The 138,656-nt window shown below is 32.0% G+C and overlaps 3 protein-coding genes across 5 annotated transcripts; 2 read left to right on the top strand and 1 right to left on the bottom strand.

Annotated features, from left to right (window-relative positions):
• The first annotated feature begins 48,115 nt into the window (after positions 1-48,115).
• Positions 48,116-82,501, top strand: LOC127711539 (P2X purinoceptor 4-like). 3 transcript variants are annotated; one of them, XM_052217619.1, is made up of 12 exons: positions 48,116-48,274; positions 57,522-57,678; positions 58,254-58,325; positions 59,041-59,116; positions 59,693-59,777; positions 62,864-62,950; positions 66,934-67,081; positions 68,304-68,434; positions 70,015-70,171; positions 71,478-71,579; positions 76,838-76,867; positions 80,227-82,501. In XM_052217619.1, exons 1-12 carry the CDS (start codon positions 48,120-48,122, stop codon positions 80,263-80,265), a joined length of 1,239 nt encoding a protein of 412 aa, XP_052073579.1. In that variant the 5' UTR covers positions 48,116-48,119; the 3' UTR covers positions 80,266-82,501. The 3 variants fall into 3 exon arrangements, with proteins under 3 accessions (XP_052073579.1, XP_052073580.1, XP_052073581.1); XM_052217620.1 differs by lacking the exon at positions 66,934-67,081 and adding an exon at positions 65,246-65,384; XM_052217621.1 differs by lacking the exon at positions 76,838-76,867.
• Positions 82,502-86,253: 3,752 nt separating this feature from the next.
• On the bottom strand, positions 86,254-118,548 carry LOC127711536 (general transcriptional corepressor trfA-like). The gene is made up of 15 exons (XM_052217615.1): positions 118,389-118,548; positions 115,265-115,633; positions 114,386-114,514; positions 111,716-111,870; positions 106,479-106,697; positions 105,536-105,611; positions 104,549-104,692; positions 103,599-103,804; positions 102,064-102,342; positions 101,039-101,543; positions 100,311-100,501; positions 99,399-99,870; positions 97,471-97,786; positions 96,683-96,968; positions 86,254-90,165 (listed from the first exon to the last, which is right to left on the bottom strand). The coding sequence occupies exons 1-15, from the start codon at positions 118,405-118,407 to the stop codon at positions 89,992-89,994; spliced, it is 3,540 nt and encodes a 1,179-aa protein (XP_052073575.1). The 5' UTR covers positions 118,408-118,548; the 3' UTR covers positions 86,254-89,991.
• Positions 118,549-118,770: 222 nt separating this feature from the next.
• Positions 118,771-128,775, top strand: LOC127711540 (serine/threonine-protein phosphatase alpha-2 isoform). Its single transcript, XM_052217622.1, has 7 exons — positions 118,771-118,975; positions 120,339-120,470; positions 123,319-123,549; positions 124,242-124,346; positions 125,421-125,644; positions 126,534-126,668; positions 127,246-128,775. Exons 1-7 carry the CDS (start codon positions 118,921-118,923, stop codon positions 127,348-127,350), a joined length of 987 nt encoding a protein of 328 aa, XP_052073582.1. The 5' UTR covers positions 118,771-118,920; the 3' UTR covers positions 127,351-128,775.
• Positions 128,776-138,656: the final 9,881 nt, after the last annotated feature.

Here is a 138,656-nt window from a genome sequence, read left to right as displayed (position 1 = left end):
ATATTAAAATTGAAATTTTATTATAAAGCTATAAAGATTTGTTTATATTTATCTGAAAAGATTATTGACAGTTAACAAATAAATCACTTCATATTACTTTTAAATTTTTAAGGTAAACGAGGAAGGCTTAGCTGCATGGTTGATTATATGCAAGTTGTTTGCCATTTCATGATTCGTATGCAGAAACCTTATAACCTTATAGAAACTGTTCAGTGTGATATGCGGTGAATCAAGAAAAGTGAAATAAAAAAAAAATATTATTTATGGGATTCAGAGAAAGTATTCGATGCTTTAGTTAGATTAAAAATAATTTCATAAAACACAATTTTAGAACTGTTTGATATAAAATGTATGGACAAACATGATAAAGACTAATGATTTTCTAATTCCAGTAGCAATTGAAAACTTTTAAACTTTGACTCTAGATCTGAGAGTAAAACAAATATGGGGAAATTCGCACTATCTCTTTTCAAAATAAATGTATTTTTGTTGTGTAGATATGATGAAAAGTTATACTTAAAGAGGGGGAAATACCAGAGATGACATAAACAAACGCAGAACTTTATAGGACACAATAATTAACAAACCTAAATTCATTAAAAAAAAAGCATCGATGGCTGCTGACTTGTTTAAAATGGCATATACAACTAAGGCAATGAAACGTATAGATTTCCAATAAACCATATTTAAAAATTGTTCTTATAACCTTTTTTTTTTACATGGAATGTATTATAGGGCAACAATAATGTTAATCACATTAATTTTTACCTAATAAGTCAGGCAATGGGGTCTTAGCTCTTTCTTGAATAAATGTCTTGTAATAATTTTATCTAACCATTGATACTCATTATATACCATACAGTCACAATTTTCAATCCTGAATTTTAGCACCATTATATAAACGGTATTGAACATCATACACCACACCTACACGTATCGGTCATAATTTGTATGAAATGGATTAGTGGCCCAAGTTACCAAATATTAATGTTTGTTGTTTGCTCTTTAAATAATTATTGTTGACCATTCGGAAGTCTTAATATCATAATTCAATAAAAGGCTTAAATATCCCAAACTATTAGCTTAGCAATATGGGAGCTTTCGTTGCCGTTCTTTTAATACTTTTGTGGTTTAAAGGGCGTAATAATCTAATGACAAATTAATAAAACGTAAAATTGTGATGTCAATTTTGAAAACCAGTTCCCAATATCTGGAGAAAGTTATCAAATATGGGCTGCTCAGATATTATTTGCAGTCCATAGTATAGTATTTAATTCGTTCTCAAGTAACATAAGCGCACAACTCAACTTACTTTATGTTAAAATCGCAATCTTTGTAAAATACCATAAAAGAAAAATTGTACACCTAAATTATGTACATCGTTGATACTTAATTTTGCAAGACATTAAATATTGCACTGATACTTCTACATTTGTTAACAAACATTGTTTGTCAGCAAACATTTACTTTTTTAACCAAGACTCTAAACTTTGGTAGTAAGTCTAGTTATATTACTAAACACTTGATAAATAGAAACAATACAAAATAGTTATGCAGCATTTGCATCTTTACAGAAAGCCAGAGTGAACAGTTGAATATCATTTTAGATATGAAGTAATGCCGTGCATTCCGTGTTCCATATGCTTTTCCGAATGGTTCACTGAATGAGAATGCATCAAACTATGTCAGGGTTTTATTCATTGAATGAAACTATCGCAATATATGTTGGATTTATTTTAACAAAACCAAGAGAATGAACGACAGTTTGCTTAGATTTCTGTATATTACTAATGACTGTACCTTAAGTTCAATTGATGTTTCAAGGGATGCAATTCAAATAAGACAATAGCTTAACCAAGAGAAACGTTTTTACAAGATGTCAACCGTTTGTTTTAACAACTCGATTTTCTTATGCCTTTTTAAGCTCTTATTTCAACTCTTTACGGGGCCTTTTATACCTATTTTATATGCGAAACCGGTACTAAGTGTCAGTTGATTACTTATTGCTACTATAGTGTTTCCTTGTTGTCCTATATCTTTATTTTAGCTACACATACATCCAAATTATATGTATTCCACATATTTGTTTTAATTATATATATAGATCCCATACCTTCTCACTTTTAATGTCATTCTTACTTTCTATTAAGTTTAAAGCATTTTATTTCTACCAATTGTCCATCTTTTTGGAACTTATTTCTTTCAATTTTTAAATACTAGTATGAAAGTGAGACATGAATTTCTTTTATAGTTGTTAGTATTCTTGATTTTTATTATCAATATTTGCCATAATTGAATATATTACGACATTTTATCTATGTATGTCTACAAGGAGTATTCTTTACCCTCTTAACTTCTTAAATCTTATTTAACGGTATATAATGACCCTTACTCTTTCAAGTTGTTTAATCATATTATCTAAGTAAATAACTGGAGTATTTTTGTCATATTTATTAAGGTGGTGGTAATTTACTGTTCAGCGTTTCACTTTCTCGTATACTCCTTTTGGTAACATAAATAAACGTATACTAATTCCTTCTGATCACAATGTAATTGATATCATCATTTTTTAAACTCCGCATTCATCAGAGGAGTTTGCTCATTCGTGTAACGTGCAAGCGGAGAACGTAACAGTTAGGCAAAAAAAGACAGAAAGTACCAAAGAGACAAACAAAATCATTAGTCGTAGATAAAACCGACAATACCATGACAAAACAAAACAAGTTGAAGAAAACATCAGTACAAAATAATACACAGAAGTATAAAGACTGCGTAGCATGTACGCCATCAAAAATAGGGAATGATCTCAGGTGCCCAGGAAGGGTAGGCAGATCCTTCTTCAGAAATGACACCCCATGGGTTTGTTCATGTCAAGAACTAATTCGGTGAACTCGTGGCTATTATAAGCTTCCATAGTGATGTCACAATCGACGAAAAGAGGACAGGAACAATTGGAACATATCCGTGGTAAACTATGATGCAGATATTCCATTGCGGTCAACTTAATCATAAAGACTTTAACTTTACCACTTTATCCCTTGGTTCGAAGAAGTCAGATCATCGGCCAATCGTTATAATAATCATTTCAAAAACAACTGGCCCATGAGAAATGTAAATCCAATCCTCCAATGTATTAAAGTAAATTCGACAGCCGTTTGAATTGTATATGATGCTAATCTTTTACTATGTGATTTATGGGTTAACATTAATCTGTAAACATGCAATCTTCAATATTACTAGCAAATAATCATAAAGGATTAACACAAACGCGAATATCCTATTTGACTAAATTTCAAAATTGTGAGGTATTCATAAATATTATGACTTAAAAATTCCATTGTGCTATTTCTTACGTAAATGTGAATAATTAAGTCAGTTTAATTTAATATAAAAACATTGATCTTTTTCTCAGAATATCCCAATCTACTGTATTTCAAAATTGCGACAGAGAAGTACAAAAACCTACCTTTTCCATGCAGACAGACTGAATCCAAAAAGAATAGAAAAGGCTAATAAATAAATTGAGAGTAAAAAGAAAACAATTACCAAATAAAAGAAAAAAAAATTTGTTAAAATTCTGCCAATAAGAAAACTTTTTAAAACTGTGTTTTTTTGCTAGCTTTGAACTTTTTGAGAATAATGAAAAAATGATTGATTTAAGAGCATGCAAAACATTTAACAATATGCACGGAAACAACTTATTTATTGAGCTATTCATGCTTGGATTAATATCAAACGTTATATATGTAATTAGCTGTTGGCGACATATGCAAAATGCATTGTTTGAACATTGTAATAGGGCGAACGTGACTCAAAGCCAGAAAAATTCTGCAATACGATTTATTATACATTATATAATCATATATTAAGATTTTATTATTATAAATATGCACATTGTGGAATGTGCATTTTTCATGTGTTTGATCCCAAATATTTATCATTTTGCACCCGTTAACTCTCTTGTTTTTTTTATTTTTTTATAAACGTGTTGCTTTTATGTTGTTACTACATATTGTTATATTGTTCCCGCTACCTAACTGGAACCCAAATTGCAAGTTCTAGTTCCTCTAACGGGCACACACGAAAGTAGAAATTGAGTCTAGTGAGATTTTCATGGTAATCAGTCCTGATTCTAATCGACCAACTTCAGACATTTCTAATTGATTGAATATAGTAGTTTCTATGACAATGTTGTCTTTCCGTATTTTCTTGAGCACTATCTATGCTTTCTGGGTATTGACCAAAAAGCTTTTCTTTATCAATATCCTTTAAAAATATCGGTCTTAAAATGTTGTACCCCCAAATGCATGTTTAGTCTACATAAAGGGGGGGGGGGGGGGTTCAACAAAACTTTATAATTGGGAAGTTATTTACAGGTACTTTTCACGCTGTTCTTTCTAACTCTTGCACATCCTGTTGTTCTTATGACATCAGTTCCAACGGAAAGAAATACTTTTGGAAAGCCATCAAGTTATGGTCACATCAACTTGAAACAGACTACATGTGTTTATTATGATATGAACTAAAAGATTTCCAAACTTTGGAAACTGAACATTGAAATATGATAGTGTGAGCGACGAGGCAAAACATATTATATTTTTTTGCTCTCTTCTCCCAAACCTTAAAACGGAGAAGAGAAATGTAGATCAGCTGTCAACAGTGGGTTCAAAGGAGATAGAGAGAATGATGAACTCTCACTTATTTCTCAGTCAGAAAGAAATATCTCAGTTTAACCACAACTAAAACATTTTCTATTTCAACTGACAGAAGCTGAATCTAGGTTCTGAGAGATATTCAGTTTGTGGCATTAATTAAATCAAGTGTATTTTTAGAGCGTTTTCCGTCTTTATTATGTAAATACTCAATCGATGAATTAATAGAGTTAATGTGAAAATAATAAGATGTGGTATGATTGCTAATGATACAACTATCCACCAATACCAAATAACATATGTCACTGTAAAGCCTTCAACAATGAGCAAAACCCACACCACAGAGTAAGATATAAAAGGCTTCTAAATGACAAATGTAAAACAATATAAACGAGAAAACTAACGGTCTGAGTTATGTACAAAACAGTAAAGGAAAAACAAATATGATATACAGCTACAAACGACAACCGCTGAATTACAGTCTCCTGACTTGAGACAGGCACATACAGAATAGATCAGAATATGGCGGGATTAATAAACATGTATACTGGCACAAAAACCTCCTCCTAACCTGGGACAGTGGTGTAACAGTAAAACATAAGAAAAATCAACAAAAATCAGTTGAAAAGAGCTAAACTCATCAGATCGATACCAAGCACATAAAACCCCTAACAAAAACACAAAACACACAAAGTACAGCAATAACAACTAATACAAAAATCATGCATCAAAGACTAAAAGTATTTTTTTGTAAACTACTTTTTACATAGACACAACTTTCAACCAAAATGTGCCTTTTTCACTCATTGTACTGTAAGACTACTTTTGGAATAGCATAATGAATACCATTTTACCTTTGAGTAGCTTTATATAAAAACATATCGGTAACATATGTAGCATTGCAATTTTTAAGTGTTTTGTACATGATCGAGATCAGAGAGTATAAACTGATTAACAAAATATTTTTTTCAAAATGTGAATTTAATAGATTAAAAAATAAATTCCATGTTTGTTTGTTATTTTTCTATACAAAATGTAGAATATGGTCTTAAATGTTAGTGCTCTTTAAACGACAATTAAACAAGCCCATGTAGCATTCATTCTGGTTTTTTTTTCGAAGACCAAATTAAAAGAAGAAGAACTCGTGGAAGTTCAATTGGTACAAAGATACACTTCAGGGTATTTTTTTTTAAAGCTTCCAGTTTTGTTTACAGGTAATGTACGTAAAATATAAAAGATAACAGAAAGTAAGTGCTATTTCAATGCAGATATTACATGCAAAAAAAAAGAACACATTTGTAAGCGTAGAGTGGCTCCCCCTTCCCGAGTTGCCAATGCATCTCTCAAAATAGTTGTTTCTGTTCCTGTTCAAAATTATAAAGTCTATTCAAAACCAGTTTTGCTCTGAGTAGAAATGTATAAAAAAATTTACGTAATGACACTGCATGATAATAATACGAATGTACTAGTATTAGGAAAGAGAAACTACATAAACTGATTGTTTAATGAGTTTTATTGAACACTTATTTTGGTCTAAATCTTAATCTAAAATCTGAACATAACAACGACAACTCTTGTTCAGATTTTAAGCTATTCTTGTTATAGCCTTCGTTCGTCTGTTGATGAGTTCACCCATAACACTTTGTGGACACTACTGTACCCAAAAGCTCTTAAGTTTGTTGGCCCTATACATCACGTGTACTTAAGAAATAATTCATGGAGGCTTGAAATTATACTGATTTTACCACGGGTTGGCCCTTTGTGCTAAATATTTTACCACGAGCGATAGCGAGGGGTAAAATATCGGCATTAAGGGCAAACCCGTGGTAAAATCAGTATAAATTCAAGCCCACATGAATTATTTCTATTCTAATAGGACAAATACGGCAATTCTTTTGGATCGAAGCGCTCTATGTGAAGGCAAATATTTGCCGTTCCCGTAAATAAACACACTTTTATATTGACGTAAAAGAACGGAGCAAACTGAACTAGTGACATGCTTAAACTATTTAAAATAGCGTATGTAGATAGGTTTGGATGAATTTAAATGATAATTTTACTTCTAATTTCTATATAAAAAACAATGGCTTATAACACATTTTATTATCGTTTGTTTATGTTTCCTCGTTTTGATGACTTTCGGTTTCACAATCGTGCACATGATTTTCCTATAAAATGCTTATATTCTTACGTCATCGTTCAATGACGTCGGGTAGCTCATTCATAAACATGAAAAAGCATATGACGTGGGAGTATGATCGGAACATCCCAAACAATATATTCACATTTTACCACGGGTGTGTACTCAAAGCGTTTGAAGAACGTCATATTAGAATTGATCATATACTATACCGCCATTATCATTAGACAATGTTTTAAGTGAGTTCCTAGGCTTTGATAACTTTTTTCTCTTTATAGCATAATACCACACTACGGGCAGTCCATGTATCACGATAATGACCAGTTCTTCAATAACTGTTATGTTTATTTCATTGAGAACCATGTTTTTAAAAATCCTCATAAATTCAAATTGTTCAAAGCAAACTGGAGTTATTGTACGATTTCTATAGGAAAGAGTGAAGACCAGTCATAGTAATAACTATAAGTCACTGCCATTCATTTAAGTGCAATTTTTCAGTATATGAATACAAAATAAAGTTTTCTATAATTTTATAATTCTTGTTGCTGAGTAGTTTGTCTCTATCAGCATCGGAAAGTACGGCAAAACGATAATTTGAATTGGCTGTTCCAGTTCAGCCACGTTCCAAACGTCTGAATCGCGATTGCGTTTTATTAAAGAGACATCACTCTAAACAGAGAAACCACGCCCCACTGGTCATTAACATGTAACAGTCCGTTAACGACCAGTTTTTTGGTCCGTTTTTTTTCTGTTAATTAAAGACCGATGGAATTTTTTACTAAAGAATAAAGAATGTCATCTGGCCCCTTGTTATCCAATAAGAGAAGCAAATTTTTAACCGATATGAAATAAAGTATAATTACATTCTGAGACCGTATGTCCAACAGCTTTTATACTTCTTATATGGGATTGTCAGTTATCATGGTAAATTGACCAGTCATCTGGAATTTAGGATTTTCCATATTCATGGGAACATTTTGTTAAACTTGTACAGGCTACTGGTATTATTGCATATAAGTATTTTGTGGCTGCTTGTTTTATGAGTAAGGTGATTCATATTCTCGTCGTACCTTAGGACGATATGATTTGTTTTTACCCCTGAAAATTCTTTTTGTCCGAGGGCATCGTCCGAGGTAAATATATTTTTCGAGAGTGAACAAATATTCACATATATTTCCTTAAGACCAGAGAAATGAATGTTTTATGTACACATTTCTGTTTAGGGGCCAACTGAAACCCGCCTACTGGTGCGGGATTTTCTCGCTGTGTTGAAGACCCATTGGTGACTTTGGGCTGTTTTCTGCTCTTTGTTCGGGTTGTTGTCTCTTTGACTCATTTCCCGTTTCCATTCTCAATTTTATTTATGTAATATTTTATTTCATATATCCCCTAGATTTTTATAATTACACGACATAAATAGTATATAAATAACTATTTATAATATTCTTTTTTTTTCTGTTTTGATCATACGCATGGAATAATCTTAAACGTGGTATTAACCATGATTTCTCTGTGTAAAAGGCGTTTAAATGGTATATAAACTGCATGAGTTAAACACACGATGTTCAGAGGAGAATATGATGTTTAGTTGCAATGTCACGGAGGATTGTGTCAATCAATCAATATGTATTTGTCTATCAGTATTGATATACAGTGGAATCAAATGGCTCATCTATAGTCATCAGTGTTTTGTTATTATATTTTAAAAATTCATTGCGCTTTTATCCAGATATTTTCAATTTCTTTTCAGACAATTAATTTTGTATTGATTAACATAGTTGAAAAATAGCAACTTACAACTCTTTGGAATTGTGACAATGACATTAACTGATTGTGAAGTATAGTGTTTAAAAAGTACTTAATTCAAAACATACCAGACTAACTTATATTATATCAATTCGAAAATCGTAATGTTAAAGCAGCAACTTGGATTATAATGGTGACGTCAACTATATTCGCAAAGTCGTCATTTTCATCCAATATTTTATCAAATTTCAACTGAAATAACTTAAAAAGTTCGAAACATTTATCATGCGGAATGAAATCAATATCGTGCATTTATAGTAATTTTAGAACTGTCATCTTCTCTACACCGTATTAAAAAAAAGATAAAAATACTAAAACTAAAAATCAAAGACAACCATGCATGAACGACGTTCCTGATTTAGAACAGATAAATTAACTTCTTACGGGGTTTTGTTTTGAGTACTCAATGCCCATCTCTTTATCTGTGTATAAGTCAGGGACTATATTCAAGAGATTTAGGAAATGTTTATGATAGGAATTTTGTTCAAAAGTATTTTGTCTTGTTTACAAAATAGCTATAGCGTAAGAATTGTGATTTCCAACTATTTTATCGAAAAGCCCTCATCTTTAGAATATAGAAGATTTAACGGGAAAAGACAAAAAATAATATCTTAACTGAAAAAACATGGATATTGAAACAGTCTTGCATTAAAAATTTGATGTTGATGTATAACTGAATTTTTTTTTTTTATTTTTTTTATTTCTCATAAAGCCAATGCATAACATCAGTACAGAGATAACAACAATAACTATTTACAATATATACAAAACAAGGAGAGAGGTTACAGAAGTCACTAGCCAGGAGGACAAACAAAAGTATTAACATTTTTTATAAATAGACAAAGTTTCTTCAGGACTGGTTTCCGTGTACTCGACATAAGTTCCGAGAATTTAGATGTATTATGTCGTTGTACAAAATAGGAGGATAAATACTCTGTACGTTTTTGATCGAAAAAAGTACATTCAAATATATAGTGATATTCGTCACCAATTTGTCGATTGTTACATTGATGGCAAACACGGTTTTCTCTCAATACGTTTTGCCACCTTCCTGTTTCAATCGGCAATTTGTTATTAGTCGTTCTAAATCGACAAAGAACAACGGCATCTTTAAAGTCCAAAATATTAAAATATTCCTCAAATTCCAAGTTTTTCTTAAAAATTTTGTAGTTTATAGCTTTTGACGAATTTTGAATAAGGGAATTCCAATTCTGAAGAAACTGGTCTAATAATCTTTGCTTTATAACAGTTTTTAACCAATCTTTATCTATAAAATTTTGTGTTTCCCATATATATGAAAAACCACAATCTTGAAATATTTTTTTGACAAATAGAATCCAATTTTAAATTGTTCATAAGAATTTTGTCTTGCTTACAAAATAACTAGCGTAGAAATTGTGATTTCCAACTATTTTATCAGAAAGCCCTCATCTTAAGAATTTAAAAGATTTAAAGACAAAAGACAAAAATTAAAATCTTAACTGAAAAAAAAACATGGATATTGAAAACAGTCTTGCATTAAAAATTTGATGTTGATTTATTATTGAATTTAACGATCAGTTTTTGAATTAGTATCAATAAAGAGAGAAGTGGAGTGTACGTCAATGAAACAGCACCCAAGCGATACAAATAAACAAGAAACGGATGTATGTACAATAGGTCAAGCTCTAAATCACTACCATTCTAAATTAAACTTAAAAAGTATGTCTCACTGTGATTGAAGTAAATATTTTCTCGTACTTATAATACATGTGTCAATTTGTGTGATAAATGACACATTTAGGAGCAACCGATTCTACTTTCGTTTATTTGGCAAATATTATTTCAACTTCTATTTTACAGAAACTCGACAAATGGGTCACCTTTTTGTGAGATTTGGGAATTTGTAGTTATTCAGTTTCGTTAGTATTTACAAGTTATACTTATCAACTATTAAAAGAGGTAGTGAGTGATCAACTAGATAATTTATTTTGGTATCTAAATATATGAAAATAAATTCTTTGTGCTAGGATGATAATATTTGAAGTAAGGAGATGTGTGTAGAATTCGTCAATCTTACTACGCAAATGTCAAGTTTTAAAAGTAGACTATAGTATCTATACAATAGTCCAAGCTGTTAATCCCCCCAAAAGTAGACAATAGTATCTATACAATATTCCAAGCTGTTAAGCCCATCAAAAGTAGACTATAGTATCTATACAATATTCCAAGCTGTTAATCCCCCTAAAAGTAGACTAATATCTATACAATATTCCAAGCTGTTAATCCCCCAAAAGTAGACTAGTATCTATACAATATTCCAAGCTGTTAATCCCACCAAAAGTAGAATAATATCTATACAATATTCCAAGCTGTTAATCCCCCCAAAAGTAGACTAGTATCTATACAATATTCCAAGCTGTTAATCCCCCCAAAAGTAGACTAGTATCTATACAATATTCCAAGCTGTTAATCCCACCAAAAGTAGAATAGTATCTATACAATATTCCAAGCTGTTAATCCCCCCAAAAGTAGACTAGTATCTATACAATATTCCAAGCTGTTAATCCCCCCAAAAGTAGACACTATAGTATCTATACAATATTCCAAGCTGTTAATCCCCCCAAATTTTGACGAGTTTTAAATATATGCTTGATAGTCATAAAACATTTAGAAAAACCAGACATCACATTTAAATATTATTTGCTCTCAAAAGCTATCATTGAAACTATTTCTATATGTTCGAAATCGCAAATAAATTATTAGCATTGCATATATTCAAACAGTAACTACTTGAGACCACGACAAGAAAATAAGGAACTAATTGCAATAATGTATATCGTTAGCTATTGGTGAAAATACAAATTAAATGTAAGCATTAAACAATTACCTGTTAAACTGCATTTCATTCAATTCTTTATATTTGTGTCCATGTATGAATTATGATTTGTATGATTGGCACTGCTAATGTTCTTAAACATAATTTTTAAATAGAGAGAGAAACTTAATCAGTGTACCTCTTACTCCATTTATTTAATCAAAATCAATTAACTGTGTAAAGGATAATAAGCCATGTTTGCTGACACAGATGTTATAAAAGTATTAACAACATGTTATATGTTTATATTTATACTTTACAATAATTTGTTTGTATATGGAGTGAAATGTAGAATTTTGTTTGTTTATTTATTGCTATTTAGATGTCTTTCTCAACATCTAATAGCACTGTGGAAGCATATAAAGGGGGAAAGTAACTAGTTAAGTCACCGTAAAACAATAGAGAAAGCTATTATAGGAACATCAAAAATATAGGATCCTATACATATACTTGATTCCCACTAGCTCTTGGTTAGTCTGAATTTAAGGGCATGAATTTCGATTGTTTATTTATTGCTATTTAAATGTCTTTCTCGACATCTAATAGCACTGTGGAAGCATTTAAAGGGGGAAAGTAACTAATTAAGTTATCGTAAAACAATAGAGAAAGCTATTATAGGAAAAGTAAAAATATAGGATGTATAAAGGACTATCCTCTGTATATACTTGATTCCCACTAGCTCTTGGTTAGTCTGAATTTAAGGGCATGATCAATTGTATTTGAATTAATTTCATTTTAATATATCAGAAGGGGAAAACGCCTCGTAAGAACGTTTTGCATCCGTTTCAGTCAAAGCAGATACAGATGTTTATTTGTCATTATGAGAATTTGGTGTTTATAGCAAATATTTGATAGTATCTCTTAAATTAATTCACAACATTAATTTTGTTCAATGGAAGTCTCTGTGATTTGTAGCTTGAAATATGTATAAACACTTGTTTATTGTTGACGATCGTATGTTGCCCTAAAGATGTCTCTTGGTGTTATTTTGTGTCGTTATGTTGCTGTCTTACTGAATTAGACCCTACATTTTTTATATTCACATCTTGTGTCGTTAATAAACTCGGGTAAAATATTTTATTATATATACTGAATTTAGACTAACCTAGACAACCAGTATCAGAATAATAAACTTCTAGAGTTAAAAAAAACTCAAAGCTAACTCATCTACGTGTTAATGTGCTTGGCACAAGGAATTAAGTCCGTGAGTGTTATCTGTATAAAATACGTTTTTTTGTTGTTTTTTTGTTGTAATTTTATTTAGGTTGCAGATCTTCGAAAATCTCTGTTTTGCCCACTTTTTCTTGATGCCTGGTGAATTAGTACAAATTGGTATATATTTGTATATTTCAGAAGACCTTGTGTATACCTTTATAAAAAATAAGGAGATGTGGTACGATTGCCAATGAGAACTATCCACCAACGTTTAAATGAAGTGGATGTAAGCAATTGGCATGCTTTAATTGTGTTGATGGTTTGCTGTCTATATTTCCTGTCATTCATATTGTTATGGTCTATGTATGGTTCAGTTGTATGGAAATCTATGGTGATCAGGTGGTGAGTTATAGTTCTTGTTTATATACCCTATATATTAAGGATACTATTTCGTGTATATACAAATATACCAATTCACTTTGATATTTATGCGAACTCTGATTTCATTAATTAATAAGAATCTCAAGTACAATCAGTATTTATATTATACGAAAACATTACAGTTATGATGAAGAGCCTCGTCTCTTTAGTAAATAAATACGTCTTGTATGTATGTAACATATGTTATTTTTTTAAGTAATGCGAACGTAAGTAAGAACACGAGCAATTATAGTTTTTATTTTCTCCTTGGTAATATTTTTCAGCTTAAAACATTATAAAACTGATATTGACAAATGCTAATATAAGATTTTTATCATAAGAAAGACATAAAATTTGCATAATCAAAAGTAACAGTCTACAAAGTGATGGACTACTGAATAGTTCAATGGAGCATACGAACCTGACTTAATGGTATAAATCGTTTAACACATCATATCCCATAAAAATAGGTGATAGTTCTACGACAGATTTTACTCAATACTTTTTAAAAATTCAATTCAAATCAGAAAAACAAATTGCATGTCAAATTTCAGTTTATTTACGTTGATTTGACAACAAGCATAATTGTATAGATTTTCAATTGTGTCTCTGGTAAAAGCTCAATTACTACAGAGTATATTGTTTCATTGATGTAAAGAAGCAACACAAGATTAGAATTTTAAAAACCTACCTTTTTATGACGTGTGGATTCCAGCAACCAATCACATAATGGTTGTCATTTTAATCCCATTGATGAATGATTTCATTTTCTCCAAAGAACAGCCTGAAACTACGTTTGTTTTTTTAGTTAGACAACTTATGTTTAGCTATCTCACAACGTCAACGTATGAATTTTCATAGTTACAAGTCATTTTTATCAACATTTATTGTCCCAAAGTATGATGTGACACTTGCTGAGTTTTAAAATATCTATTACTGCACAGCAGTATTTCCTATCAGTGACGCATGTAAAATACGTTTCTAAATCATTTAAAATGTACAATGTTAAGTTCAATTTGATAATGAAAGAATTTCAATTCTAAAAAGCCATAAAAGAGATACGCCTTTTTAAGCGATCAAATTTGGATGACCCATTTGTTTGAACAGAATGACCCCTCCTTGTGTCTTATTTAACCATCTATCAATCCGTGGTAAGTTTAAAATAACTCCTTCTCCAGTATATTTTTGAGGACTGTTGACAATCAGATTTCACAGTACTATTATGTAAACACTCAACACTTTATGGGGCTCTGGAATGGCCATTTACTTTTAATTCATTGTTTTAGTTATAGAATTTAGATTGTAAGTTATCACTTTAATTTGAAATAATATTGGTGATTATAGTATCATCAATTTAAACAACAATGTATTTCTAAGTTTATTCAATAAAAAAAAAATTATAAACAAACAACATTAGGATTTAACTTTGTGATGTACATTTGACTCTTCCATTTTCAAGTGTTCGATCGAATTCAAAGTCGTTTTTAAAAGGATATACATTTTTTTTATTATAAAAGATATTGTGGTTCACGAACTGTTTTTGGATATTCTAGAATCACGTGTCTAAGAGGGTTTGGCTTTTCTGTTTAGACCCATTTTGTTCCTCAGAAGTTTTTTATGTTTATCTTTCCTTACTTTTGGTCTGGAGTGTACCTCGTGAATTGTGTTTCAAATCACGTGCTGTGCGCGTGGATATCATATCATACGTGTTTTATAAAAATTGACATTAAACAGATTAACCAAAAATCTTGGAGGTTACCATTTTTTTAATCGTTTGTCGTTTTTAAATGTATCTGCTAACTGTAAATAAATCACAAAGGTTATTTAAGGACATGTTCGCGAGCCACAATGTATTTTAATCGAAGTACAGGTTCGTGAGCCATAATACATTTTAATCAATAGGTCAAACATTTAGTTTGTCTTCCTGACGAAAATGTTAGAAAACATGTGTTTCATAATGAATTTGTATAATAAATCAAACTTGGAATGATTTATATAAAATCCGTGTGTATTTATATGCATGTTAATGCTATTGATTTTGCATTTGAATAATTTATACGAAGATACACCAATGATACAATTTGTTATTTTGCCATTTGTTTATTTTTAGTGTTTCTTAAATACTGGTGTAAATATTATGAATACGTTAAGAATATCTTAAAAAGCCTACCAGAGTAAACATGCAAATATTGTTCAGCCTGTAATATTTGTTTATTGAATCGGACATGGCCCGTCTTTAGATATTCGTTCGATGAATGACTAGTGAAAATATCACCATATATTGTATTTTGTATTTATAAAACAGAGGCGAAGGATACCAAAGGGACATTTAAACTCATAAGTCGAAAATTAACTGACAACGCCATTGCTAAAAAAGGAAAAGACAAACAGATAATCAACAATACACAAAACACAGCATAGAAAACCAAAAATAAAACTGGGGGTGATCTCAGGTGTTCCGGAAGGGTAAGCAGATCCTGCTCCACATGTGGCACCCGCCGTGTTGTTCATTTTAGTAAGTTTTCCTATCTTATTTGGTTTCATCATTGGTGAAAAAATATTGTATAGCAAGGGAATTAAGTTAGGGGTGCATAAATGAGACAGCAACCCAACTACTCACAAAGAATAACAACATAAAAAGGTCAATTCCCTTACTATGAAACACGAAAGTCACTGATAGATTAAAAGAGATATGGTTATTAGATATACCTCAATCAGACAGACACCCAGTGTTAAAAATACTGTGACAAAACACCAAACACATTTTAATGCCTAGAACACAGTCATCGTCCTTTGATTTTCGTTAATATAGTTCCTAGTGCGGACAGTGTATCACTTGCTAATTTTTTCATACCCCGTCCAATTTATTTCTTCACGATTTATCATGCCTCAAATAACAAGAAGGGGTGGAATTACACATTTTGAGATATAGCTGATAAAGTTTACTATAATTTTGATATACTTCGTTGAAAAAGCGCAGGTGCGATTTTTTGAATTTGCATTTGTTGTCTAAAAGAAATGCACTACGAAATAACTGTGTTCTCGGGCCACAAGTCAACGTAGGTCTTTTATGAAAAAAAAAACCAACAGGTGTCTATTAATTATGTTAAGCTTTTTATCGCTCGATTCTAAAAAAAATGTAGGGAATATATTTACGAGGACTGTAAAAGAACTGAAATTAGCACCAAATTATGCATATGACAAAACCTAATTAGAATATGACAAGAGACAGCCACCTAATAGGTTAGATATTGTACGTATCAATTAAGTTTGTAAAGCATTTAATAAGCTTTCTTTGTGAATTAATTGACTGATTTTAAAAGAACCAATGTTTTAAGTACGTCAGCTGCTGTCAGGAAACTGAAAATCGAAACACAATTGTACTATACAAGTGTAAAAAAACTTGACGAGGAAGGTATTACTCGACTAACGAAAGCTATATATTATATAGCCTGGCTGACCGAGTGATCTATGTTGCTGAACACAGTACATGAGTTGTTACTTGCACCGGCTATAATAGAAGCATTGGTTCAAATCCCGCTTAAGAAAGAACAATAGTTTGCTTTTATAGATCATGCATTGTGTAGGACTGATTTTAAAACAAAATAATGTTTGCACCTGTTGTCGTCTGTTTATGTAGTTCATACGTGTTTCTCGTTTCTCGTTTTTATATAGATTAGACCGTTGGTTTTTCCGTTTGAATGGTTTTACACTAGTAATATTTTGGGGCCCTTTATAGCTTGCTGTTCGATGTGAGCCAATGCTCCGTGTTGAAGGTCGTACCTTGACCTATAATGGTTTACTTTTATAAATTGTAACTTGGATGGAGAGTTGTCTCATATGCACTCATACCACATCTTCCTATATCTATAAACATATATGACTGTCTCCTGTAAATCGAGTCCTTTTCTGTTTTATTACTCTCAAAGGAATTTTGCAGCAGAATGTATTTTATTTCATTTCCTTCTAAATACAAATGTAAGGAGGTATGGTATGATTACCAGTGAGATAACTATCCACCAGAGACCAACATGACGTGGATATACGTACATTTTTAAAATTATATAGGTAAACGTATGGCCTTCCGCAATGAGAAAAAGTCGTACAGTCAGTTATAAAAGGCCCCAACATGACAAATGTGAAACAATTCAAACGAGAAAACTAGCAGCCTAATTTATAACAATACAATATACAAAAAAATATGACAGACATGAACTAACGACAACCACTGTATTACAGGCTCCTGACATTGGACAGGCACATACAGATTGTAGCGGGGATAATATGTTTGTATACGCCCAAAACTCCCCTAACCTGGGACAGTAGTGTAACAGCGCAACATAAAAACAAACTGTAGAAATCAGTTGCAAGTTGAGTTTTGTTTTAGTTATATGTCACACGTTATTAAACCTATTATGTACGCCATCACGAGTTGGTTGACCGTTATAGAATATCTGTTTCAAAGATGACGACGGATATGTTCCAATATTGTCGTAACCGCAATCCCGTCCTCATTTCCCCGAATGTGACCTACCGAATAAGACTTATCACCGGGTTTGTGCTTACACGAGCAACATGACGGGTTCCACATGTGGAGCAGGATCTGCTTACCCTTCCGAAGCACCTGAGATCACCCCCGGTTTATGGTGGGGTTCGTGTTGCTTAGTCTTTAGTTTTCTATGTTGTGTTTTGTGTACTGTTGTTTGTCTTTTGTTCTTTTTCTTATTTTTTTAGCCATGGCGTTGTCAGTTTATTTTCGACTTATGAGTTTGAGTGTCCTTTTGATATCTTTCGCCTCTCTATTACAGAGTTAAGTGTTTTTCCTGGTTTAATTTTTACTCTTTGTCATATTTTTACTTTTATTGTCATTTGGAGATTTGATGCTGATGACGTATCTTTGATAGGCCTTTAATTAAATAAGTTTATTATATACTTAGTAGTAAATACAGATAAATTGTATATGTAATACAATCATTGACAAGCGTGCTGTATCAGCCACCCGTGATGATATCGATATCAGCACGGTTGCATTATAGATTATTACATGGCATTTTCCATATTGGCCCTGGTATCAGCCCTAGACTCCCATATCAAGCCAGAGGGCTTTAGCCCGAGGGCTTGATATGGGTCGTGGGCTGATACCACGGACCATATGGAATATGACATGTTATAATCTATTTATCACATATTTTCAAGCAAGAGAAAAAAGATAGTATATACCAAATTATGTTTGATATTTTCAACAAAAATTCAAAAAAACATTTAACGAAAAAAATTTAAAAAATGTATCACAGTGAGTTAACAAAGTTCGTATCCCAGTGAGTAAACAAAGTTTTGTGAAAAGTTTAACAAATAATTAACAATAAATATATTAATTCCCAGAATTGTAAATATTAAAAGACTTTAAAAAGTGTTACATTTCCAATTAATGCTGACGAAGAATACACCATATCGCTACTATGATTTGGAAATATGTTCCGCTTGAACTTTCGATGTCATACAACAATCTCTTTTTCATTGTGACGTCATATATTTTCTAAATTCTTTATGACGTCCAAATTTTACGGGAACTTTTGTGATTTCCACTGTTGATTTTTTACATTTTTTCTACTACAGCAGATTCGTAAATTTCTAAATTTCTTTTCATTGTGTCCTCATTTTTCATTTCTTGTATTACATACATCGTCATTTGATCCGTGAGAAACCTCTCCTGATCGTCTAACTGCTTCGGATGACAACTTGTTTACAAATAGTTTTTGATTGACAGGTGACCGGAAGTTAAACTCGGGGGCTCGATATGGATTTCAAGGGCTGATATCGATATTGGCCCCGAGGGCTGATAACCAACCTTGACTTCCGGCTATTATTGGCCATGCAAAAACGTACATATCAGTACAAAATATGTGATAAAAGGCTTTATCACACCTTTAAGCTGTATGACGTCATGTCAAACCTGTAATCTGTATGACGTCATTTCAAACCTCCTTATCTGTATGACGCCATGTCACATAAAAAACATCTACGTGAGGTATATGTATATATAATTAAGTGTATATGATATGGCTTTTTCAATATCACACACCGTATCAACCCTCAACCAATATAATCCCTCGAGCAGAGCTCTTTGGATTATATTGGTGTCTCGGGTTCATACGGATGTGATATTGAAAAAGCCATATGATATTCTCTATATATTAACGTGTAGAAATAGAATTTTAAAAACTTTTATCAAGCAACTGTATTAATAGAAAGTCAGAATTGGAACATACTACTAGTATATCATTACACGAAAGTGGCAAAGCCGGAGCAACAAGACATGTATGGAAGATGCAACAGATAACATATGAAACTGAAAGTTTTCGCAATATAGATTGCTACCAAAACATGGAGTGATCCGGAAGGATAATCACTTATTTTTTGTCCCATGCAACACGCTTCGTATTTACCATTGGCCAAAGAAAACAGATCCTTCAAAATCAGTACGTGAAACAACTATAAAAAATGAGTCGGTGTTTGAAAGCTATTGACAGTTCGTTATGGTGATCGGTTAAAAACAATCAAGACTCACCAATTTAGTGAATTAAATGAAATTTCAAAGGAAAAGTTACTACTAAGTATTTGGCAACTGGAATAAACACTTCAATATTGTTACTTGTTTAATTGAATTTAATTGTCTTTTTTTGCATTTTGTATCCTGAATTTTTAACTTATTGGGATAAAGACTAGATGCAAGTTAGTATTGTACAACAGTACTTCATCTATAAAGCTTAAGTTGAACTTAAAGGACGGGGTAGGTGCACTCGACTCTAACTCTAATTGACTAGGATTACCAGTTTCTCTACCGAAGGTCGGTGGTTCCTTCCGGGAACTCCGGCTTTCTCCACCAATAAAACCGACAGCCACGAAATAGCACAATTGTGTTGAAAGTGGCGTTAAACACCAATCAATCAATCAAAACAGAAGCTACCAAGGGACATTTAAAATTCATATGTCAAAGATTAGCTGACAACGCCATTGCAAAACCGAAAGTCGACGAAAAGACAAACAGGTCCACAAAACACTATATTTAGAAACCTAAGACTGCGCAACACAAAACCCTCCAAAAACGGGAAAACCTGCATAACGATTTCCACCGAGGTGCTCATGGTGAGGTTTTCTTCATGCTTGGATCCTGTATTTTATTGCTCCAAACATAGAACTGATATTGAAACGTCTCTTTCGATGTAGGCTGAACCTTTCTTTCAAATGTGGTTAACGGTGTTCTGTGAATTCTTTATTGACAATCCTTATTTCTTTTGCGATTTAACCTTTTTCCATGTACAATGTTAGAATTATACATGGTTTTTATATAAAAGTCACTGCGAGTAATTGACCTCAAAGTGTTTTACTATGAAAAAATTGTTGTTGTTTTTTTGTTGTGCATCACTGTCATTAATGCATTAATTGAAAATACGAACATAAAAACACCTACCTCATCTTAAAATGTCTAATTATTGGTCAGTATACTAGCATCGCTATCTCTATATAATTATTCAATATTGGACTATAATACACCTTACAAAATAACTCACATCTGTAGCTTATATAGGCAACAGATTTACAGAGTTCAATACAGTGAAATGGGGAATAAAGATTATACTAAAGCCGAAAACAATCTGCAAAATAAGGTAATTTGTAGTAATTTACAAAATAATTATTCTTTGATGGTAAGCAATTGACTATATTAATATTAGGTAAATCAGCAACATACAGTACAAAATAAAGCGTCAAACTAAAGACCAATTTACATAGTTGTGTTGTGTATAATGAACTGCGCAGAACTTTGACTGTACGTTATCTATGCTTCAATGTGAGTGAGAGGTTTTTCAACACAAAGGAAGTAGTATGTGGTTACCATTGACATGATTGATATAATTCACCAGGTTTGCTCAAGGCGTAAACTGTGGGAACCACCCAATTGATTAAATCACTTTGCTTCGGTAGATTTGTCTGTCGCTATTCTAGGATGAAAAAACACTACGTTCTGATGATCTTTTATGCAAAATTTTAAGTAAAAACGTAGCGAAACTTATGAAGTAAAGATTTGATTGGATACTAAAAGGTCACTGAATACGACCACTTATGAAATAGCTTTAGATGTTTCATGAGGAAACAAATCTAACGGAGCATAGTGAAACATCTGATTTTAATCTAACTGGATGCTTCCCACAATTGATGCCTTGATCGTACCCGGTGAATTTTATACCAGAAACAAAGTCGTGTACATTGAGCGGTATATCACATCTTTATTATACTTGTAGAACAAAATAACTTCTTAAATCAAAATTGCAAGGCATAGATGAATTGTAAACAATATGAAAGCAAGCTATAATGTATCATTAATAAAATCAAGGTTTAATTACAATTGTAGCTAAGGTTCTGTTTTAATGTACCAAAATAAAATGTTAACTCATCCCATCAGAAATGATGGTCATTGCAAACAGCTTTAAAGAGCAATTAGTTCGTCTGTTAATATGTATAAGTGGAACGCTTGGTAAAAATCAATTGGAAAGCAACTAAGATACTGGTAAATTTTAACAAAAACCGACACGCCCACTGCTTCGCACTCTTAACTTACCGGAATGATTTTTTTTACAGTATGTTCTTATGTTGTTCTGTTACACCACTGCCCTATATTTGAGGAGGATTAGTTCACAAACTCCACATTTGAACATCGGTAAACCGCTGTTACTTTAATTGAATTTGTTACTCATTTTGTCATATCGAAGCCTTTTATAGCGGACTATATACGGTATGAGTTTTGCTTATTGATGAACGCCTAATGTTGCTTACAGCAACGTCATTTGGACCCTAGTTGATAGTAGTCCTTATGGCAAGAATTCAATCACCCGATCTATCAAGTTGTAAATAATGTTTAGTGAAAACAAAATATTTTGCGCTAGGACATAATTTTCAATTTCACGATAAAGAATATGAAAAGATAGCGACAACTACTGACATAATCCCTAACGTTATACAAGTACATACACATGTAGTAGGGATAACATGTCTATGTATTTTATATATTATGGTTATGTTGTTTCTGTAGATAAGAAAGGATATAGTGCATTTTGTCAAATGCACTATATATGGTATGTTAATGTTGTAGACGACCATAAAGAGAAACACTTAGGATTTTCAACTCCAGGAATAGATTGCCTTGGCTGTATATGTCAAAACCGTTCGGAATTTTGATTTCTTAATGCCCTTCTACACCGTTCTTTATTTTACCTTTTAAAATTTTGTTTTGGTTAGAGCGTCACTGATGAGTCTTTTGAAGACAAAACGTGCGTCTGGCGTACACAATATTAATCCTGGTATCTATGATAAGTTTATTTCTTCTCGTGTAATAATACTAGTTTATGCTCTTATTTCAAGGACATTAAGAATATGCCTATTGATATAGTTGATAATCTAAGGAAATATGGAAACATCGTTAACGTCGAAGAAACAACAAAATGATTTTAGACATGCCGTCTTAAAGCTATTTACGTTTTGTTACTAAATATATAGTGGTTTCCTGCATGGGCATTAAAGTAAAGGGATGTGGTATGATTATGGAACGCCACAGCTGTCTTGTGTGGTACTCTGATATTACGTTATGTTGTATTATTATTACTTGATGATATTTTGTCTTTACACATCAAATACTGAAACGAACACATCATGTAGTGTAAAATCGTCAAATTTTGAAACATTATTATGTAAATTTAAAGCCATATAAGGAATTGGCAAATCATCATTACGAAATAACAAAACCACATCATGTAATGAAACAAATACATAACGTTAAGCCACATACACATCACCTAATGTTTAAATCACGTTGCATAATGACACAACCACATTAAATAATGATGAAATCGCATTGCATAATGACACAACCACATTAAATAATGATGAAATCACATCGAGTTATGACAAAACCATATTAAGTAATGAAAAAACCATATCAAGTCAATACGAAACCATATCACGTAAAATAGAAATATCAGTAATGACTATTCCATATTGAGTAATATCAGAACATCATTACGTAATGTCAAAACCATATTATGTAAAGACAAAATATCATCAAGTAATAATAATACAACATAACGTAATATCAGAGTACCACATAAGACAGCTGTGGCGTTCCATATATGATTACCAATGAGACAAAATGACGTAAAAGTTAGCAACTACAGGTCATCGTACAACCTTCAACAATGAGCAAAACCCATACCACATAGCAAGCTTTAAAGGTCGCGACATGCTTATGTAAAACTATTCAAACTTTATGTGCAAACCAATATACGAAAAACAAATTGACATACAGCAACAAACAACAAGCAAATATTATATACTAATTACAGCAAAGAATAGCAACCACTGATTTACAGGACTCATGACTTGGGACAGGCACATACTTAATGTGGCGTAGGTGTTCAACATGTTTGCGGGCATCCAACCGTCCACCATTATCCTGTCAGTGGTGTAACAACACAACATAAGAACGCTTAACGCCTCAGATCTATATAAACCATATGTACACATTTTTCAATTCTACATGTACCCAAATTTGATGCTGTATAAGATAAAGTAGGATTTTACATAATATACAAATTTCCTCATAGTTTGTTACTATTGTATCTCTTTAAATGTGAAATTTGTTTTTATTTTCCAAACACTTTTTCCCTTAGTCTTGTTGATGCATGTTTGAAATTATGTATGGTCATGTATGCTATTTTTTAACATTCATAAAATTTTGGGCCAAATATGGGCCTTATTGCTCTATAACCTTTAAATGCCTACGCTTATTTACATAAAAATGTGTGATTTTCTGCAGAACATGGTGTGGCTAAAGCTGAAGATTTTAAAGATAAACAAGGAAAACAAGATTCCGATGCGTAGCGAAACTTTCATGAATGCAATCGTGGCAAATTCTATGAAACCGTTAAGACATCGATCTATATTAAGGAGGTCTTCAATTTATACAATACATGTCATAAAATTTCAAAAAAGGAAATATATAGCCATGTATCAATCAAGCATATTATAGAATTGTGTACATTTTAACACAAGGGCTCTTTAGTCTTATCTAATTTGCTTTAACTAAGGAAATCCTCACAGCTGCACTGTGAAGTAAGTGGTATCTGGATAAAGACAACATTGTTATTTAATTGTTTGTGTATTATGTAAGCCACTGTTCGACATATCAAAAAGGTTTAAGACAATACGTTATACTGTAAATAAACGAATTGACTTGCTACTATACTAAAATTAACAAAATGATAAATGTGCAAATATTCATTGATCTTTTATACAGTGTAAAGATCTTTAGATAAAGTTTTGAAAAACAAATATTATATAATGCATCACAGTTATAAAATGAAAAATAAAATAAAGATATCAGTTTAAAGTAAAAAATTCAGGATTAAAATTCAGAAAAATATGCCAGAGTTGGGTTTAAAGCTACGATGACGGGGGTACCAATACGCTTGATTCCAATCGTTATATTTCCGTCAAAGTGTTTGGTTTTAGGTGACGTTATTTGATGTCATTTGTGCGTTTGTTGGGCATAAAATCTACGTCAGTACGTTGAGCAAGGGATGAATATTCTAATGGGGATAACTTCCTTATAACTGCTTCGATAACTGTTTTTAAACGATAAAATTAATATATTTCTTAAGTCAGAGTTGGATTATGTACATAAGAATAAAGACGGGTGTTTGAATAATGTCAACCAGTCACACTTACTTTATCAGTTCAAAGATACAGGGCTCCAGTTAGCCCATAAAACGTTTAAATGACGTGAGAAATCAGCGTATAGTAAAAGAGTATTTCTGGTAATGGAAATGATATGGATCAAACGTATTAGTAAGACAACAATTTCAGTACTTAGGATGAATTACCAAACAAATTACCTGAAACAGGGCAAAACAAAACATTGAGAAGTAATTCAGCTGATAACTGTTACGATGAGAAATGGATATATTATCAAAAAGTAAGTATCAATATGCTTTAAAAGGCCAAAAAATGGCCAATACTATGCTACATTACAGGCAACAGTAGTTTACCGACATTCAAATTTCATAAATCCACCAAAAAGATACAAATCAAGGTAAACAATTAAATTTGACGGAACTGCTTGAAATCCAAAAGGAACGATGCCGTTTGTGTTGACAAGGTAAGCGTCTTAATATGTAATACATGCACCATCCACGATCTGTATCTATTTACTCAGGCAAAAGGTCACAATCAAGAATAGGGCTCAATCGGTAAATTAATAGATAGGACAAATATTCTGGTATCTGAATATCTATAAGACTGCGAAACATGTCGCTAATGAGTTGAGACACAGACATATCGTAAATGCGACCGTAAACTTATGTAGTGTAGATTTTAGTCGATCTTCCATATAACTCTGTTTGGCGAACACCCTTGTTGATAAAGTCTGTATATTCGGAAGATGCGAGAGTGTAAAATATAATGTTAGATTTGATATCAAAATATCGATATAAATTCATCATAGATACCACGATTAAAATTGTGTACGCCAGACGCGCGTTTTGTCTACAAAAGACTCATCAGTGATGCAGAAAAGTCCAAATCAAGTAAGAAGTTGAAGAGCATCGAGGACCCAAAATTCCGAAAGGTTTTGTCAAATACAGCTAAGGTAATCTATTCCTGGGTTAGAAAATCCTTAGTACTTTGAAAAATTCAAAGTTTTATAATCAGTTAATTTATGATTATGACCATATCAATGATAGTTCATGTCAACCCAGAAGTGCTCACTACTGGGTTGGTGGTACTCTCGGGGAGGAAACCTCTTCCAACAGTGGCATCGACCCAGTGGTATATATCATAACTAAAATGAGATATCCCTATCGCAACTGTATTATGTACATGAATTTACAATTATACAAATGTATGTCAACTTTGAGCAGTCTTTCTGATTTATTTACCACTAACCCATTAATCGTTTATTCAAAAAAGATACTGTCTGGTTTAAGCTTGTACTATTATAATTCTAGTTAAATAATGCTCACACTCACCGAAAATTAGCTTTATATATATACTGTAATGTCAATATTTTATGTTTTATAAGACATACTACAAACAAAGCCATGTCTGAACAATCACTTATCGTATCTTAATATATGATTTTCGAAAAGGTATATTGATGAAATAGCGTTTTAATCTCAAAGGCCAAATAATCGTTTTATCGTAAAATTTCTTTCATCCAATATCAAAATTTAACGGTTTGATATATTATTTGGAAGGAAGATGAAAGAACGTAAATTTTTCGATAAAGCAGTTATTGACTCAAACTAGATCTAGAAGACACCCACGAAATATCGGTCATATTACATATTAATTATACCATTACGCATTTTCAAAATTTAGCATTATCAACTCATAAATAATGTGCAACAATTACAAAAATAGAAAAAAAGAAAGTGATCTTACTTGTCAAATTCATTTCTTTTTTTTTACTATGTTTGTGAACTTAGTTTTAGACACATTAATTGTCGAAATGCGTATCTGGCGCAGTAAAATTGGTACCATTGATATTATTACTACCACTGCGTCGATGTCTCTCATTATCGACTGTTAGTCCCCGAGGGTATAATTTGCTCAGTAGCCAGTACCTTTGTACTGGCATAACATACAGATATTGTTTTATTCTAATTTGCTGTTTTAAAATTTCGAAATAATTTTACATTAAGGAATGTATCTGCTTCATGCATAACTCTGATTGCTTCTTCGTGTTCGATTTTATCAGCTCTCCAACGTTTGAAATTAGGTTCTGGAATTTCAAACATTTTGCCTCGAGCGTCATTTAAGACTATGTTGAACGAATCCATCCCATCGAACTAGAGATAAAGGATACTACAGATACAGTTAAGTCTGCCTCATATCTTGACTTACATCTAGAAATTGACAATGAGGGTCGGTTGAAAACAAAACTTTACGACAAAAGAGATGATTTCAGCTTCCCAATTGTGAACTTTCCATTTCTATGTAGCAACATTCTATCAGCGCCTGCATACGGAGTATATATCTCCCAATTGATTTGATATTCCCGGGCTTGTATTTCCTATCATGATTTCCTTGATAGAGGATTGCTGCTCACAAGGAAGCTATTAAACAAAGAGTTCCAAATGGTGAAGTTGAAATCATCCCTGCGTAAATTTTACGGACGCCATCACGAATTGGTTGACCGTTATGGAATAACCGTTTCACAGATGATATCGGATATGTTCCTTATGTCATAACTACAATACCCTTCCCTTTTCACGAATTTGACCTCCCAAATTAGACTATTTACCGGATTTGTAATAACATAAGCAACACGACGGGTGCCACATGTGGAGCAGGATCTGTTTACCCTTCCGGAGCACCTGAGATCACCCCCAGTATTTGGTGGGGTTCGTAATGCTTAGTCTTTAGTTTTCTATGTTGTGTCATCTGTACTATTATTTGTCTATTTGTCTTTTTATTTTTGGCCATGGCGTTGTCAGTTTGTTTTCGATCTATGAGTTTGATTGTCCCTCTGGTATCTTTCGTCCCTCTTTTAAGACACTTTAATTGTTGAAATACGCATATGATGCAGTAAAATTGGTTACGTTGATGTTATTGAATATTGTGGTTGGGTTTACGTCCAATCTTCATTCATTCATGTACAATATGGGGCGTTGTTCGTTGACACTTTCGGTTTGTTTAAGACAATATTGTTTTCTTCTGTACATTGTTTCTATATGATGTTGGTTTTTGTTCATCTATTTTGATCATGTGCTTATATTAGACACGAAAGAGTTAACTAACCTAAATTAGATCGGATGATGAGAAGGGCATTCGGAATAATTTTATATTCCTCGTTTATTTCTAAAAATAACTCAAAACGAAGTATTTATAAGAGAGGATATCAAACTACACTCTGTATACTAGTTTGAGTAATACTGATTATCTAATATATAAGTTGGAGAACCAACAAAAACTTGTAGTCTTATTTAGTATTTTAGATTTGTTTTGAGTATTTGTGGAAGCTTCTCAACATAATGAAAACTTCAATCAATGACCGAAAATTTTGCAATATATATTGCATGGTCTACTACTATTGGAATATGATGTGCCCGTGCTGATTTCTATAGAATTAAGAGAGAACAATTGTCTCTTTCTCTGTATTAATTTCATAAGCACAGGCATTTAAAAACATCTAAATTTACGAAAATTTTGAGTACAATAGTTTTATAATATAGAAGCACGTGTCTTTGATTGCTTATGTTTTACTTGTATTAACGGAAAATGTTGATATGGAATGGTTTGATTTTTTAATATATTGTGTGAATGAATAATAAAGTATTAAATTTTGCTACTCTCCCTAGGAGAGCTCATTTCTAATACTTGGGTTGAGTTTTATTGACTAAATAATCTTAGTTAATAAGCTCGGCGAATAAGAACATCAAATGCACAGTGCCAATAGCCTGACCTAAAGTCGAATTCAGAGAAACCATTTATCCTGACAGATAGTCTCATGTATCCTTGGTAAACGTCTAGCAATTTTGATGGTCCTTTCGATTTGTTTCTCAAATTTGTACACAATCCTAATGACTCCGGTAAAGCCCCTGCACTTAGCATGTCTTCCATAAACTCCCTTACGTAATAAATAATTGGAAGGGATATTCTCCTAAATGGTTCCGTGGATGACATTTAATGTGCGAGGATGATAACATCAGAGTCCAGTCAAAACACAGAATTAAAATTACAGAACAAGTTTTCCAACTTTTGTTTTATTTTTAAAATTAAATGTTTAAATTCCTTACTAATGGTTTCTACGATCTATTTTTTTTTGTACTCATATGTTTCATCAACTGAATACAAAAACAAAGCATGACGTACAATTTTTACCTCCTTTGATCGACAAATAATATTTATAGGTGTCGGGTTTATTGCTTTGGCTATCAATTTGAATATTCAAATTGGCATCCATCAATTACTTGAAGACTTGACCAAAATACCGTAGGACAAACCCATATACTCTTTGTCTATTATAAACACATTTGGTAATGCTGTATGTGAACTATCTTTGCCTTGCATTACTCTGAAACTGTCTTAACATGCAGACAGTGCACTTACCTTTATAGAGATCGCCAATTTGTTGATTTTAAAAACAAAAAAAAAACCAACAAACACTAATAAGTTCTATGCATTTGAAGCTTGTATTGTATTAGCATTAATCAGGAACGCTCAAAGTCAAACATTTAAAAGCCAAGGATGCATAAGTACCGATGATACAAATCTCACAATGCTTGAGTCATGAAAATTGAATATGAATATATGTTTCCGAGATTCGAAGGCCAATGTGGATTTTACAGATCCTAACGCCTACGTATGTATATGTAAGAACTTTGTGGTTTTTTTATATTTGCGTGAAACGACACAATTTCAGCTAATTCACCCTCATGGTCGATAGTTTCATTTCTAACCAATACATTTAGTAAAATCTTTTCACGTATTGGCTGTTTCAGAGCAACAACATCTTCGCTTCGATACCTCAGAAAATTAATCGTACATGAAGAATATAAACACATAAACAAATAGTACAAGAACAAGACAATCACATATGTTGAAAAAAGTATTGATGAAGTTATCACTACTTACCTATTAAATGTCAAAGCAAAAGGAAAAACAAATAGATACGAGATCATTCAGGATCTGCGACTTTTTTTATATCCTAAAAAATATGTTAGAGGATTAATAATACAGGATATTCACAAGATTCCTCACAACATAGACAATATCAAATATAATCAACAAAACTTACTATCATTAACAAAAACAATGAATATCAAAATAATTATTAACCTTCTATTCTAATAATTCTAATAATATGACAGCAAACCGTCGTCTCTAAATGCTAATTGTCATTTCTCGTCTTGCGTTTCCTTCGAAAAGCATAAATGCTCTATTAAATATAACTATCATCTGAAAGTTGCGTTGTCACATCCCATTTTATTCATATTGGTTATCACATGACTTCCATGTGCTGATTTGTCATTTCATAATTCATTCTCGTCATGAGGGGAAAAAAATAACTCAATCCAAATTCACAATTTATCTAGAAGAATTGATTCGCAAATTGATCCTAAAATCTGAACAAACGTTAGAAAATAATTGATTAAATATTTAGTTATTACATTGGTCGCGCACTTCAGGGCCATTCTGATCGCGACAAATTAAGAAGTCATTGAAAGATCATACTAATGGCTCATGAATTTTTGTGTGATCTTATTGAAATAGACACTTAGTCACAACCTCTCGTACAACGTAAATGTATTCATGTATGTTGTAAATGTACCTACAAATAAATAACTGTAGTTGTATTGTCGAAGTTTTTTTATGATAAGATGAATGCCTAGGTTTTTTCGAATAGAATTAAATGTCCCAAATTTAACAAAACATGATTGTTTTTCAAATTTATTTGTCAATATTTATCAATTTGTAGATGATCTGATGTCAATTAAGATCAAACAAATTATTACTGACATCATTACAATAATGATGCTCACAATTATAATGATATGATTCAAATTCCACGTGAATTTGAAGCGCTATGATTATGTCTGCTGCACTATCGCCAAGTAAATAAATTGATATATTAAAATAGCTTTGGTCTAACTGTGAAAATAAAAATGCTTTATGAACACGTAGATCAGAGTGGATACTTCATGCAAACACTGAATCTGTGTCTGTCCTTTTTGTCCTCGACATGTAACATGTGTAAAGATAACTAGCTAGACAACTGTATATCCCACTTTTTCATACCTACAATAGCAACTGTCAGCCTTTTTCAGTCTATATGTCATTTCATGTTTAACTTACATATAAATTTCCCCACCAGCGTCTGCAACATTTAAATGTGAGATGAATGCCATCAATCATGGACCAATTGCACAAATATAATACAAGTGAGTAGATGAAAACCCAGTTACAGATTCCTGTTTTCTTTTTTGCAGTTTGAGTACTTTTAAGTAACACTCGTTTAACAAGATTTTTGCACAGATCAACTGACTGATTAACTATAAGATTGGTCGTGTGCGTATAAGTATGCTAATTGGTTAGTAAATGGATAGACACATATTCTCGAGAAACATCCTATTATACTAAATTTCGCCGAAAAATTTCTTTCCACTAACTAATCTTTACTTATTTTTGTTTTCGTTAGTAGTACACATGAACTAATAAATGAGTTCATTTCATTTATCAAAATTAATCACAATATACGGATATAGTGATAAGCACATCTATTAACAGATTTTCACGAAACATTGACAAGGACTTCAAACTAATTGAAAACTTTTCATAAGACTTTTTCTGTGAATGATTGCGCTAAACTAATTATAGTTTAGATTTTCACATACCTTGTCATATGGAGTATTTATGAAATAAACAGTCCATCGGACGGGGGAATCATGCCTACATATAATAATTATTCAAAATGTTTTCATAGTTTTTGAAACTGCTGACGAAATATGGAGATACATTACCATTGATGTGCTATAAATGGAAATGCGAATGGTACCGGTACAGACACTGACAACACACGTATTTCCCATTAGGTTGCTGCCTAATTAACGTTTACTACACATATACACAATTTAATCCTGGTATCTATGATGAGTTTATTTGTCACATTTACAGACTAAAAAGCTGGAGTTAAGTACATTGTAAATCTCTGTTGCATCTAGTTTGGAAGGAACCTAGCTCCAAACTGTCAAATGGTACTTGATCAGTTTGGGCTTTGCTGAATATGTCGTAACCTGTGACTAAAATCTTTACACATCAACTTCCAATCACATGTGCGTTCTAATGAATGGTGAATACCCATTTGTTACGGTTGCGAAGTATCAGTAAAAACGCATGGATACAATTAAAAGAGAGTTTAAATTGTACAGGTTAATTTTGCATTTTTTTTCTTCAATTTATATGTATAACCTTTCTGTGCATGTTTAAATGCAAAATTCTCCTAACAGTATAATATTCTGAGACTCTGTGACGTAATACAAATGTTCATTTTATTTGTTACTTGCATGCAATAACGTACCCGTTTTATTTGTTGTCTTCAAATTTCACCTTCAGGATGCTTTTGTATTCCGCATAATCAATAATTACTAACAAACTCCGTCATTTTCGATACGGTTCTATCGTTTCAAAAAATTGTCCCTTTTTGCCCAATCAATGTTCAACTTAAAGGAAAATTCAAATATGCGAGATAACGAGCGATTTGAAAAGTATATTTCTCCATAACAGGGCTATCTTTAAACTTTTATTTGTTAATTTTGTTTTTTTAACCAGATGTCTTATATATATATTATAAGCTTATTTTTAAAGAGTTCAGTTTTCTTCTTGCGTTTCATATGCATAAGTTACTTAAAATTAAGTTCTCTAAATCAAAAAATTAAGCATGATCTGTTTGAATTTTATCCGTTAACAGATTATGACTATTTTGATTTAAAATGTATTTAATTTTTAGAAATTATTGAAGTTCAATTCTTTTCTATCTCTCCAGGGTAACGTTCTTTTCGTGTGATGAAATATGATGTTGCCAGTTGCAAAATATGGGGTCAAGTCCGAAGTCATTGAAATGGTCTTTGTGTTAAAACATGTAAACAAAATAGTCTTTTAAGTTACTGTGGTTGTGTTTTGAGAAATTTTTTGGGAAGGGGGTCATAAATGTAAGCAGTATGTAGACCTTCACGGTGTGTGTAACACGTTCTAAACAACCGTAAAATTGTTTTAACAGACCGTCACAAAATGCATTCGAAGTATATGTGACAATCATATTTTATTAGATTTATCAATTATTTGTCTTTTATTAGCAATTACTAGGACTGTGCGATGTCTCAATTTAGGAGTAAAAAAAACACCAAAGAATGTAAAATTTGAAGATCAAAACAATAATATTTGAGTTGAAAACGCTGCCACAATCCTCGTGTATTAAATTTTTTTTTTTAATTAAATTCGAGACTTTTGCACAAGCACGAACAATAAAAGTAAACTACATGTGCATGCAAACTGGAAACATTAAGAAACAAATCAAAATAGAGTGGTTACCAACATATGTTTTAGTATGGTTGTGTTGAATGACGTATAAAAACACATTAAATATACCAGGGGCCAGTATCATGAAAACCTATCTTATGTTTCATTTAAGAGAAGACTTACGAACGCTTTACGAGAACATTACGATGGTGCTAAGAGCGTATCTTCAATCCCCTCGTGGGTTACTCTTAACAATGTTACGCCTATCTTAGTATACACTTACGTCTGTGAGTAAGATAGCAGCACTCTTATCGACTTTTCCGAAGTGAGCGTCTTTGATTTTTGAAGAGAATATAAGAATTCGCAGCAAAATCGGTAGTAAAATTCATGTGTGCGTTTAATAGAACGCTCGAAAAACATACTTAAATTAAATACTTGAATTATATAGTTTATGTTGTACTGTTACGCCACTGTCCAGGGTAAGGGGAGGGTTGGCGCCTTCAAACATGTTTAACCCCGCCACATTCTATGTGTGCCTGTCCCAACCCTGTAATTGAGTGCATGGGTTGCCGTTTTTTTTATCTTATGGTTGTCGTTGGTTCATGTCTGTCATATGTGTTTTCATAAAATGTTTTGTTATAAGTTTACTCAATTGAATTGTTTTATATTTTTCATGTCGGGGCCTTTTATAGCCGACAATACGGTATGGGGTTTTTTTCATTGTTAAAGGCCGTATGATTGCCTATAATTACTTATATCCACTTCATTTGAACTTTGGCAGATAGTTGTCTCATTGGTAATCATACCATATCTCCTTATTTTTATATTAACGAAATATTTTCAAACGTTGAATAAAAAAAAAATGGCAGGAGGAGGTGCTCCAAACGGTCCGAAGAAAACAAGTGACAATTTGTCTTTCCTTATTGTTATTTTTTTCTTTTTTGAACGGTGATGTTCCTTTGCCACCGTCGTGTGGTGTTTATATATCCCAACTCGTTCGGTATGCCCGTGTCTGTAGTAACGTTTTGGATTTTAATCTATACATTAGAGAGATTTCAAACGGAATAACACAGCGAAACTTTTACGGTGATGATGTTTACCGAGCCCGGAAATATAGATACGATCTGGGTAAACTTTAAATAAACTTATTCAACACTGAGTGTAATTAGATCTTTGAATATTGTTTTTTTTGTGTATTGGTATAAATATTGATTTTGTTATCAGTAAATTAAAACCATACTAAATGTTATTGTTTTACACATATGCACGTTCACGATATTACTATCTGTCGATACCTATATTTTGGCATTGCATAAGGTCATGTTTTTCTCTGACTGTTAATGACGTCTTTACACTAAATCCATTGGATGTTGTGTGTGTAGTGATTGACATTTTAGTCTTAGATACATGATTATTTATTAGTTGTTATTGGCTTGGGACTAGCTGTCAGTAACTGTGAGTACTCTCAGACCTGTACTTTGTGTCTTTTTTGTTATTATGGATGTATAACTACCTTGCCACGTTCGGTTTGTGTTTTTGTTTGAAGTTTTTCTGCTTTGTATCGATCTGATGAGCTAAGCCTTTTTCAACTAATTTTTATAGTTTGTACTTATATTGTGCTGTAACTCCGCTGTCAACTAGGGGAGGACTGAACGCTTACAAACATGTTTAACCCCGCCACATTCGTTATGTGCCTGTCCCAAGTCATGAGCCTGTAGTTTAGTGGACTGGTTGTCGTTGGTTCATGTCTGTCATATTTGTTTTTTCGTAGTTGTTTTGTTATAAATTAGGCCGTTGGTTTTCTCAATTGAATTGTTTGACATCTTTCTTGTCTCATTGTTGAAAGTTGTCTATAATTGCTTACATTCACTTCATTTAAACTTTGGAAGATAGTTGTCTCATTGTCAATCATACCACATCTCTTTATTTTTTATGAGGAAAACCAACTTGAACAAAGATGATTTGGAAACAATGCTAACAGCTATTCAGCAGAACAAAATGCTGTTACTAGGGACATTTGCCGATTCTGTAATCTTACGGTCGTCTAGGAAAACCAATGGATTTGTTCGATCTATGAAGACCCTTTGGATATCCTATTTTCTTCTCTTGAACGCACATGCAAGAACATTGCAAGCGCTAGTTTATCAACTAAGAGAGAGATAGGGGTTCCCCTGACCACTCTTACAATTTTCTGTTAAGTTTTCAGTTAAAAAAGAATGCTGATACACTTAAAATTTGCTAAGAGTAATCAAAGACGATCTTAAGTTGATTATCGAAGTTCGAGATACCCAGTCGATAAGATTAAAACTAAGAGAGCGTTCCGAGAAGGATAAAGAGTACTCTTAGGGTTGCGAGTGGGACATGCATTTTAAGGGCTGTCAATCATTTTAAGATTACTTCAAGATACACTCTTAGCAGATAAGATGATCTTAAGATGATCTTAAGAACAAAGCTTGCTTCATGATACCAGTCCCAGGTATATAATTTTGTACGTCAAACTCAAGTTTTGTCTACAAAAGTCTCATCAGTGATTCTCGAATAAAAAAGTTAAAAGCCAAATAAAGTACGAAAATGAAGAGCACTAAGGATAAATGGTTTCCAAAATGCAGCGTGGGTAACAAAATATATAAGAAGATGTGATATGATTGCCTATGAGACAACTCTCCACCGAGACCAAATGACATAGACATTTACAACTATAGGTCACCGTATTGCCTTCAGCAATGAGGAAAACTCATACCGCATACTAATCTATAAAAAGTCTCCGTAATGATAATTATAAAACAATTCATCGGAGAAAACATTTAAATATTAATGCACAAATGCACAAAACAATAAACGAAAAACAAATATGATATACAGCAACAAACAACAACCACTGAATTACAGGCTCCTGACTTGGGACAGGTATATAAAAAATGTGTCGGTGTTAAACAATTTTGTTGGCGCCAAACTCTCCCCCTAACCTGGGACAGTGTTGTAACAGTAGATGACGATCTAAGTTGCACTAACTTGTGTCTAATCCTTTTTGAGTTTTTTTTTGCAAATAAAATGTGTTTAAACTAACTGAAGAACATAAGAACAAACTATGAAAATCAGTTTAAAAGGGTTTAACTTTTCAGATCGATACAAAGCAAATAAAACCCCTAACACAACAAAACACAAGTACAGATCTGAGAGTACTCGCAGTTACTGAAAACTAGTTCAAAGCCGATAACAACTAATAAAAAATCATGTGTCTAAGACTAAATTATCAATCAGTCCACAACCAACATCCAATGGATTTAGTTTAAAGTCGTCGAAGGGGATCTATTCCTAGGGGGGAAAAATCCCTACCTATTGAAACAATTCAAAGGTATGTAAACAGTTAATTTATTAATATTACCACATCAATGATAATGTATGTCAACACAGAAGTTCTGACTACTTGGCTGGTGATACTCTCGGGAATGAAACGTCAACCAGCAGTGCCATTGACCCAGTGGTTGTAAAAACCCCACATCAAAGATACCAAGCTAATAATTTTGTACACCAGAAGCACGTTTCATCTACAAAAGACTCATCAGTGACGATCCATTCAAAAAAGTAAAAAGTCTATATGAAGAACGCAGTTGAAAAAATGAAGGAACATAGTGATGTGACACCTATCTGGTTTGATCTCAATTATGAGTTTCATATTAAAAACTTACGAATCTTTAGAGGACAATTTAGCAAGGAGCTTATCTCTCTAGAACAACTCTTCTTGTGTAAATATTTATTTGAAATTGCATATGCTCGATATTTTACACTCACTTTTTTGCGTCAAAAGATTGCAATTATGTCATTTTTGGTGAAAAAAGAAATATCTTCGTCTTTCGTTCGTCAAATCTCGATTTGTGTTCATAATATTTGAATGACAGATTACAGTTATCACTTTTTTTAAATTAAAGTTAAAAATTATGAAGTTTGTGTAGAAAATTTTTAGGTTATTTTTGTTTTGTTCTCTCTGTAACAGTTCTGTCATTCTATAATATATGCATAGTTAAATTGTAATAATAACCCAATGTTTTGATTTAGAAAGTTCGAAAGTCGAACGTTATTTTTCTAAGTTTGACAGATGACGCCCCAAATGAAAAAAAAAAGAAAACAATAAGATAAAATAAACAAGGCATTATACATATTGGACAAAGATGAATAACATTAACGGTAACAATTTTACTGCACCAGATGCGCATTTCGATAATAAAAGTCTCTTCAGTGATGCTCGACGCAAAAATATTTGTTTATAATTAAAACTATAAAAAAGAAGCTAAGAGACAGCAACAGCTACAAGAACTATCGGTATAGCGAGTAAAGAGAATAAGTAATCAATGAGTGTTTGTCTGCAGGCGTGGTCTAGGGGTATCATGCACGGATCGAAGACTAAGATGATGATTGAATGAAACGCGCACAAGCTTGAACTCTGAATGTGACATTTGTTTTTGAGAGGTTATAATATAAAGTTCGGAGGTTAAAAGTGAGATTGTAAGTTTCTTTCAGTTGACAGGGAATTCTTAAAAAATAGTGACAATAACAACGATAGACTATAACGTCAGAATACATGTAAGGAATCATCAAAGATACCAAGCTTATAATTTGGAACACCAGAGGGCGTTTTGTCTACATAAGACTCATCATTGACGCTCGAATCAAAACAGTTGCAATGCCAAAATCAGATATTGCGAAGTTGAAGAGAATAAATAACAGAAAATTCTAAACATTTGAGTCGAATTCGACTAAGACAATCTATACCTGGGGATAGAAAAATCTTTGTGTTTTTAATATTCTAACATAAAGAGTAAATTTACCAAAAAATGAACATATCAATGATATTTCACGTCAGCACTTCTGGGCTGATGATACCCCGCAGGTCCACCAGCAGTGGGATCGACTCGGTGGTTGTAAAAACTCGTGAAAGTTGTCAGGCTTATTATTTGATACGCCAGATGCGTGTTTCGTCAACATTAGACTCGCCAGTGGTGCTCGAATCATGTAAAACATAGCAAAAACATGTATGATTACAAATAATAGACCTATAATAAAGAATATTTTGTGTGTTGACACGCATTTCGTCCTTTCACGAACTTGCATACAATTTTTCAATCACTACTCAATCAATGAAATACATAACGGAAAAATTACCTATAAACTGTATTGGTTCTGGTATAACCGGTAAAATGATACTTTTCCATGCATAGATTATTAACACACATTTATTTTAGTTTTTTAATATCATAATAATCATCATCAAAATTATTATTATTATTATTATTATTATTATTACTAGTATTGTTATTATTATTATTATTATTATTATTATTATTATTATTATTATTATTATTATATATCGCCTTTTTAGCTCACCTGGCCCAAAGGGCCAAGTGAGCTTTTCTCAACACTTGGGGTCCGTCGTCCGTCGTCGTCCACCGTCGTTAACTTTTACAAAAATCTTCTCCTCTGAAACTACTAGGCCAAATTTAATAAAACTTGGCCAAAATCATCATTAGGGTATCTAGTTAAAAAAAAATGTGTCCGATGACCCAGCTTGCCAACCAACATGGCCGACATGGCTAAAAATAGAACATAGGGGTAAAATGCAGTTTTTGGTTTATATCTCTGAAACTAAAGCATTTAGAGCAAATCTGACACAAGTCAAATGTTTATCAGGTTGAGATATGTCCGCCCTGAAATTTTCAGACGAATCAGACAACCCGTTATTGGGTTGCTGCCCCTGAATTGGTAATTTTAAGGAATTTTGCAGTTTTTGGTTATTACCTTGAATATTATTATAGATAGAAATAAACTGTAAAATGCAATAATGTTCAGCAAAGTAAGATCTACAAATAGGTCAACAAAACCAAAATTGTCAATTGACTCCTTAAGGAGTTATTGCCCTTTATAGTCAATTTTTAAAAAAAATTCGTAAATTTTTGTAATCTTTTACAAAAATCTTCTCCTCTGAAACTACTGAGACAATTTACCAAACTTAGCCATAATCATCATTAGGGTATCTAGTTTAAAAAAAGTGTCCGACGACCCCGCTTGCCAACCAACATGGCCGACATGGCTAAAAATAGAACATAGGGGTAAATTGCAGTTTTTGGCTTATATCCCTGAAACTAAAGCATTAAGAGAAAATCTGACTGGGTAAAAATGTTCATCAGGTTTGGATCTATCTGCCCTGAAATTTTCAGACGAATCAGACACAGTTGTTGGGTTGCTGCCCCTGAATTGGTAATTTTAAAGAAATTTTGCAGTTTTTGGTTATTATCTTAAATATTATTATAGATAGAGATAAACTGTAAACAGCAATTATGTTCAGCAAAGTACGCTCTTCAAATAAGACAATATGACCAAAATTGTCAATTGACCCCTTAAGGAGTTATTGCCCTTTATAGTCAATTTTTCGTAAATTTTTGTAATCTTTTACAAAAGTCTTCTCCACTTAATCTACTAGGCCATATAGAATTAAACTTAGCCACAATTTTCAATAGGGTATCTTGATTCAAAAATGTATCCGATGACCCTGTCATCCAACCAACATGGCCGCCATGGCTAAAAATAGAACATAGGGGTTTACTATAGAAGTCTAAGGGAAAATTGTAAAAAAACAAAAAAAACAATTTCAAATGGTCACAACTTGAAAACTGATTCAAATAATGATAAGGGGTCTTCAGTAACTATTGTAAGACTAAAATAGGATGACCTGCTTTTAATTTAACTACTGGGCCAAATTAAACCAAACTTGGCCTCAATCATTATAAGGGTATCTAATACTATTTATTATGATTTTAACCTTATTTTACATGATTTCCAAAAACACAGTAGATACAGGTGAACGACACAGGCTCTTGAGAGCCTCTAGTTTATTTAGTTTTAATTCATGCGATTTATATTTTCCTTTAAAATTGAAGTCCGTTGTGATCTTCAATCTCATGCCATGCATGCATAGCCAAGTTATGTCAAAATTTATTAATTGTAGTGTATTTCTCTAATGTGTACACTTTCAATAAAAAGGTACTATATATGTAAGACTCAAATCGAAGCAAGATCTGACAGTGGGTTTTAGCTTTATTTTCCATTTTTCCCACTTCTATAACATTATCTCCTTATTGTATGTTATAACATAAAATTACCTACTATACATATACAAAAACAGTAAAATTTGGGTTTGTTTAATTTCACGTCAGTTGCATCAGACGACAGTATAGAAAATAATGCTCCTTCAACATGATGAGACTAAACATCAAAAATATTTTTTTTTGTTCAATTAAATGGTCCTTTCAATATTCTGAATGCACATTTTCATATAAAATGATCCTACGAAAATTCCAGATTGCTAATATATGATGTAGCCCATACAGCGTTTGCCAGTAATAAAAAGATAAATATGCAAGGTATACTTACTGGATGTGATTTAACTATAGTGATGGCTTAAGCTCTCAATTTTCTCCTTGGCAACATTTATGTATATTTAGGTAAAGATATGTATCTGCAGGTTGTAGGCTTTCTTCCTTTTGGGCATCAAACGCGTCCTTTTGATAACATAATTGTTCCTGGGTGTTATGAATCACAGATGTATGGTCGAACTCAATAAAGATTCGTCAAAAACAATAGATACATTCCAGAATAGCTACCATTATCTTACCCAAAGAAACTTACTTTAAATAAATCTAATACGAACAGCAATAACAGTAGTCATCCTTTTCTTGATTTTTTTTATATATAACGGTTTTACAAAGGAAACTCCGTAGAAAAATTTATGACAAACAAAAAAATTGTCGTTCTCTATTGTTACATTCCCCATTTTGGACGGTGTACGTGTTCCTTTGATTCATTTTTACGCGGAGTATATTCACAACGCGTTCGATATGCCCTTGTTCATTAATGTAGCATCAAACTTAGATTTCAATGAACGTAATCTGTCAGATACGTAACAATTTCGTTACCATAAATCACTTAAATCCTTTGCTATATTCTTTTAAAGATGGAAAGATTTGGTTTGGAAGTATCTTTCATCATGATATCAGTTAATTCGAAAATACCTCCCTACTTCAAAGATCAGTCTGTACCTATCATCTCCTTTACCATAACTAAAATTTTCAATTACAAACACGTGTTGAAGGATCGTAACATTAACTACCTGATTGAACCTGCATGTGCTAGCTCCCAATTCATATATAATCCGACTGGCCACGTTATTACTGGTGACCTAAATAGTGTCAAGAACACCTCTCTGCGAAATGTGTTATCCAAATGCCCAAAATACCGTGAAGCTAAATCCGTCAATTAGAAACACAACTTCAAAATACTGATGGTATCAGTCGAGGCTTATGCAAGGCAATGGACTAAACGCTAAAAGGAAGACGTAGATGTTCTTTCTGAGTGAGCTAAGGCAATGAGGTCGTTAATACAAATTAGAATTAAAAAAAAACTTAATCGATTTATGAATACACATGCTACATCGATATTTACAGACCCAAATGTTGATAAACACCTATCTCACCTCCATAACAAATATGTTGTTTTTCCCGCAGATGAAGCCCCAAATAACATAGTTTTGTGTGAAAATTACATTACATAAACTGCTTGATAAAGCAACCAAACATGAACCAAACGTGAAGAACTGGATCTTCCTTTACTGTATTGGATACTAGTACCTAAATTACATAAGTGTCCTTACAAACAACGTTATATTGCTTGGTCTACCAAGTGCTCCACGAAACCTCTTTCTAAATTATTAACATTAATTTTTATCAGCAATCAAACTCGGGCTTCAAAGCTCTAGGGGCGGCGTGAATCAGATGTGGATACTTAAAAAAAATCAAGGAGTTTAATCGGACCTTGAAATAAAGGATACAACAGATACTGTTAAAGTTTGCCTCATATTTTGACTTACATCTAGAAATTGACAATGAGGATCGGTTAAAAACAAATATTACGACAAAAGAGATGATTTCAGCTTCCCAATTGTGAACTTTTCATTTCTATGTAGCAAAATTCCAGCAGCCCATGCATATGGAGTATATATCATGTCTCAATTTATACGATATTCCAGAGCATGCATTTCCTATCATGATTTCATTGATATAGGGTTACTGCTTACAAGGAAGCTATTTAACCAAGAGTTCCAAGTGGTTATCGTGAAATCATTCCTTCAAAACATTTTTCGGACGCCAACACGATCGGTTGATTGTTATGGAATATCTGTTTCACAGATAAAGGCAGGTAGTTTGTTCTTATGTTGTACTGTTACACCACTGTCCGAGGTAAGGGGGAGGGTTGAGCGCTCACAAACATGTTTAACCCCGCCACATTCTGAGCCTTTCCCAAGTCAGGAGCCTGTAGTTCAGTGGTTGGCGTTGGTTCATGCACTGAAAACCTAAATTAGTCAATTTGACCAATTTGATTGGTCATTTTGACTGTCCTCTAGATGACAATGCACTTTAATCATTTTGACTATGCTCTTAGTCGTTTGACTAGATGATTAGTCGCATTTGACTGAGTAGGGTGGTAATTATGACTATGTTAGGAAGTCAAAATGACTATATGTTATACTCGTTATGACGAATTGAATTGTTCAATTGACTATGCACATTTGTCAGTTTGACAATTGAATGCAGCCCATATGACTTATTGAAATGGTCGGAGGTGACCATGTTGGTTAGTCAACATGATTACTGTGAATAGTCACGACTGTTAGACTGTAATTTTATTTGTGTTGTGTTTTTTGTTCTACCATTTTACTTTGTGTGTGTTTCTATCCGTTCTGTACTTTTGTGTTTCATTTCTTCTGTTATTCTACTTTATGTTGTTTCTCTTCCATAGGATTGACAAATACATCTGGAATATAATATCATTAAAAATACCACAGCAGCAATACTAACAATGACAACAGTATAGGACCACAAAGTGCTCAATGTTCAAAACCTTCCTATATCTTAAGTTTCCATGTGTTACCATTACTCAGTGACATATATTAAAAGTCTAAAAATCAAATAAAGAAAATGTATTTATTATAAACTCATTGTTACATACATTATGATATCCCAACTTAAATATATATTTTATACATTTTCAGTATGTCAGAATTTGAAGTGTTTATTTAAGATATTTTGTCGGTATCAACTCTGCATGTGTCAGTGTAATATTCTCTCTGGTCAAAAATCTCTCAGCTGTGCTCATACAAATTGCAATGTCTTCATTTGCTGAAAAATATAATTATATCATTTTAGAAGCTAAAATATAACAATAAACAGTTATATCAGTCATGTTAAAAGTTAAAAGAAAAAAACAAATTTTAAAATCTTTTAATCATTATGTTGTAATGTAAGCACCGGGATCTTGACAGCCACCCATCCTATATCACAACATTGTAATGTAAGCACCAGGATCTTGACAGCCACCCATCTTATACCACAACATTGTAATGTAAGCACCGGGATCTTGACAGCCACCCATCCTATATCACAACATTGTAATGTAAGCACCAGGATCTTGACAGGCACCCATCTTATAACACAACATTGTAATGTAAGCACCAGGATCTTGACAGCCACCCATCTTATACCACAACATTGTAATGTAAGCACCGGGATCTTGACAGCCACCCATCTTATACCACAACATTGTGATGTAAGCACCAGGATCTTGACAGCCACCCATCTTATAACACAAGATTGTAATGTAAGCACCAGGATCTTGACAGCCACCCATCCTATATCACAACATTGCAATGTAAGCACCAGGATCTTGACAGCCACCCTGAGGTTTTTTTTAATTTATTGTTGTGAATATCGATTGCAGTGTTTATTTTTAACAGTTTTTGGTCAGATGAAAAAAAGATATCGCTAAAGACTCTTTTCAATCGACAATACGTTGAATGTGTATCAAAATTGATATCCTGTATACATATCTCCCCCTTTTGTATTGTCATTACGTCAACATGTGCCGATATTACATTTATTACACTTCTTTTTCTTTAAATTAATTTTTGTAAGTTAGAATTAAAACATATATACATGATACTTACTTTAAACAATTGAGTTTAATTGACAAAATAACAGTTTCGTGCCTCCTGGTTTGTTTACATCTACACGATTTAGGGAACAAAGGGAACGCGAAAGAGTGCGCGTGAAAACCGATACTCTACACCACGTGGTGCTGGGACCACTAACATAGTCAAATTGACCGTGTAGGTAGTCACAATGAGTTGATTAGTAGTCATATATGCTGTTGACTACCTTTCGGCTAATATTTGACTAACTGAATAGTCATAGTGACTAATTTAAATTTTCAGTGTGTCTGTCATATTTGTTTTTCGTAAATTGTTTTGTTATAAATTAGGCCGTTAGTTTTCTCAATTGAATTGTTTCAAATTTTTAATGTCGAGGCCTTTTAAAGCCGACCGTACGGTAGGGGTTTTCCTCATTGTTGAAGGCCGTACGGTTGCCTATAATTGTTTACATCCAGTTCATTTGAACTTTGGTGGATAGTTGTCGCATTGGCAATCATACCACATCTCCTTATTTTTATATATGTTCCAATTGTTGTAACCACCATCCCGTCCTCTTTTCGTTGAATGTGACATCTTGAATTAGACTTATCGACTCGGATGGGACCTACTGAATTAGACTTTACGCTGGATTTGTACTAGCATGAGCAACACGACAGATGACGAATGTGGAGCAGGATCTGCTTACTCTTCTGGAGCACCTGAGGGCAACCCCGGTTTTTGGTGGGGTTTGTGTTGCTCAGTCTTTAGTTTTCTATGTTGTGGTTATGTGAACTGATGTTTGCCTTTTTTGTTTTGTCTTTTCACGTTTTTTGCCATGGCATTGTCTGTTTTTTTTTTCGGCTAATGAGTGTGACTATCCCCTTGGTATCTTTCGTCTTTATTTTATACCTGTAGAAATATTATTAAACTAGATATCATATTCTAATTGTTTACTGCGATGTTGTTTATCGAGATTGAGATCATGAATCATATGATACGATCCCTGTAAATGTGTTGTTTCTTTTTGACAAATTAGTAAATTCAATTTATATAAGTGTAGTAAACATCTTTGAATATTGTCGTGTTCGGTACTAGCAACTATTTCATCTTCAATGGTTTTTTTGTATCATTTTATAATTAAGTTTGTTTTATTTTGTGCTTGGTGCCGATCAGATAAGTTAAGCTCTTTGCAATTGATTTTTACAGTTTGTTTTAATGCTGTATTGTCCGAAGATTGAGTGCTAACAAACATGTTGACCACGGAATTTGGTTGCACTTGCCATAGCCACAATCCCGTCCCTCGTTTCCTCGATTTGAAATATCTGAATGCGACTTATCATCGAATGTTTAAGTTGTCCCGAGCAACACGATGGCTACCACTAGAAGATAATATACTGCTTATCTTTTCAGAATACTTGAGTTCACTTTAACATGTTTAATCTTTGAACGGCAAGGAAAAGGCAACTAAAGATAACATGCATAGAGCACACGTACGCAGCCACATCTTCGCTAGCGAAAATGAAGCAGCCATACAAAAAAAAAAAAAAACGAAAAACAGTGTAAATATGAAAATAAAATTGTGCATAATGGAGTTCTTCTTTTAACGATATGAGAGATTTCAACAAATTTAAATATACACATGTTACAGTACCTGATTTATTTATAAGTTAATTTTTGTAACTTACTTTGAGCTATCTTAGATCGACACTTTTTGTCTTTTTGTTGGTTGTTATAATTGTGCTTCGTGTCAATCTGATGTGTCCAGCTATTTCCAAAATGATTTTTACAGTTTGTTCTAAAGTTGTGCCCCTAAACCATTGTCCGAAATTTGGGGAGGATTGACTCGGAGCTCACAAACAAGTTTAACCCTGACACGTCAGGAGCCTGTAATTCAGTGATTGTTGTTGGTTGCTGTCATAAACATGATAAAATACTTTCCTCTCTAGTTTTAGCGTAAATCTTTGATTTTCTCGGATGAATTGTTTCACATTTTGTTATGTCGGGACCTTTTTTGTTGCTTATTATACGATTTGGTCATGTTGGTTATTGGCCATTGTTGCAGACCCGCGTATGGCGACCGTTACATCCGCGTCATTTGATCTCTGGTATAGATACATGAGATATAGTTGTCGTCTCATTCGCAATCATGTCACATCTCCGGCTTATTATTTTTATATTATACAATTCTTAATTCTAATCCACATGATTTTGTATCGGATATCAGATACGGATCCAGCCATTTGAAAAAAGGGGGGTCCCAACACAAGCAAGTCATATCAAAGGTGTGGGGTCCAACAATATGTCCCCATACAAAAGCATTAGTTTCCAAACAAAAAGGGAGTCTAATCCCGCCCCCCCTCCCACAACCTGGATCTGTCAGTGGATAATTATTTATCGATGCGACTATTATACTATAGTATACTGAATAGTCCCAGCTATAAGCCATCGATAATTCATCTTTGTGTGTAGGGGCATGTTCTTATTTCGGTTTGTGACCTATTTTTATAGGACGCTTAACTATGGTAACGGTATGCATGATGTCACAAATCTTTACTCTGATTGGACGAAATTACAGAACAAAAACCAACAAACAAAGATATATGCTACAATAAAAGGAAAACATTACGGACATAAAATCAAACTTAAAAATTACATTATCCAGATAATTAAAAATACATTCAGGTAAAAAAGGTGTCATTATCACCACTGTCAAATTGTTTCATATTTAGGCTTACCCTTTAATGCATGAGTTAGTATGTAAATATCACTGACAGGTTCATTAAATCTACCAGGTCAATGATTAGGCTATTAATACCTCGAGTGCTACACATATATCTTATCGACTTTAGTCTAAAACTTCCAAGCGTAATAATGATCTCAGGCAAAGAGTACAAAATATTATACATGAAATAAATAATTCCAAAAAAACATATATCGCAAATTTAATTAATTGCCAAAAGCTGTATTAGATCATATATATCCCTTTGGCGTCCGTCCGTCCCCGATATACACACCGAAATAGGTTGTATCTCTAATTGTTTAAGTTGTGCTTGGCATATAGTTATAATTGACATTTCTTCATGGTTCTAAACAGTTTCAAGTTTGTTATGCATTACCGATTATAACCTTCTAATTATATCTTATCAAGGAATTGTATATTTATATAAATATAAAATTCCTTGATCTTATGTTTATGTCTATTTCAAAGCCGTATATATTTTAATTCTTTTAGAGAAAGCGCATATTCTCAACTTTCACAATCGTCAACCTTTAATTTGCCGTCAAATTGTGTGCAACTTTTTTTTTAAATATGATAAAAAAAACCGGATAAAGATTCATGGTTTGTTTTAAACTCTGTGCTATCTGAATGCGTCAGATATCTTTTTTAAAAGATAGCTCTTGTGTTTTTTAAATTAATTGTATAGAAGAGGGTGGTAAAGGGTTATTTTCGTGCAAAGTGATCGCCGTTTTTTATTTCACGTTCAACGTGTTTTTACTTTTTTATTTAACGTTCAGTCGTGCATGACAAGTGCCTCGTTCAACGTGTTCTGCTTATTTAATTTTACGTGCATCGTGATTTTCAAATGCTTATTTTGCGTGCTCGGTATTTTTCAAATAAAATTCAAATACTTGGCAGGAATCGTCAAGAAATACTTTTTTAAAAGCCGTAAACCATTTACATCATAAATGTGTATACTAAATCGGGAATAACAAGTAAAACAGAGAGTTTATATATACAAGAAGACAGTGAGTGAGTGACTCAGTCACAAAAGGTTCACAACAGTCTTTATTTTTCGTGCAACGTTCATGACAGAAATTATTTCACGTTCAACGTGAAATTATGTCTTATTTCACGTTTTTTTCCGTGCAAGCACACCCCCCCCCCCTCCCCCTTTACCACCCTCATAGAATAGGTATATATATATATATATATCATAAACTTGTTTCCCGCCAAATTTCGTTTGAAGAATCACGAGATGCCCCGAATAACAAGTCATGTGATTTTGGATGAAACTGAAAGTAGGAAATATGGGCAGTATATGTAATAAAGCTGTTGGTGTATTTTTCGAGTATGACACGCCTAGAATAGTTCATATTCGTAGTAAAAAAGTCGGTGTGATCAATCGTCTAATACAGCTGATTATTATTGCATATGTTATTGGGTAAGAATTGTACATCATGTACACAACACACAGACTGACATGTGATGTGAATAATTAGTGATTTACATCTTCATCTTGGACTTTTACATAAAATATCCTATTTTTAACCATTACAAATCGTTAATTACAAATTATCAGGATAAAGAAGATATACATTCAAATTTTTAATCCTAATTTAAAAAAAATTATCATGGCAACCATCTTAACAATGTTGTATTGTTAGTACTTAGAGGACCAAGGGTGTGCTGGATTTATGAATATTGAGCCACCTCCATCGGGAATTGTTGGGTTAAATCCAACCCCATGTACAAAGCTTTTTACACCTAAAAGAACCCTTGCAACAAGTCTTTCAGGGGTCAATAGTTTGCCTGTTGTTAAACCAAATTTCTAACACTATCCAACATTTCCTTTTTTCGAGTAACAATCTAAATTTCCTGCCCTCCATCTTGGACAAGCCAAAAATAATCAATCAATAAGTGTTACACATAACATACATTTGGGAAAACATGTTTTCTTATTTTTTAAGAAACAGTTATGTCACAGGGTATGACATGTATGACTTGAAAAAGTGATTTCGTTATCACCTTTTTTTCAATTCAATTCAATATTTATTGGAAAGATCACAATAGAGGCGTGATCCAAATACAGACAATAATATATTTAAACAACATATAAATGAAATATAGATCCATGTAACAACTAATCATAAGTAAATTCTATGGATACCTTAACATTCAGAACTCATAGTGATACCATACACATATACAGCATGTGATTTTTTAGTGATTTGAAAATTTCAGTAATCACCTATTTAAGCGATTTAGTGTTCCTTTGATCTACAAACTTGAAAGGCGAATTTCATTAATTTTTATACGCCCGTCAATTTTTGACGGGATGTATTATGTTATACAAATGTCCGGTGTCCGTCTGTCTGTCCGTCTGTCTCTCCGTCTGTCTGTCCGGCGTAAACATGTCGCACCGTAACTTGAGAATGACTTATCCAAATTTCATGAAACTTAACATAGTTGTTTCTTATGGTGGTCAAACGATCTTTATACTTTTTGGTGAAAATAAGATTAAAACTTTTTGAGTTACGGGACTTAGTAACTAAAACTGGTGTGTGTTTTTTTTCACATGTCGCGCCGTATCTCAAAAACAATTTATGATTATTGCTTAAAACTTTACACACTTCTAAGTTATATTTATCTTAAGATCAGTATACTTTTTGGTGATGATTCAAAATTTTATTTTAGAGATATTGAGTATTTTGTTAAAAGAGGGGGAGGGGTTTTTCACATGTCGCGCCGTATCTCAAAAACAATTTATGATTATTGCTTAAAACTTTACACACTTCTTAGTTATATTTATCTTAAGACCTGTATACTTTTTGGTGATGATTCAAAATTTTATTTTAGAGATATTGAGTATTTTGTTAAAAAAGGGGGAGGGGTTTTTCACATGTCACGCCGTATCTCAAAAACAGTTTATGATTATTGCTTAAAACTTTACATACTTCTTAGTTATATTAACCTTAAGATCTGTATACTTTTTGGTGATGATTCAAAATTTTATTTTTGAGTTATTGAGTATTTTGTAAAAAAAGGGGGTGGGGTTTTTCACATGTCGCGCCGTTTCTCAAAAACGATTTATGATTATTGCTTAAAATTTTACACACTTCTTAGTTATATTAATCTAAAGATCTGTATACTTTTTGGTTTTGATTCAAACTTTTTTTTTTGAGATATTGAATTTTTTTTTTTTAAAAGGGGGGTTTTCACATGTTGCGCCGTATCTCAAAAACGATTTATGATTATTGCTTAAAATTTTACACACTTCTTAGTTATATTAATCTCAAGATCTGTATACTTTTTGGTTTTGATTCAAAATTTTATTTTTGAGATATTGAGTTTTTTGTAAAAAAAAAAGGGGGTTTTCGCATGTCACGCCGTATGTCAGAAACTATTTATGCTTATTGCATAAAAATTTACACACAAGACGAAGGGCATATCATGCGCTCATGGCGCAGCTGTTTATTTCATTAAATGACAATTTTTTCTGTTATTTGCCTACATACAATGACATAGATAAATTATCCCAGTCCCTTGTATATTATTTTCAGGAGTTCGTTAGGGCAGTGAGTAAGTTAGTGTCAAAGTGTTAAAACATATCCTTGGGGATTTTTCTGTAATTAAATATTCATTAACTACTCTTACAATCAGACAAAGGTAAACAATTTTAAATAGCCTGATTGGTCTTCTTTACACTTATAATGATAAACTTCAAGGTTTTGTCCTGATCTACAAATTATTTCAGTTTTATGTATATTTCAAATAAACTGTAAAAACTGACAGGCTCATTGAGCAAAAGATCATTTCTTCATGTATTTAGTTGATTTTTTTTTCAAGAATCCTTGTTTTTTTTTACCAATAAAAAGATCAAGCTTGTGTGGAAAATATCAAGAAAATTTTATATAACCCCAAACTTAAGTGATTAAATTTTTTCTTTTCAAATTACTTGTTTCAGTGATTTAAAAAAGTTTGTGTCTAATTTTGTAAAAAAAAAAAATCAATTTTTATAAGACCACAAAATTTTTTTTGGGTTCGTTTAATGCTATGATGTCGTCGTCGTTGTCCGAAGACTCATTTGGTTTCCGGACAATAACTTTAGTTTAAGTCAATGGATCTCTATGAAATTTTACAAGAAGGTTCAATACCACAACAGCAAGGTTGGGATTGTTTTTGGGGGTTATGGTACCAACAGTTTAGGAATTAGGGGCCAAAAAGGGGCCAAAAACAAACATTTTTGTAGTTTCCAGACAATAACTTGTGTGTACGTGTATGGATCTCTCTGACATTGTACCACAAGGTTTCATATCACAAAGGGAAGGCTGGGATTGAGTTTGGGGGTAATTGCTGCAAACATGCAGGAATTAGGGGCAAAAAAGGGGCCAAAAACAAGCATTTTTCTAGTTTCAAGACAATAACTTGTGTTTAAGTGTATGAATCTCTCTAAAATTGTACTACAAGGTTCCATACTACAAAGGGAATGCTTGGATTGAGTGTGGGGGTAATAGCTCAAAGGGGGGGTTCAAAAAGTTTGGGTGGGGGGGTACTTTTTTTCCAATTTTTTTAAGGGGTTCATATTTTTTTTTCAAAATTTTTCAAATTTCAAATTTTTGAAAAGTTTCAAGAAGAAATCTTCCATTGCACAATATTGAGCAATAGATTTTTAAGATCTTTGACCACATTTATTTTGTGTCAGAAACCTATGATATTTCAAAAATTTGATCACAATCCAAATTCAAACAGTGTCAAGCTTGAATATTGTGTCCAAATTTGCCCCAACTGTTCAGGGTTCAACCTCTGCAGTCGTATCAGGCTGCGCTCAGCGAAGCATTTTATTCAATGCTGGTTTCACTTAAAAAGGTGATTCTGATATCACTTGTATAGTCATGATAGTCAGTATCCCTGGAGTTTATTTCCAGAAAATTAATATGAATAAAAGAAGACGTGGGCTCAATGAGACTGCAACCCAACTACTTCATAATCAAAAAGACATATACATGTAGAGGTCAAAATATAATACATGATTGACAATAAGCTAATTGATCCTTTGAATAAAATTATTCTTTAACATGTTTAATACAGGTTATCAATTTAACGCAGTAGTAAAATGTTTAAATATAATTTTTGTTGGTACTTACATTGATTTGTTTTTGAAAAATTAAAACAAAACTAGAAAAATATTGTTATATATGTACAGTTATGAGAACTCATTGTCCTACATCCTGTTGATATAAAAATAAGGAGATGAGGTACATGTATGATTGCAAATGAGACAACTATCCACCAAAGTTCAAATAAAGTGGATGTAAGCAATTATAGGCAACAGTATGGCCTTCAACAATGAGAAAAACTCATACCGTATGGTCGGCTATAAAAGGCCCAGACATGACAAATATGAAATAATTAAAATAAGAAAACTAACCTGCTAACAGCCTAATTAATAACAAAACAATTTACGAAAAAACAAATATGACAGACATGAACCAACGACAACCACTGAACTAAAGGCTCCTGACTTGGGACAGGCACATAAGCATGATAAGGAATATTGCGCGGTTAAACATGATTATGAGTGCTCAACCCTCCCCTAACCTTGGACAGTGGTATAACAGCACAACATAAGAACAAACTATAAAAATCAGTTGAAAAATGCTTAACTCATCAGATCGATACAAAGCAGAAAAACATCAAACAATCACAGACCGGACATAGCAGGGTATTTATCCATCCCTCATCCCTAACAACAAAAAGGACGCTAAGTACAGATCTGAGAGTACTCGCAGTTACTGACAGCTAGTTCAAAGCCAATAACAACTAATAAAAAAAAATCATGTATCCAAGACTAAAATATCAATCAGTACACATCCAACATACAATGGATTTAGTGTAAAGACGTCATGAACAGTCAGGAAAAAACATGACCTTGTGCAATGCCAAAATAAAGGTATCCACAGAATGTAATGCTGTTAAAATGCGTATATGATAACAAAACTATTTAGTATGATTTTAATTCATTGATAACAAAATCAATATTTATACCAATAAATACAATATTCAAAGATCTAATTACAGTGTTGAATTGGTAATATTTTAGAATAAGTTTATTTAAAGGATTGATAAGTTTACCCAGATCGTATATAAATTTCCGGGCTCGGTAAACAACATCACCGTAAAATTTAGGATGTGCTATTCCGTCTGAAATAAGTTTTTTACAGGTACAGCCAAACTTGCAAATTAAATCTTTGTATCTATGGAAGAATTTAGTAAAGGTTTTAAGTAATTTACGGTAATTTGTAATACTGTTTACTTACATTTTGGCATTGCACAAGGTCATGTGTTTCTCAGACTGTTTATGACATCTTTATACTAAATCTATTGGGTGTGTACTGGTTGATGCTTTAATCTGGGAGAACATGATTTATTTATAAGTTGTTATTGGCGGTAAACTAGCTTTCAGTAACTGCGAGTTCTCTTATTTTGGTGCTTTGTGTTTACTGTTTTTATGCTAGTTGTTTTTTGTGCCTCATACCGATTTTGAGTTAAGCCAATTGTTACGTTGCTAGCATGTATATTATAACAGAGAGACAAGCCATGTGTACTGGTCTACAAACTTTAATAAAACTCCTAGAGCCAAGTATTTAACACTAATACATATTGCAATACCACTCGCCCTTATCTGCTATGTCTATCAACACAACACATGCATTTACTAGGAACTATATACAAAATGTAATTATTTATGAATGAATGAAAGTTACAATATTACACCAATGGCTTCTGATTTGTACAGTTTTTTCTTATGTTGTGCTCTCATGTTTAACCCCACCACATTCTTTATGTGCCTGTCCAAAGTCAGGAGCCTGTAGTTCAATGGTTGTCGTTGGTTCATGTCTGTTGTATTTGTTTTTGTAAATTGTTTTGTTATAAATTTGGCCATTATCTTTTTGTTTGATTTATTTTTCGCATTTTTCATGTCAGGGCCTTTTATAACTAACTATACGGTATGGGTTTTTCTCATTAATGAAGGCCGTAAGGTTGTCTATACCCGGGTAATTGCTTACATTCACTTCATTTGAACTCTGGTGAATAGTTTCTCATTGGCAATCATACAACATCTCCCTATCTTTATAAATGGCATAGCAATATGTCACTCTGTGATCATGATAATCATGATATTGCCCAGAGTTTTGAAGGGCATGAAGAGTTTTTTAAATTTATTGGTGACAAAAAAATCAGCAATCATATATTCCTTATGGGTTCCTGACTTGGTACAGGCACTTTGCAAATAAAGACATGTTTTACATTAGATTTTACAGCTTGCCAATCCTATTTTACAATAGTAATTTTCCAGTTTTAGTTACATATACTTCTTGGATTTTACATCCTGACATCGACAGGATATGACACCCAGCACAGTCAACTTTAAACACTTCTTAGCATAAATAGTTGTAAGGAGGGTGTTCATACAGTGATCATTGCGTGATCCTTCAAAATTATTTTATTTAACATCCGCTATCAGACCAGACATGAATGATATATTTACATCCTGCCGGCCTAATAGAAGCCACTCAGCAAGAGTTGTTTTGGATGCTAAGAATCTTTACAAAACAAAAATCATCAAAGATAACAGGCTTATACTAACTTGATTATGTTTTTTTTTTCACATGTGAAACTGGCCTTCTTAGCAAGAGCAGTAGTTTAGAATAAATAATCAACAAAACAAGCTTATATAAATAGGAAGATGTGGTATGAGTGCCAATGAGACAACTATCCATCCAAGTCACAATGTGTAATAAAATGCTTCGCTGGGCGCAGCTTGATACGACCGCAGAGGTCGAACCCTGAACAGTTGGGGCAAGTATGGACACAACATTCAAGCTTGATACAGCTCTGAATTTGGATTGTGATTAAATATTTGACACAGCATAGGTTTCTGACACAGAAAGAATGTGGTCTAAGAACTTCAATTTTTTTAATTTACCTATTATGGTCCAATGTCCAAAATCAAAATACATGGTTAGATTCAGCATATCAAAGAACCCCATATATTCAATTTTTGTTGAAATCAAACAAAGTTTAATTTTGGACCCCAACTTGGACAAACTTGAAAACTGGTCCCATAATCAAAAATCTAAACACATGTTTAGATTCAGCATATCAAAGTACCCCAAGAATTCAATTTTTGTTAAAATCAAACTAAGTTTAATTTTGGACCCTTTGGACCTTAATGTAGACCAATTTAAAAAAACGGGACCCAAAATTAAAAATTTAAAAACACGGTTAGATTTGGCATATCAAAGAACCCCAATAATTCAATTTTTGATGAAATCAAACAAAGTTTAATTTTGGACCCTTTTGACCTCAATATGAACCAATTTGATAGCAGGCCCACAAAATAAAAAATCTAAATACATGGTAAGATTCAGCATATCAAAGAACCCCATATATTCAATTTTTGTTGAAATCAAACAAAGTTTAATTTTGGACCCCAATTTGGACCAACTTGAAAACTGGGCCAAAAATCTAAAATCTAAATACATGTTTAGATTCAGCATATCAAAGAACCCCATATATTCAATTTTTGTTGAAATCAAACAAAGTTTAATTTTGGACCCCAACTTGGACCAACTTGAAAACTGGTCCCATAATCAAAAATCTAAACACATGTTTAGATTCAGCATATCAAAGAACCCCAAGAATTCAATTTTTGTTAAAATCAAACTAAGTTTAATTTTGGACCCTTTGGACCTTAATGTAGACCAATTTAAAAACGGGACCCAAAATTACAAATCTAAATACACGGTTAGATTTGGCATATCAAAGAACCCTAATAATTCAATTTTTGATGAAATCAAACAAAGTTTAATTTTGGACCCTTTTGACCTCAATATGAACCAATTTGATAGCGGGTCCACAAAATTAAGTATATCAAAGAACCCCAAGAATTCAATTTTTGATGAAATCAAACAAAGTTTAATTTTGGACCCTTTTGACCTCAATGTGGACAAAGTTGATAACGGGGCCCAAAAATCAAAAATCTAAATACATGGTTAGATTCAGCATATCAAAGAACCCCATATATTCAATTTTTGTTGATATCAAACAAAGTTTAATTTTGGACCCCGATTTGGACCAACTTGAAAACTGGTCCCATAATCAAAAATCTAAATACATGTTTAGATTCAGCATATCAAAGTACCCTAAAAATTCAATTTTTGTTAAAATCAAACTAAGTTTAATTTTGGACCCTTTTGACCTTAATGTAGACCAATTTGAAAACGGAACCAAAAATTAAGAATCTAAATACACGGTTAGATTCGGCATATCAAAGAACCCCAATAATTCAATTTTTGATGAAATCAAACAAAGTTAAATTTTGGACCCTTTGGACCTCAATGTGGACCAATTTAAAAACGGGGCCCAAAATCCAAAAACTTAATACACGGTTAGATTCAGCATATTAAAGAACCCCAAGAATTCAAGAATAAAACCCCATTGAAATTGATCAAGAAATAAGCAATTTATACGAAGTATCTTCTTTTGCACAATACTGTGCAATTGAATATTTCTTGCTATTGTGCAATACTGTACAATTGACAATTTCTTGCTATTGCGCAATATTGTGCTATTGGATATTTCTTGCTATTGCGCAATACTGTGCAATTGAAGATTTCTTGCTATTGCGCAATACTGTGCAATTGAAGATTTCTTGCAATTGTGCAATACTGTGCAATTGAAAATTTCTTTCTATTGCACAATACTTATTATATAATAATTTACACATCCTGTTTGGTGTGTATCTCCTACCATATCATTATTATTTGCTTTTAAATATTAATCAGAAATAACCAACTTAAAATGGAAAATTTTAAAAGAAAAAAAAAAGGAAAAAAAGAAAAAAAAAGAAAAAAAAAAAATCCCCCCCCCCAAATTTTTTGAACCCCCTTATGATTTATCACCCCCAAACTCAATCCCAGCCTTCCCTTTGTGGTATGGTACCTTGCAGTACAATTTCAGAGAGATCCATACACTTGAACACAAATTATTGTCTGGAAACTAGAAAAATGCTTATTTTTTGGCCCCTTTTTGGCCCCCAATTCCTAAACGTTTCGGGCAATTACCCCCAAACTCGATTCCAGCTTTCCCTTTGTGATATGGAACCTTGTAGTACAATTTCAGAAATATCCAAACACTTACACACAAGTTATTGTCATGAAACTAGAAAAATGCTTGTTTTTTGCCCCTTTTTTGGCCCCTAATTCCTAAAATTTTGAGGCAATTACCCCCAAAATCAATTACAGCCTTCCCTTTGTGATATGGAACCTTGTGGTACAATGTCAGAGAGATCCATACACTTACACACAAGTTATTGTCTGGAAGTTACAAAAATGCTTATTTTTGGCCCCTTTTTGGCCCCTAATTCCTTAACTGTTGGTACCATAACCCCCAAAATCAATCCCCACCTTCCTGTCGTGGTATTAAACCTTATGGTAAAATTTCATGGAGATCCATTCACTTAAACTAAAGTTAGAGTGCGAAAACCAATGTGTCTTCGGACGACGCCGGACGACGCCAGACGACGACGACGCCAACGTCATACCAATATACGACCAAAAAATTTTCAATTTTTGCGGTCGTATAAAAAGTAAGCAATCTATATCGTTATTATGTTTGTTTTTCAGATATGCTATAGTGTATAAAAAAGGTTACCAAGAGGTTGATGCAGTGCAGAGTGCTGTCACAACAAAGGTGAAGGGTGTGGTCTATGTTAACCAATCAGAATATCCAGATATTACAACATCTGTTTGGGATGTTGCTGAATATATTGTCCCTCCACAGGTAGGTTTAGGGTCAGACTAAACTTTCCCACATAAAATATGTTTATTTCTCCCTATTCAGCAACTGCAAAGTTTGTGATACTGGTGACTACTGTCAGTCAGGGGTAATTCTTAATATTTATATGCTTGAATATGGAAGTAATATATAGTTGTTGTTTAAGTTTTGTCAGTTATATATTTTTCTGCTCAAGGTTTGAATAATCTCCCCTCATGTTTCTTCAGAATTTTACTTTTATACAAGTAATATTTTTATGATTCTTGAAATTCTCAAGTTTTGTGAAGTCAAAACATGCTGCAAACATTTTTTCTTGTTTGCTTTTACTATTTCTAATTAGCAGTCAGGGGTGGAACAAAAACAGTTACATTTGAAAACAACTTTAATTGGTTATTTGACTTTTAACATAATTGGAAAAGGTGATCATTAAAGTAACCAAAGGCAGTCGTTAATAATCTAAAGAAAACTGAAATAAAAAATTGGTCATTTCAGAAAATTTGTTACATGTGATATATGATCCTGAGGAAAACATGGAAAAGATTAAATTGTTTAGTGTTAACCAACTCATTTGTATTTTTCAGGAGAATAATGCTTTTTTTGTGATAACGAATTTGATAGAAACACCTAAACAAACAATAGGTATTTGCTCTGAGGTAAGTTATTACTTAACATCAACAAAGTTGTCCAAAGCCAGCATATACTATAAAATTAAGGTTATACTGACTAATTATTTATGGTTCAATGGCTCTATTCAGTTTTTATATTTCATTATCTATTTATTAATTGAAAATGTATGTCTGAGTTCAGTTTACAAATATACAGTCTAATAGAAATAACATGTCACTCTATATATTCTTTGCTTCATTGATTTGTTTGCAGTATTATATCCAAGTTCAGATCTAATGTAGTAAGTGGGCAACAATCATATAACATGATGTAAGAATGCATCATGATAGCAGTCTCCTAAAAATGAAAGTCACTTTGGCCTAATTATTAGGCTCTTCACACAGCTGTAGAACACTATCTAAAGGTGGTGTGCACTAAGGCATTATTTAGGTCCTAAGCGTTAAAAGGGGAGATAATCATAGTGTGAACAGAATTTTATATTGAAATTGTGTTTTATATTTTTCCCTCCCAGGATATTGTGATATATATTTTCACTTTCAAGGAAAAGACAAGGACAAAAAAATAAAACAATCAACAATCATTAAAAAGATATGAATAGCTGGCATAATCCAAAAAGAACATCTTACATGTAAATCAACTTTACACCAAAATAGGGATGCTTGCATTTGATAAAGCAAAAATGTTTAATATATACTGATACTGATAGCGAAAACATGTTAATTTTTCTTGATTATATTTTAGGATCCTAAGGTAATAGGTTCTAATTGTACTACATCCAGTCAGTGTCCTGCAGGAAAAGTCCTTCCTGCTGGAAATGGTAAGTAAACTTTAAGGTATTAGGTTTTTATTGAACTACATCAGTCAGTGTCCTGTAGGAAAAGTCCTCCCAGCTGGAAATGGTAAGTAAAGGTATTAGGTTCTAATTGTACTACATCCAGTTCATTTCCTGAAGAAAAAGTTTTCCAGCTGGAAATGTTAAGTAACGGTATAAGTTCTTATTGTAATACATCCAGTCAGTGTCCTGCAGGAAAAGTCCTTCCTGCTGGAAATGGTAACTTGATATTGTTGGATTTAAGTATTGTAGGAGACATGGCTTCCAAAACAATTGTATTTTCTGGACTTTTTTTGCCAAATTTTGTTTTTCTTTGTTTAAAAGTAAAGAAGAAATCTAAATCTTTGTAATTGCTTACAGAATTAATTCCATCAGTTTTATAAGATCACAAATATTTTGACTTAGGAGGTCCATGTAAAAGTATTACTAATTTACAGACTCTCATTAACATGTTCATGTGCCATATGTTGTAATTACTTCTTTATAGAACTCTACCTTTATGCTCTACAGGTTAATTACTCAAAATGTATTCTCTTCAATTTTATCTTTTTCTACCAACAGGTGTATTAACAGGAGAATGTAATACAACAGCTGGACGTTGTTTGGTACATGCATGGTGTCCTGTAGAGAATGGTGCCCTGAAGCCGTAAGTCAGTTTTTTTTGTACCCTCTTGCTGTGTAGGAAGTAATTGTTAATTATTACTCATCTGTCGTTTGCTTGTTGGACTCGCAGATAATGATGGAAGCCTCTAAATATGGTAAAGAGAATTGGAAATCTACATCTGAATACTAGTCATCTAACAGAATCCTATTGTTTCTCCCTCTTTCACCATTAATTCTTGTAAAAACACCTATGAAAAAAAATTCCAAAAATATCTCTTTCCAAAAAAAAAGTTGAATAGAAAGTGTTCAGTGCTTCACATAAAGTCTGTTAAGGTAGATCAGGTGTCTTCCGCCATCTAGGATTGTAAAATAGCAGAACACAATGGGTCTAGATCTTTGATTGAAAGTCAAAATTTTGTGAGAAGAATGTTAAGTTCTCCTTTGTTATGCTTTTCATCTAAATGTTTATTATAACTTTTTCGACTGTTTTTTTTTTTTTTACAAATACAGAATATTTTTTTGTTTTTTCAATTTGTCTCGAGATTGCCATATAAAGGGAGATAACTGTGATAATGTAACTTTTATAAAGGAATGTGTTATGAATTTACCTATTTTGTTGTGTAGCAGGAAAATGAGTCCTGTGACCCCAATTTTTCTTTTTCATTTACTGAAAGCACTTTATAAGAGCTATCTTTTCATATTCTATCATAAAATTCTATCATTTAGTTTTCTTTTTATCACAAGAAAAATTGGGGTTTCCATTTATAATCTTTACAAAATTTGACAATTTTGCACAACCTGTAGGTTGATAAAAAGCCCAGTGACCCATACTTTTTATCATATTTAAGAAAAAAAGCATAACATAGACTACATTTTGACAAAATATTAGATTTTCTTATCGATTTTAAATTAGACCCCCTATCTACCTTAAATCATGTCAGATCTTTTAAAAAATAGAATAATTTTACATAATAAAGAAATACATATTTTTGATTCAGCCATGCTGGATCTATGCGATCACTCTGGTTTTGGAGATGGTGCAGAATACTAAGTTGAAGACATATCATGAAACCAATTATGTGTTTTTATGACTTGCAGAAACTTTATACACCATTTTAATCATCAACTGCAAACTTTTTACATGTTATTTGCCCTTAAATTAAGAAAAGATTGGTCGAATAGTGACTTTATTTTAGATATACACTTGCATATAGTTCCTTTCTAAATCAAAATTTATGATGATTTACTATTTATGAATTAATTTGAAAAAGTATTTGTACATCAATTGAATCAGTTGATAAGAATTTTGAAAGTATTATATTAGTATCTTGTGCTTGTGTAAATAATTGTTCAATGAAATGTAGGTCAACATGTGTATTAAAATATCTAAGTTGATTCCCACACTTTTTTGAAATGGTATTACTCCAATTCTTTCCATAGGCAAGTAAGAGTCAGAATGATTATTAACTGCCATGATTTTCAAATAAGTATTAATTAGAAACAACCCTAGGCTTAATTCAAAACAGTTAATATCTCATGACCTGTTACATAATTAAATAGACCCAATTTATTACACACCTAACTGAATACACACATTCTTGACCTCAATACTAAACCTACAAATGTATTATTTATTTTGATCCACATTACATTAAAATATTCTGTTAATTTTGCTAGCTAGCTGAATGATTAATCTGATGTGTTTTTTTTTTCAATGAAAATACTTAAAATGTATAAAAAATGCAAGCAAATTTTATTTTACTTGTAAAATCAGTGCCATTATTATCTGACGTAAGTCAATAATCAGGTTCTAATTAATTAGTTACAATTATCAGAAATTTTGTTGAAATATTAAACAAAATTGCATAACTCTTACCTGAGCATTTTCTGCAATAAAATTTGTTTGTTTGTTTTTTATTTATATCCCATTATATTGCTATTTAACAGTAATTGGAAATATCTCAGCATTAGGTATTTGTACATTCAGATTTGAATACAGGAAATGTAATTTTTCTTAATGTAGAATGAACACCAATTAAATAAAAAATAGTTATTATTTTTTTTTAATTTTTATTGTTGAGAAAGTGCATTTATAAGGCCTCTTTCTAGAAATTATTAAACCTGTCATTATAAATGGCATATAAAAAATATATTACTTGTTTGACGATTTTCCTTTCCATTCTTGTCAAAAAATAAAATCTGACAGAGTCTAAAATTGAAAGATCAGTATATATATCTATATTTGCATCAATGTTGCGAAATTCCCTACCTTTGGACAATAACATAGAAATTTTACAGTAAGATTGGAAATGAAAAGAGAAAAAAATTTAGAAAAAAGTATGGTCAGAAAGAATATGAGACTAGCTATGAATATGGCTGGATCACAACATCAACGATGCTTTGATTTTGAAGATCAAGCAGTATCACTAACAGGCCAGATTCCTTGAACAATAGATTTCATAAAGCATTGGATTGTTTATTTTGAGCTTATGATGGATGGTGTAGGGATATTAATCATCCAGTATGCAATCTTTCAGCCATATTTGGAATGAGAACACAATGAATATGATATGATCATTGTGTCATTGTTACACAATCAGATTTTTAATGTACTGTGGATTCATCAATTTTTTTTATACCGGTTTTTGTGGATTGAGGTAAAATTGTATTTTTTTGGATATTTGTTTTTGTGGTTTTGTCAAAGCCTGCGTACATGTCAATAGAAAATCTGTACCTCCCTGAACATTTAAATTTGTTGATTACCTATATACACAAGATACATGAAAATAGGTATCCAATGAATTATAATGAATCCACAGGGTTACATAAACAGTCCATAGGAAGAAATGTTACCCTACCTGTACACATTATTTAGGCTCGCAGCCATTTGGTCTTTTCTCTTTACTTCTAAATTATAAATGTACTTAGTGTTAAAGCAGTAAATAACAATGTTTTGTGATTTAAACAAACCTACAACCTCCAGAACTGTTCTTTAGGCAAGAAAACTATAACAAAACCACCAAGGCACTTCAAATACTAATGCTTCAAATAGATATCTATGAAAAAGTTCTACCATACCCTTTTATGTTCTTGATAATAAATTTGCTATTCTCTTTGGTATTTTTTCAGACCTGTGAACCCAGCACTTCTAGGATCAAAAGATTTTACTGTCTTTATCAAAAATAATATACAGTTTCCGAAGTTTAAAGTGAAAAGGTAAGACGATTATCTTCTGATAAGTTATACAAAAAGTACCTCTATATGATGACAACTAAGTCTTTTACATGGAAGATCAAACTCTGAAGTTTGTTCCTTAGACATTTGTACTGTTGAACTGAGGAAGATTTATTGTATGTACCTTGTTTTAAAATTTATACTTTTGCATGTAACAAAGTTCAATAGAGAGTGATCTGTAAAACTGCATGTCTGTCTGCAAAAGGGTATTACAGGGAGTCCTGTACACTTAAGAAATTGAAAAAAAGTGAATTCAAAATGATTTATAACTTTTATACCCTTGTAGGGAACATTTTTGTCTCGACCTTTGGTCGCGGCATGCGAGACATAGGTATTACTATCCGGTGACGGGGGCGGCGTAAACTATTTGTATAAAGCCTTATATTTCAGATGGTAGAAGACCTGGATGCTTCATATCTTGTATGCAGATACCTTATGTTACAAAGGTTCCGTCGGGTCATATGTCCAATGTCCTTGACCTCATTTTCATGGTTCAACGACTGCTTGAAAAAAAATTTGAGTTTTTTTGTCATGTGAATTTCTCACTTATTATGAGTAATAGGATAACCATATTTGGTATATGGGTTCCTTGCAACGTCTACATGTCCGTCAGACATGGTTCACCTGACCTAGACCTCATTTCATGGATCAGTGATCAAGGTTAAAGTTACTTGATTAGGTCCTTTTCTCAAATACTATAGGCAGCAGTTCAACTATATGTGGTGTATGGAATGACCGTAATGGGGACATGTCAGTTTGGCAGGTTTCATCTGACCTTGACCTCATTTTCATGGTTCATTGGTCAATGTTAAGTTTTTGTTGGGCCTGCGACTTTTGTCGCAGAAAGCTCAACATAGGGATGGTGATCCGGCGGCGGCGGCGTTAGCTAATTTCTTGAAAGCTTTGTATTTTAGAAGGTGGAAGACCTGGATCATCCTCATACTTTGTATATAGATGCCTTATGTTACAAAGTTTCCATCTGTCACATGTTCATTGTCCATGACCTCATTTTCATGGTTCAGTGACTACTTGAAAAAAAAGTTAAGATTTTTTGTAATGTTAATTTCTCTCTTAGGATAACTATATTTGGTATGCGCGTACCTTGCAAGGTCCTCATGCTCGTCAGACAGTTTTCACTTGACCTCGACCTCATTTCATGGATCAGTGAACAAGGTTAAGTTTTGGTGGTCAAGTCCATATCTCAGATACTAGAAGCAAAAGGTCTAGCATATTCGGTGTATGGAAGGACTGTAAGGTGTACATGTCCAACTGGCAGGTGTCATCTGAACTTATTTAGAAATATTTTCTGGGCAGAGTCTGTTACTTAACTTTGTTCATGTTGTTATGTAACTTACAGTCCTGCAGACGAAAAGTTTTGCTCTGACAGTACAGATGTGGTGGAATAGCTAAGACATGTTTAGCCAAAAGTGTAACCCTAGGAAAGCTGCTCTAGTTCGTAGCTCAACTCTTTTCAGAGGAAATTTAAATGACAATGAAGCAAAAACTTTAGAAACCTACTTTAATTTTGTTTAATCAAAGATTACTATTGATTACTGGTAGTCGAGTATCATTTTGGTATCTTTACTCAGTACTGCAGAGCAATACTCAAGTACTTGAGTACTGTTTGACATCCCTTTTTGATATTATTGTTGCCTACCACCAGAAGGTGTGTTGCAAATCAGATTGGAATGTCTATCTGCAAGGTCAAGGTGACAAATTTAGTTCAACATTTCATTCCCATATTCAAATATAGAAAGTTGTGTTCAGTTTAAAACTTTTGAATGCCGTTAAGGATATTAATGATGATTGGTTTTATGGTTGCCCAACACCAGAGAGTGAGTTGCGAATTAGGTTGAAATATTCGTCTGCAATGTCAAGGTGAATAATTTGAATATAAAGAATACTGTGTGCTAGTCCAAACTTTTGAATGCTTTGAAGGATATTAATGATGCTTGGTATTTTTGTTGTCCATTACCAAAGAGTGTGTTGTGAATTAGGCTGAAATATTTATCTGCAAGGTCAAGGTCAATACTTTAAGATGAATACAAGGGAAGGGTTTGTAACATTTTGTGAGCTTTGCTCTCTATGTCTAGTTATGACTTAATTCTTTCTGTTCTTGGTAACGTATTACTTCTTCTCATATGTTTTATCTTTTTATTTAGAATATCAACAGTTTGTGATATCTTAGGTTGATAGAAAAAATTGGAGTCTAAAGTCCTCAAGTACTTAACAGTAGCAATATAATTTACTAACAATATAAGTTTTACATATTAACAGGAGAAATTTACCAGACAATGCTTCAGATGAGTTTTTCCAGACATGTAACTATGGTTCCCACTCCATAGATTGTCCTATATTACGTTTAGAAACCATTGTAAGAGAAGCTGGAGAAAATTACACAGATATGGCTAAAGAGGTAGACATGTTTGAAGCAGAGGATTACTGGACATATGTGTTTAAATATATGCCAAAATAAAATATACTTGTGGTTACTGACCAATTTTTATATTTGTTCAGTACTCAAAGCATTTTATTGGAGTTTTTGAACTAGCACTGACAATGCCTAGATCTTGTCCCCATTTCAAGAAAGAAAAAGAAATTAATTTCCTAAACTACCTAATTTTCTGTGTGTCTAACAGAACCACATATATATTTTACTTTGGCAGAGAAAGTTCCCAGTGAAATTTTGTTAGTATGCTATAATTTTGCATGGGTAGTTTGGCTTGACCTTGATAGTTTGCATACATAGCAGCATGTATTTTTATACCCCATGGAACAAAGTTCCTTGGGGTATAATGTTTTTGACCCGTCCGTCTGTCCGTCTTTTTTCAGTCCTGTTCTTGTCATTGCAACTCCTCTGAAACCACACAACAGAATTTCATGAAACTTTGTAGATAATAAGGACATTATATGGAGATGTGCATATTGACAGGAATTTATGATTCATTTTTTTTCTAGGAGTTATGCCCCTTTGAACTTAGAAATTTGGCCTTAATATACTACTGCAACAGTTTGTCATCTCAACTCCTCTGAAACCACACAACAGAATTTCATGAAACTTTATAGATAGTTAGGACATACTATGAAGATGTGCATATTGACAGGAATTTATGATTCAATTGTTTTCCTAGGAGTTATGCCCCTTTGAACTTAGAAATTTTTGCCTGAATATACTACTGCAACAGTTTGTCATCGCAACTCCTCTGAAACCACAGAACAGAATTTCATGAAACTTTGTAAATAATTAGGACCACTATATAGATGTGCATATTGACAGGAAATTATGATTCATTTTTTTTTCTAGGAGTTATGCACCTTTGAACTTACAAATTTGGCATAGATATATTACTACAACAGTTTGTCATCTCAACTCCTCTGAAATCATGCAATAGAATTTCCTGAAACTTTGTAGATAATAAGAACATAATATATTAATGTGCATATCCACAAGAAATTTTTATCAGTTGACTTTTGTAGGAGTAATGAGTTGTGTAACTTAGGAATCTGGTGAGATTATGTTTGCCAAGTGACAATGTTGGGGCATGGGGTATGTGAGCAAGCTCACAAAGGTTTTTTAATTAACATGAAATTTGGACTTTGGTAAAATTGCATAATAACCTGTCTCACAAAACTGCAAAATAAATAACAAATCACAACATTATGTGAAAAATCTTATTTTTTGCAGAATGTTTTGTATTTGTGTATCCTTATAAATGATGCAATCACATATAATCTGCTATAGTACACCTATTAACATTTTGTAGGTAAAACATTACAAAGATCAGCCATTTCTAAGCATGTTTTATTGGTTATTAATGTTTTGTAGATGGTCTAATATCTGATAATAATTAATTCTTTGTTTAGATCCTTCTTCAGATTAGCCTCTAGGCAGAGTTTTGAAATTATTTAGAAATTTTGAAATTTTACACCAATTTATTAATTGATCCATGTCTTGCTCTTTTCAGGAGAAACCTTTTAGATTTCTTTAATGATTCAATGTTGGCGAATTGTCGATTTAAACTAAGCCACCCAGAGGATCAGTATTGTCCAATTTTCATTCTGAATGATATTGTATCTCTAACGGGAAGTAACTACAAAGAAATGGCTGTCTCGGTAATGTTTTATTTCATTACATTATGATTAATATAGATTAATAGCTTTTTTAATTCTATTGGATTAAAGGGCCAGTGTAATAATCTCGTATTGCCTCTTTGTGACCATGTCTGCCCATAGTAATCTTTTTCACTAAAACCTCTTGGCAAATTGAGATTACTCCTGGTTATAATAATCTATAGTTTTCTACTTATAAAATTTTATCTATTTTTTCTACTGATTGAAAAGACATCATCATCATAAGTCACTGTTACTGAAAATATAATGAAAGGTTAAAATCAATAAAAATAAATTTTAAAAGATCTTAATAAATTCTGTAAAGGACATACATCTGTCAAACTTTATGTAAATTAAGAAATAATTCATGGGGGCTTGACTTTTTACTGGTTTTACCACGGGTTGGCCCTTTATGCTAAATATTTTACCATGAGCGATAGTGAGGGGTAAAATATCGGCATAAAGGGCAAATCCGTGGTAAAATCAGTATAAATTCAAGCCCACATGAATTATTTCTATTCTAATAGGACAAATACAGCTATTCTTTTTGATCGAAGCGCTCTAGGTGAAGGCAAACATTTACCGTTCCTGTAAATAAACACACTATTAATATTGATGTAAAATAAAGGAGGAAACTGAACTAGTGACATGCTTAAACTATTTACAATAACGTACTTAGATAGGTTTGGATGAATTTAAATGATAATCTAACTTATATGTAAAAAAATCGGCTTTCAAAATTTTTTATCATCGTTTGTTTATGTTTCCTTGTTTTGATGACTTTCAGTTTCACAACAGTGCATTTTCCCGTAAAATGCTTATATTCTTACGCCATCATTCAATGACGTCATTTATACCAATTGACGTCGGGTTGCTCATTCATAAAAAAGCATATGACGTGAGAGTATGATCGGAACAGCCCAAACAAATGATGACGTTGCCGATCAGCTGACATACAATATATTCATATTTTACCACGGGTGTGTACTCAAAGTGTTTGAAGAATGTCATATTAGAATGGTATGTTGATTATCGCCTTTAGGAATTGTGGTTGATTTTTTGTCCTAAGATGTTTAGTGAAATGAGTCACAGGCTATTGATACAACCTGAGGCTCACCCTTGACCACTTATTGCATTAATCTGTCCATGGTATTAAATTTTGTTGAATAAAAGATATACTGGTACTACTGTTGATTTATGATTTTCCAATTTTTTCCATTTTTAGGGTGGCGTAATAGAAATACAGATACAGTGGAACTGTAATTTAGATCTCAGTGTTACTGAATGTGTTCCAAAATACATATTCAGACGTCTTGACAGTGCTGATTATAAAATATCTAAAGGATATAACTTCAGGTACTTAAGAAATAATCCATGGGGACTTGAATTTATTGTGATTTTACCACGGTTTGGCCCTTTATGCAAAATATTTTACCTTGAGCGATAGCGAGGGATAAAATATCAGCATAAAGGGAAAACCCGTGGTAAAATCATCATAAAGTCAAGTCCCCATGAATTATTTCTATTCTAATAGGACAAAGACTGCAATTCTTTTGTTTTGAAACGCTCTAGATGAAGGGAAATGTTTGCTGTTCCCGTAATTGAACACGCTATTAATATTGATGTAAAATACGAAGAAACTGAATAAGTGACATGCTTAAATGATTTACAATAACATACTAAGATGGGTTTGGACGAAGTTGATTGATTATATTACTTTTATTCAAGAAAATGGGCTTACAGCAAATTCTTATCATTGTTTAATTGTTTATGTTTACATGTTTTGACATCTTTCAGTTTCAAATTCGTGCATTTTCCCGTAGAATGCTTAAATTCTTACGTCATCATTAAATGACGTCATTCACACCATCTGACATTGGGTAATTCATTCATAAAAAGCAAACGACATAGGAGTAAGATTGGAACAGCCCAAACAATCCATGACATTGACGATCAGCTGACATATCAATATATTCATATATTACCACGGGTGTGTACTCGAGTTTGAAGAACGTTATATTAGAATATATTTTATATTCTGTGGATTCATTTTCAATAGTGGGATACAAATTTTCGTGGATTTCGTGGGTACAGGTGGACCATCTAAATGTTCAACAAGGTACAAATTTTCTATAGGCTGGTATACAGACTTTAGTAAAATCACAAAATCAAATATCTACGGAAATACAGTTTTTCTTTAATCCATGATAATTGGTACCACCGAAAAGAAATGAATCCACAGTAATAAGAAAAATGTGACAGTCATGTGATAGGTTATAGTATGACCTCTTATAACTGTATATGTTAAGGCAAACCAAATTTCTTCTCATATATTTTTCAATTTTCAGGTATTTGTTTTTTAGGGATTATTTTATATAAAAAAATTAACTTTCCTGTTCTTTAAGTGACCAATCTCTCAGTCCTTTTAAGCCGAAGTTAGATTTAACTTTCAGAACTGCTTGAATTATTATGTAATGCGAATTAAGCTAATTTTGGAATGATGTGAACTTTGTTATTGTTGATTACCAATCTGTGTATAACCAACATGTTTTGAATCATCGTCTCCTGGCAATACCGACATATGAAGATTATTAGTCCGCAATATCAAAAGACCAAAACCTGCTACAGATGGTTAAATGCTACATTTTTGAGGAAATTTTAATGAAAAACAGGCTGAAAATAGCAAGGGACATTGAAAACTTGTAAATGAAAAATTAACTAACATAGCCATGGCAAAAAACAAGAGATTACGAAAAGTCAAAAAAACACTACATACTACTCAAGAATGAGCAACATGAAATCCACCAAAATCTGGGGGTTACCATCAGTTTTTATTTGAAAAATTTTATGTTTTTACCTGTGTTGCCAAAGGAGGAAGCAGGTCTAGTAACTGCTGAACTGTGTCTCTGTCTGTGATATTCTTGATTTATTTACAGATATGCTAAGTATTATAAGGAAAATGATACAGAATACAGGACATTATATAAAGCCTTTGGTATAAAATTCATTTTGTCTGTGACTGGGGAAGCTGGTAAATTTAATTTGGAGCCTTTTTTGATCAATGTTGGTAGTGGAATTGGCTTGCTAGGTATTGTGAGTATTTTTTTACTATATCATTACTCAATATTGGAGACCAAGAGGTCTGACTAAAGACCAATAGAAAAATTATAGTTCAACACTGTTTAAAAGAGCAAATTTTATCTCAAAGGTTTAAAAGTGAGCATAAGTCTAACTGAAATGGCCAGATATTTACTATTCAAATATTGATTAAAGATTAGTGCATGGAGTGAGTGTTAATAATTGTCATCATTGTTGGCTGATTTTGTTTTCTAGAGTCATAAAAGAGGAGGGGAAGGAATCTTTTTCAGGACGTCGGGGTTGGGCCTTTTTTTTTTTTAAGGAATGAGTCTTTTTTCTGGGGGAATTTAGGATTTACACTCTGGAATTAATGATTAATTTTTCCGGATCAGGGAAAGAATGCTTTCTTTTTTTGGGGAATTCAGGATAAGATCCCTTTTGAAGATATCCTCATATGGATCTGTTTGTTTACTGAAGATAAGCAGTAGTATGTTACATTATTGTCTCACTTCGACGAAGTGGAAAAAGCAAGAATTAGACTTACTGTTTCCTGCGGCGGTGTCAACAATGTATAAATTTGTGATTAGGTCAGTTTATAGGGAACCACTTATTGTAGGTCAATGATATATGGTATGCAGTTGTATTAGCATTGGCGCATTTCATTTCCATAGAGTTATTTTGACCATAATACCTCAGTCATGGTCTATTGATTTTGAAACTTATGCTTAGTTTACATGTGTAAGTTTGTGATTAAGTCAGTTTAAGGGGAACCATTAGTGGTAGGTCATTGATATTTGGTATGCAAATGTATTAGCATTGGCAAATCTCATTTCCATGGTGATTATTTGGCTAAGCCCTCTCAGTCATGGTCTATTGACTTTGAATGTTTTGCAGAGTTTATATGTTTAAATTTTGACATTTTAATTTAAACATTTGCATTATACTATCAAAATTACAAAAAAGCGAGTTATACCTCTGTGTCAACAGTTTAATGCTCAACTGCCAAAAGCAACTTTAGGATACTGTAATTACAGACAGCATACTGAATTCTAGTGATATGGCACTTACTTGGTTCATTTAAAAAAAAAAAAAAAGATACTTAAAACAATAGAAATAAAGAAACACTTGGATAACAACAATAATTGAAATTAATTACAACAATATTCTATCATGGTGTGTCATATACTGTATAAAAAGTTCAAAAAATAATGAAATATTCCATAGACTGAAACAGAAAAGGACATGTTATCCTGAATATATATTTCTGAGGTATATTGACCACAGGGTTTTAATTTGAACTTTTTTATTTATTTTGTTCTAGGCTACCGTCCTTTGTGATATAGTGGTATTATATTTCCTGAAGGCTAAAAGTCTTTACAAAGATAAGAAATACTTACAAGTGGTTGGAGATGACGCATATAAGGTATTTTAATACATACCATAAACAATTGACAGTTTTTAAAAGCATTTTATTTTTATTTTCATTGTGTACTGTCAGTCAAGTGAAATAGAGTGCACACATTTTTCATTCTATAGTTTTTTCAAGATCGAGTAAAAGTATGTTTTTGCTTGATTTTTGTATTGAAAATTAAGTAAATCCGATGGAAAATTCCTCAAATGCAATATTTAAAGGGATTGTAATTTTTAGTCCCCTACTGACGAAGTCGAAAGGGACTTAAGGTTTGCACTCCGTCCATCTGTCTGTCTGTCTGTCTGTCTGTCTGTCTGTCTGTCTGTCCGTCAGTCCAGCAAATCAGTTTTCCACACTTTTTTTCTTCGTGCTTGAAGATATTGATTTGATATTTGGTGTATTGCTTTATCATGACAAGTTACAGATCAAATTTGAATTTTGTTCCCGTCTGACGATTTTGTGCAGAGTTATGGTCCTTGAATTTGGAAAATTCACTCAAATAATCAGTTTTCCGCACTTTTTTTTGTCATGCTAGAAGATATTGATTTGATGATTGGTATATAGTTTTATCATGACAAATTACAGATCAAGTTCGAATTTTGGTCCAGTCTAATGATTTTGTGCAGAGTTATGGTCCTTGGACTTAGAAAATTCACTCAAATAATCAGTTTTTCTCACTTTTTTTCGTTATGCCTGAAGATATTGATTTGATAATTGGTATATAGTTTTATCATGACAAGTTACAGATCAAGTTTGAATTTTGTTCCGGTCTGATGATTTTGTGCAGAGTTATGGTCCTTGGACTTAGAAAATTCACTCAAATAATCAATTTTCCACATTTTTTTTGTCATGCTTGAAGATATTGACTTGATATTTGTTATATAGTTTACACCATGACAAGTTATAGATCAAGTTAGCATTTTGTTCCAGTACAATGAATTTTTAACCGGTAGGGGACTATGTATTGCCAGGCAATACTCACAGAATGCTTGTTCAAATATGTGATCACTTTACTTAGGAAAGAAAATGATGCACTATCAGTTATGTAACAGATTTCATCTCTGGGCGCAGTGATAAGGGAAATTCAGCGCCCTCTATTTGGCAGAGTCCTTTCGAGGAATGTATCAACAGGATATCCAGAAACCAGTCAATAATCTCCATTCCTCTTATTACCAGTTTAAAGCATACCAACATGGTTAATTCTATTTATTACGAATTGAATTTTGCTGTTATAAAAGAATCAATAGAGGCTCTTTTACTTGTTTAAATACCAAATACTTTTGTTTAATTAATCGGAGTATCGTATTTGTAAACCTTACTGTTTTAGTGGATCTGCAAAATCATGTTTATTTCCATGTGGTAATTAGTAGGGATGTCAACTCAGTGAAGATAAACTAATCGAGTACTCGTAGGATTTACCAAGCGATACTGGAGTACTCGCTCGGTCAAGCATTTTATATTTACAAAATGGAAACACAAAAAATTATATCCATTTTATGTATTGTGAGTCGTTGCATTATAAACGTTAAACCCTCAACTTTATTACTTAGGACTAGATAATAGTCCAAGGAATTTTATTCATAACTAATAGTTCATTTACTACATGAACTGATTATGTAAGCTGACAATAATCTAACCAAGTAATTAATTAATATCTATAGAAAAATGATTAGTCAAACAACAATAATCGTAAAAAACACATTTAATGATCACCAAAGAGGTGATGATTAGAACCTAATCCTTTTCTGAGGGTCAACACAGGGTGCAACGAATTTGTTCTTATTGAAAAATATCATCTTGTAAACTTTTTCTGGGACGAGGCTATTTCTCATCTTTGTTAGGTAACTAACAGTCCTGCTGAAGAAAATATATACTCTTACGATAGAGAATTGGAGGAATAATTAAGATCAGCCAAAGGTGTAAGCCTTGGAAACATGCTCTTGTTCATATATCCTACCTCTCTTTGGAGGAATTTTAAATGACATTTAAACACAAACATTCGAATCGAATTTTAAGTTTTATTAATTTTGATTAATATTTAATTTCCCGGGAGGCGCTCTCAAAAAAAAATTTTATTTGTTGTTTTAGCATATGAAAGCAAGAAAGCAACAACATTCTTACAGGAAACCGATTAGTCGAGTATCATTTTGGTAATCGATACTTGGTACTACCGAGCGATACTTGAGTACTCGAGTACTCGTTGACATCCCTAGTAATTAGTGGTATTGAGATATTGCATGACCTGACTTGTTTAAGGTGTGCGTTACCTCGTATGAAACAGTTAAAAACAAACGATCTACATTTTGACATTTTCTGTAAAAAGAATATGAATGGATACAACCTTTTTAATTACGGACCAGTTTCAGTGTTTCAAATAGTTTAGACCTGGCACTATGAAAGAATAGTTTTTTTACCAATTTGTTTAAAAGAAAGAAAAAAAACAAATGTCAGGAGGAATGATACTATGTAATTTCTGTGTTAGGTTCTACTTTCATTCATATGTCAACTCTTAAAGAGTCATAAGGGAAGGACATTCAACTCTGAGGTCAGGGGTGGGAAATAATTAAAAAAAAAATTAAAAAAATTTCTGATTCCCCACTTTGAAGAAAAAATGAATAATTTGATGCTTGTGTAGTATGCTAGACTCCATGACAAACATGGCAAGTCTTTTGATTTTATCAATATGCAAACTAATCAGAATTTCTTATCATGTTGATAGTTTCACAATTTGTCATGCATAGTTTTTGAAAGGTGTCAGTTTGAATCCTTCATGTGTCAATCTACAAATAAAAAGTTGAAATGTCTGAAAGAAATGAGTGAATTTTTCTATAGAATTAAAGAATTAGACACAAATTTTTAGACTATGTCAATTAAAAAGTATGTCAAGACCTTTTTCAGGAACTCTGGTTATGGATGGCTTTTCAGTTATCTTTAACTTTAATAAAAGCTTGGTGAATCTTTGCAGATGTTTTAATTTATATCCAATAAACATGATAAAGAGCTAAAATAGAAAAAGTTTCAATCATCTAAAACCTGAAGGCATGCTCAGAATACAGGATTTAGCATCTTATATTTCAAAATTGTTTCGGGGGGTGGGGGGGGGGGGGGGGGGGTGGGGGGGAAATGTTTCTAGTTGAATCATTCATGTTTGACGGGTCTCAGTTGGATAGTTGACATTTTCTTCAACTATTAAAACAAAATTCAGACAAGGAATATCTGATGGATTACAAGCCCAAATGAATTAGGGGCTTAAAAAGTTATTGGTGCAGACTGTTTGGTATAAAATTAATTTGTGACTTGTGACAATGGAACTAATCTTGTACTTGCATGTATATTTCTTAGTATATGGCAAATGCTTTCACCAGCCCTATCACACTTTGATTTTTTTTATCAGATGAGAATCCAGACAGTAAATCACTGTGACCTACTTTGTGCAACTTTGACTTCAGATTTTTATCAGAAGTTTTTAGTGCTTGATATATGATCATCTTCACTGTAATATTTTTATAGATATAAATCAGTTTTATTTTGATTAAGGGCTGTTCCAGAAAGTAGTATGTCCCCTCTTGGGATATTTTTTTATGTAGATGGTCGTATCAGGAAGAATTGGAAATAAGTAGGTGGAATCATTCCTTATGAATCAATATCTGTAGGTGGTTGGTAATTTGGAGGATTCAGCAATATATAGGTGGGGTCTTTCTGTGATTCTTTGAAATAAAACGTAGAAAAACACCTTTTGACGCTTGAATCATACATTCCTTGTTTATTTTTGTCTCTCAGGTTAATTTTAAAATCATTGTGAAAACAATTAGAATTAACTCCCTTAGGGTAAATTTGAAATATTACAGATTATGTTATCTTTTTAATCAAATGAAGACATCTGTAAACATCAGTTTCCAAGTTATTATATTTATAAAAAAAAAGGGACTATGTTACCATAAGGATTTTAAAAAATATGGCTTGCTCTGATTTACATCAATTGTATGGGAAATATTGATTGAATATTTAAAAATACAATTATTTTGTATGTTCGAAATGAGAGAAAACTGCTATACAAAAACATGACCGAAGCTGCTAGTTGACAACTCTTTGTTGCACCAGGCATTCTGACAAATATTTGGCAGTAAGAGTACATTTAGGACACACAACATTGCCATTTTATCAGCATAGGTTTATGGATTCCAAATATTCTTTGCTTGTGTATGTCTTATTAATAGGTTTGGCAAAATGTACACATGGACTCTCTGGTAACAACCATCCAGGACAGTGATAACGAAACTTATCAAATGTTGTATTGCAAAAAATATTTCAAAATTTATAAAGAATAATTATCATGAATGTGATGAAGAATCCCTATGTTTACTGAATTAATTCACTTTATTTCAAATAAATTTTATTACATTTTCATTAAAAAAAAAGTAATATGAAAGGATCTTTTTTATACCCCTGCTCTGAAATAGGTGGGTATACTGTTTAGCACCTGTCTGTCCATCTGACTGTCTATTTGTCCATCAATCCATCTGTCCATCCCTTTGTCCATCCAAATTATTTTATGCCCATCCGTCACATTAAATTTCCATGGTATTTTTCGCAGGAACTACAAGTAAGAGCTTCCTGAAATTTGCTATCAGGCTTCATGTGGACATGCATGCTTCACCTTGTAATGTGTTTTCGGATTCATTTTTCTTAAAGGGGGTGGTACCATTAGTGAGCAATAGCTCACAGTTCTACTGGTTAATATTGGTACCCTTAGTGAGCAATAGCTCACAGCTCTACTGGTTAATATTTCTGCATTCAGTATACCAATAAAATGAGGCAGGTTCTACCTGAAGTCTGAAGAGTTCCTGAATGTTACTGATTATTTGAAAGTAGATTCTGCATTTGTTTGTTTTATTTATCATTATACTTTTTTGTTGTCTGATATACATATTTGAGGGAAGTAAAGTTAAGGCTTCTCAGATACAGATTTATTGAAAATCAATAGAATGATCACCATCATTGATGTTTAACAAAAAAACAGTATCACAGTTTTATCACAGCCAAGCTGTTGAAGACCCTTCTATCATTTATGCTCCATTAGAGCATTATAAACTCTGTTGCATTTTCTGGAACAGCCCTTAGTCACTTTCATTAATATGAAATATATAATTTGTCTTTCCTTTTTGCAATTAAAATTTACGGTATATGTTTACTTCTGTATGGGATGTAGGTTTATGTTACATAACCAGAAGGCTTTGTCCTATCACAATAACAATATTACCCAATTTCAGTTTGAAACACCTCTACAAATTGATCAACTGGTAAAGCATTTTAGTTCATTGCTTCAGTGAAAGGTTGTTAGTATGTAGTGAGTGCAGTGTTAAAAAAATAATGCTTACCATCCAAATCCAGTTTTTTAATGTCTGTGTCATGCTACTACTACTACTACAGGAGTGTTTAAAGACTTTTTAATGTGTGAATTTAAAAGATAATTTTGTGTGAAATGTTTTCACAGAAAAATAATGATGTAAAAGTTATGACTAAAGTCTATTGATACTTTGATAAATAACATTGATGTAAAAATAAGGAGATGTGGTATGATTACCATTGGGTCTATCTAATAAGACATAATTATTTATAATTCTTTTTTTAACATGTGTTTAAAGCATGAAGTCCAGCAAGTCTTTGATTACTGTTTCCAAGACTTACATTTGGTGACCTTGTTAGTACTACGACTGGGATAATTAACGATCTTGACTACCCATGAGGGTCTCACAAGGTCGTATGACTATTTTAGCCACTGATAGTTTTTTTTTTAGATGAAAACAAAATTTCTCACTTCATCTTTACATGTTTTCTATCCAATTTAGCCACTTGATCGGAGGCCAATACTAGCGGGAGAGATTGGAGCTCCAATACACAATGACGGACCACATAGTAATACTAATAACTTTACCCAATATAGATCACTGGATAGTGATTAGGTTTGTTCCCCCCAATGTGGCTACACTCTTCCCCACCTTTCCATATCACATGATAACCAGCACACAGTATGACATACAAAGTTTGATAATCTGCTATGAATATATGAATAAATTTATACAAGAAATTCTGAAATTATACTTCTGGATTTTTGGTCATGGAGCTAAATTACTCTAATATTGTGTATTAATTTGACATGTGCTCAAACTTTTTATTGAATAAAATTAAATCTATTTGCATATAGTTCCTATGTGAATCAAATTTATAAAATATTACTCTTTATGATTTAAGGTAATAAAAAAGCAAGAAATAATTTAAATTTTTAAAAAGTTTATTAGAAATTGAAATAGTATTTTATTAGTATTATGTACTTGTGGAAATATTAAATAATGTGAAGTATAAACTGTGTATTGATATCAAAGTTTATATCAGACATTTTCCTGAAAAATACAAACTTCAAGGGAGACAATTTAAGCAAAGACCCCTTTCAAACTTGGACATTTAGATCGATTAAACTAGATGGGTTCACTTTAGATCAATTTAAGCCCAATGTGAACGCATTGAATCGATTTTTTATCGGTCTAAACTAAAACACCAAAAGAGGTAGTTTAGTTTGAATCAATCTTACGTTAAATGTGAACGCAGAGATCGATCTTAACTAGTACGAAAATAATTTGTGCACATGAATGGCGGCAAAATTACAAGAACAATTTATTACAAAATGAATGACCGACATAAAAGGGCTGAAAATTAACGAAAACTATACGAACAGCGGTATCAACATTTGAACTTGTAATTCAGAATATTAATTCTAGTGAAACAATAACTTCATCCAGTATATTTTTGTACAAGCATGTGTATCAACACATTAATTTGATTTAATATTTTTATTTATACACAGTGTCTAGAATTTCACGGGTAATTAGGTCATATAGATTGCATTTTTAAATTGTAGTGTGAACGCAGTGGTTCAGATTAGAACCATAGAGATCATTAGGATTAAAGATAATGTGAACGCTAACTGGTTTTATTTAAATCGATTCAAAAAATGCTTGTGTAAACGATGTCTTTGTTATCCAAAATTATAAACAATTGACATTTACAAGTTCACTTAACTATTGTTTATGTTTCATTTTTATTTAAACAAAATTCTGCAAGATTAAGATCTATAAAAGTAAGATACATTTAACCAAGTAGTATATATATCCCTTTCAATAAATGAACAGAGAGTTTCCAATGACTGATTTGAATAAAACATTTGCATCATAGAAATGATTTAAAGTATTCAATAAATTACATGTTACGATGTACCGCCGTACTGATATTCTTCTTTTTGTCATTAAGTCAGATCACTGATTCAACTAGCTGGCTCACAGCATCAATAGTGCTTTGATTTCAGCTTTGTAATGAAAAGACAGCTTAAGCTTTGTAGGGAATCATTTTACATGTGTTTCATGCTTTATATCCTGATATGGAAAAAATATATATAAAATACATGATTTTGTATCAATTATTGATGAGGAATATGAAAATTTATTGCTATCACATTCATGTAAGCAAAACATTCTGGATCCATTCCTGTCCTTGATCATCATGCACATATACCTTCCAAAATTGAAAAGCACACAAAATATACCACCTGGTAATTTGAAAACTGTAAATACAGAAATTATTGCATGCATTTAATATTGCGATTTTTGAAGAAATGACAAAAATGTGAGATTAATTATTGCAGTTTCAGGAAAATCTGCATACAAATATATGTATCTGATATCAGAATGGGAGTATTTATTATTGTAATACTCACCCAGTCGAATTATTCACATTAATAAAAACCTTGCAATAATTTCTGAATTTACAGTAGTCTAATGAAAATTTGTATGGTGCTTTCAAAGGCAGTTTGAAAAGAAAATATCAAAGATACTATTGCACAAATTGTAATATATATGTATACCTAACTGGACAATTTAGAATTGTATAGAAGTATTGTGCCAATTTATATTGATTATCTACAAATTATTTGTAGTTCAAAATAGATTAGACAAATTTTGCATTCAGATCAAGTAAAAATGATACAACAGCTAACAGTTGAAATATCTTTTGGCCTTGCCTATGATAGTAGGATAAGGGGCCTAGGGGGCATTATGTTTTCTGGTATGTTTGTCTATCCATCCCTATGTCAAGTTAAAGTTTTAGCTAGGTTGCCGTTTTGGTTTATCACATCAACTTTTAAGTTAGCACATATAAAAATAAGGAGATGTGGTATGATTGCCAACTACCAAAAAATCCACCACAGTTCAAATGAAGTTGATGTAAGCAATTATAGGCAACTGTACGGCCTTCAACAATGAGAAAAACCATACCGTATAGTCAGCTATAAATGGCTCGGCATGAAAAATATGACATGTTCATTATGATATAAATATTTGCCAAATTAAGGTTTTGACCTAGATTTTTTAGTTCACTCAGCATGGAAATGTAATATTGTGAGAGGCTGTGGTGTCCTATGGACACATATATGATCGCTTATAATAAAACTGTAAAAAGTTGTATAATATAACATAATGTACACATATGTAATAATTTGACACTATAAATTACATAAATAAACCTATTTTATCATATTTCATCATTTGAACAGACATAAGGTTTTCAAATATTGAGTAAAGCTTTATGTGTAGTTTATTTTATTTTTCAGCAACTGGACGGCCAAAATGATGAGGACAAATCTGAATGAACTTTTTTTACATTTTGATGTTGTAGAAAGTCTACTGTCTACGCATAAAAATATTGCCACATCATTTTTCAACATTTTGGTAGAGAAAAAGTCGAAGAATTCTGAATTGGAAAGTGCCATATCATCCAACAAAACATATACAAATATGAAATTGATAACATTTATGACATTTTGGTCCTGACATTGATATCTTTATATGAACAAGAAACTTATGTCACAAAAAGAAAAATGTGCATTTTTAAACAAAAGTTACATAATGAAAACTGTAAAGGGGAGGGGGTCTTGAGAGGAAGCAGGAACAGTGAGAGTAAACGGAGTTACTGAGGGAGTGTGGTAAAAGGAAAATTAGAGTAAAGGAGCAGAAAGACACAAAGAGGGAACATATTTTCCTGCATACCTTCACAACATTAATCAGAATAATGAGTATTTACCATGGGAGCTGTACAGACTCCTTTGGGTCTCTATATTGTTCTATAGTAACATTACCAATATTTACAAATAGCAAACAATTATTTTTTATATGATTTTGTTTAGAGTATTAGGATGTCAATAATCATTACCTACTTATTTATAAATTTTAATATGATCAATTAGAAATCCTGTATATACCACATTTGACTGTATTGAGCTCTCTGGTACTTTCAAATTCAAATGGAGACATACATTAAACAAAAACTTATTTATTTTGATGTTCAAGTTTATTTTTTAGAATTACTTTTTTATGTTTTATAGATACTTATTTTGTGATACATAAGACATATACATTATGGGACTCTTGTACCTTTTATAGCATAGAAATTGTTAACTATTGGTCACAAAAAAATGTTAAATTAAGTATGAAGTGAAAAATTTGAGAATGTGCATGTAAGTGTAGGAGAGTTGAAATATATCAAATATGGTATTTAATTTTAAGCATCCATGATCTTGTCATAATTTATCAATTCAAATGAGTTTGGATTTCTAGTATATAGATGCAGATTTAGGATTTTGAAAAAGGGGGGCAGAGGGCCCCAAATTAGGCAACCTTTGGAGTGGGACATGTAAAATGTATACGTATTATTAATATGTAGCTCATTAAGGGGTCTCCTAACCCCTTGTCCCCCTCCCACTAAATCTGTCTCTGATATATATATTGTGAATTACATATGTTGTTATATATAATCTTTATCAAGCATAATTTATGTCCCATAGTTTTATATGAGATAGGTAACTTTTACTTTTCTTGCTTGTTCAATGTTATGAATAATGTTTGTTTCTGTGCATTTTATTTAAATCTTTCAGAATGTGATTTTTTAATTCTAATGCAACATCGTTTGTTACGATCATTTGATTGGATAACGCACCAGATTTCATGGCTAACGCGTCACCAGTAAACTTAATTATGCGACCATAAAATCACCAATTGATGCCAACAGAGCTTAGAATACAATACAGTTATCTCCGAAGGTAAAAGTTTATAAATTTGCTTCTCATTTGAATTTTATAATGCTTTGATTTATATTTTCCTTTAGATACATAGATAAACTCATTATAGATACCAAGCTTAAAATTTTGTATGCCAGACTTGCATTTCGTCTACAAAAGGTATCTATAACTTAAAATATTTATATATAGCATTTTTCATGCTGTGTGTCCAATTCATATACCTCAGAAATCATTTGTTTAATGAAAGTAAACATTCATTATGCAGCTGCATTTCAATTAAGAAGTCATATCCATAACTCAAAAGGAGTACATATATCTAAAAAATTTAAGGCAACATCATACATTTGTGTGATGAAGTTACTTATGTTTGACCTGACCTCAATTGTTCCCACCTAAAATTTGTGTTAGAAGATACTGGAGACAGTTAAAAATTGTGTTGTTAAAATGGATAAATGCATATAACTTCAGATACAATACAATTTATTACACCTGTGTTAGTACAAAATTGTTTATGAAAAACAGTGTTTCAGGACTCACAGGACTCAATGTATCTTCAGTCTTATTAAACATTTATAAAAATGTACATCTTTAACATTTTATTAGTGGGTTTTGAAAGATCATAACATAAATATTTCATCAAAGATACCTGTGATTTGCAATTTTATATATGATATTTTGATATATATATTCATAATTATTGAAATTTGTTAAATATGTCATATGTAACATTTTTGTATGCTATTTACTATTATGAATATTGTTTGTATATCATGTCAGTTCATTTTGACAATAAAACCGTGATTTGAATCATTGACATTTTTTTGCTTCTATAAAACTTTATCCTTATATAGTTGTCTCTGGTAACATTTCCAAAATCCATACGAATGGGATCTCTGTTTGATAGAAGTGTTTTAACGGGAAACTTTGTGTATTTCATATTTTTATTGCTTTTTATGATTTTTTTTGTTCTTACTCTATGCAGTTGAATTACCAGTGGTTAAAAAATCTACCAATAAACATTGAAAATTACCTGTCTGTTGTTAAAGACAGTATGTTGGCCTCGAGATGTCTTTTGTTGAAAGACATTATAATAACAATAATAATAATTCTTTATTTAAGGAGGGTTACACAGTTAGCTATAACACTAATCTTCCCTGATGCCCTCATGAAATGCAATGACATATAACAAACAAACAAATTACAAAATAATCAAACGAACACACACATATAAGAAAAATCAAATAAGAAATTGTTATGAAATATACAATTTTCAAAACAGGTAAAAATTATGAATTCATATAGTATTGGCATCATTCAAATTATCTCAACAATATTTAAAGTTTAAGTGTGTGAAAATTATTATGCATATAAAATTACACAGCTTCTTAATGTTCCAACAAATAATTTTTTAAATCGTTTTTGAATGAGCTTGTACTTGAGGTTGATTTTTTCAGGGATATTGGTAAGTTATTCCATAATATAGTTCCTGATTATATAAAAGATTTCTTATACAGCTCTGTTTTGGCTTTTGGAACTTGCAATTTTTTGCAAGACATATTCCTCAAACAATATTGGTTTATTTCTGGCATTTCTTTAAATTTTTCAGTTAAATATACAGGGCTTCATTCATAAGGCATTTCTGCATCAAAACAGATTATGGTATGAGATTCTGTTCTCTACTGTTATCCATCCAAGCTGTTTAAACAGAGGTGCTGATGATGAAAGTGGATCAGCATCTAAAATTAGTCTTGCAGCCCTTTTCTGCAAATTTATTATTCTTACTAGCTCATTTTTAGCACAACCACTACAAATAATACAACAATAATCTATCAGTGGGAGAATATAACCAATATAAAATAATTTTCTTGAATCAATATTTAGAAATTTCTTGATTTTAGAGAGTAAATGAAGTCTAGATGATATTGATGAACATAAGTAATTAACATGGCCTGTCCATGACAGATTAGAGTCAATTCTAACACATAAAAGTTTTTCAATTGATGATTTTTGAAGAATATTATTCTCAATAATTAGAACTGGTTCTGCTTGATTTAAACACAGCCTTGTCTTGTACATTTTGTTTTTTCCGAATTTATGAACATGTTATTTTCTTGACACCATTTTTCAACACATTGAAGATCATCTTGTACTTTTAATAGCATATCAGCAATACTCTTTCCTGATGTATGCATAGTTGTGTCATCAGCATTCAATTCTGTATGGCAGTTTTTGATGTGTAATGGTAGGTCATTTATGTACAAAACAAACAAAATGGGACCAAGCATAACACCAAATGTTGACCTCTAGATGTCTGTTGTTGAAGAAATTATGTTGACCTCTAGATGTCCTTTGTTGAAGACATTATGTTGACCTCTAGATGTCCTTTGTTGAAGACATTATGTTAACCTCTGGATGTCTTTTGTTGAAGACATTATGTTGACCTCTGGATGTCTTTTATTGAAGACATTATGTTGGCCTCTAGATGTCTTTTGTTGAAGGCAGTATGTTGGCCTCTAGATGTCTGTTGTTGAAGACATTATGTTGACCTCTAGATGTCTGTTGTTGAAGACATTATGTTGACCTATAGATGTCTATGTTGAAGACAGTATGTTAACCTCTAGATGTCTATGTTGAAGACAGTATTTTAACCTGTAGATGTCTGTTATTGAAGACAGTATGTTGACCTCTAGATGTCTTTTGTTGAAGACATTATGTTGACCTGCAGATGTCTGTTGTTGAAGACATTATGTTGACCTCTAGATGTCCTTGTTTTTTTACTGTCTCGTAGGTAAATACCCACATCTTCTTTCATTCATATTCAAATAAATCTGATTATTAATAGGCAAATGAGCAAAACAACAAGTCACATAGTGAGTTTGTTTGAACAGGAGAATCCACTACTTTTGTCAAATGATGTCAAATGGGGGGACTAGGAAATTTTTCCTAATAATGAGAATTTGATTTCCCTCTCCAGGTTTGTGAAAAATAACAATGGGAGGCTCTCGAGATATTCTGAGAGTTGAAGCTATATCAAAACAGTTATTTTTTTATCTGTTCTGTAATCCCTTGTCCTATACATATATTGACGGAACTAAAAAGTTCACGTCTATAATTGAAAACCATTTAAACCATGTACTTATGCAGTTTATAATTCACTTCAACAAGCATCTGATGTAGATTTACCAGTTTAAAAATTTCAGTAATTTGTTCTGAAATGTTCTGGAATACTGTACAAATATATCATGCATTTAAGCAAGGCTTTTGTTCAGTTCATTTGGTATTTTTATTATTTCCTGATTACAGTACAATTAAAAATATAAAGAGGTTTCAGCACTGGGTCTTTATCAATACTGGTGGACTGTTAATCCACTAGGGCTTAATCTGCTCAATAGTCAGTGCTTTGGTGGTATGGACATGGTTTTTAACATACCTTTTTCAAACTCTGTTAAAATATTTAGAAATTTTTAGGAACTAAGATTCCAACTAACTTTACTTTAGAAATTAGATGGATTTGGATATTCTTTTTTTGTTTCTTTTGGTCACAAAGCTCCTCAACTATTTAAGTATTTTTACAGGACTTAAATTTTGTTGTACATTCATTTTTTCATTTATAAAATTCAAATCCAAAAGTCTTGAACAGAGTCAGATTTTAAGAAAACATATAAAATCATCTTTTATTAAAAAATGTTTATTTGACAACATCCCATCATTTTAGTTAAGAGGTACAACAAATGTATATTGGTATGTAACAGTGGTGAGTAATTTTCCACTGCACTATCTGACATCTAATCTTTGATCTCTGGCACAGTAAGCATCCACTTTACCAACTGTGGAGGTTAGTTATATCTGTACATCTACTAGTTAAAGAGAAGTACCAGTACTGTTATACTTTATCTTCTTCAAGAGACATTACACCATTAAACAGCCCAAAGCTTAAAGATAGTTAAACTCACTTAGTCTATTTAAACTGGTGGGTGGTTGTCTTGCCTGAAACAAAAGGGGAGGTATTCAAGACATAGGAGCCTCTGGCCTTTGTTAGTCTTGAATATTTTTTTTAGTTTTAGTTCATTTATATGTTTCTGAGTTTAATGTGACGTCCATTTTCACTGAACTAGTACACATTTTTGTTTAGGGGCCAGCTGAAGCCCACCTCCAGGTGCGGATTTTTGTGTTGAAGACCCATTGGTGGCCTTGGGCCGTTTTTCTGCTCTTTGGTCGGGTTGTTGTCTCTTTGACACATTCCCCATTTCCATTCTCCATTTTATAGGTATTACACAACCTGAGAAAAGTGTGACAATTTTTAAAAATTCATTAAACATATGGAACAACAAACAGGAAGTAGGGGTCTGACAGATCAAATAAGTGCTCACACATTTAAAAAATGAATCACTCAAGCTGCTGGCCAAATATGAAGTCATGCTGTTAAGAAATAAAGAAATACCTAAGGAAAGTGTGATTTAAATATTTGTTTGACGAGCAGAAGACTAAGGGGGGGGGGGGGGGCAAGGTGATTGCAATATGGTTCCCACTCCTATACGGGTATAATAAATAATAAAACAAAAACATTTTGTATATATATTTTATTTTCTAACTGTCATACTATAAAAGTAGCTGCAATTAAATGAAAAAAAGATGTTTCAATACATAACAATGTTAAACAGAAAATCACAACAAATGAACATGGCCACTTTAAAATAGGATGGACTTCAAGAAAACGCAATAATTATTTTTCTCTAGGAATATTTCACTTCTTCTAATGAAGTCAAAAAAAAATACCTTAAAAATATCATAGTTTTTTTCTTTTACCTATTTTACCAATTCTACTCTTTTACTTGAATATTTTCCTAGATGAGAAAACAGTGGTGATATTCAGCAACTACTGTGTATAACCAAATAACAAAATGCGCATTTGTGGTAACAATTAAAAAAACAACAAAAACTTGTATCATAATTCTAACAAAAAAAAATGTGAAAATTCTGATGAAAAACTTTGAAACTGACATTATTTGCTTGTGGCTATTTCACAATTTTAAAAAAATGTGGTATATAAACTTAGAACAGTTAACGACTTTTTTCCTTCCTTGTGAGAAAGGGAAAAAATCAAAATGTTAAACAAAACCATTATTAAACACACTAAAACAGTTTAAAACAATTACACCTATTGGTCAGCAAGTAGTTTTTGATCTTGTATCTGGTAGGCCAAAATGCATGTGATGTAATGTTTGATCAAGAGTCTTTACTTTCCCTGAAAACCAATACATTAATACCTACCAAGCACAATGGCAAGAATTACTTACTGACCACATGACATATCACAAAGATATCACAGTCTATGAGTAGTTAGTTAAACCTGAGGTGACTGATAATACATAACATGTACCAGACTGATGATGTAGCTGTGTATATAATACAATATATGCAAATGAGTTGGTAACATCTTGCAAGTATTTAAAACATTTAAATAAAACAGATTTATTATCTGTACAAGGCACAATAAAGATAAACAAGAAGAAACATCACAAAATTTAAGGCAACAAAAAACTTCACATAAATTTAGAGTCCCAAATATTTTTCTATTGAAAATTTGCTGAAGCTGAAATAAAATAGCTGTACAGGTTAAGAGTTGTTTTTTAATGAACTAAATTTATGTGGACACTAGTTTGAAATAATTCAAATTATCAACAGTTTGTTTTGTTTATTTTCATCCAATATAACAATACTTTGAAGGTTCATCAAAGTTTATGAAACATACAAGTGATTCTCGAATACATGATATACAATTAAGGACTATTCAAAGAAAAAAATGGATTGGGGGTTGGACAACACTTCTTTTTTCATTCTCAACCACTCCCTTTACCCATTAAAAAAGATATTCTGTGGTGACCAAACCTTCCATACATTTTTTCCTGTAATAGCCCTAACTTCCTTTGAGTATAAAAACTGATATGTTTTCTGTATTAAATAGAATATACATTAGTATATAAATAACAACAAAATGGACGGTAAAAGTATCACAGTTATAGGTATAACAACAAAGCATATAGTTAACATATCAACATTTTATAAACATACAAACAGCTGTGCCATGAAAGCATGATATGGCCGTTCCCCTATCGTTGTCAAATAAGCCTTTAATTTTGTTCAACAAAATTCATGAGGGGATGTAAACACATTTGTTCATGAAATAAGTTCTGCCTGTACATTTGGAATGACAATAGCCGAAATCTTCAATGTCAAATGGAGCTTACTGTTCATAAGATTCTGTACAAGTTTAATGATATTTATTTAAAACAAACTTTTGTTATAGTGCCCTATTTGAAATGTGAATGGAAGGATGTTATTCCATAATGCATTATTTTTTTATTTGAATGTAAATTAACAAAAGGACTAACACAGAAGTTTTCACATCTAATATTTAAATCAAATTCTCCCTTGCATGCAATATGTATTTTATTTTAACATGTTATGTCAGCAAATAGCTATAATGCCTTTCAATTTATTGCCAAATTTCCAATACTATCTACCAAATGTAAATGTACTTTTTACTTAAAATATTACATGAAAATGATTTCTATCATTAGGCAACATATCAGATCATTTCTTGGTCAAGTTCCTTTGTATTTCTATTAAGGTTCAATCATACACAACAGATGTTCTGTTGCTGAACAAAGGAATGCACACTGTGAGATAAACATTCCTTTTTTTGCTTATAACCTTTTTCTCGATATTTAAGGCATTAAAAAATTGATACGTTTCTAGATTCATTAAAACAGTAATAAAAAACATTTAAATAAGACAAACAAAATTCTCTTTAAAATTTGATTTGGCACATGATGAATGAGATGAAAAATGTGCTCATCTATATACAGTGCTATATTATATATAAATATACATATCAGGTTTAAAAAAATCTAGACATGATCAAGAATTTTAAGAATTCTTTATGTAAAAGTTTGTCAGAAAAATTCATAAATATCTATTTAATACTTCATAAGGGCTGTTCAATTAAAACATACATTGTGACCAGGGAAGGCACTTTGAAAATAAGGTTACCATCTATATAGGCAATTTGAGTACTTCTATTACACATTCACTATTCTAAATACCCACCCTTAGATGAGACTTTGAAGTGCTTTCCATGGGGCTCGTGTATGTTTTTTTTATTAAATAACCCTAAATGCAAAAATAAAAAACAAAGGAATTTTTCTTTTCCTAGAAATTTATTAAAATTATACCAATGCCACAAAAATTAAATCTTTAGCATTTCCACAGGCCAGTTTGAAAAAATACTTCAAGTAGGCTTGGCATTCTTCTTATCATTTTCAACATCAAATATCTTTTTGAATCAGAGCTATAGCTATAGTCTATTTGAATGTTTTTTGCCTATGAACAAGTCCATTAACAAGGTTTTTTACAATTCAATATCTTCTGATCATTTTTCACTCCAAAGTATAAAAACCAAAGTTTCCGTTTGTTTAAAAAAGAGTAAAATAAATACATAGAGAATAAAACTTATAAGCTTAATAATGTATCAAGTAAAATTATTATATCTTAGTCATACAACTATGCTTGTAAATAACCGTATGACAATTCCTTAAGAAAAATAAAGAAAAAATAAATATATATATATATAATTTAGACTTGTTTATATATATATATACATATATATTTGTGTATATGTGTAATTGTGTGTGTTTATATATATATATATATCCTCTTTTAACAAACATTGGGTTGTAAATAAATAACATATAAATCTTAACATATTTTAACAAAGTATAAAAATATAAATGTTCTAACATTTAAAGCACATTTACAAACCATAACTTTACATTGCTGATACTACTTTTCCTTTTTACTACATTCAATATTTCCCATTGAAGTTTTACACTAATAAATAAGAAGAAATTATATTTTCAGCCCTGAAAAAATTATCTAAAATTTATTAATACTATTTTCTATCTTCCTTGTGTTGATACAACTACCATCTATTTCCATTAAACTAAACATTGCTAAAGAGAAACAATCCGGTAATTTCTGAATTAGAGAAACCTTTATTGATTTCACATTTTCTTAATACCCTTTACCTTTAGTCTTAGTTTAACTACAGGGAAACTACAATGTAGATGTAGATTAAAAACAACATGTTAAATTTTTTGGAAGAAAAATGCTAAATAAATAAATGAGTTTTTGAAGAAATTCCAATAGGAAATTTCAATATCCTGCAATACACAAATAAATAAATAACATATACAGACTAGTCATTGTAATATGGACGGAATATAAAAACTAATTATAAAACTATGATGAAGTACTGCTAGAACGTCCCCCTGTAGGTGGGCGTGACCTCCGATGAGGTGATGGACTTTTCCTTCGGTACGATGCACTGGTACGGCCTGACTGTACACTGGATCTACCAGACTGTGGTAGTGGAGGTTTAGCACTTGTAGGAGTCATTCTTGCTGTTCTGTTGTCCTACAAATCAAAAATGGCTATTTTAAATTCAAATTAACAGTAATTAAACTTATGGTGTTGTCATGACCAAAACACACTTTAAATACTGGTATATAAACCAAATATCATTTTAAATCTTGAACACAGATAACAATATAACTGTATTAAACATAATTTTCTGGAAGATTTATTCTGTGAAAACTTATGTATTTATCTAGAAACACATGATAAAAAATCTACTACACTTTTAGTTTTTATCCAGTCATAAATATTTGGGTACTTTGCCTGCATCAGACTATGGGCTATGTTTTCTAAAATAATTCTCATTACAAACATGTGCATTTTCTTATTTTCTTTCAGACACAAATTTCAACTCCAACATTAATGTAAGGTGTTAAAAAAAGTAAATGTTTAAAGTACTTTCTGCAATATACATGTTTTACACATGACTTCTTAACTTAAATATAATTAGTGCAAAATGATTCTGTAATTATCATATCTAGATGCTATGCTGATACAAATTGATATATCTTACATGAAAAATTCTGCATTCAAACATCACATGATCATTGGTTTCTGTTGAATATGTTTATTTTTTAGCATAAATCAGGGCATTGACTTGTTTAAGTATAGACAATATTTTCAACTTTTAAATTGCATGTGATGATCAATTCTCGACAAGGACAATATAATGTTTCTATTTATTTATTACCTATTTGTAAATGATTTTGATACAGTTATTAAACTTCATTTCACACAATTTCTATGTAAGCTCAGAAACACCAACAACTCAGAGCTTTGAAAAGTCTAGTCTAGAGTCTAGCAATTGAAGTTAATCAAGAATAAATAAATCTAGGACATTGTTAATACTATATTTTGTAGTAGAACACTGATGCTTCAGTTAATACATTCAAAAGTATGGCATGCTGGTTTGTCCCTTTTCAAATAAATACACTTAATTCAATACCAGCTAAGAATTTATTAGTTGAAAATTCTATAAAGATATATTAAATTAGTGAGTTTGAAATGATTGGTAGTTGTGTTTATAATTTTCTATACCAAGTTTTATAAGTATCTTTTTCAAATAAACGAGTGTGAATATTATATGATTAAAATTTGGTCTGAAAAATTAACTCGACAAATTTTTGGGGAGATATAAATGCAAAATGTAAACTGTAAGGTTTTTCAATGTGAATGCATATTGACTACAATTTTTAGGTTAGTTTAGGGGTAAAATTTGATTTTTTATTTGTAGCAATTTGCAAAACTGCTCAGTTTTGACTGTTCATTTGAATTTTAATAAATTGTACAGGGTAATCCTACATTAAAGTCAAAAGTTGAGTAAAAATTTAGACCCAGGCATCCTCTTATTGAACCTTGTTCTCCATCATAACTAAATAAAAAATATCATTCAACTGCAATCTTCATTACTCTTTTGCACCAAAAAGTCAAAAATTCAAAGAATATGCAAACAAATGTAAACCCTATAAGCTAACAAGTTGAACTGTGGGTTACTGCTCACTAATGTGACACTTGCTATAAGTATTCGGTAACAGGAAATTGATAAGAGATGGATGGGAAAATGCATCACACAGTAAAGCATGCTCACATGAAGTTTGATACCAAATTTCAGGAAGCTCTGATTTGTAATGCCTGAGAAGTCAGGAGCCTGTAATTCAGTTGTTGTCCATTGTTGCTGTATATAATATTTGTTTTTCTTTTGTTGTTCCCTACATAAATCAGGGCGTTGGTTTTCTTTTTGGATTGTTTTAAATTTAGTTATGTCAGGCACTTTTATAGCTTGCTATGCAGTATGGGTTTTTCTCATCTATAGCTGCCAACTTTTAGGTCATCTGGCCTCTGGTGGATAGCTGTCTCATTGGCAATCATATCACATCAGGGATGGGCACGATTACTGACAAATGTAATCGATTATAATCGATTACATGAGAGATTTTTGTGTAATCGATTAATAATCGATTACTCAGATTTTAGTATGTAATCGATTGCAATCGATTACTTCATAACAAGTAATTACATTACTTTTCGATTACTGTCAATTACATGCTTCAAAATTGAAAAAAAATATATAGTAAGCTAAACAAAATTATCATTTTATTATGTTATTCAACGTTTGTATACAGTTACTGTTGTGGAAATTTAGAACTTTATCATAAACAGCATTTAAAGCATTTTTTTTGAAATTATAAGTTGACAGTTGTCTCCTAGACGGAATCTCTTACTGAGAATCAGAAATATTAAAAAAATCTTTTAATTTTGAAGTTCAACATGAATGAGAAATGACATCGCATTGCATCAATCCCTTATTTGTATCAAAGGTTTTTTTCAAAAATTTTGCTTTCATACTGACTTCAGTTACCCTTTATATTTGTACTGATTAAAAACAGGTATATTTTAATTACAATGTTGGAAGTTTTCTCTGAAAAAAAATAAAAAGTAGAATAATTAATTAGTTCTGGGCTATTCCAGAAAAAAATGTATGGGGGGGTTGGAAGGCACTTTTTTTTAATGCCCATGACCCATACAATTTGATTTTTTTGGCGACCCATAACCCAAACAATTAAATAGAGGTTTGATACTACCACCACCCATCTAATTCAAACAAAAAAAAAAGAAAGTCAATACAGCAGTGTAAGAAATTGATATGGTCTACTTAAAAACTAGTATATTTTTTAAGTATGTATGTCTTAATGACTTTCAACACAACCATTGTAGAATTAGGATACTAAGGCTGAAAAATTTCAATCTTCAGATCTCCTTTTGTACTTCTATATAATCTATATCAAAATATAAAGGGTAGATTCCAACTGTGGCATGGCTTTTTCAAGTGTAAAAAGGGTTAGGAGTTTCTAAGTCAAAAATCCAGAAATCACCACTTTTGTGTAAAAATTCCCCTCCACCAAATTAACAAAAATTCCATGAAATAAATTACAAAGGCATTGCGGGAATAGTATGTCAAGAATTTTCAGCAAGCTGGTATATTTCTTATAATTACAATATTCAAATCTAAAATAGTGGTCTATTATGAAATTTTTTTTTTCAATAAAATGAAGTTTTTTAAAACAAAAAATTCAAAGCTGGAATCCTTTTCATTAAAACATCATTCTCTTGCAGTTGAAAAGTAAAATAATTTTTTTGTGTATTTCAATAATCAGTAAAACGGATTTTAAAGAAAATCCATTTTAAGGGGAAATAACTCCACATAAAAAATAAAAAAACATAAAAAATTTCCGAGATTCATTACTGTTTCATCACCTTTTATAAAGCTATATTTTATTTTATTTATATACAAAAGCTTCCAAATCTTAATAAGTTAATGTTCAACCACCCATCTAATTAAATTGTGGAGAAGAACAACTACCCACAGAATTACATTTGCTCCAACCACCACAACCCATGCAAAAAAAGATAAACTGTCGTCCAACCCTCTCATACATTTTTTTCTGGAATAGCCCTCTGCTAATTTTAAAGATCAAAATTTATAATTATTATGACATGCATAATTTAATCCTTTTGTTTGTATATAAAACCACCCTAATTACAGGTTATAAAACTGTCAATGGAGTACAATTGATAACCTGGGGCAAAATAATGTAAATCCCCTTCTTAATTAGACATAATTGAAATGAAAACAAATGATAATCTTATTGATTAGAAGACTTTGATCATTTGATTAGTAAAGACAAGAAGTTTGCTTAGATTTTTTTATTCTTTAATAAATTATAAACAATATATATTTATATTGTCAAATTAGGATACATGCATCTACTAGTTTGGAAAGAGAATTTCAATGCATAGCCATTGGTTTGTTGTCAAAAGGATTTTGTGTACTTTCTTAATTTTTATACATAATATTATAACATTATAAGGAATCAACTGTTTATCTATTCTAAACTAAGTAAATAAGCTTACTACTTCAATGTAGTACAGAATTTAACTTTAAACACATTTGTTATTTATTTCTTTTTTCTTACTTCAAATCTATTTTCTTATTTTAATATAAAGGTCTGAAATTATTGACATGCACATAAATTAATTTGATATAAAGTTTGGTTGATCATAAATTAAATGTAGCTTGAGACAATAGATAGAAATAAGGTGGTTGATAAACTCTCAATACATTCTATTTTATCTGTACTATAAAGTGATGAATACATACATATTATCATTTAAAATAGGTTATATTTCATCAAACTATTTTACTAAAGTAATCGAAATGTAATCGAAAGTAATCGATGATTACATCACAATTTTTGCTGTAATCGATTAAATTACGATTACATGTAATCGAAAATGTCCTCGATTACAGATTACTGTCGATTACTGTAAAAAATGTAATCAATTACAATCGATTACGATTACAGATTACGATTACCCCATCCCTGTATCACATCTCCTTATTTTATATAAACTTTACAAGACAAATGGACAGGGGTAAACCAGTATAAGCCTCCTCCTACTGAGGGGGGGATGACTTGTGTAATTAAGAAAATATTTGTATTCAACTTTTCCTGGTATACTTGAGAAAAATAGCATGAAAAGCAGTATACACACAGAACATGGACAGCATAGAAGCAGAACAACTTAACAGTTTATGAATAGAATAAAAGATCAATGGTCAACTTTGTCTAAGAAAGAGATAAGCAATATTCTTTACGAACATTTGTTAAATTGACCAACTGTCAAAGTTTCATAAATCCAGGAAGTTCAAGTCAGTCTTTCATTGAAGGAAATTAACTATCTCACATTGAACAGTACATGAAATCAAATGAGCAAATATTTGCTGTCACGATTCAAAGTGATTGTTTCTGTCTAAGTAATTTGGCACATAACTTAAAACTGCTATCAGTCGTAATATTGCGAAATTCCTTTACAATATAAAAATAAGGAGATGTGGCCTGGTATGATTGCCAATGAGACAACTATCCACCAAAGTTCAAACGAAGTTGACGTAACCAATTATAGGCAACCGTACTGCCTTCAACAATGAGAAAAACCCATACCGTACAAGTCAGTAATAAATCCTTTATCAATTCTAATATGATTCAAACTAATCCCTTGGTTACAATAGTATTTCATTATTTTTCAAATAAATATAAACTATCATATTCCAATAATTTTCAAATGGATAAATTACAATTGAATATGGCATGCAAACCAAACTAACAAAAACTTGTACAATTGTATTTTCTATACTAATTAATGTGAATTAACCAACAACCTTAACAGGAGAAATAAAAGATAAAGCTCCTTTAAAGAGAAGATACAACATTATTAAACCAAATACATATAAATCATGCTGTCTGTCTTAATCCCTAACCATGCATTGTTTTTATTACTTACGGAGACATATCAGAATCCTGTTTAAAATTATATACTTAATCAACTATGCCAACTAACATTTTCATTATTACAGATATACATGTATTTATATTCAAAAATATTTCTTGTTTTATATCTTGCATTGTTTCATTTAAAAAACTTTAAAGCATTATTGCAACATGACCAATTCTCTAAAATTAAGTTGTTACTTCTCATCAATTTAATGTTTTTTTAAATAGATTTTAAAGATCTTATTTTTTTTTTTAAATGTCTGGATGTACAAATTTGAATGTTAACAGTATTCTCTGCATAAAATCTTGGATCCTCAGAAAGTTTTTGATAACTGATTAATAATCATTGATTGCAAAATACATTTGTATTATTTAATAAAAAATAATTTCATTTTATAAAATTTAGTAAATACTGGTGTGTATGCATCAAATGAAAAAGTTCACCACAACTGAAAAAGAAACGATCTACACAAGAATGCCAACCATACAAAAGAAATGACATATCCCTCATGTAAACACCATAGTTTCCAAATTTGTATATATCTACTGAGAAAGACTGTAAATGGGATAATAGTCTCCCTTGAGATTAGAACCGACTTTATCTATGTGAAGAATTAATAATTCACCTACTTGCAGAACAAATATAAAAGTGGTTATCCTTGAGATGGATTTCTCTTAGTACAAGAATTAATAACTTGTCCCCCATATGGGAAAATGTAAAACAGATTTACTAATCCTTGGATGAACAATGATGATGGATAGCTTGTTAATGTCCAGAGGCAAATTTTAATGTAGAGGAGAACAAGTTAATGTGATATGAATATGAACCGATTTGTACTAAGTGGACACAGTGAACCAGACTTTATACAGACTAGTTCACAAGGCAACAGTCAGCAGAAACACATGTCAACCTTCCTAAACACATTATTCTTACTCTGAGCTGACAAGTTGTTGTTCTTACGTACATACTCCTTAATGTCATTTGCTTAGCAGTGAAGCAGCAATACCAATTATAAAGTCTTTGGCATAACCTGACTGGATCAAACCCACAACCTCCCGCACTCAAGGCAAGCACACAACTACACAGAGGCAGTTTCCTTGGATCAAGGAATTATCAATCAACTATCTCAGGAGGATTGATATAATTTCTAACTCCTTGGTGATGGAATCAATGATTCACCTACCTGTGGAACAGAATGTGAAAGTGGTCTCCCCGCTGGAGATTTGGATGGACTTCCAAATCCTTTAGGTGGAGGAATCAATGGTCCAGCTTGATCATCTTCCTCATTTATTGTATCATAAGACTGGCCAATCAATTCCATTTCTAAATCTTCACTCTCTAATGACTGTGTCCGGTGGACTGGCTTTCCAGATTTTGGAGGACCTTCTTTTATTGGAACTGCATGGCCATTTATTTTTGGTGGTTCAAAATCATCTTTTGTTTCTTCATCCATGCTCTCATACACCAATCTACAAATTATAGGAATATTTGTATAAATCATTTATAGATTCTGGATAAAAATAGAATTAGGATATCTAGTGATCAAAGATAGTACTGCACTCCACTGTTGAATAGAAAATGTAGACTCTGTCAAAATAGATTTTAATCTACTCTAGTCCATGTGTCTATATTCTGTGAATAGAACATTTACTATCCTGAAACAAAAAATAATTCCAAATTTTAAGCAAGTAAGGGGCATAACTTTTGATCCATCATGTCAAATCCATCAAAATCCCCTTCACCCTGTAGGAAATATGTTGAATCTGAATGTATTTGGTCAAGTGGTATTTAAAGTTATCATTGGTATACCAAAAAAAAAAAAATTAATCAACTAAATGGTATAATGCTTGAATTGTAAATTACAAAACCATAAAAATAGAACTTGACAGTATTTAATTGTTAGTTGTACCTTATAAAGGTCAAATTTGTCTTTTCATAATATTATTTTATATCCAGCTAGTCTTATCTAACCTTTGTTCATGCCTCTGAGGTGGTTGTTTAGAAAACTTTGGAGCAGGAACACCAGACTGTGCCCTTGGAGGTCGGGTAGTTGCAGAGGGTGGTGGATGGAGTGGGGCAGCATATCCCCTGGGAGGTTCGATATCCATTGGTGGAGATTTCAAATCCAAATCTCGCTCCCTCTCCCTTTCTTGTTCCCTTTCTTTCTTTTTTCTTCTCTTTTTCCTCTTTTCTTCCTTTCTATCTAAAATACTTAGCATTGGAGGTTTTGGTGCATTTTCTAATGGCATTAACATGGGTGGTGGTATACGTCTTCCTTCCACAACACCTGAAATACAAATAATTTGTTGTTGATGACAGATCTCTGGTGATGTTTATTATATTTGTTTACAATTTGTCTAAAGAGAAGAGATTGGCATTAATTATGAACTTTTCTCAGGGGTTAAAAAATTTGGTTATAGCTCACTATTCCAGGACTTATTGGTAGCAGGATTTTACTAGTCCTGTTGGAAGAACTGCTAGCCCAGCCAAACAGACCTGCTAGCCCGGGCTTCCAACAAATATTTGAGTCAGCTGGACATTTTCCTCTGATTCAGATTTCAGTCCCGTAAGACTTAGTAATAAAGGCAATCATTGTAAAAATGTTGGCATCATCACAATGATTAACATAAAAACAATATCAGACTTTTGATATAAATTTGATGTTATGACGTAAACTTAAATTGACAGTGCATCATACGAAATGTTCAACATGAGTGTACTAAAATCTGCCTTAGACTCTTTATTAATGCAATATCACGTTGTCAGAACTGTACTTTCCTTTTAAAAGCACATTTCCTAAAACCGGATGTTCACTTGACAATGGTTAAACAATGACCAGAGATGGACACATAAAATCCCTGTACGCTTTCAAAGCAAAATTAAGTTTGAATAGTTCTTTCCACTTTATTGAAAATACATCAAAAATGGACGTTAGATAAAGGTACCAATGATATTGTAAGCATTATTGAAGAATTTGGATGCAAAATTAAATCTCAAACCTTCACACATGCGCACACGTGTATTAGTTTCAACAATGTGGTTCTGTCGAATTTTTACTTAAAACTTTTTTTTAATTCTTTTTTAAATTTATCACTAGAATTCTATTTTAATATGTATTTCTGATAGGCTAAATCATTTTTACTAAGTAACAGGTCATATCAATCAATGCATCATACTCCCAGTACCATTAATTGAAAGTTTCGGCTTCAGCAATGAACAATACCCCCAGTACTGAGAAATCGATATTGAAAGTATGGGAATTGTGATCAATACATGATACCGGTCCACCCACAGTTATTCGTTCTATTTTTAAAACACGTAATAAAATCAGTTCAAATTCCAGGAATCCTGGATGAAGTAATTGAATCCGATTGGCTAAGATAAAAATAGTGAGGAAGGGATGGCGGAAGGAATTTTCTATTTTCATTTTGGTAACACCAAGAACTTTTTTTTACTAGTCCGTCAGGCATATTGATGACACGTTTTGATACCCCGAAGCATAAATGTTTTAGTCCTGGGCTTCAGACTAGTGGATTTTTTTAACCCCTGTTTCTTTAATTGTTGAAGACGGCATTTTGTTCTATGCATGTCTCCACTAGTAATTGGTAGTGTTGGGTTGCTGTCTCATTGACAGTTACCAACATCTCCTTTTATTCAATTAAAGTATTTAAACTTTGCATGGTTATTTTTTTACTTGTTTTTATGTGTCACATGATGCTTTCTAATTACAAACATGTAATAGGTGAGCTTTTTAAATCTGAATTACTATTGAATCAATTTAGGATTGTTATAGAAAGTATGTTTTTAGGTGTCAGAATGCACATTTTATTTAACCTTGCCATGCATACATTTCAAATGATCAAAAGCCTTATAAATAACAATATGTGATAACAACAAACCTGGGGGTTTAGAGCCAGAATCTGGTCTGTTTGAATCTATTGGAGGCGGAGGAGATGGTTTTTGTATAGGCAAATCATTGCTCTGACTTGACAGTGGCGGACTGTATATCTGGTCTCTTGATCCTGGCTGTGTGGGTGACGGTGTTCTTCGTGGAGGTGGACGTGGCTTGGGCATACTTGGTTGCCTTGGTGCTGGCCTCGGTTTTCCTGGTGGAAAGTTGTCAGTATTACTGTTCAATGGGGGATTGAAATTCGGGGAAATAACTCTTTGGTTAAATTTTGAAGGAGGCTTTGGTTGCATAGATTTGTTGCCAGGGAATTCCATTGATCTATTTTTAGGAAAATTATCCTGTCGGCTATTTAAGAATCCATCAGAACGACTTAAAGCTTCATTTTGACGGAAATTATCCCTTCTATCATCTGGGTACTCGTTATAGTCTTGTGATGAACTTTGCTGTCTGTATGGAGGCTCCTAAAAATAGGTCACAATCAATATATCATATATACAAACATTAAAAACAATACTCTTTATATAAAAAAAAACTTGTACTGAGCAGTACAAAATGTATTTTAATTTAATAATAAACTAACATCTGAAAATAAAGTCATTTTATCTATATTTAAGCCTCCAAAGAATCTGAAAATGACTTTCTATGCCAGAAAATGGTAAAAAGTAGACTTATATTTAATTCAACAGTGTTTTTGTATACATTTCAGCCTCTACAAAAAAAGAAAATGATATTTTCTACACCACAAAGTGTTTAGTGTTTAGTCATCAACATTTGTTTTTCATTTAAAGTTTATTCAGGTATTATTGGCATTAACGTTTTTGAGAAGTGATTTTTTTGTTATTAAACATGTTAAAACTGAGTAGCCTTAATAGGTACATAATAAAGCTTTATCACAACATACCAAAGGCTGTGCATAGGATTTCTGTTGTTGATTTCTTCTTGGTGGTGGTCGAGGATGGTGCATTGACCCACTTGTATCTGACCTTGTATCTGACCTCCGTGATGTCATTGGAGGACCTTTCTCATCATCCTCAATATCTGAAACGTCCATTCCACCAACACTGACATTATCAATATCATCATCTGGATTGGCTAAAAATTGAAATTTTTTATGTCAATTCATGTACATATTTTTCAAACATTTGAGCTATTTCCATATTTAACAACACAAATTTTGAAAAATGCTTGTTGCAAAGACATGATGTTGGCAAGTAAAAAATTGAAATCTAGTATATCACTAAAGGAATCAGTCATATAAAACATTATATTTCAGCTACATTTGTAGCGATATGAAAATAAGATGTGGTATGGTGTCAATGAGGCAACTATCCACCATAGACCAAAGGAATCGGATGTAAACCACTATTCCAGCACATTAACAATGACAACACCACATACTATTTAACAATTTGAATGACTGCTAAATGTTTTAGAATCATATACAAATTGATAGTGAAAAGAACTATTTTAATCATATAAATATACTCGGGGTATTCTGTAAAGGACCTAAACTCACCTCTTTTTTTGGGGGTCTGGTATTCACAAAAATTTCTGAAAACAGTTTCTATCAAAAAAATTGGCCTGGGACTTACTTCAGTAAATTCCCACCCAGAGCCCTGAATTACTTACATCTATTATCATCTTCCATATCGACATCATTAGGTCTTTCTAGCACTTCGTATTCAGAATTAAATCTCCTGTCATCATTAAAATGTCCATCCCCTGTGGAATTTAATCGTCTATTAACGTTCGAATGAAATCCACTATCAACAGTTGAATTAAAACGACCGTCTGCTGAATCTAATCCATCTTCCGAATTAAACCTATTGTCTCTAGAAGATTCAAATCTATTGTTTGGCTGGTTAAACCTATTGTCACTTGGAGGATCAAATCTGTTATCATCTCTCCTCCTATGTTCATTAGGAGGGTCAAATCTATTATCCTCTGTCCGCCTATATTCACTGTGAGGGTCAAATCTGTTATCCTCTGTCCGCCTATGTTCACTGTGAGGGTCAAATCTATTATCCTCTGTCCGCCTATGTTCACTGTGAGGGTCAAATCTGTTATCCTCTCTTCTCCTATGTTCACTAGGTATTCTACCATCTGCAGATGTTTGCCTGGGATTTAAAGAAACCTGCAAAAATAATTCATTTATATGAAATTTTTAGGTAAAATACAACTGTTTACACAGGAATATGTCTTGCCTACTTTGCAGCAAAATTGAAAACATAAACTTTATAAACAGCTACACAGCTACACAACTGCAAGTTCATGGGAGTGGATAACCCCCTTTTTAAAGCTTGCTGATCATAAATCAGTCTACTGAACAAAGCAATCATTTGAAACTACATACCAAAATTCTACAAATTATCTTTAGTGCTTATTCTAAAATCTAGTCAGAAAACTTAACAATAGGGAAGTGTGCAACTGTGATCGGGGTCAGCTAGCTGAAATAAAGAGTGATGTATACTATTGAATTTTGATTATTATCATTATTTTTTAGCACCTTTTCTTCTTACTTTTATTTCAGGCCATTTTTTTCAGGACTCTAAATTGGGAGAGAAGGAAAAAAGGAAATAGTAATGACTTGATACAATATCAGACTTCAAGGGCAAATCTAGGATATTGCACATAATTCAATTTTTGTTACAAACCTCTATTCTTTCATTGTGTCTCCCTGTATCTCTCCTTGTATACTGTTCTCTATTTGAATAGGAGCTAGGTCTGCTGTCACTTGTTAAGGATGATCTCCCTTGTTGGAGATCTCCACCAGCACTAATAATAAGTCTTTCCTGGTCTGCTGGAATGTAAGAGCGCCCTCTGTCAGGAGAAGTCAGACTGTGGGATCTTCTGATTGGATGTCTTCCTGTTCGTGGTCGCTTGGGAGGATGAGGTGGAGTAATTGGCATATTATCAAAACTGTCTTGAGTATTCTGAAATATAATAAACTTGACTTCAGGATAAACTACATTAACTGACTTGCTCTTTCAACATATATTTTCTACTTTAAAATATTATTTGCAACCATTTCAATTTAGACCATCACCCAGTACATTAGAATGTCACAAATACAATTGACGGTTTTAAAGCCTTGCTTTTCAATTTGTTATGCATTGTTTCTAGATACTTTTGTGATGATTTTAAGAGCTTTAAAGCTATCACTTGATCAACCCTTGACAAACTTTACAGGGGAGGAATTGAGTTCTTATTATATTTATTCAATTTTACTCTATAATATTATGCCTGTCAAAAGTTTGTAATCTATGTGAGTAGTTATAAGATTCTCTCAATTGTTGTTGACTCTAGGTTTGAATATACATTGTAACGTAAATTAAGTTCCCACTTTAGATAAAATTAGAGGAACATAAAGAACATCTGTCCTTAGAATTTCTTTATCTTCTACATTTTTTTATCTAGTATTTTATGTATTTATGAAATGCAATTCTCTCATTGAATTTTTACCAATTCTATCGTTTAATGTTTCCAGGTTACTGATTACAGCTACTTTCTTGTTATCACTGAAAGCCACAGATTTTATAAACTTAAGTATTGCTTGCGCTCAGTGTTACCATTTCATCATATCAGCATGTCTATAAGACACATCTATGCTCATATTGGCAATCAATTACTCAATGTTGTCAGCATAAAGTTCTAATGTCTCCAATGGATGCATGAAAGACCTGACTTTCAAGTTTATCAACAACAATCCCTACAGACAAAATTTGAGTCTTTCCTTATGAATGAGTTAAGCCAGTTGATCTGAGGTTACGAAGTAAATTGAACAATCAACTTTTATTGTGATGTAATAACATAAGCATTGTGACATTGTTAGAGCTATTTTCCTAATGCTTGTAGTTAAAAGGTTTGGTTGGCTTGCTGCTTTGTTTGTATAAATGTTTGCTCAAGCTTTGTAATTAAGATTGACATCTGCAATCAATAGATAGGCGGGGCTTCAGCTTGTATACATTATACTTTAATGTTGTTAAGTATAATGGTCAATCTTAATAACAATGGTTGTGCAAACATTTATACAAATAAAGCAAGCAAGTCAACCAAACCTTTGAACTACAAGCATTAGGAAAATAGCTCTAATGTTTGTGAAATTACATTAAATAATAAATGTGAAAGTTGTCAATATTTGTTCGACAAAGGTTTAAAATAAACATATATCTCTAGCATGATAACTTACAATCATGTGATCATAATCATCACCATTCATGTACCCGTTTAAACTGCCAAGACTCAGACCGAGGCCATTAGGAAGAGGACTTGTGGGATTACTTTTTAATCTTTGGCGCTGATGTGACATTATAATCAACTGACAATAATGTAACTGTTTATTTCTGGCGTAGTCCCATGGCGAAATGTTGAACTTGTCCCTAGCTTCCAGATCAGCTGAAACAAGACATTATCAAGTGTTATATATTAATCATGCAGCATACTGAAGATTATCCAGCATGAGTTAATAGCTATTAGTATATTGCAGTATTGTAAAGAGTTAATAGCTATTAGTATATCGCAGTATTGTAAATTCTCCTCTGGTGATTGATGTAAAAGATGATTTGTTTCTTACAAAATTCATTATTATTACTTAACCTTATGCATAGTTGTTAAAATTTATGTCATTAAATCCCCATACTTAGTTGTTCATTTGTAATTTTGGTTTTTATTGTTAAACATATTTTTGGAAATGTTTTAATATTTGTTTCTGTGGAATTCTTCTACACAACATGGCAATGATGTGACTTGTGGTTTACATATCAACTGATAATCATGCATATGCTTACCTTTAAAAATGCTAACAGTTATCAAAGTAACAGAGCAACTCTATAATTGGTCATTCTAATCTTGTTTTGAGATTTTCTACTCATTGCAGAAGACCTCTGATTATAGATCAGCAATAAATGCACAGTTTCTTTGATTTAAGGTTATTTTCTTATATACCATGTGATTCTTATCTCATTTACAACCCCCACCCCCCACCCTAATCCCTTTAATTTGTTTTATTCCCAATTATACACTGTTGAAAAAAAAAATGATTATGCCTATGGACAATTATAATCATAAAACTCTATAAATTAATTGATTATTTTTATGGTAATATATCAGTCTGATGCATACAACTACAGTAATTATTACCTCCCTTGTCCAACAGATAATTAACCACATCACCATGACCACCAATAGCGGCCAGATGTAACACGGTCCTATCTTGATTATCTCTGTCGTGCACACGATTATATCCTCCAATTTCAACTATTATCTTGCAAGCTAACAGAGAACCTTTCAATTAAAAAAATATCTTCATATAATGATAATAAAATACCTACTTGTTTAATATATAAACATACATGTAATATAGGTTTTGATTTCCTTAAGGTCTTGTCTAAATATTCAAGGTAGACAGGTGTCTTTCTATTCTCAGTATTGCTTATGAATAAAAGGAAATGTGATGTAAATATCAGAGACATTCACATACTGTATATTCAGAAATTTTAATGATTTTTTTATTTTGAAAAAAAATTGCTACATATTCAACAATTTTTTGTTAAATATTAATGAAGGTCAAGGTCACCTCATTTAAGTGTGGTCCTTCTTCACTACAATGATACCAACTTACAAAAGATCATTCTTCTATAATTTATAGTTGCTTAGATCTGAAACTTAACGCAAAGCTTAACTGGGACTGACAGAAGGAAGAAAGAAAGAAATGCTGTAAAGATTACATCCCAAGACTACATTTGTATGTCCTGCAAGGGGATAAAAAAATTTTGGTCTCTGGTAGATAGCTGTTAAATTAGAAATCGCACCACTTCTTCATATTTTTATATTCATATAGTTTTCCTAATTTGTGATCTGTAATCTTTGCTATTTTACTTTATATGTAATGAATAAAAGGAGATGTTGGGTATATGCAAATGGAACAGAAACTCGACGACAAGGAAAAACCAAAAACATCCAATGGTCTAAATATCTTTGAATCATATTGCTATTAAAGAATATTTTGAAGTTCATCAAACAGTTATGAAATTACAGAAATAATAAGACGGCAAGAGTTATGACTTGTATGAACATATGACTCTTTCGCTATGTTCTTATTCACGTTTTATACATAAATATACCAACCCATTTCAGCAGCTAGCAGTAATACTGTCTTGCCGTCTTCATCTTGTATAGTGGCTGTTTCTGCTGTCAGTAAAGTCTGAAATAAAACATGTTTAAGTCAGCAAATTGGTAGTGAAGTAAAACATGAAAGTTAGTAACAGGTACAATGTATATGGAAAAATTAATATTACCAGTAAGATTATTGCCTATTTATTTCATAATTTTTGTCATCACATGAAAAGAGGAAAAATTTCCACAATTAATTGATATTTGATTTACAGTACTTCCACAATCAAAGTCAGATAGTAAATTTCAGTAAGGTGAATACTCTTTTCATTTGCCATTTGGCCGATGCTAACCTTACTATTGCATGTATTGGGTTCCTTTCAGATAAACTTTGGCAAAACAATTCACATAAGCAAAAAGGATAATCAATTATGCACATAACTTGTATACATGTAATAACAAATGTTTCTTTTTGTAGATACTGCACAATTTGTGTCTGGCAAAGTGCACTTTCAATTTCTGTGAAAATATACTGTAAAACTAAAAATTTGCATGGTTTTAAATTTCTTTCTTGCAGGGAAAGGTATTATCCATGAAAGTGAACCCCCCTCACCCACCGAAAAAAAATTTTGGGTTTAATCCACAGATGTAGTGTTATCGACAAATAGCATAGCATACAGCTCAACCAGTGGCCATCTTGAATTTTTCTGTGTTGAAGGACTCACTGTGACTTTAAAATGAAGAGCAGCAATAAAAACACTGTTCCTTTGCTATTACTAATGTACAAATTTTGAGCCATGAACTAATCTTCCCTTTCCATTGCATGGAGAGGGAATATACCTTTCTTTAACTCTTAACCATAAAGATTAGTTCCAATTAATTCTCTTTTAGAGACATAAACACAAAATCGAAAATTATTTTTCTATAGTATTGAATACTATTTAGTGTTGTAACAGACCTGTAAACATTCAAGAGGTTCTGTCCTTCTAATAGACCAATGCATCCATGTCCTTCCACCATTATCTCGTTCAATCCCATCATGCTCTTCTGGACGGAAGGATCTTGCTGAGGTCAATAGTTCAAAATGTTTAATATGATCAAGACGACACGCCCACATACATGGTGTCAATCCATCTTTGTCTCGTACATTGACATCAGCCTGGTTTGCTATCAAATACTGAAAACATAAGAGACAAATGTTATTAAAATAAAATAATTAAATTAACAATTTGCTACAAAATTCATGTTTTAGACATTCTATGTAATAAGCTATTTCATATTTCTTCTAATTAGTCATTACCTGAGATATTACAAACTTCCTTTTCGTAGTATATACACTATTAAATCAATACTGAAAACTGACACATACAAAACAAAACAGTGTGACAGTCTTCTGGTAAAATACTGTTTTTTTTCCAAGTTATTTTTGTTATTTGGAGCACTGGGAAGAAGCTTAAGGTAGATGATCTTCAATAGTTTCTGTTTAATCATTTAAATATTTGTTTGCACTTTAGACGATTTAGAGCTTGATAATTTGTACAGAAATATATATTTTGTTCAGGACTGTATGATGCCCAAAAGATGTCCTTGATTATTTGTATTGCTAGTTTGCTGTCAAATTGATATGCATTGTCCCCACATCTCCTTTTATTCATATTAACTAATAAACTTTGGCTATACAACAGTCAAATTTATGTAAATCATCACAAACTAAAGGTCTTACAGAACTTTAATTCTAAAAATTAGAAGTTAATGTAATGTGATCATAAAGAATAGAATATTAAAAGAAATTTTACACCATTCATCAAATTTGCACATAAACAGGGTCTGTTGGATTATTATATTAAAGCTGTTGTTATTTTCAATTCTATGGCTAAAATGTAAAATTGAATTTAATTTCTGTAGCACTGATTAATTTTTAACATACAAAATACTGCCAGGTATATTTCCATTGTAACAATATCAAATATATTCAGCCTTTTGACATGGATAAATAAACTTTAATTTAATTATGAATTTATTAATCTACACTTGTAATAGTATTTACTTGGGCTTAAATACTATCAACTAGTGACCTGCACTTATCTAAGTTATACCTTCAGTCCACTATAAATCATGTTTATCAAATTTATAACCTTGTTTATTATGTTAAATTTCAGCACAAAGCTTTTAACTTCCTTCTTACTTTTAAAGTTTCAATAATAAAGGATTAAAACTGAATAAAGACATTTTAAATTATACAATAAATGTCTGGCATCTTATTACCGTAAATCCTTTCACTGTTAACTTCAATGTGTTACTAATAACAATAAAAAAATCTCCTTTTCAATGATTTTTAAATTGATTTTCACACCATCAGTTTCTAATTAGCCAACCAATAACAACAATGTCAGTGGCATACATTTGTATTCTTCATAGCAATACAAAGGATTACTTTTATGTCTTTTTAACATGTTTAAATAAAGACAATTGCATTAATTTCAAAGGTAATAAATATTTCTTAGATCTCAATTATTTATATTTCAAAAATTTAATTATCAGTTTTTTATATTTCACAGTTTGGTAATCAGGTGTATTATATTCTATTACAATGCACATTTCGTGTACACATATAAATGAATTAAATTTAAGGACCTTAATTACAATAGAGAAGTACCTGCTAATTTCATTACACTACAAACAAGATAAAAAAAGAAAATAAATTGAGAAAAAACCCTCATGCAAATTATAAAGATAACTGAATAAAAGGTGACCAAAATGTTTGCCTAGAACCATGTCTGCAATGAGTGACACTATCATTCCTCTATGTCTATGATGTTAAATGGACCTAGGCCATACCATACAATTGTTGGTATAACAATTTTTTACACAAGTCTTATAGTATACATGTACATGAAACTATAAAATTGACAAAATTTTGTTATTTGTCTGACAATTTTCCAGGTCAACATCTATGTAGTATACTTTATAAATAGAAATACTTATTTACTTAAATAATGAAATTTTCTCTCCATCGTCTGTTAAACAATTACATATTATCATTTAATGAAGATATCCAGGATCATTGTCCGATAATATCCATAATCAAACAAATGTCTTATTGTAAGACATGGTCATTGACATTGTTAAACAGTCTGACACAAATTGTACCATTTAAATACCATAATCATAAGACCATATCTATCCCAAGATTTAAATAATTTACAGTACACCTGCGCTAATTCAAATTTTGTAGCCAGCAAAATACATTTTGGCTTGATATTCATAATTCATTTGAGATGAACATAATGTTTTATAAACTTTGATAAGATTCCAAACTATTAACATATACATGAATTTGTTTTGAAAAGTTTACTTTTACCTATTGAGCTAATAAAACTTCTGATTGAAAGTACCAAAACAATATATATCTGGCATTTTTCCAAAGGTAAGCAGATTGAAATTTTACTTTTATCTTTTTAAATGTCATTGAACATTGGACAAAATCAACATAACAATCCTCAAACTTTCAAGTTATACCCTTCAGATTCCTTACACAGAAAATCATACCTTTTATGAACATTCAACATCTTTTCATATGTATTTACATCACATTACGTGTATTTAACGGCTTACTTTACATGCATTTTACAAGTGATTTAAATCTTCAGGCAATTGAATAAATACCAGTTTTCAAGTAGAGTTTTCAATACTTGAGAAGAAATACATATTTGTTTATTTGTTAAGGAAAGTATTTCCGTTTATGATAAAAATCATTTTTTCCCATACAATAGCTACTTGACAAGTACCACTTTACATGTTCACTTCAATTTTGTACATCATAACATGTATATCATTATTGTAAATTTTAAAATGGATTTTACTTTAAATTGAAAAAGTGAATATATTCAAGCAATTGTCATGATTGTTAAGATGGCAATTTTCATAAAAATGATTTAATTTCTATGCCTACATGTATGAAATATTTCTACATTTGACCTTTTATTTCAATGTTACTGTAACAATTGACACCTAAATTGATGTTAATTCTGTGGTAAACCCTGTCACTATTTCTAATTTCTGACAAAGCAAGGTTTTCATTTTTTTTAAATTCAAATACATGTCAAAGACATAGATTGACTGATTATTGTTTGCTTAACGTCCAGTGGACAAAGACATAGAATACGAAGTAAGATTGATAAAAAATTGTTTTGGATTAAACCACATAAACAAAATTGCTTCATAGATTGATTTCAGTTTGCTATAATTGTCCAATGGCAAATATTTTATGAAACTCAGGACAAGATCACATTTAATAATACATCAATAAGGTTCTACAAAGTGTGTGTACCAGGAGTATGGCATTTAAATGTGGTTTGTCACTGGGCAATGAGAGTATGTTTGGTAGGGGCAAAAATGATGCCTTGCAATAGAACATGTAAAGACCAGCTAAGAGTTTTGGCTGTTTATTTGCTGTATCAAAATCATTCAAATGGATGTCTCCACAGCATGGGTCTTACTGCTGCATGGAAGAACTCCAGATGATCACATTTCCAAGTTAATCCTTACGCATGCTAAGTATAAATATTCAAAACAGTTAAAAATTGCATGATAAAAAAAGGAATGATAGAAATTGATTATAAATTTAACTTCCTACTAAGTCTTATTTCATATGACATTCTGGAAGCCACCTACTCTTAAGATAACTATGTGCACTTTGTATGTCTACACTAAAATTTAAGGGCAATTAAGTTCATAAACAGGTTAATTTGGGTTCAAAATGGTTAACATATTTCTCATTCAGCAAAAATTCATTTATGAACATTTGTTTGTTAGTTTCGATACACAACAACATCAACAGCACTATGTTTTGTCAGATTTGATGAGCTACCTTCATACATGTTCTCAATGGTAATTGGTGTAAATGGCAGTGTGACAACTAAGTACCCTAATACTCATACAGAATATCATGAACCCCTATATAAAACAGGAACAGTAATCCTCAAAGACAAACTTTCAAGAGTCAAATCTATAAAAAAAAATATTTTAATCTTTCAAAAAATACCAATTAAATAAATTTTATACTTTTTGCTATCAGTACTCTAGATCTTAAACAAATGTGTATAAGTGTACAACAATGTATTTTAATTTCATGACACAAAAATTAAAACTGAACTATGGTCTTTCAAAATCAATGAACATTGTACTGATTAAGAAAAAATGTCCAACTTATCTCATATAATTTCACAACTTCAGGTTAACTCTGAAGAGAGATCGAGGTGCAGGATATCTAAGGGTGGTGCTAAAAAAATCAAGGGTGGAGGAGCACACCCCTTAGTTAGCATGTGGTGATCCCTGAAGATATAAATCATTCTTATAAACAATAAGGAGTACAAGTACCACAACTCAGTCAGGATATCAGGACTCACTAAACAAACACACCATCCATTCCTAAACAAACACACCATCCATTCCTAAACAAACACACCATCCATTCCTAAACAAACACACCATCCATTCCTAAACAAACAGAACATCAGGATATGTAATATTCCCAAAACACAGGACATAATTGGCCCTTAAACAAATAGGATATGACAAACCCCTCCAACAAACAAGACATCTGGAACTTCTGAACAAATAGTATATAATGTTGGATATCAGTTAATGTTAATTTAGTGGGTACAGGTGAATCAAAAAGTTCAACAAAGGACAATTTTCTAAAGGCTTGTATGCTGATTTTTGTTTAACCATAAAAGCAAATATTAACTAATAGACTATTTTTCCTTAATCTAGGAAAAAAAATAAATCCACAGTATCAACAACAACCTTTCTACATTTTAGATACTAGTGTCTTTGTTTGGCTGCTTTGAAATTGATGAGGATATTTTAGCAATCACAGCACATTGGATTAGGAATACATGCTTCCTGATCATATAAAAAATACTAAAATCCCTTCATTCAAATTCAATATTTTCACATCCAGTATCTATTGTAGATTACTTTCCACACCTAATTGTGTAAATGAAAAAAAAAAACAATAAGATGTTACAGCAACTTTCCCAAACCACACGACAAACATTGATTACATTCAAGAAGTGATTGACTGTTGCTTAATTTCACACAAACAAACAAAAAATGTTATAAATAATCCCTATTATCAGTAATTGTGTTATCCTTGTCTCAGACTTGAACAAATCTAGTATCATACTTTACCTTAAGACATTCTGTTGTCTTTGTAGTAACTGCCCAATGTATGGGCGCTCTCCCTTGTGTATCTTGGATAGTAAAATCTCCCCCACATTGAAGTAATAAACTTAGTCCTACATGATTCCCATCATGGCAAGCTTGGTGTAAGGCAGTTGATCCATCTGAAATAACATTTAATGTACAATGTAATATTGCATATATGTTACGTAACATGCAAAACCGGTTTGATTTATAACTTTCACATAAAAATGATTCATCTACATGCCACACATAGATTTGATGGACACAGAAATACACAAAGATATTCCATTTAAATAAAATTCCTCCTCAATGGTAAATCGTCAAAAGAATGCACTAACAGAGAGCGGGTGAAAAGAAAATAGAATTTGTGAATAATATTCAGCTATATGTAGCTATGCAATGAAAGCAATACAAGCACAGACAGTAGATTCAATACATTCAGTAAATTTGTAAAGCACAAGAGTGTCTTTCGATATATTGTGCAGCTCAATTTCATATCCTATCAAGAAAACTGAAAATGTTTCTATACGATTTCTGATGATTTTGCTTTGCATGGCTTAGTAATTAAAAGCCTTCATCATATCATGGAGTGTTAGAGTTCTCCATTGATTCTGATGAGCCATTAGTGCATTATCTCAATTACAGATGAGTCATAAGTGGGTTATCTCAATTACTGATGAGCCATTAGTGTGTTATCTCAATTACTGATGAGCCATTAGTGCATTATCTCAATTACTGATGAGCCATTAGTACATTATCTATCTCAATTACTGATGAGCCATTAGTGCATTATCTCAATTACTGATGAGTCATTAGTGCATTATCTCAATTACTGATGACCCATTTAGTACATTATCTCAATTACTGACGCACCATTAGTGTGTTATTTCAATTACTGATGAGCCATTAGTGCATTATCTCAATTACTGATGAGCCATTAGTGTCTTATCTCAATTACTGATGAGCCATTAGTACATTATCTCAATTACTGATGAGCCATTAGTGCATTATCTCAATTACTAATGAGCCATTAGTGAGTTATCTCAATTACTGATGAGCCATTAGTACATTATCTTCATTATTGATGAGCCATTGGTGCATTATCCAATTACTGATGAGATAAAGCTCATTATTGCAATAACTGTTAGCAAGTGAAATGGTATATCCACTCAGAAAGTCATATGTTTAAGACATGTATGCATGTTCATGCCCTTACAAAAAGTTTTGAGTGTATTATGTTAATTTAGGATAGTCCTTCTTATGGTGGTTTAAGTAGAGTTGCAGGTATTAGGCACTTGTATTACTCAGACAGTAAATGATAATAATCACTGGTAGGCTGTTAGTTTTTTACATGCATATAGAACTCACATGTACTTGAAGGAAACACACTACTACATTTACTTGACCAATATACAATGTATATATATGAATGAAGTGGGATTATCTTGAATATATAATTCATGTCAGAATACTTAAAAGCATTTTGACTATCACTTCGTGATGTCTACAAGTGAAAGCATGGTTGTTCATATCTGTTCTATCACAAGTTTATTATTCTTATACTACATTTGTATATAATAGTATAAAGATAATTACTTGTGAGAAGTGAGTGAGTATCTATAGTATTACATGATTACAATCATTAAACTTTAAATGGCAAAAGCAAAATAAATAATGAAATTTTCAAATTTCAAAAATCATTTTCATATAAATATTTGTCATTCAGTTCAATCATTATGAGCATTTTCTTTTTAAATCAGTGATGGATCATTTATACATGTACAGAAATATATGAGTGCAGTACAGTGAAGGAAAATATAAAATTTATCTATACAAGCTTTAGAAACAGCGAGGCAGTCTGTTTCCTAACAAGTACAAATAAATTCTATTTTTCCTACACCATTCGTACATGGTATGAATATTGTTTTTATTCTACAATTTAACATTGAGCTTATTAAATGTATAGTTATTTTAATTCCCGACCTTTTAATTCGTTTTTGAATAAAATCAACAAGACTTACACATGTACCTTGATGAGGACCCCAAATTAAACTGTGACTTAAAGAGTAATTTGAACATAACGGTTTGCTAGCAAAATAGAAGCAGGATACCAGGAGACTTTAAACATATATAATATACCTTTAACGCCTGGAATTATCTGTAATTTTGAATTGTAGTAAGGACGATTGTGGGATAAATACATAATGTACATGTTATATGAAGTTCTCAAATCACTTTGTTTCACACATGAATAAAGATAAAATGGATAATCTCAACTGTTCAACAATTAAAATAACATACATGTATATATGCTCCTCTAAATTTTACGAGAATTTCAAATGTGAGATTAATGTACCTCAGATTATTGACATATCATGTACAGAACATTTAAGAACAATTTTAAGCCTATCTGTAAATAACTATCTATAATAAGCAATGTAAAATTATCACTTTCATGTACAAAGCTGCAAAATAACCTCTGTATAAAAAGGTCCCCTGCTCAGAAAGAGTTCATATTTTGCTTCCCTTTAGTGTCCTTAATAATATACAGGTTTTGAGTGCAAATTTATTATTATGATGTACATACAACAAAATTCTAAAACTATTTCAGTAAATATAATTGTCACATGGTTGTAATTGTTTTGTTTTACTTACCATGTGCTGAAGAATTTACTTCACAGCTATTTTCCAGTAAATGATGTAAAATTTCCATGTGTTTAAAATGTATTGCATAATACAAAGGTGTACGTCCAGTGCCATCTCTTTCCTCAACGTGTGATGGATCTGAAATTAGATATTTTAAAAATTATAATTATAAACCCACTCTATTATCATGATTATAAGAAGAATATTTGCATCTGTGCAGGTTAAAAATTGGAGGCAGAGGAGTTATCTCCCATAGTCATTCAGGTTTTTTTTAACTTACATACATCATGTATATGATGTACATTTACATCTTTTAGTACCAGTCATATTTTCTTCTTTTCCTGAATTTTTCTTGACTAATCTGCTCTAATACATGTTGTGTTTCTAATTACCTGTCTTCAATAGTTGGCTTTACTATTATTCATAAAAGCATAATTTCATGGACAATCTTATTTGTCCGTTATTTTCAAACTGCTGCTATATATACAAGCTTCCGGGGAAACAATCTGTGAAGGCCTTGAACAGTTACATGTACTTAAAATTTGTGCCCAGTAGATTTCTATGGTCAGAAAAGGAGAATGGTTTTGCTTTTTATATAACAAAATGTATAATGGAAGAGTCCATAGACCATGTGGATAAATTTAGATTTAATGAACTGAGTCTTTGGTCAGTGGGAGACAGTTGTCTCATTGACAATGATACCATATCTCCTTACATTTATACTAATCATCATCTCTATAACTTTACTACAAGAGCAGAAAATGATTTATTTCATTTATCATTACATGATCATATTAAAAATAATGAAGACGATAAGTCCTTGGACTCATCTGAAAATTTGGTCAATCAGAATCTGTAGTGTACACATTCTAGGAACTGAATATTTACCATCATCTATTAATTCTTTTACTGTGTGATAATCTCCTCGTTTTGTAGCATCTATCAAGGGAGGTAACACAGTTATGTTCATACTTTCGTCTGTCCGTACACCAGTAATATTTTTTATACTGTCCAAGTTTAGCCATTTCCATTGAAATTTGTCTGGTGCGTCCACAAAAGGTGTCATAGGACTTAGTCCTCTTGCAGTTAATGATAAAGTTGTTACATTTTTGTCTTGTGATCGATGCTGCAGCTGGCGATAGTATTTCTGTAACTGTAGCAGTGCTAAATTTAGAACATCCCTGAGTTCTGCACATTCTGATTCCTCATTCAGCTTCAAAAGAAATTCATGTAAGAAGGCAGCAGCCTTCTGAAAATCTAAAAAAAAAAAAGAATAATTTTAGTAACTAGCTGTTCCACAAGATAGTAAATTACAACAGTCAACATAAACTACTGGTTAAAAGACTTTTACCTAAAGAAAATTGCACGTTGAGGCACCATAAACATAAGAAGATGTGGTATGTTGACGTCTTTTTTCCATTTAACCTCCTATTTCTCTTTTTTTCATATTTTTAAAATTTTTTGTTTCATTCTTTTCAGCTTTCCACTTCTTCTGGTATTTCAACAAAAAACTTCCCCAGAGATAGCTGCTGTGCTACCTAAATCACAGGGCTCAGGATTGTTTTTTAGAATGTAATTTGCTCTCTCTATAATGAAAACACAGTGAATAAAGCCAGAGTATATGTTGTAAGAGTGTGACAGGATTGCTTATCTTGCATTGTCAGTAAGCGGTTTAGCTAGGAAAGTGTTTCTTTAGCTCAGTTAGTAAGAGTGCCGATTTTTAACACAGAGGTCTTGGGTTTGATCCCCGGAGTAGACAATGTGGTTTTGTATTAAGAATCATGCTCTCCAGTTAGAGTTTCAGGGATTTTCAATTTGAAATCTCCTTAATCAATGTTAATATCAATGAGTTTTAAAGCCTTGAAGGCTTGAAAAAAAGTAAGGTAAAAGATGATTTGACAATGCATATATGAATTTAACCCTGGTATTTATTTATGAGTTTTCTCTTCCTCAACTTTGAGCCTATTTATTTAAGCTTGTTAAGGAAAGGGTTTCTGTGGGTAAAAATATACAAGAGCCAAATTCAAGTACCAATCCCAGGTTAGGCACAGAGGTCTGGAAAAATGGTTAGATATTCTATCTAACTACCATGAGTTTTTTAGTTGGGCACCAAATGTAACCATTTACAGCTGATTTAGTATCATGGGAAGCAATCCAATCACAAAAACAAAATAAAAATTAAATAAAAAACAAATAAATCTTTCAGTAAAGACTGGTCAGCCTGTATCATGTGTATACATATATGTGAAATTCTTACAATATTTAAAATTCAGCAGTGAACTTAAACAAAAAAGATGAGACATATAAAAATATAATGAATAAATTATGCTGTATTTACATTATTTGTCATGGGTTTATATGTTATACACTTGGAATAAAGTATTTATATTATTTTCTAAATGGATTTTTAATATCTTGCATAAAACAAACTGAAAAAAAAAAAATTAATATCCAAAATGGGAGATTAATATCTGTCATAGTTAAAACAATAAGTTTAGTTTTGAAATATAAAACTTAGTAATCAGATAATGATTAATTTTTAAATTTAAGAAGATTGTTAATTGCTTATTATCATTTCTTTGATGAATATAAGTATTAATTATGCTTTTGTCAAGAAATTGTGGGTCTCACTAATTAGCGTCAAGAAGCGACAAGAAGACTATTTAGCGACAAGAAAACTTTAAAAAAAATCTTTTTCCAAATAAATATATTAAAAAAATATGCATTGACATTTTTTTTTAATATATGGGCAGTTATAAAGTGATTTTCATTTTTTTGTTGTTATATTGATAGATGAAGAAATTAAACATTTGTCATGAAAGAAGAAAGGGATTGTCTATTTTCTATTAAATATAACGAAGAGCAGCAAAGTCAGAGTATGAATAAATGAATGAAGATAAATATAGAGTCGGCATAAATATAGAGGAGGACCTCATGCAGGTGGTTCTACCTTGAGTTCTATAGTGATACACATGTCTCTTGTTTTATTGCTACAATACCATCCAACTAACACCTTTAACTGTGTACATTTGTCAGACTATACAATTACACGCGCCAGAATATACAAACATTGTAAATAGTGAACACTACCTCTTGAAAACTCAACATTGTCTTCAATTACCTTTGACAGGGAAAACGTAATATTTGCTGTAGCAATTAGATCTATGTTTCAAAAATGTGTGATGCTTTATATTACTATTAAAAAATAACTTTTTCTATACATTTATATTTATTGATAGAATATTAACTTTCTTGTCGCTAAATTTGTTTTCTTGTCACTAAATAGTCTTCTTGTCGCTTCTTGACGCTAAATTATTCTTCTTGTCGCTAATTAGCATGATTAGTGAGACCGGAAATTGTGAAGGAAATACAAAACGAGATCACTATTAAAACAACAGCACCAAACTGAGTTCCAGTAGTTCTTTGGTAGCTAGGGGACTAAAAATACTTAAAGTATGGACGATACGTCTTTAAAAGGTATGGAAGATACGTCGTAAGGACGATGTGGCGGTATGGCAGACACATCCTATGTATGACATGGAAGTGTGGCCATCGCGTCTCGAAAGTGTATATTCAGGGGAAAAATGCATGAGGTAGAAAGACACAGTAGCCTGATGAATATAATACAATAATGCTAATAAAACCAAATGTTGAAATTACAACTCTTTACACCTGTTTTAAAAAGCGAAATAAAAATGAATGAAAAAACAAACAACAAAAAATGTGATATTGGTTTATCTGAAAAGTGATGAAGAACAAGGCTGAACATGCTGTTGTGAGGCACAGAATTGGGTCAAGATTATAATTTGATAACCTCATTTTCTACATATGACTGGCTTTGTTTAACAGTTTGATGGTTAGAAAAAACTCTTGTTAAACATATTTATCACATGTTTCTACTACCTGGTATGAAATTTATCACTTTGTTCATTCAATCATGTTGTTCACAGTTTATTTACTGTTGTTATTTTGTCAACAACTAATACAATAATAGGTACGGTGCAAAACTAACCTTTTCGTTTTATAGTCATGATCCCAGTATAGCAAAATGAGCTGTATGAAAGTACGATTTAAATTGCGAAGGACTAGGGGAATTCCGCAAATCCATTTGTATACAAGTTATCTTCAAAACATGTTCACCCCATTGCTGGTGCCCTTCGCCGCCATTAGTTTACAAATCCCATCATGCAACAGGTCTGTATCCAAACAGAATAAATTTCTCTGATTTTCAATAAAATTATTAAATATATGTAATTCTCATTCAAAATTTTCATTAAGTTTAATAAACTCTAGCCCGTGTACGATGGAACCTTTATCTTTTCTAGAATTTTGTTGTTGATAGAAAATATAGTCCCTAATATTTAATGTAGTTAAGAGCCGATTAACTACCCAGTGCGTGATAATTTCTTACGCATCTTGACGACCGCCATTTTAATACTTCTGAAATATTGGAGGGGGATCAAACAAAATCCGTAATCATCCGGCTGTTGGGGTCATCTAAATTTTTGAAAACATCGTAGACCTCAGGACAAGTCTTCTTTGTAATGGCAGACACTGATAAATTAAATATAGATAGCATTATAGCAAGATTATTAGAAGGTAAGGATTAGCTTCCGTCCAAAAACGATATATTTACGATTCTCTGTCGACTTACAGGGGATGATCGCCGGTAAGTTCAGATTAACGTGACAATTTTCAAGTCATGAACATTGTATTTGAAAATTGTGACATCTGAACTGTTGAAATGAAAAATAAAACCCGTTATTGAGACTCGAAATCCTACTATAGTGTCAGTCTAAGGATCCTTGCAAATAGCTGCACCTGTTGACACCTGCATAAACCCCTTTCATAAAACCGATAGTTTTCATTGTGTTGCAAGTCTTCATTTGTAATTATCGAAAGACACAATTGTAAAGCCTAATAAGTTTGGATAGGTACTCAATAATGTGTATTCTACTCAAAATCAGATATAAAAAATAAAGCCAGAATTGGTACCTTCGACGTAACGAAAAAAAGAATTTTGTGTTTCATGATGACAGTAGCATGTTGGTTGCGCCCCTGTTGCTATTTGCTCTCGGTGTTTTCGATATATATCACTACTGGGGAAGTAAATCGATTGTTTAAAGTCCGCCACCCCTAACTTTGATCAATCTAGATATCTCTGTCTACATGCATTCCAGCCATGGAACCTAGTGGTTCTTTCTGAGTACTTTGGCTTCCTCCAGACTTACCTGCATTGTCGTGGTGGTGGGTTGTAAATAAGTTGCTCTTTTAATTGACACATCAATTGAGGTTCCGAAGTGTCCTAAATTAAACTTTTGTTTGATTTCATCAAAAATTGAATTCTTGGGGTTCTTTGAAGTGCTGATTCTAACAATGTACTTATATTTTGGATATTGGACCATAATAGGTAAATGTCCAATTTCAAATTTTTCAGTTCTTTGACCACATTCATTTTGTGTCGCAAACCTATGCTGTGTCAAATATTCAATCACAATCCAAATTCAGAGCTGTTTTGAGCTTAAATGTAGTGTCCATACTTACTCAACTGTTCAGGGTTCGACCTCTGCAGGAAATCCGGTTTGCTGTCACTCTGACAGCCTCTTGTTAGTTCCTATTATCCAATATTAAAAAAATATGGAATCATACTTTGCAAGAATCCTTCAAAAATTTGTTTACCGAATTTCCAAGTTTTAGCATTGCACCATGTTTTAGCTCAAATAATTGTACAGGAGCTACGATTGCTGGTTCAGATAGGCATTCATTTGCTGTGAAAAAAACCCAAGATTTACTGATAATTAAGTACATGTAACTTGTGCATTCATGTTTAAGGAGAGTCGATAGTTATTTTAAAAATCAATCATGGCAACTATTTAACTGCAATATTTAAATGTAGTGCACCATTTTTTTGAATTATCTATGTCTTTATTGCTGTTAACACAACTTTATTGGTCATTTATAGTGAGAGGATCAAGACCGGGGAAAAATGTACAGCTGACAGAATCAGAAATAAGAGGACTTTGTCTCAAGTCGAGAGAAATATTTCTAAGTCAACCAATCCTTTTAGAACTAGAAGCTCCCTTGAAGATATGTGGTGAGTTGAAAAAGCAAGGGTATCATTATGAATATTAATAAAAAACCATAAACTGGAGGCCTGGCTTATAAACATGAAAAATGTCCATATTTAGTTGATTTATAGTTGCAAAGTCGGAATGCTCCATGTTCAAAGAGTTTGCTTACAATTGCATTATAATTTATTGTTGGTTCTTGTTTAATATAAACATATAGGTTTGTGCATTATAAATTTGAATATATTTGTATCCTTATTCATCATGTTTAATTATTTTTTTCATAACAGTTTGATTTTGCTAGAAGAAAATATTCACAAACACAGGAACTATAAGTATATTGAGCAGAATCTATTAAGATTGAACCATTATACAAATCTTTTGTTGCAATTTCAAGAATTGTTCACTTAGTTTTTCAGCTGCAATATCAACCAAAAGTCAAACTACAACAAGATATATCCTAAAGTTTTGACAGGAACCATAAACTGCTTAATCGAATGTCAAAAATTACTTAAAAACTTTTAAAAAAAATCAATAAGTGAACCTCTTATTACATGGTCTACTTTATAGGAAAGGGCAAGTCCATCATTCAGAGCAGTTTTCATGTTCTGTAGAAAGAAAAAAATCATAACCGCCTTCTTACCATCTTTTGTATTAGTCCAGTGAAAGCCTTTGAACTTTTTTTTTTAAAACAACCAACGAGATCAACTGCAGGAAGCAAATCTAGTGGAAAAGGAAAATCATTCAAAAAAGACACAGCTGAAACATCCCAGAAATATACAAAAAATTCGTAAGGGTTCCGCGGAACCCAGTGTCTCGCCTACTTTTGGTGTTAATCGCAGGCTCAACAAAAATGAGGAAAAAAATTAATAAAAATATTCCCCTCTATACTATGTTTTGATTGTAAGTAGCTTCTGTCCAAGTTTGGTAAAAATTCAGGATAATTTATGAATCTAATAAATGTTTTAAAAACTTAAACTGCAGAATGTATGTAATGTTGACTGGAAGAAAAACTAAGTCCATTTATAAGTAAAATACAGAAAAAATGGAACAAAATTTTATCAAAATTTCCTTCTAGATACTAGCTTTTGATCATAAACAAGCTTCTGTCCAAGTGTGGTACAAATCCAGGATAGTTTAAGAAAGTTGTTAAAATTTTAAAAACTTTAACCACAGAGTGAATGTAATGTTAACTGGCAGAAAAACTAAGTCCATTTATAAGTAAAATACGGAAAAATGGAATTTTTTTTTTACAAAATTTACTTCTGGATACTATCTTATGATCATAAACAAGCTTCTTTCCAAGTTTGGTATAAATCCAGGATAGTTTAAGAAAGTTATTAAAATTTCAAAAACTTTAACCACAGAGTGAATGTAATGTTTCCTGGCAGAAAAACTTAAGTCCATTTATAAGTAAAATACGGAAAAATGGATTTTTTTTTTTACAAAATTTACTTCTGGATACTATCTTATGATCATAAACAAGCTTCTTTCCAAGTTTGGTAGAAATCTAGGATAGTTTAAGAAAGTTATTGAAATTTTAAAAACTTTAACCACAGAGTGAATGTAATGTTAACTGGCAGAAAAACTAAGTCCACTTACAAGTAAAATACGGAAAAAATGGAATTTTTTTTTTTACCAAATTTACTTTTGAATATAATCTTATGATCATAAACAAGCTTCTGTCCAAGTTTGGTAGAAATCCAGGATAGTTTAAGAAAGTTATTAAAATTTCAAAAACTTTAACCACAGAGTGAATATTTGTGGACGCCGCCGCCGACGACGCCGATGGAATGTAGGATCGCTATGTCTCGCTTTTTCGACAAAAGTCGAAGGCTCGACAATAAAATCCAGTAGATAAATCTGCTTAAGCAATTTAATAACTCATGCCAGTTGACATATTAAATAATAATATACTTATATAAGTAAATTTGTTATATTCATATTTTCTTATAAGGTTTGAATAATCTCCCCTTAATTTTCTCAAAAAAATTACTTCTATTAGTTTGTTTTTTTAACAATTCCTAAAATTCTTAAGTTTTGGGATGTAAAAACATGCCTTAAACAATTTTTCTCTGGTTAGCTCATAATTTTTTATAAGAGTTCAACATTTCATCTCATTAATTCAACAAAGAAACTAATTGCGCAAAGACCTTGGAGGCTTGTAAATGAGCAGTGTTTTGAAGATAACAGAAAAGTGAGATTGTCATTGTCCATGAAATTACACTTAAATGATAAGTAAAGACATCTGCAAAGGACAGACAATTAAAAATTCCATTAGAGCAAAGAAGTCCTGAGAAATTCAAGAAAAGAAGATAATATGGCTTTTTTACTTGTATAAATAAAAAAATCTGAAAGTCTAGAGGACATAACTAAGCCATTAAAATGATTTACCTCTACAAGTGATTAAAATACACTTGTATAAGTATCTTACAAATTTATAAATTTACTTATATAAGTATCTTACAACTTTAAAAATTTATTTATATAAGTATATTAATATTTACTTCTTCAAGTAAATAAAAATAACTTGTGTAGTACCCCTGACTGCTTAATGTCCCAGCTCAGATCATTTTTACAAAACCACTAATAGAAATTTAAGGAAAATAAAGTGAACAGTAAAATCACATTAAAAACAAAAAGCATAGTTGTTGTCAGATGTATTTTTCTGAGCTTTATTTTAATGTAACTGTGCATATACACTGCATATTAGGAAGAGATGATCAATTGGTTTTGATGTTTCTAGATATTTTGCATGTGTTCAGTTTTATGTATTATAAGATTTGTTCAAATTCTGATTTTTCTTGTATTTTATTGCAGGCCATATTGTTACATATTTTACATTTCTTTATGTAGTTAAATTTCTTGTTTCAGGTGATATACATGGACAGTATTACGATTTACTACGATTGTTTGAATATGGCGGGTTCCCACCAGAGAGTAACTATCTCTTCCTGGGGGATTACGTAGACAGAGGAAAACAGTCTCTGGAAACTATATGTCTCCTACTGGCATATAAAATCAAATACCCTGAAAATTTCTTCTTACTCAGAGGCAATCATGAATGTGCTAGTATAAACAGAATTTATGGATTTTATGATGAATGTAAGTGAAAGGATGGTTTTAATTTAGATTTAAAATTGATTTTGTATTGAAATTGAACTAGAAATAAATGATGAGATGTATGCTCCTTTAAACAGCATACATCTCGACACCAAACAAATAAAATTTAAATAACATGTACACAAAGAAGAATATTGTTTTCTCTGAGAAATGTCACAATTTGTTTTAGACATTAAGGCATGCATAATATAGTATTTACTTCATAGTGACAAAAAATAATGTCTTAATAACTGTTGATGCTCTGGAACTAAACATTCTACTTAACTAGAGCCAGTAAAATCACTGAAAATAGAAAACTTAAAAAATGTTAACGGACAAGACAGGATACTCATAATTTGCTGAAATCTACAGCAAAATTTTAGCAGCATTTAAAAATGTACTTGCACAAATTTTGTCAAAAGTATTGTATTAGAAAAGGATTATGTTAACAGAAAGATAGTTAAAGGACACACTGGAAGCAGTTTTTATATGACCGCAAAAGGGCGTATATTGGTATGATGTTGGCCTCGGTGTCGTCCGAAGACACATTGGTTTTCGCACTCTAACTTTATTACTATTGTAAAGATTTGTCTTAAAAATATTTTATCTAAAAAAAAAAATCTTTTGGAAATATGGATATTTTGATTTGTTCAAAATAGATCCTCTTGTAATGATATAACTTATGTTAATTTCAGGTAAACGAAGATACAATATAAAGTTGTGGAAAACATTCACAGACTGTTTCAATTGTTTACCTATAGCTGCAATTATTGATGAGAAAATCTTCTGTTGTCATGGAGGTATGAATATTTCATTGTATTTGGGTGTCATTTTTGTTTTCAAAATAGAAAAAGTTTACATGGACAATGACAAGAAATTCCTAGTTTTAGTGTCATTGAATGTGTGTGGATTTAAAGCAAAGAATAGTTTCCATCTTATTAACAATAATATATTTCTTACAGTCATGTAAACTTCAACAACGAAACAATCATACAGAGATATGTGATGTTTTTTACTTGTTGGTGGAAATAAGGATTTACATTCTCTGCATAAATGTTGTTTTTAAAAATACCAAGACAGATGATTGTTTATTTTACAAGCAGTTAGAAGATTAACCGTATTGACTTGTGCTAGGAGATGGCAGAAATTTCAAGTCACCATTATCATTCAGTGTAGAGATCTGATGTTGAAACAAGCATATATGACATGAGATGTGTTGAGAACCTACTGGGGAGACTTGATGATATATCTGACATGAACTTGATTTGTAAGGAATCTTGTTCCGAAATATATAAATTACCTATTGCCTTTCAGTTGTGTAAAAACTGAATGTGGATTTAAGTGCAGAAAAATTTATTCAACAACAATATATATTTTGAGTGGCTACACAGTTAAGTTATTCAACTTAAATGCCTGATGCCCTTGTCATACACATAAAACTTGCTGGAAAACAAAAGGTCATACATGTACTTTTAGCAAGTGTCTTTAGTCTTAGACATTGTTAGACTGAGATGGGGAACAAGAATTAATTTCAGTTGTAAAAAAATTTTAAGAGTTGATTAACAAATGGTTGTAAAATGGGGATTTCTTATCTTGCAGCATATTGCATTAAAATCTGCATATGAACATGATGAAAGAAATATTTTCTATTCGAATTTCAAGCAAACAACAATCAGTTATGCTATAAATATTTAATTCATGAATGTACAATTGTGTTGATAAGTTGAGTATATCATTATGTGTTTGTTAAAGCTATTCCAAATAAAAAAATACAAAATACAAAAAAAAACGAAAAGCATTAAAACGTCCAAAAACCATAGAGAAGAAAATTTTTGTAATATGCAGTTTGATAATTCTTTTTGGTTTACTTGTAGGTCTGAGTCCAGATTTACAATCTATGGAGCAGATCAGAAGAATAATGAGGCCTACAGATGTACCAGATCAGGGATTATTGTGTGATTTATTATGGTCCGATCCAGACAAGGAAACAATGGGCTGGGGAGAAAATGATAGAGGTGTATCATTCACATTTGGTGCAGAAGTTGTTGCTAAGTTTTTACATAAACATGACCTTGATCTTATATGCAGGGCTCATCAGGTAAGTCACTAAGATATTTCATTAAATGTGGTGGGTTTTTTTTTTTCTCAACTCTTAACCGATTTTAAATGCTCATGTATTTATTTGATATGAAGTGTCAACTCATTTAGAATAGAAAATTATATTGATCAGCTGTTGGGACCATTCACTACTATATGCAATAATGTGATACTTTCAGAAATTATTTTCACTGCATTCAATATCCTGCATGTAAATGGATTTTGAGTGAGCTGCATTTGACTTGTTTTGGTACAAAGTTCTGTTGGTGTATGATTTGTAATTCATTTGCATCTCTCGTAGTTAATGGAATAAAATGTCATGTCTCTTGTTGTTAAAGTAAAAAATAATTTTATTCTCCCAACGAATGTTAAAATAGTGCATGAGGTAATACACTGACAAGAGTTAAAACATGTTAAAGGAGATGTTTTCAATTGTACATATATCATGTATATTTATTGTATACAACCAAAAATAATTATTTCATATAGTCTTATTACCATATCTTGCAAAGTTGTATGAAAGTACATATTTACTGACTATAGAAGTAATAATGTAGTATGAATGTCGATGAGACCATCAATTAACTTTAGGTTGCAGTTTGGATTTCTAACATTGTACAAAACCCTACGGTACAAGTTGATGTTCAGTACTGAAATTTAACAAATGGGAATAAACAGTAAATGTACACAGAATGTAGATAAATAAACATAACAAAAAACTGAAGCTCACGGCGTGGGTTTAAATCACATTCAATTTCCCTAAGTAATTTCATGTATAAACAAGGACAAGCTCTTAAAGCAAAACGTGTTTCATTATAAAAATATTTCAGAATTGAAATCATTTGATACTTATCTCCCTATTAAGTTACATTTATAATTGTTCTTTTCAGGTAGTAGAAGATGGATATGAATTCTTTGCCAAAAGACAGCTTGTAACTTTGTTCTCTGCTCCAAACTATTGTGGTGAATTTGATAATGCAGGAGCTATGATGAGTGTTGATGAAACTCTCATGTGCTCATTCCAGGTAATGTTAAAGCATTTTGTTCATTTAATCATAACTATTGTATGCACCTCAGACTGTCCTCAGTAGGTTGAAAAATCATTCAATCTTAATATTTCAACATTTTAATAACTGTTTACATCCCTTTGAACTTTAGAAAAAAAATTCAATAAAACTAAACTAATTAGTTGTGAAGCGTTGTCAGATCTAGGTTCTACTCTGGATATTCTGGCTTCCTCTACCAATCAAAATTTGCTGCTATGAAATAGCCAAATTTGTTGAAAGTAGCATTATACAACACACAAACACACACAACTGTAACAGTTACCCACTGCACTTCTATTATGCATTATGTTACCTCACTTAATTGAAACTAGGAAATGGATTGTATGATTTACTTACAATTTCTACTGAAGTATTAAATTTGCTTTTGCTCTTTCATTATTTTTATACTTTTAATTAAAAAAACTTGCAAGTCATTTTAGTGAGATTGCCTAATCTAACTAGTTTCTCTACAAACCAGTCTACTCTTTAGTATTGATATTATTAGAAAAAATGGAATGTGGAATGTTTTTTAACAGGACAACATCAATTTTTTCAGATTCTGAAACCAGCCGATAAGAAGAAATTTCCTTATGGTGGATTAAATGCAGGCCGTCCAGTCACTCCACCAAGAGGACAGGTTAAAAACAAGGGAAAAGTGTAATACATTCAAACTGATATGGATAATAAAAAACAGTGCTAAATCACTGTGAACATTTTAATTCAGTGGAAACTTTGTTGGAGATCTCAATGGAAATAATTTCAGAGGTCAAATTTTTAAATATTTTGTGAGTGTGAAAGCTCATTTACATTAAAGTTCTTTAGGCCAAAGGCAAATAAATTGTGTGTATGTGTGTGAGCTCCATATTGAATGAGTGCCACTTTAATTTACAGGGAACCTGTCAATTCTAATTGCAGTTATAAAGTAACTTTGAGCTACATCTTCTCATATTGTAATCGATTCATATTGTCATAATTTGTTAAGAGAAAATTGTAACCCAAAGTTAAATCTTATGAAGTGATTGTGATCTGATTTGTACATTCTTTTTGTGTCCAAATATTTATTGAAAGCATTTGATGTACAGTGTAATATATGTCATATATTGTAAATCTACAAATTCTGGAATTATGTGTCAAATTACATTAAAATTATATATTGTAAGAGATAGTGTTTGGTTATAAAAATAAGCCTGTAAAATTGTTGTAAATTTAATTTTGAAAAAAGTAAATACAATTTGGTAAGCAACAGGTGTGTTAAAGATTTATTTAATCTAGACAAGAGAAATGGGTGAAGGGAGGTCATTTAATATTCTTCAGGCGTCAAGATGTAAATATTTTGTGTCTATTGTACATAATTTTATATGTAAATATATTTCTCTGAGATTAAAACAGAAGAAATGTAAAATATATCCTTCCCCCTCCAATCTTGATGATGATATTTTTTTCATTTCTTCTGTTAAACTTCTATATTTAGCTACTGTAATTTCTCGAATAGAAATTGTGAACATCATTTCAATACTTTGATACTGTTCAAATTTTCCCGATTGGTTTTCAAAGTGTTGTATTCTTTTTTGTTCTTCCTGACCCCATTGAATAAATCAGAAACTAAAACAGTGTTAAAACTGAAATATGTAACTGTTAATAATTATAACAGTGCTAAATTCACAGCATAAAATAGAAGTTAATCTGAATGACTTTTTACCATCAAACTATTAGAAAGCAGTATCATGGAAATATTTTAATGAAATGAAAATTTGAAATGTTTAAACAATTATATATGGTTCAGTACAACAAAAAATAACTTAAATGTTTGTTTTACATTTTCCCTATACAAGTTGTTATTCAATGGAATAGCCCTATGGATTCATCTCATTTTCACAGGCTTTTAATATTTAATGATTTAAATGGCAATAGTATGCAAGAAAAATATCTTTTTTATACTTTTTATAATTTGCTTGCAAGCAAAGGTACATGTATCTACACAAAATGTATGGTAACCGTAGATTACAGTTAATGGCAGGTACAAGAAGGTCACAATGATCAAAGAAAGTGAATAATAATAAATCTAGAGAATAAACAGAATATTTAATTTTAAAAAGAAATCATGTATCATCTATACACAAGTGTGAAGAGTATACGAAGAACAGTTGTAGGGTATATTTTATACTAATAAGTTTGAATATTATTACATTCTTGTCTGATCAAGTTTCCAGCTTCATTCAAATTTCTATTTTTGAACTACCATTAGACGACCCTTTATTTAGGCGAATTAAGTTAAGAGGTTGTCCTGTGCTATTTTTTATTGGAATTTCGCATTGGAATTCTGTGGATAGTAAGAAATAGTACAGGATTTATTTCATTTAGTGTTCATAGAGCTTGTCATGGTAGCTTCTTCTGTAATGAATGTCTGTTATTCATAATAGCAACCTGTTCTTGTGGCATAACAATACTTATAAAATAACTGGAGAATAAAGATTTTATTGCTCCTCATGTCAAAACTTGCATCTGTGTCGTTAAAATTTCATTTGCTTCTCAAAAAGTTCAAGACGTCATACAGGAGAAAGTTGTGATTTAATTTACTTTACTTTGCTTACATTAAGATATAATAAAGTAGTCCTTCATTTCAAATTGCTTTTTATTCAGGTGTAATATGCATTCCTAAGTTCTTAACTGTTACATAACAATGCCAATTGTTGGTCCATCCATAACTTATTGCACTTGAGGTCATTGATTGTGTGAATATTTTAATCTTTGGTGTTCTGACTGTTACCGGTTTTGATTTTAAAAACTTGCTATCCTGTCATTGCCTTTGTTCAAATGAAATATAGTTTTTGTCATGTACATGTAGATGCTATTGTGTATAGATACAAATAAATTTTGTAAAAAAAAATGTCATCTGTTCTTTTTATTTTGAGTTCAGACACTTCTGTATCTGGGATGTTGTAATATCCATTGTGTACCTTCCACTCGAAGTTAACCTCAGATTTTAAGAAAACATATTGAATATGAAAGTTTAAATCACTTTTAAAAGGTATGATGTGCTAGTTGTGAAGCCCTACAATGTCAAGCTGGGTTGGGCTTACAAGAGATCACTTCTGTCCTCCTCACACTTCAGTTAGTAACTTGCACAGAATCTTCAACAGTGCCCTTTTTATTTGAGTGATTTTATTTGGGGGGGGGGGGGATTTCCAATACCAAAAAACATGCAAATAGCCATGCATATTCCTTGGGCGGTTTTAAACATTTCATTTTGATAAACAAAAAATGCCAGTCCATTCCATAGGTTGGATAGAGAGGATCACACAGAAGTTATGCTCATTCCCACTGTCTGAAGAAAATGACAAAATTCACTTTAGCTGTAGTGTACTTTGTTATATATAGTTGACCAACCTTGATCATTTAATGGAGAAAGTTTTGTCCAATAACAATAGGAAAGTAGAATGATTTGTAGATTACAGAGATGTCAAATTCATAGTGGCATTTTGTTGAATGGTTAGAATCTGAGAACAATTGTACACAATCCAATAAAGCTGTTACTTATTAAAATAATAAACGCCCTGGATTCTTTTATGAGTGAAAAACTTGTAATTACACTGGCATTGACATTTTGAGAAGTATTCTGCACTTGACTTGTCTTGTTTAATACATTTGTTACTTTAAAGTATGCATTGAAAAAAGTAAAAGCTCACATGGGCCATATGAGCAATTATCATCGTTTGGCATCTGTCATCCTAAATTTGTTAAAAGAACACTGAAACTACAAGGACCAATGTTGCCAAACTTTAGGCATATGTTGATTTGTCACATACATATGTTCAGTTCAATATTTCCACTTACCTGCCTCCTTAACTAATTGCATTTCCCTCTACATCCCCATACGTTCGTCGAGTTTTTGTCTCGCCTTGACGGAGTCAAAAAGCGAGACATAGGTATGCTGTCGACGACGGCAGCTGCGTCAACTGTACTAGTTTGTGATTAGGTCAGTACAAGGGGACCCACTAGTGGTAAGTCAATGATATTTGGTATGCAGTTGTATAAGCATTGGCATATCTCATTTCCATGGAGAATATTTGGTCCCGCCCCCTCAGTCATGGTCTATTGACTTAGAAACTTTTGCTAAGTTTACATGTATTAGTTTGTGATTAGATCAGATTAAAATGAACCGCTAATGTTAAGTCAATGACATTTGTATCGTTTCCATGGAGATTATATAGCCCCACCCCCTCACCATAGTTCATTGACTTTGAAACTTTTACATAGTTTACAAGTCAATGTTTATGTAAGGTTCGTTGAAAGGGAACGACTTATGATATTGGTATGCAGTTGTATTAGAATTGGCACATCTAATTTCCATGGAGATGTTTTTGCCATGTACTTTCAGTCATGGTGCATTGACTTTGAATATTTGCATAATTTACATGTTGAAGTTTTGCTATTTTAATTTCAACATTTGCATTATCAAAAGTGCAAAAAGTCGAGACATATCTCTGTGTTAACAGTTTATTTATTATAAATTCGGTAATACCTCCAGCTATCTGCCTTGCGTAACTCTTCAGTTTCTCTCGGCGGCCGCCATTAAAGCACATGCAATACGTTTATTTGGATAATAAGAATTTGAATCGTAAGATGGAGAAACAGGAAGATAAGTTTAAGAAGTGTGTAGGGTGTCCGGACAAGATGAACACTCTGGATGAGCACGATGAATGTTGCAAAAATCGTATTTGTAACGAGTCATCCCATGCAAAATTTGCAAAAATTGGTCTAAGGAGCATAGGAGTTTGATCATGAAAATGATTGAAAAAAGTGTTATGAAGACAATTAAATTGAATAAACTTTCTCAACCCGCCTGTATAGACGGGTTGACAGATTTCAAAGACACAAGTCCACCTGAGGAGGCGGCAGTCAGAGATTCAAATGACGACACTGTCACTGAAAATACACCTGACAACAGCACTTGTATGGTCGATTTTTCGGCAATTGTACAAGAATATGTACAATTACAAATACAAAACTTATTCAAAAAGAAATTGATTGATATCAATGCTTATGTTCTTGAAGTTCAACCTCCTGGAAAGCCTAGTTCTGCAACATTGCAAAACCATAGGCCACATTTTGACAAATTCAAAAGCTATGACGATCAGATGTCTTTAATGACAAATGTTGATCAAGATCAGGTTTCTTATCTTGATCCAGAAGAAAAGATTGATGATGGGTCTGCATCGCCACGATCTTGTCAAATGTTTACATGCACCCCAGTTGAGGTACCACAAGGGGCATCTGGTGCTTCTGATCCAATTGAGTGGGTTTCATTTATTCATAAAATGGCAACAGTTCCCAATATAGAACCTGAATCTTCAGAGGCTCAAGATCAGGAACGTCCTTCTTTTGTTTCGGCAAGATTAAAACCTGACAAGAATGATAAAAAATCAGCAATTAAATTACCTTTGGAAGGTACAATTATTGACATGATAAAATCTGTAGAAAAGGAAGCTATCTCTGGTCATTTGAAAAACAGAGCTGTTCGTGGCAGGGATGATAAGGCTTTCATGGTTAAGAAAGATGATTTTAATGCTTTCTGTAGTCCTCCTAAGTTAGATGACAATAATGAGGAAGAGCTAGCTATTGGTCATAAAGGCAATTCTATTAAATCTGGAGTTTATATTCCACCTTTTCACAGAGAATTAGATAATGATTTTCGTCGTACGGACAATTCTGCCAGGGCAATTTTTAGAGCAGTTTCATATGGTACTATATAATGATTTCTGCCTTTTTGTATGAGGCAACTTGTGAAGATGATAGGATTGAAGGACGTAAAGCATTGAGTAATTGCTTAAGAAGTATGGCTGATTTATCAGGCAGAATCATGGCAAATTCAGTATTAAGTAGAAGGAAATTTTTTCTGAAAAATGTTAACTTCGTTAGTAAGTCCACAGAAAAGAAGTTGTTAAAGTTGCCCGTTTTTGGCAGTCAACTTTTTAATGGACAATACCTAGACACACTGCATACATCAGCAGAGAATTTATGGGATGCTAGAGAGACCCAGAATTTTTATAATAATGCTAGTAGTTATAGCAAGAACTTTATCAAGTCTAGAGATGATCGCACTCCTGTAAATGACTTTAATAGAAAGAGGAAAGGTGACTATTCTGATAATTCTGATCATGGAGCTAAAGTTGCCAGAACAAACACTTATTCCTGCCAGAACAAACACTTATTCCTGCCAGAACAAACACTTATTCCAACAAAGATAATTTTCGTGCAGGAAATTTTTCTAGGAAAGGAAATTTTTTTCGGAAAGCAGCCGGGAACCCAAAAGGTTTCCCAGCTCCAAGGAAGTAAGTTCAAAGAACCTTGTACAAACTGTTAATATAAGTCCCCAGGTAGGGGCACGTTTGCTAATGTTTCACAGGAAGTGGACAAAGATCACAGGAGATCAATGGGTTTTAGAAACTTTACTAGAAGGACTAAAACTGGAGTTTATGAGTCATCCATGTTTAAACATAAAAAAACACAAGTGTTCCAAAATGCCAGGATTGAAATTTTGTATTTGCGCCAGATGCGCGTTTCTTCTACAAAAGCCTCATCAGTGACGCTCGAAAAAAAGTTAAGGCCAAATAATGTACGAAGTTGAAGAGCATTGAGGACCAAACATTCCAACTGTAAATTGGAGCGGCATGTATGCATTTCCTCCTCCAATCCTTGTTCCTCGGACATTACAAAAGATTCGAGAAGAAAAGACAGTTGTTCTTATAATAACACCAATGTGGCCAAGACAATCTTGGTATCCTCAGATGTTGGATCTACTGATAGATATTCCAACAAAACTACCTCCTTTGCCAGATCTGCTTTTACAAATTCACAATCGAATACAAATATTTCATCAGAGTCCAGAAACATTGAATCTTGTGGCATGGAAATTATCATATTGCGCCATAAGTCAAAAGGATTTTCTGAAAAAAATGCAGAAATTATGGCAAATGCCAGAAAAACATCTACTCAAACAGTGTATGATGCAAGACTCAGAATACATGACAGTTGGTGTAAAAAGAACACAATATCAATTCCACTTCTTCAACTATACCAGAAGTAGCAGAATTTTTGTTATATCTTTCTAATGTAAGAAAATGCAAACCAGACTATTACAGGTTACAAGTCAGCCATAGCATTGATTCATAATAATGGATTAGAAATTCCAAACAGTTCTGAGTTATCTTCATTGATTAAAGGATTATTTAATATGAATCCACCAATTCGTCAATTGACCCCAAATTGGAAATTTCCTTTAGTTTTATTGATACTAACAAAACATCCTTTGAACCTTTAGATTCAGTTGAATTAAAGTTTTTAACATTCAAAACAGCTTTTCTAGTATATCTATTGCATCAGCCAGTAGAGTTAGTGAAATTCATAGCTTATCATTAGATGTTGGACATTTTAGATTTGAAAAAAATGGAATTAAAATATTACCAAATATGCAGTTTCATGCAAAAACACAGACTTTGAATAGGCCTTGGGAGCCATTATTCATTCCTTCATTTAATTCTTATGCAACTGATTCTCAGGATTTGAAACTATGCCCTTGCCGTGCATTAAGGATTTACATAAATAGAACAAAATCTATAAGGAAATCAAACAGACTGTTTGTTACTTATAAAAAAAACCATCATAAAGAAGCTTCAAAGGATTCTATTGCAAGATGGATTGTTAATACAGTGCGATATGCATATGAAAATGCAGATAAAGACACTTTAAAAACAGTAAGAGCACATGATACAAGAAGACTCTCTACTTCAGGGGCTTTATTTTGTGGTGTATCAGTTGAGGAAATTTTAAAAGCAGCTCACTGGACATCTGAAACTACTTTCACTTCATTCTATCTGAAGGATGTTCCAGACTATCAGTCCATTTTTGCCATTCAGCAATTTTGGATTCTTTCAAGAGAGGAAGACAGAAATAGGTGAATATAATTTTTCAATTCCTTATTTAATTCCTTTCCCACCTCCTTTAGTACGGCTGCAAATTCTTTTGCAATTTGTCAAGGAGGCAGGTAAGTGGAAATATTGAAGTGAACTAGGATTTTTGTGGGTAAAATCTCGAGACACTGAAGAGTTACGCAAAGGAGATAACTGGAGGTATTACCGTATTTATAATATAAAACTCGACGAACGTATGGGGAAGTAGAGGGGAATTGCAATTAGTTAAGGAGGCAGGTAAGTGTAAATATTTCATGAACAAGGATTTTACCCACAAAAATCCTAGTTTCAATGGCATATTTGTCCAATTTCTGTATTGTACCTTCGATATTCGTTCACCTAGATACATGAAATTAACTGAAACTCGAAAATCAATACATTTTCTGAAAAATCAACATTAGCTTGCCCAGCATTAGATGTAACAGTATTCGTCCATACCAATTTTAAACAAATCAAGGCGTCTCGCAGGCCTCCAGATTTTTGGAAAATTTAGTGTTCACCCCAAGAACCGGTTTGGTCACAACATAACAATTTCAAGTGTATTTACAATTGACACAGTGTGTATATGTTGAGTATGTTTAAATGAACATATGTTCCCATAGTTTAGGACTTTATTCATTATAGGTTGAAAAAAAACAGGCAAGTTTAGATGTTTATGAAGTGTCCTATATTTTGACTTTAGTGGAACCTTAAACTAATGCTTATAGTGTCTGAAAAACAGACCTACCGGTAATTACGAAACTTAATTATTGACCAATGAACTAAGAAAATGAGGTTAGGGTCAGATGAACCCTGCCATACAACATGAACACCAGTCTATCAATCCATATACACAGAATATGGTTGACCTATTGCTTACAGTATCTGAGAAACAGACATAACCATGACATCTTAACATTGACCAATGAACCATGAAAGTGAGGTCGAGGTCGCATGAAATCTGCCAGACAGACATGTACGCCTTACAATCATATTCATGCAATAAAGTGACCCTATTGCTTATAGTATGATTGTATCTGAGAAGTAAACCAAGCTAGAAAATGAAAAAATGACCGATGAACCATGAAACAAGAGGCTCTCAAGAGCCTGAATCGCTCACCTGTATTTCAGAGGAGAATATTTTTAAATGTTAGCAAACTTGATGAACAAATTGTGTAAAATTGTCTTAAAAGGGCAATAACTCCTTAAGGGATCAATTGACAATTTTGGTCATATTAACTTTTTTGTAGATCTTACTTTGCTGAATATTATTGCTGCTTACAGTTTATATATATATCTATAATAATATTCAAAATAATAACAAAAAAATGCAAAATTTTGTTAAAACTACCAATTCGGTGGCAGCAACCCAACAATGGGTTGTTCGATTCGTCTAAAAATTTCAGAGCTGATAGATCTTGACCAATTGAACAATTTTAGCCAATGTCGATCAGATTTGCTCTAAAAGCTTTAGTTTTTGAAATATAAGCCAAAAACTGCATTTGACCCCTATGTTCTATTTTAAGCCATGGCGGTCATGTTTGTCGATGGATCAAAACTTCGGATACAATTTATAAACTAGATACCCTAAGGAACATTTAGTTAAAGTTTGAAGGTATTTGGCCCAGTAGTTTCAGAGGAGAAGATTTTTGAAATAGTTTACGACGACAGACGACGACGGACGACGACGGACGCCAAGTGATGGCATAAGCTCACATGGGGCCCTTCGAGCCCCGGTGGGCTAAAAAGGTCGAGTTCAGATGAAACCTGTCAGACATGTACACCTTACAGTCACTCCTGAAACCATGTACAGCTATAGTATTGGAGAAATAGACCAAACCAGACATTTTAACAAGAACCAATGAACCATAAAAGAAAGGTCAGGGTCAAATGAAACCTGTCGGACATTGTACACCTTACAATCACTCCTAAAACCAAATACAGCTTCTATATTGCTTATAGTATTCGAGAAACAGACCAAACTACAAACTTAACATTGACCAATGAACCATGAAAATGACGTCAAGGTCAGATGTAATCTGCCTATCTGGCATGTACACCATACAATCATTCCACACACCAAATACAGTTGACCTATTGTTATATCTGAGATACCGACTTGACCACAAAATATTAACCTTGATCACTGATTCATGAAATGAGGTCAAGGTCCTTGCAATCCTATATACCAAATATAGTTATTCTACTACTCATAAACAAGAGGCTCTCAAGAGCCTGAATCGCTCACCTGTAATTTTTTGCTTTAATCTTTCATCAATGATTATTTTTGCTTTTCAATATATATTAATGAGTGGCTTAAAAATGCCATTTAAATGTTCTTTGTATCTGTCATATTTTCTTCAAAAGCAAAACAAAATGCATTTTACCTCTATGTTCCATTTTAGCCATAGTGGCTATGTTTCTTGACGTACAAGGAAAAAAAATACAAAATTTATACAAGATACTCTGAAACTCATTCAGTCCAAGTTTGGCTGAAATTGATTCAGCAGTTTCAAAGGAGAAGATTTTTTAAAGTAAGCAAACTAGATTAGATGAACAAATTGTGAAAAATTGTCTTTAAAGGACAATAACTCCTTTTAGACAAAACAGAAAATGAAACACAAACTTAATTCTAGATACCCTAAGGATCATTGAGCTTAAGTCTGGTTGGAATAGGTTCAGTAGTTTCAGAGGAGAGAAATTTTTTATAGTTAGAAAACATGATAAACAAATTATGTAAAATTGTCCTTTAAGGGCAATAACTCCTTAAGGGGTCAATTGAAAATTTTGGTCATATAAAACTTATTTGTAGATCTTACTTTGCTGAACATTTTTGCTGTTTACAGTTTATCTTTATCTATAATAATATTCAAGATAATAACCAAACACTGCAAAATTTCCTTATAATTACCAATTTAGTGGCAGCAACCCAACAATGGGTTGTTAGATTCATCTGAATATTTCAGGGCTGATAGAACTTGACCTAATGAACATTTTTATACTAGTCAGGTTTGCTCTAAATGCTTTGGTTTTAGAGATATAAACCAAAAACTGCATTTTACCCCTATGTTCTATTTGTAGCCGTGGCAACCATGCCTTTTGACAAAACAGAAAATAAAACACAAACTTTATTCTAGATACCCTAAGGATCATTCAGCTTAAGTTTGGTTGGAATTGGTTCAGTAGTTTCAGAGAAGAAGATGTTTGAAATAGTTTACACCGGACGGACGACAGACTATGCTGGACGCCAAGTGATGGCAAAAGCTCACCATTCCAAAGGAAAGGTGAGCTAAAAATGAGAAGATCTACAAATAAGTCAATAAACTGTTGACACTGAGATATGTGCTTTTGTATTTACTGAGAAACAGGTGAGGAATATGGCATAATGGTAAAATATACAAGAATTTCAACTAGCAATAAACAGCTGCGCCACCAGCGCATGATATGACGTCGTCTAGTGTGTGAGGTTTTATGCAATAATCATAAATCGTTTCTGAGATACGGCACGACATGTGAAAACCCCCCTTTTTTTATAAAAAAATCAAGAACTCTAAAATAAAATTTTGAATCATCACCAAAAGGTATACAGATCTTTAGATTAATATAATTAAGAAGTGTGTAAAGTTTTAAGCAATAATCATAAATTGTTTTTGAGATACGGTGCGACATGTGAAAACCCCCCTTTTTTTTTACAAAAAACTCAATAACTCTAAAATAAAATTTTGAATCATCACCAAAAAGTATACAGATCTTTAGATTAATATAACTAAGAAGTGTGTAAAGTTTTAAGCAATAATCATAAATCGTTTTTGAGATACGAAGTGACATGTGAAAAAAACACTCCCCTATTTTAGTTACAAAGTCCTGTAACTCAAAAAGTTTTAATCTTATTTTCACCAAAAAGTATACAGATCGTTTGACCATCATAAGAAACAACTATATTAAGTTTCATGAAATTTGGATAAGTCGTTCTCAAGTCACGGTGCGACATGTGAACGCCCCACAGACGGACGCCGGA

Source organism: Mytilus californianus, unplaced genomic scaffold, assembly GCF_021869535.1.
Source record: "Mytilus californianus isolate M0D057914Y unplaced genomic scaffold, xbMytCali1.0.p SCAF_8, whole genome shotgun sequence".
NCBI lineage: Eukaryota > Metazoa > Mollusca > Bivalvia > Mytilida > Mytilidae > Mytilus > Mytilus californianus.
The sequence above is the reverse complement of the archived record's forward strand: the minus strand, read 5'-3'. Positions and strand labels throughout refer to the sequence as shown.

Coding starts and splice junctions, on each gene's coding strand:
- LOC127711539 (XM_052217619.1), top strand. CDS start 48,120: ATGAAACTGAAAGTAGGAAATATGGGCAGTATATGTAATAAAGCTGTT. Junction 48,275..57,521: donor ATTATTGCATATGTTATTGG/GTAAGAATTGTA, acceptor TTTGTTTTTCAG/ATATGCTATAGTGTATAAAA. Junction 76,868..80,226: donor CTCTACAAATTGATCAACTG/GTAAAGCATTTT, acceptor TTTATTTTTCAG/CAACTGGACGGCCAAAATGA.
- LOC127711536 (XM_052217615.1), bottom strand. Junction 100,502..101,038: donor TATGGAAGATGATAATAGAT/GTAAGTAATTCA, acceptor TTCAATTTTTAG/CCAATCCAGATGATGATATT. Junction 90,166..96,682: donor TTTCACATTCTGTTCCACAG/GTAGGTGAATCA, acceptor TTTGATTTGTAG/GACAACAGAACAGCAAGAAT.
- LOC127711540 (XM_052217622.1), top strand. CDS start 118,921: ATGGCAGACACTGATAAATTAAATATAGATAGCATTATAGCAAGATTA. Junction 118,976..120,338: donor TATAGCAAGATTATTAGAAG/GTAAGGATTAGC, acceptor GGTCATTTATAG/TGAGAGGATCAAGACCGGGG. Junction 123,550..124,241: donor TTATGGATTTTATGATGAAT/GTAAGTGAAAGG, acceptor TGTTAATTTCAG/GTAAACGAAGATACAATATA.